The sequence below is a fragment of the Rhea pennata genome, chromosome 2 (genome assembly GCF_028389875.1).
Source record: "Rhea pennata isolate bPtePen1 chromosome 2, bPtePen1.pri, whole genome shotgun sequence".
NCBI classification, from domain to species: Eukaryota; Metazoa; Chordata; class Aves; order Rheiformes; family Rheidae; genus Rhea; species Rhea pennata.
The window spans coordinates 116,283,158-116,427,336 of record NC_084664.1 but is presented as its reverse complement, the minus strand read 5'-3'; the positions used below and the strand labels follow the sequence as shown (position 1 = coordinate 116,427,336).

Sequence of the window (144,179 nt, the reverse complement as noted above, 5' to 3'; positions counted from 1 at the left end):
TGTAATGTGTTTGAAATAAACTCATTTTACTTAGTTGATTTCTGTGTAAATCAACTCCATTCTGTATATGGAATCTTTATTCACAATGAAAGCATAAAGGAAGAATGAACAATTCGGAAATAAAAGATTTATTACAGATTTCATCCTTGGATGGCTTTATCTCAAATGGCATCATTTGTTTTCTACTCATTTTCATTTCACGCCTAGGCAGAATAAGACAGCTTGGGCTCTGCCTTTACACTTCTGTTGACAGCCCCAAGCCTCCAACATAGATAGACTGCTGGTCCCAGGATAACAAGTTTTTAGATTGGGGCCAGAGGTGGTGGATCTTTAGAACACAGTATAAAACCCAGTTCCTTACTCAGCATTTTGAAATGTGAGGAGGGAGGTGGAGATGTAGGGACTTGGATGTATCTTTACTTTGGGAAGGAATATTTGAGTTCTTAATCATTGCCATTCAGTTCAATGTAGTTGACTCTTAATGAGATTCTGTGTATGCTCATTAAGATGAAGTGATAATTCTTTCTTTCCTGTCCATAATCAGATGACAAAAATTGTCCTGAGTCACCAGGAACCCCCTTACCTGATGATTTGTGTGAGAATGGCAAGAAGCTTTCACAATTCCTATCCGAGTAGATGAAGTTTGTGAGAAGGATACCAGGTATGTCTTGAATTGAAGCTGGGTATGATTAGCTCTGTATAAGTATATAGCTATGTATAGTCATCGATAGCAACTTTCTCAGTTCTGATGCAACTGTTTTCCTGATGGGTTAGCACTAGCCTTACCAGTTGTAATTGTTCCTCAGACTTCCATAAGCCATTAAATGAAACCATCCTTAGCACAGTGTACGGTATCCAGTTCACGTGTAGTTGTCAGGCTGCCGATCTCAACCATTTATCTATTCTTTTGTATACCTTGAAGAACTGGGGGAAATCTCCAGCTGCCTACTCACAAAGGATAGAAAGGCAGGGGGGAAACTTTTGCTAGTTTTTAGGTAGAATCTCATTTGCCAGTGGCCAGGCCACTTTCAGCTCGCCTTGACTCTTGGGCTGAGGAACAGCTGCTGTGCTGCCTGTTGCCAGTCTGCATTTCACCCTGCACATTTTCCAGCGTCTGGCAGTAGGCCCTGAGAAGAGAGAGGACCTTTCCAAAGACTAGCATAAAAGCTGAGAGCTGAGTAGCCCTTCTCCTTCAGAGAAGGGTCAGCACTGTATGTACTAGTCTTTTGCCTAATGTTATGATAGCAGAAGTAATTACTTCTTTTTCCCTGGTCGTATGGTTGTCTCAAAGCATTCAGAATACACAAAAGCACAGAAAACTCTGTTTGTGGAAGTAACTTGTTCTCCCTGTTTTTCAGCCACCCAGCACTGTGAGTGCTTTGTGAACACCTTCACAGCTGAAGTGAACAGGATTTGTTAGGTCTCTGACAGGAAGGTGGAAGCACTGAAGGAAATCTTCTGTATTTGTATACTGCGTTGAACGAGCACAGTGGAGCCGATTTAGGTAGATTGAGTTAAGAGAATGCTAGTGACACCTAGTGTTAAAAATAAGGTGTACAAAAATACCATAAAAGCCGGTGGATGTGTCTTTTAAAGCTGTTTTGAGAAGCTAGGGAGGATGGTGCTGCTGAAATCCTCCCTGCAGATGGGCACTGCAAGTGCCACTGCAGCCCAGGCCCTGAGAAACACTAATGGACCTTAACTCTGGAGAAAGAGCCAGCTTCGGGTGTTAGCAGGGCAGAGCACCAAGGCCAGCAGTGTCTCCAGCAACCCTGCAGCCACCTGGGGAAGGCCCAGGCATTCGTATCTCTGCTCCGGAGGTCTGTCCCCACCCCAGCACGCAGAAGCAGGACAGAAGGGAGGCTCTCCCAACACCCAGTGCCTCCCCCATTCAGAGACCCTGGACACGATGAAAGTTTCTTACCACATTTGCCCACTGTTGTACGCTGCTCTTCTCATGTCAGTCAGCATATAACGGAGATGGGGTCCAGGTCGGTTGTACTGCAGCAAAATAGTGTCCCAGCAGTGTAAGTGTTTGAGAATCGATCGCAGCTTAAAGCAAACAAGCAATATTGCAGGGATGCTTGCAAGGTGATAACAACAGTGCAGTCTACCATGTTCTACTCTGCTCACTTATCCCTTATTTTCTATGATGTAACATACTCTATGCTGCCTAATAAGATGGGAGGATATTTTAACTTTGTACTATTTTGTATAGCCTGAGATGTAGTTTGATCACTGATACACTTTCAGTGTACATTTATGTTTAATCAACTATTTGCAGTGGAAGCAGTATAGGAGAGATAATGAACTATATCCTTATTTTAACAAGGAAGAAGCAGCATTGCAGTAAACTCTGAAATAAAATTCTAGCATGTTAAGGAGCTCAAAGGTGGTGACACACTGCCCAGATTTAAAGGAAAGGGGAAGAATATTCCAAGGACATTTGATTTCACATAGCAAAAACAGTTACAAGTTGTTGAATTCAGTGTTCTTACAAGTGACGCTGACAATCAAATACCTCTTGCAGCTTTTTAAATGTTTGGTTTGTTAAATTCCTTTCTAAAATAAAGATAAACTTGGCTGTGAAAGCATATATAGTATAAAAAGAATGTATGCTTAATGTTGTAGTACAGAATTAAAGGAGTTACCATATGAATAACTAATCATCTTTGCAAGTACCTCAAGAACATGATTAATATAAAAATATTGTGATGTTGCTAGTAGAATCAGAATATCAGCCTAAACACTTATACAGATGTGTGATAATTTTATCCTTTTTGAGATTTACCATATCCAAGAGAAAGAGTAGTAATAAAATTTGATCAAATGAAAAAGCTGTTATAAAAGTATCAAAATGGACAAACTCATAGGCTTATTCATTATGAAGAATCCAGGCAAAAGTTTAAGATTTTTGCTATTCCTGCAGACTTGAACACATCCATACATGATTAGATTACTTCAAGGCTTCAAAGATGCAAAACATTTTTGAATCAGAGGAAAGCTGTAGATCTGGTGTCATACATTAGATGAGCCTAACATGTTTAGTGCTTTGAAAGTCATATAAAGTCACCAGAGACTTCTTGAATTACCTTTGGAAATAAATTCAGCATCTGTGTTGTTTGATAAAAGTGTGACACAGATGTCTGATGCTTCTGAAAACTGGGAGCACTCAGTAGAGGTCATTCGGAAAAGATCGTGGGACGTAACAGGAAACAACCGAGGTGATTCTGACAGGTTCTGCTGGAAACTGAGGAAAACTTTTTTGCAGAGACATAACTTGCACTATCCTATCCCTGAAATAAAATGCTGCTGCTGTATCAGTATAATATTTTAGTTTAGAGACCTACTGGAAAACTGTTCTTCATCAGGTAAGGCAAGTTTAATTCAAGAGTATACTTGAAACTGAAAGAGGGCCTAAGTAAATCATGTATTCCAGGAATACTATACCGGAGTACTTGTTCATTCAGATGGCGATGAGAGCAACTCACTGCAGGAATTCACATATGGTATATAGTCATAATTAAGCCAGTGTTGACTGTCCTGAACAGGTGAGGGCACTTGCTGTGGCTGAGCATCATGGATGTTTAACTTGGGCAATAGCATAAGCAAAAACAAAACTTGTCTATAAATCCAGGTCATAAAACCTAGTCACGCTTTTTTTAATCTTTTTTTTTTAATACCTTTGTATTCCCAGATATAACATACGGATAAGATTAGGTACTCTTGGGAGAGTAAAAGAATTAGAATAGATAGAAGTTTTCACATGGACTGTATCATGCTTAATAATTGTACTGGATTCTTACTCAGTACTCTCTTTTTAGGAACCACATATGCAGGAGGAAAATAAAGATCTCAAGAGACCTGCAATCATTATATTTCTGTGAGGTTTGTTCATTCTGATTACTACTTATACTCTGATAATTTTCGTGCTATCTGTAACAAAACTGTAGTTCTCTACAATTCAAACCTCTTTAAGACATCATCAAACTGGTATAACTCTCACAAGCTTTTATTTAAGTGATGGTGACACCTATTGAGTTCTAGGTGACAATGTTTTTATGCTTGCTATAAATAATTACTTTCATCAGCAGTTTTTTTGACCATATATCACTGTAGAGAGATGCAGCACATTCCAGGTCTCCACACATATTAGCACTGATTTATTGTTTCACCTTTTTCATCTGATATACGAATAGTACAGGAAGAGTTATTCTTCCAGGCTTTATTTTCTTCTTATTTTCTGTATAATCTTAGAGTTTGACTCTGCTGACTTTGGAGATGGCTTCTGTGTTGTTTTCATGTGAGTAACATTTCAGTGAGGGTTGATCGGATAGGTTCCCTGGTGCAGCTTAGCTTTTTGCACTGCTAAAGCAGTAAGAGGACACTTTAATAGGAGCACACTGAAAGAGAGGGCACACTGGAGAAATGGCAGAGACACTACTTCTCTCAAGGAGCTCTACTGAGGATTGTGGAACAGAACAATTTCTGGGACAGGAAATAGCACATATTTTAGTTGAGAAAGCTTAAATTGTATCAAAACTGACCTTGGAGGCCTTGCTTTGCATTTATGTTGTGGAGCCACATCCTAAAGAGGATACTATTCCTACTAACATACTCTTCCCATTTGCTGGTATTTTTCTGACCTCAGGGTGAGCAGGCTGAGGAGTAAAATCAGCCTCACTGGGGTTGCTCCTTCATGTCACTGACAGATCAGATGATAAGCCTCTATACCAGTGCAAGAGAGAGAGCAGGGATGCAGCTGGAAGCAGGGCCATAGCATCTCCAGTGCAGCTATGAAACTACACCCTTGGCTAGTCTACTGACCAATCTCTTGACTATTTGGCAGAGTGTATGGCTTAATGTAGACTCATTTTTGACTCATTTTTGTATTTAAGGAAGTTGGCATCCCACCATAGGTGGAGTCTACTGATCAAATGTGAGGGCTAGAAAACAATCAAAATAAAATAATTGTATTAAATGTGTATGTTAAATCACTCATGGTCCAATGAATTCAGATTATAGGAAGGCACAGATTCCACATAGCTTTTTCTTGGTTTGTATGTTTATGGAATAACTTCTGTCATTACTTTTTATACAAGAGGAAAATATATAGTATTCTTAAGAATTAAAAAGTATTTTAGGCATTTTTTTATGAAAGAGGTAAGAAATTCATCTCTAACATGTGCTTATCTTGACAGCACCACTTTAATTTTCACTTAATTGGCTGGATGAATGGCTGTTTCCATGACAGCACAGCAAACATACAGTATGGGCACTTACAAAAAGTAGTAAATAACAGATCATTAGACTTCAGAGAGAATTATTCACAAGACTGTTGCTGCCTTTTATATTTGCCAGGTGGAGACCACACATGCAGAGACCATGAGATGGTGGAGTTTGGCATCCTGTACGGAGGAAGCAGGAGAAAGCAGGACTTTAGGAGAGCAAACTTTGGCCTCCTCAGAGAACTACTTGGAGGAATCCCATGGGTTAGAGCCCTAGAAGGAGGGGGGAGCGGGAGGTCCAAGAAAGCTGGTTAATATTCAAGATCTCTTCCTCCAAGCTCAAGATCAGTGCATCCCTGTGAGTAAGAAGTCAAGCAAAGGGGGCAGGCCGCTTGGGAGAAATATAGAAACATTGTCAAAGTGTGCAGGGATGCGCTGAGGAAGGCTAAGGCCCATTTGGAATTAAATACGGTAAGGGATGTGAAGGACAGCAAGAAGGGCTTCTTCAAATACATCAGCAGCAAGAGGGAGACTAGGGAGAATGTGGGCCCACTGCTGAATGAGGTGAGTGCCCTGATGACAAAGGCTACAGAGAAGGCAGAGTTACCGAACGCCACCTTTGCTCCAGTCTTCACTGCTAAGGGCAGCCCTCAAGAATCCCAGAGCCTAGAGACAAGAGAAAAAGTCTGGAGAAAGGAAGACTTTCCCTTGGTTGAGGACGATGATTTAGGCAAACCTGACACCCACAGATCCATGGGCCCTGATGGGATGCACCCGCGAATGCTGAGGGAGCTGGCGGATGTTGTTGCTAGGCCATTCTACATCACCTTTGATAGGTCCTGGAGAACAGGAGAGGTGCCCGAGGATCGGAAAAAAGCCACTGTCACACCAGTCTTCAAAAAGAGCAAGAAGGAAGATCCAGGTAACCACAGGCCAGTCAGCCTCACCTCCTGTGATGCAACAGCTCTTCCTGGATGTCATCTCTAAGCAAGTGGAAGTGAAGAAGGTGATCAGGAGTAGTCAGCATGGATTCACCACAGGGAAATCCTGCTTAACCAACCTAATAGCCTTCTCTGATGGACTGACTGGCTGCGTAGATGAGAGGGGAGCAGTGCATATTGTCTCCCTTGACTTCAGCAAGGCTTTTGACACTGTGTCCCATAATATCCTCCTAGGCAAGCTCAGGAAGTGTGGGTTAGACAAGTGGAGGATGAGGTGGATTGAGACCTGGCTGAATGGCAGAGCTCAGAGGGTTGTGATCATCAGCACAGACTCTAGCTGGAGGCCTGTAGCTAGCGGTGTCCCCCAGCGGTCAGTCCTGGGTGCAGTCTTCTTCAGCTTCTTCATCAACGAACTGGGTGAAGGGACAGACCTGGGTGAAGGGACAGAGTGCCTCCTCAGCAACTTTGAGGATGATACCAAACTGGGAGCAGTGGCTGATACACCACTGGGAGCAGTGGCTGCGCTGCCATTCAGAGAGACCTGGACAGGCTGGAGAGTTGGGCGAAAAGGAAGATCATGAAGTTCAACAAAGGCAAGTGGAGGGTCCTGCACCTACGGAGGAATAACCCCGTGCACCAGCGCAGGCTGGGGGCTGACCTGCTGGAAATCAGCTCTGCAGAGAGGGACCTGGGAGTGCTGGTGGACAATAAGTTAACTCTGAGCCAGCAATGTGCCCTTGTGGCCAAGAAGGCCAGTGGTATCTTGGGATGCGTTAGGAAGAGTGTTGCCAGAAGGTTGAGGGAGGCGATCCTGTCGCTCTACTCAGCCCTGGTGAGTCCACATCTGGAGTACTGCATCCAGTTCTGGGCTCCCCAGTACAAGAGGGATGTGGAGCTCCTGGAGAGAGTCCAATGTGGGGCTACGAAGATGATCAGAGGACTGGAGCATCTCTGTTACGAGGAAAGGCTGCAAGAGCTGGGTCTGTTTAGCCTGGAGAAGAGAAGACTGAGGGGGGACCTTGTCAGTGTATACAAATACCTTAAGGCAGGGTGTCAAGAGGATGAGGCCAGACTCTTTTCAGTAGTGCCTGCTGATGACAGGAGAAGAGGTGATGCCCACAAACTGAAACACAGGAAGTTCCACCTGAATATGAGGAAAAACTTCTTTCCTGTGAGAATGACGGAGCACTGGCACAGGTTGTGCAGAGAGGTTGTGGATTCTCCTTGTCTGGAGATATTGAAAACCTGCCTGGACGCGATCCTGTGTGATGTGCTCTAGGCGAGCCTGCTTGAGCAGGAGAGTTGGACTAAATGATCTCCAGAGGTCCCTTCCAGCCTCAGCCATTCTGTGATTCCATGTTGTCCGTAATACCAAGATAAATGTTGTCCGAATTCCAAATGCCTGATGTGCTATAAGATAACACTTACTGCCTTGAAGATATATATTGAATAAAGGTTTTAAACTATGTGAAAGTACCTCTTCTAACAATTAGCTTGCTAACTACAATGTACAATACTGAATGTCCTACTTGTCCTTGTCAAACTAGTCACAAGCTTCTACTAAGCAACAGCACTTTCAAGATGGAAGTGGCTTCTGATGTAGTAAGATTTTTTTTTGACCACGCTGCAACAGAGACAAATTCCTGCAGGAAGCAAATTTACCAAAGCTAGTTTCACTGCTTTGGGGTTCACTGTACAACCTGTGTGGAAAGACGTTGAGGTAACTCATTTTGCTGAAAGCCATCAAGGAAGACATTCTCAGGGGGATGAGCAGAGGTCAAAGTGGAGGCAGTAACTGTAGTATGCAAGTTAACACTGTTGCCATGAATAGTGTTTAACCAAGACCCACTTTAATTCAGCCCTAAAACATATATAAATGTCAGAAGCACACCCCAAAACCTTTGCTCAGGGTAATAGTGGCTGAAATACTGCTATTTCAAAGGACTCTTGATGGTACTAGATGTGTCCTAGCACAAAATTTAAAAACCTCTGTTTGGCAACGATTTAGATTAGCAGTACAGAAAAAGATTAAATCTCTTTCCTCTTAAAACAATGACAGTTTTGACAAGAATGTAAGGGGAATCAGAGTTTGTTTCTTGTTGTATTGCTTTTTATGATAAATCATTTTAATGAAACCAGATGAGGTAGTACTAAATAAAATATTAATGTAAGGGTAATTATGTGCTTGTTTGGACTATATAGAATGCAAGCTGAAATAGAAAGATTATCTACATACTCCCAAGTCTTACAGAAAGATTTTCTGAACTCCTGCCGTATTCCAACCATGAATGATATGTTTCAATTTACTAAAACATTACCGCTTTCTGCTGAGACAAATTAGTATCCAATCTTGGGCAGCCAAATTTGTTTCCACTCTTCTTGTAACACAGTGACTATTTTTAAACTAGTCCTTTGGTTTACCTCCATTGTTACTCACCAGATTTTAAGGCATAGTTTAATGTTTGCTTTGGTGATAGTCCTGACTCAAGCAGCCTCCATATCTTTGTGCCTGTGATTGATCCCCATTCCTCTCTCTCCTACTTATTCTGCAAAGCAGAAATTGCACTGGTTTGTAACACTACTTGGTTGACCAAATCAGGGATTTAAATGTAGCATTTGGGGCTTTTTTAATATACATAAATTCTCATCAATTACTAACAATAGCAAATTTCAGAAACTTCAAAAAATATCCAGTCATCATCTGAAAAACTTACTTCTCTCAGAGGTACCTGAAGACAGGCTGAAGCACCCAAGCATTACTGACTCTAGGGACGTTAGGCTACATTGTAATTTAGTAGCTTCAGGTGATTTGTTGATTACATTTCCCCCTTTTCAGAAAAAAAAGTTGCTTTGGCAATAACGTTCAGCAGGAACCCCTGCTTTATTTCACTTTATAGAATATAAGACTCCTGGACAAGATCAAAGAGCTTGTTCCTGTACTGTTCTGAACAACTCAGTGGTTGTTATAAATCAACAAGGTTCTTCCTCTGCAGTTTTAATGTAAGTGATAACTTTCATGTTCTGGCACTGGAAGCTCTTCAGTGGTACACTGTGCTGGCTTCCCAGATAATGCTGTGTAATAGAGATGTGTGGCATTTCTCAACTGTTTCCATTATACAAGCCAGAGTGAAGCACCAACGTGGTGTGCCATCTGTGCTAATGACAATGATGTTATTAAATCATTCATTACATTTCACAATTTTATACTAGATCATTTAAATTCTTATTTTGGCATAGTGTATGGATTTCCTCCTCTAGAAATATGAACTGCATATGCAGATATGTTTGCCCTGTTTTCTAATAAATTCATGATGGGATTGAGCATACTTACAAGTGCTGTGGCTCATGTAATTATGTTCTCAGATCTTGATAGTAAAAATAGAGACTCCTAGTTCATGCCAGATTAATTGATCAGTATTTTGCACAAAGTAGATTTGATGCATTCATTTCTGCTAATTGTTCTGTGTCTACAAAATACAGTGCTACCCAGAGATTCTACCCCTTTCTCCCTTTGCTGCCTTTCTTTCCCAATGAAGAAAAAGTATTTTTCACTCACATTTTATGTCATTTAATAGTAGGAATATTGCACTAAAATCATATTATGGCAGTAAATGAACACCGTGATTTTACTGGTCACTCTCTTGATATGCACATAGCATACTAAGCAACCTATATATGCTAAGAGCTAAGAATCCTGGTGCACATCGCACAAGGCAGTGTACAAAAACACAGTCTGCCCTTGCGATCTCATAGAGTTCAGGGAGAATGTAGCCCAACAGAGTAGGTTGAACAAATGAATGAGTAAAGAGGAAAAGAAAATTTATAAACTTAGAGCAAAATTATTTCACCAAAATTTTCATTGACTACCTGCTTACATATCTGAGAATTGCCATGGAGACACTGGTAGCCTCTATATAACTAAGATTCTGTTATGATTTTCATTTAAAGCAGAACAAAAAATTCTTTTTGATGTAGTTTAGTGATTATGTCCCAACTCAGTGCAGTAAACCACCATAGGATAATCAAATTTTTCTTGTTTGTTTTTAAAGATTGAGTAACCTTGTAGATGAGGAAGCATATATCTGTCTGTAACTGCCTTACAGAAGTATAAAATATTCAACATCAATGCATGATGTTTGGCTAGCTAATGAAAAAGATATCTCACTTCACTGTCACAGACATTTTACTAGAAGAAATATGAACTGTAGGCACTCTGTATGATTGCACTTTTCATGAAAGAACTGTATACGACCTGCAAGTGCATAATCTTTGTTCTGTTTTGCCTTAGTGCAGCATCTTTCAATCTTTTGAAGTGTCTGTAAATAAAAATAACAAACGTAACTGTGAAGTGGGAGTGAATGGAGAATGCTTAGTGTAGATTTTACACCTGCTTTCCAAAGTCTCCATATGATAAAATATGAGAGGCTGAAAGATGCCCTGAGTTCATGGCATGTTTGACAAATGGTTGACCACATTCTGGGCCTATGGAATAATCACTTACCCTAGCAGAGTAGCTTTAAGTCACTTTTTGTGTCTTCGTAGCATTATGCCTCTGCAAGGACTAAAATCTGTTCGTAGTTCCAGCCTGTGTTTGTAAAGTATACTACTACAATTATTGTTAGAAACACTAGATGTTTGTACTTAAAAGTGCTGCAGCATTCAATTATGTTTGAAGAAAATAATGTCTTCTTAGTGGAGTGGGTTACACTTCAGGGGTGCAATGTCCTATCCTTCTGCACAGACTCCCTGGCATCATGGGGACTATTTGTGTGAATAAAGCATTTCAGAAGTAGTGCAACAGCAAAGACATGATTGGTCTGAAGTTAAGATTTTCTGCAGTTACTCCAGAAATTGAAAATAACCACCAGAATCAGAGGAGAAACCTCTTCCCCTTAAAAGAGTAGGTAGCTCCTCGATAGACAGGAGGCTTCAGACCCCGGAGATATTATTATTATTCAGATATTATGATCTCCAGCCAGTGGAGATTTTTCTGACTAGTCCATCTCTGCACTTTTTACTCTTATTTTTGAGATCGTCTTGCCACCTGTCAAAACTGTAGCCATCTCACAGTGAGTCTGGTTTCAGGCTGAGCCTGTTCTGTTTTCCAGAAAAGGGAGGGAAAAGACAGAAGGGAGGTCAGAAATGTAGAAAGACAGTGAGAACCTTTTGTGAGATCTGACACAGTTAATTTGTGTGTGACCGTTCGTCAGGCCATGAGCTGAACAATGCGACTTGTAGAGTTTGCCCTGACACCACCTACTCGGTGAGATGAGCAGTGTAGCTCTAGATGTCTCTGTTTGCCAAGATGAATTCAGCTCTGAGATGGAAGCACTTTCTTACCTTCCAGCTATGAAATCTTAATGAAGCTTCTGAGGTCTGGGAGAAGTCCTTTTTGCTTTTAAAAACACCTCTGTCCCCCACTGTGCATGACTGGAGATATAGAAAATCTAGAGAGCTTTTTCACCTTGCTTAAACTGAAACATTTGAGAGAATACAATACAGGTGAAAAAACAATCCTATTTAAAACACATTGTTCTTTTGACACGTTTTCATCCCCGTTTTATCAAGCACAAAACATTCTTCATTTTAGCTTTGTCCACTATCATTAGCAATGCCTCATGATATTAATTAGTACTGCAAGAGGCTAAACCTCAGGCTGACTGTCTCACATGTGGGAATTAGTTGTGTGGATTTGCAGAGCAACATCTGCCTGTGAATAGACTTTAAAAAATAATAATTAAATTAAACAAAAGGGAAGCTCTAAGCTGAATCTGTGGCTAAATGATTAATATCACTTCATGTTTAAGATTTTTTTTCCAGCCTATTTTGTTTAATGATTTTCAGCTATGAATATTACATGTCCTTCTGCAGTTAATTATTTATGCTGATGAAACATGGCACCCTCTATACCCTTTTAGGATTCTAAATGGAAAGGAACACATTTTCTAGACAGCTCCTTCTGAATAGTGATGGCTTATAGAGGCTTCTTGCATTCAGAGGCAGGATCATCCTCAAACTGGTTCATGGAAGTTTGGAGTTCACTAGCCAAAATTGTTAAAGTCTTCACTGCTGGCCACCAGCTGCTTGTACCACGCTGCCAGCTCTGTGCTTCAAAGAGCCTTGCTTCACAAATCCTTTTCTTCCTGGTAAAAAAAAACCTTTTGTATGAATGATTAATTAATCAGCAGGAAGAATAGAATTTCAGAATTTTTGGTGCTTTAGGAACAGTTTGCATCTGCCTAGGATTTTGAACTGAGTTTGTAGTGTGGCTAAGTAGAACTTCGACATTTTGAGCTTTCATTCTAAATCAGAGTAAAAGCAGTTATCAGATACTGAAATCTCCCCAAACTGGAATTATCTTTTTCCACCCTGCTCTGACAGTCACTGTTTATGGATCTCTGTGCAGCCATATATCCCTCATTCAGTGAGCTGATCTAGGCAAAAGCTTTGGCTGAAAGCAATCTGCAGATATCTCTTTGTTATTGTGTTAGATTATACATAAAAATGTATGGCTATCCTGCACTGTAAGTCCCTGTGAATTACAGAATCCCTAGCACCACTCTTGGATGTGTCAGACCTTCAGAATCTGACCTTTATAATAAATTGATTGCACTAAAATAGCCTGAATGGCAGGGAGTCCAATGAAATATTAGCTCCAGAGAAATTAAATTTGCTTTAACCAGTCTGAGTACAAGGTAATGTGGTAAACTGGTCCCACTTAGAAACTCAATGTACCTTGGCTTTTGGGGAAACACAGCAAGGTGTTACAAGCTTTAAAAACACTAGCCATTAACTACACACGTACTGCTATTAAGTAAAGGAAGATTTTTCTCAAGGGACAAAAAAACACTATTACAGGGAATAAGAGAGAAACATAGTTGTTCCTGAACTTTGCCATAAGGGAAAATTCAGCAGTGGATCTAAAAATAACATTTGGGTGAGACTTCTCTGATTTAATATGGCTGGTGCATCTAGCATGATTTATACCTCTTTAATTCATTCTTTTTTATGATGAGTTTGGAGATTTTCTTTGACAGCAGATTAATCCAGGTGCTACAAAACTCTTGTTGCTGTTATACATAGTCAGCTGGAAGCAGACCCAGAATAAAACCAAGTTCAGACTTGTGTCTTAAGCATCCATTGTCTTCTGGACACAAACCCACTGGAACAATTTCAGCCATGTTGGAGGACCATCTGGGCCATCATGGAGGACCATGTTAACCCCGGCCCTACTGTGCCCCCAAGACTCTTCTGCTCCTGACTGCTGCCTTGTCTGGCTTTCTGTGTCTTCACTCTTCTTCTCCCAAATATGTGCTGCCAATCATTTCTCAAGAGAAAAATGAGAATCATCTACCATTGCTTTCTGAAAAATACTTGATCTCAGTGCTATGCCCATCGGAAGTATCTTCCATTCTGCTATATGGAAGTGTCTCAGCTGTATGTGGAGGATGAAGGTGTTTGCAGCTGTATCGCACATGCGTGCAGCAACAGGCCTTTCAGGTGCTTGTTCTGTAAGTGACTCACTCAGTGCTATCTTATGTAAGTATATCCTGTCAGCAAGAGCCTCTTGGACATCCATTTATGATATGGTATGGGCAGAGAGAGGCAAGAAAGAGAGAGAAAAAGATTTCTTAACCTGAGGGTCTTGCACTCTAGCTGAGGTTGTAGACACTTGCAGGAATTTAGCCTTGGGGTTCTTTAGAGTCAGCCAAAGTTGTGCCTATGAGATAAAATCCTAAACCTCTGCTATTCTCTATACATCAGCTGTTCATAATGAAGGTTGATGATGTTATTGCGATTGTTATTCTGATTTTTTTCCATGCAGGAATTACCATAAATAATTAACAATGAAGCAATAACAACCACTCACGATAGTGGATCCTCCTCAGATGAAATTTTCAAAGTACCAAAGACTATTTCCAAGCAGCACTTCAAAATCCCCTATGTCTTAACAGGACTGTTTAGTCTGTGTGAAAGTTTATGCTAACAAGCAGCACTATTTCCAGTATAACAAGCTAGTCCATTCTGAGATACCTCTGGAAGTGAGCTAGTGCCACATATACATATTCCTAGCTGCTTTTGTACATTTTCTCAAAGTCCCTTTTGCCTTGAAATCTTCCTGTTCTTAGGATTGTCTATGTTTTTTAAAAAATATATTATCCGACTCCTAACAATGACATCTTAAATAAAATAACTTCCTGTAATTCTGATAGCAGCTACTATCCTCATTTCCATAGCTTTCATCATTCACCTCTGATCCTCTTTCTTTTTGCTTGTCATTATTTGTCTTTGCTTTTATTCTTTCTGATCACTATTGTTATCCAATTTCCTTCCTTCTTTCATCTTTCCCTTACTTTCACTGCATTTGTGTCCTGTCATTTTATAATTTTGTTTTTACTCTCCATGTAGCTTTCTATCAAATGCACAGCTTTGTAACTGACTTTACCTTCATCTTCCTATATTTTTTTTTCTTTTCTTAGTCATGCTCTGGGGATCAGACAAAGGCTGGTGATACAGACAGCTGAAGACTCTCCTTGCACAAAATACACAGAGCACAAATGCTCAGTCTGTTTCCCTGATGAATGGCAGAACAGCCTTTGGCTGCGTTTGTTATTCATATTAGGTTGAAGGCTCTGAGGGATAGAGAATATCTCTTACTGTGTGTTGTGTAGTGCCTGAAACACCGGGGCTCTGATCCTAATTGGGGTAGATGCTGTTCCAGTAATAATAATAATCTCAGGGAGTGGGTTTTGGCCTACCAACAGGTTTTGGCTCAGTCAAGTGATGCAGGAAGAGCTCAGAGGAGGACCTCTGCTACACTGGTTTATCAAGCATTTATTTATTCATTTGATTGGATTGCTATATATAAAAAAAAAAAAAAAAAAAAAAAAGAAAGAAATGAAAGACAATGAGAAAAACTGTCCATGACTCTAGGCAACTTTACCATATATTAAATTAGTAGCAAATTAATGATCAGGAATCAGTGTTTCCACCAACATCTCAGTAAGAACAGAATCAGGGAAAAGCAAAATCACTTCACAGAGGTTATTTCATCTCAGAGACTGCAGTAAGTCTAACGTGTTGTCTGTTACACAGTTTCATACTACATAATAAGGAAAGGGACAGGGGTGACCAAGTAGATGTTTCATCAGCTTCTCCCACATAATTCCCAGCTCAGGTTGCATCTGTCTTGCTCAATTATATTTAGCATAGTAGACCACTTGGCTATATATGACATACAGCCATTTCTGAGGAGAAATACTGTTCCTGTGCCAACAATTCTACAAAACAGAGAAAAAATCTTCTGAACAAGAACAGGAATTCCCTTTTCTCCTTCTCCCTTCCTGCCTGCCCCCCTCCCCAAAAGAGTGGTCTTCAAAGTTCAGAGATGTACTCTCAAGCAGATAGATAGAAAATGAATATTTAATATAACTTATTTGGGATTTAAGAAAATGGAAAATGAGTCATCACCTCCAACTGTATGCTTGAAAATTTCCTGGATACTGACTTACTTAACTGACGTTTTGAATACAATTATATTTGTTTTATTTGTCAAATATGGCCATATTGAATGATTTCTTATGCAGTTTCAAGAGAAAGGGATAATGTCCTTCTCTTGAGATAAACTAATCTTGACAGAGGTGTCAGGGACAATATACTTCACTCAATTCAGAATTCAGCACTCTGACCCTGAAGCCATTTGCTCGGCAGAGACAGACAACTCCAAGATGTTTCTTGAGAAAATTGAACTCGCAGACTCTAAGACTGGCAACAGACCCTTTCCTAGAATACGCACATTCAGGATGAAATCCTGTTTACCTTTACAGGAATCCCGTTTTTGACTTAAATAGGTAATGTGTGCAAGCCCTAGAAGGTACAGGCCAAACGAAGGGCCCGTGCTGAATTCCTCAAGCAGACAGTGTGCTATCTAAGCACATCAGAACAGATGCTCTCTCACATCTATGATCATCAGTCCAACTTCTCTGTCATTTTCCTTCTCTCTCTTTTTGCAACTGTCTTTCCTCTGAGATGTTGTCTCAAAGGAAAAGAGGACTGCTTGCTTTCAGACAGGTCAGATTTGGAGAAGTTCACTCTCATGTTTCTACAGCCTGTAGAAACTCTCTCTCCATTCAAGCAAATACTCTACTATGTAGATCCTGATACATTACCATGAATTATACAAGAACAGAGTATATAAATAATTCCAGATAACTGTATGGGCATCTGGTTGTAGAGGTGCATACATACATCACCCAAATCCAGGTGTTCATGTAGCACTAGAGCTGAGCAGGCAAGCCCTCAAAACTTACAATTTAATTCTAATCCAGCAGTAATATTGAAATATTTTAAAAGTTTAGGGGTGCCAACTTCAAGCACCTGAATAAGCTGGCTGAGTTATCTAGGCGGTCTCCTACTGTAGTCAGTGAAGATGGAAAGTCATCTCTAACACAGATGTTTGCAATAGCCCTGCAGAAGAGAACCATCTTCTTCTATTACCTTATCTCTACTAAAAGGGAAAAAAAAACATATATGAAGATTAGCAATATGATTCTGTGTTAGAAATACAGAATAATTACCCCCAATAGCAAGGAAGAACAAGCAAAGTAGCAAGACGGAGGCCAGCCAGAAGTCCTCCGTGTGGTCTTCCTCCAGTGGTCTGTGGGTTAGGGTTTATGAGCTCTTGCCTCCAAGGAGCGCAGGGTGCAGATGCGGCATGGACACGGAGGCTGGGAAGTGAAACAGATGCTTGCCTGTCATTTGACCCAGAGAATATGCTTCACTTTACAGTGCTCATTAGGGGAATTACAATTTCCTTTGCCAGCTTGGTAAATCTGCCTTCACTCAGAATGCACCTCAAAAAAACTATTTGTCCTACAATGAATACCAAATTAAACTTCTCATGCAAATTTTTGTATGGCAAACGTCCTACTGTATGGCTTTGTATTGTGTCTATGCTAAAAATCATCTCTTTGTGTCGTGTTTGTGCAGCATCAAGCACCAAAGAGTTCTCAGCCTCTAAGAAGGGTTCTTGGCCCTACAATAAGGAAACTAAAATTGACATTATTTGTTTTGTGGTAGTGCCTCTAGGCCTCAGTCAAAAATGACACAAGACAACAGATGGATGCAAGTACACGGGGGAAACACAAGACAAAACATTTATTCCTTTAGTAAGCATCTGACACAACACACCAGCTGCTTAGGTATTAAATATTTTGTAGGCTGCATTGTATATATATAAAAATTGTAATAATTGTTGTTATAATCTAGTATACATAAGAAGCAGAAAGATTTTGTTGTACAATGGAACTAGAAGATGTGGCCATTAAAAATAAACACCTCTGTAAGTATAAGCATTCAGTCATTCTTCAGCTGTAAACATTACATTATCCTAGATTGAATATAAGCTGATAGATGTGCTCTTGTTTAAAAGCTGATAAATACCATATCAGAATTTTCCAAAGAGTATGTCTGCAGTATACAGACGATACAACTGGTTGTAATTTGCAGTGTTGGCTAATTTTACATCTGTTCAGATATTTAAACCGCTTTGAAAAGAAAACTCACTCCCCATGCAAAAACACCCAGAAGCATATTAAAGTGGCACTGGTATATGAAGCATGTTAAAAGGGAAGGTAGTCGATGAGCTTTATTTTAGACATTAGAACAATATTTTAAAGATAAACTTATGAAAATGCATAGGTTAATATTGCATTTTTTATTATTTCAAAAATACATTTATTGACAGTTTTTGAAACCTGGCTTAAATGCAAAAGTAGTAGATCCCAAGCTTATAGTTCAACTACAGCTAAATAGCTTACTTTGTCTGTCAAATCCGTGGAACTATTGGGAATTTTCCAAATAAAGTGTTTTTTGGTTTTTTGGTTTTTTTTAGCAGAAAGGTTAAAACTGAAATTTTTCAGGACAATGTCCCAGGATCGATTAACTTGCTCAGGATGATTTTCTCAGTCTTGTAATCATATTTCTACTACAACTGAGGGGAAATAATCCCATAGCATGGCTAATTTCCCCATTTATTTTAGTGTCAAATAAGTTCTATGCTGAGTGCTGTGGCTACGTCAAGCATGATTATTGTGTATATTGTTCTCAGGTCCAACAGTTAAACTGAAGGAGGCTTCTCAAGAATACATTCCTTAATATGGTAAAACAGGGAGATTTGGCTTGGGCTAGATTCATTTGGATCTAAGGTAATATTTTTCTTAGGTGCTTTTTTCTAGTTTTCATCACAATTATATAGCTTAAAGTTTAAAAGCTCAATTTCCCTGCTCTCAAATAAGTTTTAAAACTAATGTTTTTGACCTATGATTGCTTTTATTGTCTTTTTTTCTCAGTTTTAAGACCCAAAATATTCACAGAAATTTCCCCCCTTTCCTTTTCAAGAATAATCTGAATTTTACAGAGAGAGATACAACAAGTAAAAACACATGTAGAAAGAATTTTGTGTATATAGCACACTGTTTGTCTAGCCAACATACATAAATTTTTTCCTAGATTCAACTTTTTCTTTATTTTTATTTTTTCCTTAAGAGGTGGAAGAATGACAGCAAAACCAACCAAGTCCATTGAATTGATTCCATGTGTGCTAAATAGTCTGGAACAGATTCCCAACTAATATAACTAACTACCAAATTTGGTAAAGGTATGTCAGATAATGAAGTGGCCTTCTAATCTTTGTAAACATTTCAGAAATATGATATGAGATTTGGAGTTGCATATAGGGTTTTTTGCTTAATCAATAGACAGTAACCACCTTTCAGATGTTCAATCTGTGGTTTGACATCTGACAAAACTTGTAAAATACAATCTTAGGCATATGAACTGTGTAAGATACAAATATACTTTATGTGAAAATCAACTCATACACTTTATAAATTGCTATATACACTTCAATATCCACATTACCTCTTATTTACTCTGTGAGTGACTCTGTTGCTAGTATAAATGGAAGTTGTGAGAACATTGTCTTGTTCCCAGTTGAAGGAGTGTTTGGTTAGTGAATATGCAATTTATAAAGTATTTGAGAGTAAGCATAAATTATAATAAAACCTCTCTCCAGTAGAACTTTTTTTAAAAACTTCTCATCTTATAGATGGATTTAATATATGTTTTAGAAAAGCTAAAAATTACAATAACTGAACCTATCTCTCATATAACTCGTCTTATTTCTCTTTTGGCCAAAACCTAAACTAAATCGCCCAGCACATTTATGATGACCTCGTTAGAATAATTGTCCACCTCAGCACTGCCCTTAGTTTGGAAAGACAGTTATATAGGGAATTATATTTCCTATTAATGCACGCTAAAAAGTACCTAAATTACCCTTTACTTTCATGCCATGTTTTTGGTGACCTGAGTAAATTACTTGAATTTCAGCCTTGTGGTTTAGGATGTCACTATAACATGCCTGCTAGAATTACAGCATTGTTGGGTACTGAGAAGGGCATACTGTTACTTATATTCTGGCAGGAACTTTATCTTCCCCTTACAGACTAAAAACAACTTTTGAATATTAACCATCTTCTGAACACCTTACAGCCTAAGATGTCATCCTCTTTGGAGAATAATCACTGAATTTTCCTGTCCATGGTGGACACAATCCCTTCTAAGGAGAAAGCTGAAGCCTTCTTCAGCAATGCTATTCACTTCAGCTTACCACAGGGGGTCAGTAGAAATCAGGGAGAAATATCCCCTTCTTATCCACCCCAGAAACTATGAAATACTCACAGCCAGTATGCCATTCCCTATTAATTTCAGGAATTCAGTGAGAGCAAAACAGATGTGATATTGTTTTTCTTTATAAACAGACAGCTTTTACCACTAACATACAGGAGCGGTTTCCTAAAATTACACAAAAGTTTGTTCTTGATCAAAGCTGGCTGAGGTTCAAAAGCAGCTTAAAGTTTTATTCTCTGTCACTTTCACAACAGAGTAGTTTGCCTAGGGAACCTTCCAGACACAGATTATAGCAAACTAAAGACTTGCATGCACCACAGTGTGAATTGTCATCTCCTAAAGTTTACCAAATTCTATCATCTGACCACTCTCTTTTAGGCAGGTAATGGGTCAAGCTGATGTCGGTTAACCTTAAACAGCAGCAGTTTATTAGCTAGTGTTCCCGGAGTTCTTGAAAATCCTCTTATTTTTTTGGAGCAGTAGCCATTCATCCTGAACAATTTCAGTCTAATACTAATAAAATAATGCTGGAAAATAGTTTGGGAAATATTCAGGTTTTAGTTTATTGAGACTCTTACAGGCAAAGTGTAGGAACAGTCAAAGAGGAAGTCTAGTTGTTGAAATTGTCAGGGAATTCTGGATTTGTAGATTGAGTCATCCACTAGAAGCGTTAATGCATTTTGCTTCCTTTTTGTAATGATGGGAACATAAAGGGTAGAAAACAAAATGGATGCTTTTTCACTTCCAGCAAATCAGAATTTGACCCATCATGCTGTTGCTTGAGAGAAGAGTTTCATTGGTATCATTGTACAGTGACTTTGCCATACTTTGTTGTAGAGCTGGGCTATAATGAATCTATGTTCAGCATGGTATGCAGGAATAGTATGCACAATAAAAAAAGAGTTGATTTTTCATGTATATTGCAAAAACCAAGGCAGTATTACTCTTTCAGTTCAGGCACTGACATTCACTAAGCCTCTCATAGCTAGTATATATAGCAACCGGAGTCTTTGAAACACTATTTTTCTTTTGCAACACTCACAATTCATTATGCGTATAAAATACATACTCTCCAAGCTTTCTTAGAAGAATCTAATTTCAGGTGCTGAGTTAAGAACTGGCAGATTTGCAGTTACCCAGACAACCTTAATTCTGCTTCCTTGAGAGTCTATTCTCTGAATTGAATATGGTGGGAGATTCTGTGGAAAAGGTAGCAGAAACCCATCACATTCTCTGTTGGAGACGGAGCCTAGGGCAGACAGTGCAAGTTCCAGCGACATGCAATGCAAAATTTCAACCAGCTGATGATAGAGAAAAGTCATTTTTGCAGTGAGATGTTGGTTACGCATGTTCTGATGAAACCTATAAGAAATCTCTTCCTTTAGTGTTCCCTCAGAAATCTAGGAAGCTGCTGTCATGGATGGTGTGGAAGGCAAAACATAAATGAAGCCAAGGGGACCAGGCTTACTTATGATGAAGGACACCAGTGCTGCTCCTCATCGCTCAGAGAGGAGTATGGACAACAGAAGCCAGGCCCTGGATTGAGGAGATGAGGAATTCAAGGTACAATTAATGTAACAGATTCCTGGCATTTATTGCATGGTGTCAACTGCTGCATCAGCAGTAGTGTAAACCTGGAATATTTATTGGTTCCATTATTATTTTGACATGCAGCCAAAAAATGAAGAATAAAAATAAAATGTGGAAAATCATAATTTCTTTTTTTCTAAGATTATATACCGCAAACTCATAACTAGGTATTTTCAGCTATCAGAGCTCTTTTCTTCGGCCATGCAGTGTATCGCTCTTATTCTGTCCTGAGAATCTGATTCAAGTAATAACGTTCAGAGAGCTTTTTGAACAGTTTTATGTGGAGGCCTCAAGTAGGACTGGCTTTTAGCTGTGTTACAAGCTGTAAATAAATTTTGCAAATGATAGTTCATCTACTATAGACTGAAAAAGCAAGGTGGAAAAAAATTATTATTATTATCCTTATGCAGACTTGCAAAAATGTATATAGGAGGAAAGGATGGAACATGGCCTTCTGGAGTGCTGCTCTGACACACTAGGTGCTTACAAAAGAGCTAAAGTTGAAAAATTCATAGGACCAATGAGGTGAGGAAAACAGGAAAGTTTATACGAAGCAGAGGGTAAAAGGAAACTTCATTAATAAATAGCAACTTAAGACATAGAAGTTGGGTATGCAAGCTGAACTTTCCCTGGGGCTAATTGCAGTAATGATATGTTAACTAATCTTTTTCTAAACTTGACTGTACTACAGGAACAGTCAGGAATGAAGTGCTTGTGGACAAATTCTCCAAAGTACTAGGTGGAAAGAAGCTTTTATTTAACATAAGTTGTAATATATGGGGTTTTTTTTCATACCTATTTGTTTGGACCATTACAAATTAGATAATTTTTTTCTGTTAGTCTTAAAGTTGCCTCTTCTTTATGCTGTCCTGGGTGACCATGAATAAAGCACTATTTCTTTGCTTTTTTGTACAATTCCCCAATAGATACATAAATGTTTTCTGACCTTTGTTGAGAAGTTGGTAACTTCCATGCCTTTTATTTCCCAATACATACATGCTTAAGACAAGACAAAGCTGCTGGGGGATGGAAAGATGTTTATGAAACAATAGACTCTGTTGCCAAGAGTCTTGAACAAGGGTATTTTAGCTGGGAAAGTGAGAACATTAGAAGAGTTTGTTCTTCACTAAATCTAAGTGATAGAAGTCCATACTGAGGAAAAGTTAGAAGGGAAAAAAATGAATGTAAAGGATATTTTTAAAATTTAAAACTTTTAAATGTGAGTAGTTTCTCTCAGTCTATATATATAGAAATAGCTAGACACAGCTATAGGCATCCTAGTACGTTTATCATACAGACAGATTACTGTTAGATGGAGTCCAAGGGTTCAAATGGTTGATTACACTTGGAAAAATATTTCAGAATGTTATCTAAAGTTTTTACTATTTCTCCACCCAAAGAAGCTGGAAATATTGCAGTATCCTACTTCTGTGGTATTTGGGGCATTTCTGCTTTGTGTCTAGTTAACAAATGACTTCAGAGACAAGTGAAAGACTGGAAATAAAATTCTGCAATCTGCATGAAGGTTTCTCTTTTCAAGGAAATGAAAGGAGTAATTAACATCAGCAGAAATCTGTAAGTCTTAATTACAAAAACATTTCAGTAAAAGTCAGTACTTTGTACCTGATTCATCCCTATTCCTCATCTCCTCTGTGGTCATTTGCGCTGGTATAAAAGCAAGTAAAGAGTCACTGTTTTGAATAGGTAGCACGTAAGTGGTCTTTGCAAGAGGTAAGAAGGAGATCCTCTTTTTTAACTTTGAAATCCAACCTCACGACCAGCCATGATATAATCACACTGAAGTAACCTTCCAGACCCATGTCTTTTAGTGTTCAAATGATATATTGCCTTTTCTTCGAGTAAATATAAGGTAAAAGTAGGAATGCTTAAATCTACTATGTGAGATGGTGCTTTATATCTTTGGTGGCTTTTTCTAGAAAAAACATACAACATTTTATCTTTTTTTCTTTTGATAAACATTTCCTTCCAGTGTTTTCAGAAGATAACAAAAATAAAAGTATATGATTCCTAGAGTCATATAACCTTAGAATAATGTGTTTACATATTAGAGAATCTATTTGCTAGAAATCAATACCTTTTCATTTCATCTAGGGAAGAATAATATTAGATACTTGCTGTTTCTTGGCTTTCTGAACACTCTGTTTGCAAAGGGAAACAAAGAATTTTACAGCTGCTTCCAAGAGAGTGTATTATTAGATCTTAATACTTAACTGCGTTTCCTCACAAACATTGATTTGCTGTTGTTATTATTATGACTGCATCCAGGTGGTCGTATAGTTTAAAAGAAATATGCAATTAAATTGGTATCACAAAATTATACTTGCTATATTTGTCTTTGCCTTGGTCCTGTACTCAAAAGCAAGTCATTTGATTTTTCTTCAGAAATGGAAAGCTCAGTTTCCTCCGAGGAACTTCTTAATTGCTAGCAACCACCAAGAGTGACAGAGAGAGGTCTCTCTTAACTAAGGGACCTCCCCAATGAGGGAGCTGGGGGCTCTTCTAGTTCTTGGGCAGTTGCAAACAGGGAGGGAAACAGCCTGTTTAGATTTTCATTCACATCTTCTCAGAAAAGTGCCATATCCCCAGGCTTTGTTTGAGGTGAACAAGGGAGCTGAAGGAAGGCAATGTCCCGCTCAAAATACCCACAGAGTGCTTTACACTCTCTATCTAGCACTGGAGTCTGGGTAGTGCCATCTGAGGCCGAGGCTGAGGTCTCTTGATGGAATAAGGTATAACTCAGCAAAGGTGTAAGACTTTCTATTCCATCTCCTCAGCAGGTGATACAGACAGTGAATAATTGGCTGTACATATACTTGGCCCAGAAATTCCTTCCATATTAAAACTATATACGTAGCACTGTTAAGAGCTTTCTTTGACAAACCGATTCTTCCATGTGAAAAATAGCTTCATCTAAAAATTCTCAGCTAGCTTCATTGTATATTTGCTAAAGACATGAATACATAGATATTTTTGCTTCAATGTTATTTTTTTTTCTGCTAACCTTTATCCTGTGTCTGTTCTAATATCAGAACTACAAAGGTGCACCCAGATTATACGGTCTGAGTACTAAAAAGTCTTCCACCTAGAACAGATTAGGAACCTGATTTTCAGAACTTCTGGTCCATGCTTTGCCAACATCAGGCATTTTTAGAATTTTTGCTATCCATCTGAGCTTTTGAGCAGTTAGTCACTCCATATATTTTTAAAACTGTTACAGCAAGGGCATGAATTTTAATTTTCTCTAAATATCCCTGTGGATTTTAACTCCATGGAAGCAGGAACATGATATACTTTCTCCTGAGAGATTTGTTCTTCCCTACACGTTAAAATTGATCACAGTCAGCAGAGGCTTTGTCCAAGAAATGGTCATTTAAACCTGGCTTTTGCTGTGCAGTCTTTGAACGATAGCAATCTACTCAAGTATATGATTATTGCATCTTGTCTTCTGCTAGTGTAGGGGTTCTTCGTTGACACTGAAGGGTAGTGCGAGCAGACTAGCTTTCACAGAATGGAAGTTGAGGTGAACTTATTTAATTTGTTCTTACTACGGATCTCAGCAATCTGCTGCTACATATACACTGCACTCTGTCCTGTTGCAGCAAGACATCTAATGGTCCATGAGTAGGTCCCATTACACTGGGACAGCTGTATTGACTACTAACCTCAACTGTCCATCCTGGCCATAGTGAAGAGATAGTTCAGTTGCTTAGGAAGCTGTGGAAACCACTGAACAGCTACAGTTTGCCACCTCACCTATTAACATAAAGAGGCTCCATCAACATGGACAGGTTGCATGAGCTGAGTTACTGATGGCCGGGCAGACAGATGGGCAGCGAGGTCAGTCATTCCTACGTAGCACAAGGCAACCAAGCTTACAACTATCTTAAGTATGTCACACTGCCTGGCAGGGCTTTAACTCGCAGAGAAAACTTTACTCAGGAAAAAGCTATGCCAGATTCTGGCATTTGAAGATTTCGGTGAACTTCTTTCTCAGGGAAAAGACTAATTGGGATTTTTTCATAATTTGTCTGCTTTTCAAAGATCTCTATGAAAGAGGCTTGGTTAAGGGCACTGCTAGGGGAAGCCAATTATAATTTTCAAATATGGTAGACTTAAATAAACCTTTAATTAAACTGAGACCAGCTTGTTTAGCCATGGCCTATCTTCACTTGTTTGTAAAGTTGGGGAGTTCTAAGGAATTCCTGATACTACACATTATTTGCCAGCATCAGCAAACTTTTCAGACTAACTTTCAGTATTTCCTTTCCTTTCTCCTACCTCCCTCCCAGCTCCTTTTCTCAGCCATTTTAGTCTACTTCTTAGTCTTTCCACTCTCTCTTTTGTCCCTATTTTTTTTTGCAAAATCCACTTTCCTTCTAACTTTTCTAACCTTTAACTCATTTCTGCTTGATCCTTTTTCTGTGTTTTTTGCTCTTCGCTCTCTCATTCTCCAGCTCAACTCGGCCTCACTCACAAACGTGCTTATGTCCCTCACTTCTCCCTAGCGATAGTGAGGAGTACCCCAAAATGTCAGCTTTGGGCAGGAGGGCATACATGAAGGAGACACAGCTCTTCACCTCCTCCCTGCTCCTCATCGTTCTCCTCCTGAAGAAGGGTTGGGTTTCGCCCAAAGGCCGGTCTACCTTTAGCAGAAATGAAAGATGTAGCTAGATTGGCAAGAGGCAGAACTAAAGAGAGGACAAATTTTGTTGCTTTTTCTGAAGGAGCTTTAACCCACCAGAGAGCACAGGGGAAGAGCTGCAAGGGAGGATAGTGTGTGATACAGGAACAGAGCAATGGCAATGGGAAGAGACAGCACAGGAGTGTCAGGCAGCATATAAAAAATCTCTTTCCACTGAGACATCGTAACACTTTGTTTATGGCATGATGAGCATTATATCTGCAGCAGAGCATGCATCATTAGATGCTGAGTGTGAGTCTCTGCAGTTATTAAAAACTATAAATATCTTCAATAAAAGCAAATGGAAAATATTGGTCACATAGTGTTTTTCTTGCAAAAGCATCCAATTGATTCTAGTTTGCTCAAGGTTTAAAGTGCCCCCATCCTCCTATATAAACTGATTTTTGCTTTTCCTTTCCTTTTTTTTTCCTCCCTCTACCTCAAGGACTTCCAATGCTTAAGTGTGCTTGTTTGGTACAACATGATTAAGGAGCACAATACTGCATTGAGATAAAGTAAATATAAACAGTATTATCATCTCTATATTGCAGAGGAACAAAGACAGTATTGTACAGTAACTGGTGACACTGGTTGATATCAGACATGCATTAACGTGTTAAAGTTTGACTATTTTTTACACATCTTCAAAGATAAAAAGAAGCACAGGTTAGCAAACATGGGCAGAAAATACACATGCTTATTAACTACAAACAAATAAATGAGGCATAGCTTTAGCTATTCCTTTAGCTTTGTTAGAGTTCTGACATAATTTGCAGAATAAAAAATAATAGTTAAAAAAATACCCCCTAAAAAGCTCCCATGTTATTTAAAAAAATTACGATCAAATTCTTTTATACAACTCCCATACAGGCTTCGGCTCAAAATTATCTTTCTCCCGCTCTATGCTAAATATACAACATGTTTTTTCCTTTGTTATTTTAAAATAAGCAAAATGTGCAGCAAAATCTTGTTAACTTTGCCTGCCAGCCTTAACTTCTAGGGTTTTTAAACTTTTAAATGTTTGATCTCATAGATCCAGTTTACCATTAATCTTAGGATTCTCTGTCCTTTTTCTGTAATTAAAGCTTTGGAGACATTTTGCTTTACATCTGCAGGTATTCTATGAAGACTTACTGCTTTTTCACCTGTCAATTAATTTTCAAAAGCAGCAGAGCTTTTTAAATTTTCATAATCTAGAAAAGATACTCCAGGAAGAATGAGCAGACTGAGGACTCAGTGACAGCCTAAATTAAACTGGAAGAGGTGAGGAGGTGTTTTCAGAATCACACCCTGATAGCCAGCCTGCTTATAAATTCTGTTTCAGCTCTTAGCAGGACTTTTCAGAGTGGAGGCATTTCAAAAGAGAAGAAAATATTTAGATCCTACTGAAGATAAGTCATTTCTAGACTTCAAGAAAATATGTAAAAACACATTCAAAGTAATAGACTTCTATACTGTTGTGAACAGAATTGGGAAGATAAACCATGGTGGAGATGTCATTCAATGTCTTTCAAGTAAAGTATTTGATAATGATGCTCTGAATTTTGGAAAACAGAAATAGTCTCTTGATTGGCAATTTGGGTGAAAGCAGATTTCTCTTCCTTTTCATACAGGCTAGAAGATTCTGTAAAAAGAATGATTTGATGATGATAAGAATAACAAAAATACAATGTTTTTCAGGAGCATTCCCCACACCACAAGGCAACTAGCAATGTCTATGTAACTCCTGTCCCATTGAACAGGACTGAACTCTTCCATCAGCTAAAATATAAAACGTAGTGTGCCTTAGAGTATCTTTAAGAACACTTGAGGGTTTTGGTTTCACAGGTAAGTTGGTCTATAATCAATATGGCACTTCAGTCATATTCATAACTAGTCAGTTGAATGAAAGCAACAATTTCAATGTTGTTTGTCTTAAAACACAGTTTTAGTGTTCTATAAATGAAATTAAAATATTTATTACACCTATTAATATACATGTGGATTATACGGACATGACTATTTATGAACCACAGAATACTACGGAACGCTTTCCGAGTTGATTTTAAAGGCAGCCTGTCCGCTGAGTCAAATCCAGTGACAGTCATTTGGGAACCAGATCTCCACGTCCCAGCCAAAGGCTCAACCACAAAGGAGCTGGGCAAGGGCAAAATTCAGCACATTGCCCAGCTCCCTTGTGACATGACTATAGAGCATCTTCTTGCACCACTCCTGCATCCTTGATTACCTCTCCGAAATGCCTGTCCAACAATGCATGCAGCATGGGGAAAAACAGGAAGCCTAAGAGAGCTGTGTGTGGTCGCAGGGCGATGATCTCATTGCAGTTACAGAGACATGGCGGGATAGCTCACACTACTGGAATGCCATCATGGATGACTTCATGCTTTTTAGGAATGCAGGCCAGGAAGGTGAGGTGGTGGAGCTGCTCTTTATGTGAGAGAGCAGCGGGAATGTATTGAGCTCAGCCTAGGGGTTGATGAATTGTGAGTCAAGAGCTTATGGGTGAGGATTAAAGGGCAGGCTAACACAGGTGACACTGTTGTGGATGTTTACTACAGGCCACCTGATCAGGAAGAGCAAGTTGATGAGGCCTTCTACAGACACCTGGAAGTAGCCTCACAATCACAAGCCCTGGTTCACATGGGGGACTTCAACCACTCTAAAATCTGCTGGAGGGACAACATAGCTAGGCATAAACAGCCCAGGAGGTTCCTGTAGAGCACTAATGATAACATTTTGACACAGGTGGTGGAGGAAACAGTGAGGAGAACTGTGTTGCTGGGCCTTGTGTTAACAAAAGAAAAAAAAAGAGGGGGGGGGTGAAGACAGGGGCCAGCCTTGGCTGCAGTAAGCATGAGATGGTGGAGTTTGGGATCCAGGGCTGGGCAATAAATAGGATTGCAATCCTGGACTTTAGGAGAGCAAACTTTTGCCTCCTCAGGAACCTACTTGGAGGAATCCCATGGGCTAGAGACCTAGAAGGAAGGAGGGTGGGGGGGTCCAAAAAAGCTGGTTAATATTCAAGCATCTCTTCCTCCAAGCTCAAGATCAGTGCATCCCTGTGAGTAAGAAGTCAAGCAAAGGGGGCAGGCCACTTGGGAGAAATATAGAAACATTGTCAAAGTGTGCAGGGATGCGCTGAGGAAGGCTAAGGCCCATTTGGAATTAAATACGGTAAGGGATGTGAAGGACAGCAAGAAGGGCTTCTTCAAATACATCAGCAGCAAGAGGGAGACTAGGGAGAATGTGGGCCCACTGCTGAATGAGGTGAGTGCCCTGATGACAAAGGCTACAGAGAAGGCAGAGTTACCGAACGCCACCTTTGCTCCAGTCTTCACTGCTAAGGGCAGCCCTCAAGAATCCCAGAGCCTAGAGACAAGAGAAAAAGTCTGGAGAAAGGAAGACTTTCCCTTGGTTGAGGATGATGATTTAGGCAAACCTGACACCCACAGATCCATGGGCCCTGATGGGATGCACCCGCGAATGCTGAGGGAGCTGGCGGATGTTGTTGCTAGGCCATTCTACATCACCTTTGAAAGGTCCTGGAGAACAGGAGAGGTGCCCGAGGATCGGAAAAAAGCCATTGTCACACCAGTCTTCAAAAAGAGCAAGAAGGAAGATCCAGGTAACCACAGGCCAGTCAGCCTCACCTCCTGTGATGCAACAGCTCTTCCTGGATGTCATCTCTAAGCAAGTGGAAGTGAAGAAGGTGATCAGGAGTAGTCAGCATGGATTCACCACAGGGAAATCCTGCTTAACCAACCTAATAGCCTTCTCTGATGGACTGACTGGCTGCGTAGATGAGAGGGGAGCAGTGCATATTGTCTCCCTTGACTTCAGCAAGGCTTTTGACACTGTGTCCCATAATATCCTCCTCGGCAAGCTCAGGAAGTGTGGGTTAGACAAGTGGAGGATGAGGTGGATTGAGACCTGGCTGAATGGCAGAGCTCAGAGGGTTGTGATCATCAGCACAGACTCTAGCTGGAGGCCTGTAGCTAGCGGTGTCCCCCAGCGGTCAGTCCTGGGTGCAGTCTTCTTCAGCTTCTTCATCAACGAACTGGGTGAAGGGACAGACCTGGGTGAAGGGACAGAGTGCCTCCTCAGCAACTTTGAGGATGATACCAAACTGGGAGCAGTGGCTGATACACCACTGGGAGCAGTGGCTGCGCTGCCATTCAGAGAGACCTGGACAGGCTGGAGAGTTGGGCGAAAAGGAAGATCATGAAGTTCAACAAAGGCAAGTGGAGGGTCCTGCACCTACGGAGGAATAACCCCGTGCACCAGCGCAGGCTGGGGGCTGACCTGCTGGAAATCAGCTCTGCAGAGAAGGACCTGGGAGTGCTGGTGGACAATAAGTTAACTCTGAGCCAGCAATGTGCCCTTGTGGCCAAGAAGGCCAGTGGTATCTTGGGATGCGTTAGGAAGAGTGTTGCCAGCAGGTTGAGGGAGGCGATCCTGTCGCTCTACTCAGCCCTGGTGAGTCCACATCTGGAGTACTGCATCCAGTTCTGGGCTCCCCAGTACAAGAGGGATGTGGAGCTCCTGGAGAGAGTCCAATGTGGGGCTACGAAGATGATCAGAGGACTGGAGCATCTCTGTTACGAGGAAAGGCTGCAAGAGCTGGGTCTGTTTAGCCTGGAGAAGAGAAGACTGAGGGGGGACCTTGTCAGTGTATACAAATACCTTAAGGCAGGGTGTCAAGAGGATGAGGCCAGACTCTTTTCAGTAGTGCCTGGTGATGACAGGAGAAGAGGTGATGCCCACAAACTGAAACACAGGAAGTTCCACCTGAATATGAGGAAAAACTTCTTTCCTGTGAGAATGACGGAGCACTGGCGCAGGTTGTGCAGAGAGGTTGTGGATTCTCCTTGTCTGGAGATATTGAAAACCTGCCTGGACACAATCCTGTGTGATGTGCTCTAGGCGAGCCTGCTTGAGCAGGGGCATTGGACTAAATGATCTCCAGAAGTCCCTTCCAATCTCAACCATTCTTTGATTTCAGATTTTGCAATTCTGTGATACTGAATTGCACATATTAGTTATTATGTAGTACTAATGAATCACTATACACTTAATATATTATATATATTATATTTTCATCTATGTAAAATAATCCAGTGCATGACATTTTAGTAGACTACAGGAAATTGACACACTAAGCAAGTCTGAAAGCATCTGCCCGATCTAGTCAAATTACTAAATTAATGATGCAACAATGTAGAATTTCTCCTTCCAGTTAAAATTTTCATCATATTTTAATAGATACTTTATAGCTCTGTCCATCATTTAGAGGGGTAGAATTTGCATACAGGCCATAAAAAAATAATTTCTTCTGTATTTAGTAACACAGGTCTTCATCAAACATAATCTACTTCTTCCTATTAGGAATTAATACTTTTGAGGAAAAAAAAAAGGATCTATATTGAATTTTTTTTAAGTCTAAATTTCTACCCCAATTCAAGGAATTAATATCCAACAGGACTAAAGCTTCTAAACATATGAACAACCCAGGCTTGGTTCCTCAGAAATTTACTTTTTTCAGTTTTGTCATAAAAGCTTGGAGAGTATTTTCCCCATCTTGGAGGATAGGGTTTGTTTAGCTCTTACGTGTCTACATTTCCATTTCATTTACAGTGCTTTTGAAAAATACTGCCTTCATCATTCTGAGTGCTGCAGTCAGTCTCTGGAGCCACAGCAGAGGTGCAGCTACAACAGCGACTATGGAAGTTTGACCACTTGGCAACTGCATTTCAGTCCTTAGCAATTAGGAAGTAGATACTCTCCTAAGAGTTTTGATCTGTCTTACAAGGCTGTTATTGTCATCTGCAATTGTGAGGCTAAAGTTTCAGACTGTGAGCATTACATGTGCTAAGAAATATCAAAGTTTTTTGTCTAATAATCGCTTTACCGATTGCCAAGCACTAGATTTGCACTTAATTCTGAAGGCTAGAAGCAAAGCTTCTCAAATGATGCTCATGTGACACTAAGATTTTGTCCTTAAAAGAAAAGGTGACGTTGGCTAAGTTTTGTCTTAAGCATGTGTGGTAGTGGCAGATGTTCTTGGCAATTGTTAAATGAGCTCCAGATGGTAGTTTCGAAGTTTGACCTTAAACATTTTCTAGCCTTCAGCTGTAATTTTTAAATGAAGAGATGTGTAGATGCATGGCTTGTTCAGTTTCTCTCCTAGATTTAGACTGAAGATGTGATAATGAGGTTCATCAAGAAGGTGGATGATGATACTGTCTTGAATTCATCGCAAATGAAGTTTGAAGGAATCATCTGTTCACTATTATGTAAAAAAAGATTTTAAGGGAAAAGAAATAGCCCACTATTTTTTTTCTTTTTTATTCCTCATAGAAACTAAAGCATACTTTCTGCTTGAATCTTTTTATTCATTCTCCAGTAAAATTTTACCTATTTATGCAGATTGTTTTCTTTTACATTGTGCAAAAGTAAGCCCAAGCTTGATGCATTTTTCCTGACAGAGAACAGACCATTCAACTTTCAAGTCTAAAGAACTCTTACTTTGTTTTCTCCTTCAAAAGATAAGGTACATATTTTTAGATCATCTACTTCTCTCACCAGAGTACTTACCAGATAGTTTGTCAGAAATTGTAAGAAAGCTCATTTCCATAGGAAGCTTTACAATTTAGAAAATAAGAACTAAAATCATCTAAATCTCCTGTCTCCTGGAATTGTTCTCTAAGTGGAATTGTTCTCTAAGTTAAGGGAGAATAAGTGATGAGTTATTGCCCATTTCTTCATTAGGAAAGAAAACAACCTGTTGTTGCACACATATAGCCACTATGGGTATGCATAATAAGTGGGCGATTTGAACACACAATAGGCATATGCTGTGAAATCATCATTCAATTTTAAACAGATTAGTTGCCTTCATTATTCTCTTTTTGTTCTAACACAAACCTACAATTCTAGCAACTACACTGAAAGCTGCACTGAGAGCTGCACTCTCTCCACTGAGTACAGATAAAGCTCTGCCTCGCCTGTGCAGCAGGTGCAAGGCAGGAGTCTGGTCCTTGACGGCACAGATTCAGGGCGGAGTGGTCAGAGCACACATCAACCCAGTTCCCTGTCATGGGTACGACGGTGATGGGAGAGGACTGGGCCATGCCCATGTTTCACCCCGACATGGGCTCAAAACACAGAGGAGATGCCTCCCAGAACAGGACTCCAGACCCCTACTGAGTCCAGTAATTTAGACATAGACATAATATTTAAAATGACAGAGATGATCTGAAGCTGTAGATACCCTACTGCTTCAACCATGTTTAGCACCAGTACTCCTGCACCAAAACTAATGAATTTTAGAAGGAGGCAAATGAAGCCTAAAGAAGGCCTGTAAATAGAATTTGGGCCTTCAGTTGTACAGCACTTCTAGGTTCTTTTGAATGAAAACATCTGTGAAAATATTGACTTGGAAATATTTAATGGCTGCCATTGATCATATCTTTGATCTATAGATAATTCAAGAAAATAAGATCTAAAAACATATCTTATTACAGTTGATGAATGTAATCAGCAGCTTTCAGCCTGAAGGAATATTGAATGTTCCTTTATATAGCAATAACTCAAAAGGGTAGGGAGTACTCAGCCAAGGTAAATGAAAGCAAAACCATGAGGCCAAAAAGGGTTCCTTAAAGCTAATTATAAAACAGTAGGGCTGTGATACTGATTTATGCAAACACCTTTGTCTGTATGTACATGAGGCAGAAAGGAAGACAAAACAATCCTGACTGTGACCCTAGGAATAAGCAGAGAAACTTATTTAGTGACAGATTTCTGAACCAGCCATCCTGCTGGCTGCTTGTTCCCCATGGCTTTGGGGAAAGCGAACTAAGTGCTTGCATCTGAGTGTGTGTGAAAACAGACCTGCACCCAGGCAGCACCTGAGCATATAATCTATTTTTCTCCCCGACATACGCGCACAGATGGGCCAAATACTCCTTTGATGCTCATATCGGAAAAGGGGCAAGCTATGCTTAAAATTTTTAGATGTTAGTCTTCATCACACTTCACACATGACTCCACACTGCTATGTGGAGTATCGCTGGAAATGAATTAGCTGCTTGTTGGTGGGGGGATTTTGCCCCTTACACAAAGTAAGGGGTCCCTTACATTAGTATATAGCCAGCACAAGTACGACTTACCTATCCTCAACATGTATTATTTGCGTTTTCGAAAGTGCAGATGGAAGATTTTCATTACTTCGGTATAATATACGGAAAGTGATCAAATGTTTGTTTGAAAATGCTAAATTGGATAATGCCTTTAATGTCTTTAACCACAGTTCACTATAGACACAAATATTCATCAATAGATTTAAGCAAATAAAACCAACTCCAATTTTCTGCCTTTTCTTCTCAGAGATATCATGAATTTGAATCTAAGGTCAGCTTACCAACCTGGGTGAACTCAATATGAGTAGGGTATAAGTTGAGGACAAGTCTGACCTGTGCAGTATGAAGGAAAAGCAGTTTCTTTCTATTTCTAGTTGCTGTGGAATGGAAGGTTTTATATCGATAGTCATGATGAATTCATTAAGTGTAATTTGAAACTAGCCTGGTACAAAATTGCCCAGAATTCTATTAAAATCAATATAACTATGGAGTGAGTAATTAGAATTCAATCAGCAAGGAAAGTTGCTGAGTCTTAAGACAGAGAAATCAATATATATTTTGGCAGAAATTATAAATTGTAATGACTATTTTCTGTAAAATTAGAAGGTAACCTATTTTATTGTCTTAAAATTACCAATTAATTACATCTTTCACTCACACTCCCTCTGTGGGTCTCTGCCCAGCACACAAAGAGCTCTCTGTGGCTGTACTTATGATTTTTTTCCTTAATCACTGAAATTTGGCACACAATGAGAAATTTTCATGTTCTAATGAACCTTGGGAAAGAATGTAAACTTAAAAAAAGAGGCAGACAGACAGATTTCTCTATGCAAACTAAAAATTCCCTCAGGCAGATTGCTTTAATACTTATGCTAATCATTAAGTTAAATAAACAGTTTTAGTCTGAAGATGTCATTTTACAACAGTTATTTTGTTGCTAGTTCAAGAACCTGGAGCCTGGATAAGGTTGTATAATGGGCTTAGAGATGTGGAGACAGTAGGTAGAATGGTTAACACCTCATGGTAGAAACTTTGGTGTTTAGGAAGAAAGATAGAATGTAAGTACAAATTATACAGTCTCCAAAGCTGTAAAAAAGGGCCTTCCAAGATTTCAGGGAGAACGTGTTGAGACCTAATGTCACAGTGAAGCTTTAAGAGAAACTACTACATCTTTTTCTGTTTGTTTGTTTGTCTCTTTGTTTTAATATAACCCATATTTATTAATAAAAACAGAAGAAAACTATGAAATTTTGTGCAAGTATATTGCACTACCTGTCTTAAGTCATCTCATCAAAAATGAGCATTAACAATTTTAAGAGGCTTTTCTAACAAGGCCCACCAATTTCTGTTCCTGAAGTTCACCTCTGGAGCATGAAAGAAAATGACAAACAAGCAAACAATTTCCTGGAATAAAATAGGCAGGAAAGAGATGAGAGAAGAGAGTATGCAGTATGTTGACCTAAAAATGGTAAATAATAGATTTCATTTCTGTGCTCTGTGTGCGATCCACAGTTCATCTGCACATGGTCTTGGTTATCAAGCAAAAAATCAATTCCTCAATCCTGCAAGCTAAGCTTAGCAGATGCTCCATCTGTTGATCTATGGTAGCAGACAGAGGCCGCACTCTATTGCTGGCTGTTATATGTATGCTGGGTATAGTGTAAGGTTATCATTGCAAGTGTTGACCTCCTTTTCAGGGATTTGTACCTGCACACTGAGACAATATTCTCTAGCTGAAAGCTGCAGTTGTTCATATTCTCCCTGGACAGGGGGGAAAGGATCAGTGGGTTACACGTGGGTCTGTGTTTCTTTCCTGGGCTGGTCCAAGTCTTGCTTTCATTTAGGTCAGTAAATAAACCTCACTTCTTTGCAAGTCATCAGTCTCCTATTCAGATCAATGGCATGGCAGCATGCTGGTCAGTGGAATCACATAAAGTTATTACTGATCCCAGGATGCCCTGATTTGCCATTAAGAGTAAACCATTTTAATAATCTAGTGCAAATCTCAGCTTTGTACCTCTCTTCAACTCCATCCTGCAGAGATGCTCTTAAACTGTTTACATTTACAAGTCTCTGCCATTTAATATTATGCTAGATAGGCTCAACTTGCAAAAAGGAAAGTACATTTGCACCAGACTGTTTTTTTTATCAGTGCTAAATATCAGGCTGACAAGACAGATAATCTTCACTGATTACTTACTTCCTTCATATTTTGTTAGAACATGTTCCTGCATTCATTCAGACATTTCATTTCACTGTTGATGGCTGCGTCCTGAAACATGAACAATTCTATCCTGGTTTGAAAAAAAGATTTATATGATATCCAATAATTGCCTTAAGTGACAGTAACCACCATTACAAGCTCAATGCATTCTCCAAGGTTACCAGACTCAAGAGCATTTTCAGCTGCTAATTGTTTTTCTACATGCTTCTTTGTTTTTCCTTTAGCCTGGCAATTAATTTCTTCATTCCTTCTTTAGGTTTTCATGTTCACACACTAATTTTCTTCCTCAAGCTGTTGAAATGTTTTTGTGTATCTTAACCTTCAGATAGAACTACTGTTCTCCTGAACATAAACCAGTTTCTTACTTGGGGCTGTGCTAAACCAGGTAACTCTAGAGTTGCCCCATCAACTTCAAAAGAGTCCCTAGAGTACTGTTATAAAAGAAGGACTGGCCACCTAGCTTTTTACAGATAAAGTACTTTATCACTACTTGATTGGGATCTACTAATGTAATACTGGGAAATTCTAGAAGTTTTGCTCCAAAAGTTGAGCTAAAAATGCAGAACATGGCTGGAACACAGAAAGCTGCATTTCTTCTTCTTTCCAAATAACTGCAGTGATTTCAATGATATTGAAGCAAAAGACAATGTGACTGAAAGCTCACACCAGTCCTTTTAGAGGAATGGGTAAATGCAAAATTATTACGTTATCTCCTCCTGGCCAGCTACTCTTTCTTCTGAGAGAGTCTGCAGAACTGCTCTTTTGCTGCTTGAGCTAGGGATCGAGAACAACTAAAGGAAATTTCTAAAGAATCATAGCATCATAGCATAAGAGAGTCTTACCCTCCCTCTGATGAACATTACTGGAAGAAAAAGAAAAAGATCTAGATGTGTTCAAAGAGGAAAGCAAGATACTGCAGTTGCTATCAAATTGTCTATGGAAAGAATGTGACCCAGCTTATGTGAAGATGGAGGAGGGTGCTGGCTTAGACGTGAGTGAGCCACAGCCACCGTTGCCTTCAGGACTCTCAATTCAAGGCTTTTGGCAGTATTAACATAAGGGTTACTCATGCTCGTGTCAGAGAGCTAGGGGCATGCCAGAACAAAATGTGTTACAGAACCTGTTAACAGCAAAATCTCACTCTCCCAGCACTGTAAACTGCAATTGTTACTGCAGTGACTTGCGCTCTGCGTACGTTTTGCAGTAGCTGGATGCATGTTATTGGCAGATCACTGCATACAGTGGAAATCACAAACGCGAGCTTTGCTGACCTGTTCTGATCAGTGATAAGTGACATTCCAAATGCAAAAGTGTGCATGCTGGTTTTCTTAGGATGCGGGATGTTTCATGTCCTCTTTAGAGGAAAAATCCATGTTTTGAAGCATTTTGTGGGCTTGTTGACCAGAAGAAAGGAATTCTGTCTGAATCTTCAACCTACCCCTACATCTAAAGCTACTGTATATGAAAATAAAGGAGAACTAATTTTGTCTGTACACTTGCACATATTAAATTGCATATAGCTGAAACTGCAGCTTTTCCGGCAAAAATTATCTCATCTTTTGGTAGTGGCTGCGGTGGCAGCAGAGGTAAAACTGGCAGTTTGGGCTTTTCAAGGCTAGGAGAAGGAAAAAAAAAAAGACCTTACTGAAGGAGAAAAAAAGATTATAACAATGCAGGAATGAGGAAGGATGCTCAGGGGCAAATGTAATACCTGCAAGGAGTTATAACTCATTTATTGAAAATGACCAGGTTTCATACTACCATCATCTTCTTAAAGGAATACATTCAGTCTGTTTTGACAGCTTAAAGGTCTCTTTTTCTATATAATGTAATCTTTACAGGCAGCTGCCAGAGAATGCAGTATAATGAATGCATGTGCTGAATACAAGATACAGTTATGTCATAAGGTGAATTTCATACATATTTTTTGAAGCTAATCCGTCAATTCAGAAACATGATCTGATGTAGCTAAATGAGACACCCTGTTTTGCTGTAGGGTGACAGAACTGAAATCACTTCTACAGCCTCCAGCACCAGAACAGCGTGATAGCACTGTATATATGCTTGTTGGAGACAGCAAGATCTGAGCAAACATTGCTAACTCTTTTGCCCCAGCCTCCTGTAGAGGATACCTTACCCTTACCCTGGTACTATAACCACACTCTAAAAGCATGTTCACAAGCACTAGGGGAAAAAAAAGGAAAGCTAATTTGAAGACAGACTATCCCATAACTCATTTGCTAAATACTGTGTAATTCTTTTACTAAAACACCCCTCTACCCTGTAAGCTAAATTGGCATTAATTGACTATAGGACTGTTCAGTGGCAGCCTGAAATGTCCCAGCTTGTTTGTAGCTGCTATTGGTAAAATCTGTTGTTTCACAGCAAAAGATTTTTTTACTCTACTTTGAAGAATGCCAAGATGCTGCTGGATGTGGTAACAATTTTCTGTAAGTCCTAGAATATGAGATAAGCAATTAGAGGTGAAACCCCTGGAATAACCAAAGCTGAAGGTGCAAGTGGAGCTGATTTTCATGGTATGGAGCTCTGGAGTTCTAAGTTAATAAAAGTGAATTGCAAAATGAGTATGAATTTGGTTTTGTGAAGTGTAGGGACTCTCTGACAACAGGTAGCTAGTGGGTTTTGCTAATAGTGATTTCCCTGTGAACTATCTAACATATTGGGTTTTTTTTTTTTTTTACTATAACCATTTGTTTGCTTTTGAATACATAATTTTGCCACCTTTCAACACTGAAAGCTAAAGGAGCTTGTTGCAAACAAAGCTTGGCAGTCAGTCTTATATTGACATAGGTAGCAACGACTAGAGACTGGTGCCAGGAATGTACCTACCACCAGTCTGATGTCAGTGAAAGACAGGAAGAAAAGTAAACAAAAATTGCAGCTACTTTAATTCACTGCTGGAAGTTTAAATTGCTTTCATATGCTCCGTTCTTTTTAACTAACTTGAAAATTTGAAACAAATGAACAAACATGTATATTAGTAAGATCAAAAGAATATCTGAAACCATATATGCATGCAGACTTAAACTTGTATTGATCTTAATGTATGTGATTAAAAAATAGGCTTAAGATAGCTGTAATTGGAAAATGTGGTCACTAATGATCTACTAATGTTTAGGTTAAGGTTGTTGAGTGTGTACAGGGTCCACATTTCTCGCCATTTCTTCTCTTATTTAATGTTCAGATCAAAAATCTTCAATCTCTGCTGACAAAGAACTTCACCGTTTATAAACACTACAATAAATAATTGTATGTGTTTTAGTTTACCAAATACTGAACGTCAAATATTTTCTATGACTGTAAAGATTTCCTAAATAATATATTTTGTGCCTAAGCATTTAGCTTTAGAGGGATAATTACAAAGTAGAACAATTATTTGTAAAATGAACAAAAGACTAACAGCCTGCTTTGTTTATTCTTTAGCTATTTTTCCATAGTAACTAACATAATCCTGAAAACTACACAGCAATGAAGATAGTTAAGCTTTTCCATTGCCCAAATTTGGTAAAATCCCCAAGCACATATGTTTTAATAATAACTAAAATAAACAAAAACAATAATTCCAGTGGTAAAGCCCAAACCAGATATGTAGCAGGAAAGTTGCTTTAAAATATGCTGCGGTTTCACTGGTTGTTACCAAGCATTTAATCAGGTGCATAGGTTTTTTCCCTATATAAAGGTGAGCCCTAAAATTATTTTAAATTCTCTCATGAATGGAATTATCACTCTTATTCTCCTCTCTAGATGTTCAGTAATAATCTATAGCAATTAAAACACTGGATGAGTGCAGTTGTGGAAGGTCACAATCTGTCACAAGTTAATTATTAAGTGTTCTTAAGATTCATTCCAGAGATGGAGAGATCAAAAATCATGATACTGTCCGGAAGAGGTGAAATTAATAATCACAAGTCTGAAGAAAATTCTGGCCAAGGAAGAGAGTCATTTCCAGCATCCTTGAGAAAGCCACCTTTGTTTGGTAGATTATGATGAGAAGGAAATAGAGAAAGTGGCTTACACTGAATTTATGAATGAAAGAAATTCACTGCAGAGTTCAAACAGGATAAAGGGTGATTGCTTTGTACTCAGGAAACAATCTGGTCTGGGTGATTGCTTCCTACTAAGGAAACAATCTGGTCCATGCTTCACCATGTGATAGGTTACCACAAAGGAGGTAGGGAGCTCTTTTGTATCCTTTGGGGATAGAACAGGAAGAAATGGGCATGAAATCGGTGAGGGAGAATTAGCTTAGTTATGAGGAAAAGTTTCCTAAAAACAAAGAAGAACCTTCCTGGGAAATCTAATTACTGGAAGGAAAGTAAGCCAAATTCTGGAGAGAATTATTTATGGATAGTTGAGCCTGAGTTGAGCCAAGATAATGAACCAGGCAACCTGTGAAATTTGTTAAGATTTTCTGATCCTGGAGCTTCAGCATGGTATTCACTTGCACTTCTTTCTGCAGCATTCTGCAGTGATGGAGCCTGAAGGCAGGAAATACACAATTACATGTACCTGACTGGAAGGAAACCCCCTAGGTTAGAGAACTTCCTGTCATCACTCATATTTCCGGAGAGCTTCGAGCCTAGTTCCCAGTCTGAGATGATACTATCTTCCAAATCTCCTCCTCTTTGAATAGTCCAAAGTTAGAAGCATACTGAGTTTCCCCAGACTACTCTTCTTTTTAGTGTGTAAGGCAATTCACTTTAGTGTTTAGGAAGTTTAGTTATAGTATCATGGAGATACAGAGTTTAATTTTTGATGCATGCTGCTGAGCCCCAAATCCATCTAGTCTCACAATATTAACTGAGAGTTTTTAATACATGGAGGTGATCACAGAACCAGGAGCACATGTAATTCCAATGATCCATCTAAGAGGAGGGATAAGAGAGAGAGATGCAGTTTTATCCACCCTGTCAGATTTCATGAAAAAGAACATCACATGACAGTCAACTCTATCAAATCCTGCCAACAGATCTAACTACATTAGCAGAGCAATTATTCTAAAGTTTATGGCTAAAAGAAGATGGCTCACAAGAGCAATCAACATTGTCTCAGTATAATATCTTCATCTAAAAACCCAGCTGCGAGAATATTTAGGAAACTGGCAGAGATCAGGCAATCATAGGCCCCGTTGGCTTTTGCCCCCTTAAAGGCAATTCTGTTTGTATATATCTCAATCAAATTCTAGCTAAAAGGGGAAGTTTGTATTTAGTAGTGAAACTGCTTCCAAAACTTAAGCCAGCCAACATGCACCCTACACCCACTGCAATCTATGTGCCCTAGTTTTCATTAGTTTGCCCCTGTGATAATACCTTGCCACGATTCAAAGGCACAGAACAATACTGACATTTGGCCACATGTGAATTGTTACACAATGACCAAGCATTTGAGAATTAGGCCAACAGATATTTTTTAAATCTGTAGTTCTTTTTCTGTGTTTCTTCTTCTTTACAGTATCTGGCTTGCATTCTGCCTTGTCTTTATTCTACTTTCCACCCTATTTTAGCCCTGGAATGTCTCAGCAACTTTTTTCTGGCACACAGGAATAGTGTAATGTTATGATTTGCTGGATGTTTGAATCCAAGCTGCCAGACTGAGTTCAAAATACGTCCATTGGTCCTAACAAAAAACGCAAAAACTGAACTTCTACTAATATGCTTGCATCTGCTAAGAGAACTATATATTGTCTTACTTCATTCAGTCTTCTCCTATCTGTGCTTCAGGGCAGCTGCTAGACTGTCATGTCACTATTTTATTCCAGGTATTTAGGCTGTTTAGGATGGAAGAGAAACTGTAACTCTGGAGTTACATATTTAATGGTATGGTGTCTTGCTTCAATAGATCATGAATCACTGTAGATGCACACTTGGCTTCATGTATCAGTTTGTTTCTCTGTCAATCTGTATAGACAGCTTGTCAACAGATGTGGAGTCAGTGTAGAACTTAATTTGGTAGTAAGTGCTGTTGGTAGTAAGAGAATGTTTTTTGTCTCACATTCAGGTTTGTGTAGTGATCAAAGCATATTAGTCAGATTTTACTTCTCTAACTTCTAGTAGTTATATAAAGGATAATAACATGAGTCTAAGAGTTTTTTTAAACAATCTGCACAATGCCTAAGAGCTGTCAGTTGTAGTTGAGGAATGCAGATTCCACAGTGAGGATGGAAGTGACATGTTAGTGTCCCCTCAATCAAAATGGAAAGACAAGAGTGAAGAACACACCCATTAAGATCTTTACAAATGCCTTTAAAGCATTTAAACTGAATGGTTTAGAAATTCACACTTAATTTTTTGGGAATACCACAATACAAACATCTGAAAAACCAAAGAAACTGTTTCTCAGCTAGGCATTTTAAAACAATAGGCTATTTTTGCAAAGCTGTGTCTAGGAGGTACCATAGTCAACCATTATTTTGGAGAACAAAGACAAATGTTCTCCTTTCTCTAGAGCTAGGCAGACTAGAAATTACAGTGTTGCACAGCTTTTACAGACACTGTTCAAAAGGCCTGGAAAAATACTTCTCATTTAGAATTTTCTCATGATAGTGATGAAGGCTTTCAGTGAAACCTCTTCATGTTTTACAAACCTCATATCAGCAGAAAACCTCCTAATCAGAGGTAAGGATCTCATTCATTCATTTGTGATTTGTGATCCTGCGGTCTTCTCATGGTAAGGCAGAAATCTTCAAATCTTGTTTTGGAAGTGACAGTAGCAACTTTTGGTGAAGCTGTGGCCTCCTGATTTTTAGATACACTATTTTTTAAGAGATCATAGGAACATAGGATAACTCAGGTAGGATGAGACCTCAGGAGGTCTGTTGTCCAACCTCAGTGCAAGGATGGGTCAGCTCATGGTCAGCCAGGTTGCTCAGTCTTGTCTTGAAAATCTCCAAGGATGGAGACTGCACAACCTGATATACTTTGATGTAAGGTGTAAAAGTATTATATAATAGCATGAGAACATCACCTTGCTCACCTGTGCTATGGTAGATGTAGAAGGAGAAGCAATCACCTTCCTGGATACCCCTGTACCTGGAAGTCCTCATCCACCTTCTCCATACAGAACATGTGTTCTTTTTTTCAGAAAATCAGTCTGAACCATTTTCCAGCCCTGCAACACCTGATGGGGCAGTAGCTGTCATTCAAAGAACCTACTAGAATTAGGATAAGATAATGCACCACCCCACAGGAAAAAAAAAGATTGCAACTGCCATCTTCTTTGGGGCTTCCTTCAAAACAGGAGTGCATTTGATTAGTTTTCCAGCTAAAGCATGGAAGTGTTTAAGTCAAGTTGGCTTTGTTTCTAGAGACTTCTCAAATACGGAACTTTATAGTAGCTGAAGAACAATAAACAATTTGAATTGCCTAGCATTTTTCAATGAGCACATGAACTTGCTTAGCAAGACTTTGATAATTATCTAAGCATGGGAGTTACTGAGCAAATGAATTTTATACCAAGCTACTAGCAAGCAGGGTTTTTTTAAAAAAAAAGAAATAAGCAAATGCCCCATAGCAATGTTGAGCTGAGGCAAGTTTTAGCCTCCTAACTGAAAAGTATATTGTAGGTCTGGTGTTTCTAGCTAATTAGCTGAAAATTAAAACAGCTCAAGGAATTAAAATAGAACCATTTGCTAGATGGTTTATGTCCCGGAGCAAAAGATACCATCATAATGATATCATGCTTTTAATCACCAAAGGTTTGTCTAGTCAGCTTTCTGTTGATAGACAACACACACCACTGAAATAGAGACTCTGCCAGTGTTGCCTGTCTTGAAATTCACTGCAGTAAATGATATTGGTATTTCGGCATGAGTTTTTCTAATCTAGAGAAAGTCTGAAGGTCTAACCCTCCTTCCTAAGAAAAGGATCAGGCCAAACAGGCAGTTTTGTCACAGCTGCTACCCAAGTCATGAATTTTAAAATAAGAATCCATGACTTATGACTTCTTGAAAGTTGTATATATATGTGTAAGTGGCTGAGCTAGCTTTGCTGAAAACTTTGTAAAATGTCAAATGGAAACTTGGCACGGAAAGTTCACTTAGAGGGGAACATTTCTTAACAAAGATCACAGCAATGGAGCACATGGTTTCTTTACGTCATTGTGGGGGCACAGTCCAAACATTCACATCTGATTTAAGGGGCTTTTGCAGTATGCACCTGCAGTCCATGGAGAAGCAGTGGTGAGTGAGGGCAATTGTGATCTTCTTCTATGCCAAACTTTCCTTCACAGCTGTTACTGCTCCATTGAGCTGATAAACTATACAGGGAGCATTCTTAAAAAAAACACAATTTGTCTTATTATGAAGTAAGGCTGTTTTCTTTTCTTTCAGTAATGTGACCTGTAATTTTTGGCAGGTTCTGGTTTCGGTTCATGACCTGTTACCTTTCTTTTGTAACTGTACCGTGACTACTCATATTACTACAAGTAGGCATCACCACCCAACTGCTGTCTCCACTGCTTTCAGAAGATGATGTTGCTATTTTAACCACTGAGCTACTCTCTACAAGAAGATACAGGAAAAGTGTAGAAACTTGACAAGAATAGGTTTTCTGATGCAGGAGCTGGCTCTATACCAATCAAGCTGACTCAGACAGACTGCCGCCACCCTTTCGTAATTTGTTTTGTTTTTTGCTTTCGTGTTAAGCTTCAAGAGATGTTGATTACCTTTATGTAGTTGATGAGCTTCCTAATCCAGTGTCCAATTTCACCTGCACGTTGAATTTTTAATCTTGTAAAGATCCTTAAATCCACAGTTGAAATATGCCCTCTGCACTGGAAGAACCTGTAGGGGTACAGGCATTATATAAGCTAAATACACCTTTCCCCCTCCCTTAAGTTATAAAATGAGAATTGGCTTTATTCCAAAGCAGTAAATTTATTCCTTTAACTGAAAAAAAAAAAAAAAAAAAAAACACTCACAAAGACATCTGATCTTTTCACTGTTATATATAACTTTAATCAGTTGATGGGTACAGCCTGTGAGTAGATCAGCCTGAAGAAATATGTTTGCAGCATGTACTTATTGAATGAAATTAAATCTACAACACTCAGAAGGTTATTCTGTGTATCTTTATTAAAAACTTCGGTGACCTTCATTACAATCTTTTCAGTGCATTACCTGAGGAAGCTAAAATTCAGTAAGCATGTTGTTTTTCTCAAAATTCTCCCTGGCCATCTGGGACTAATAGGTATACAATTTAAATCTGAGGTTGTATTTTTTTGTTAGGGCATATGGTTATCCTAGCATCACATGCCTGTCAGCTTGCCCAAGAGAGGAAATATGCTCAACTGTTGTAAAATAGCTAGGAAAGAACATATTCTGATGTTAAACCATTTCCCCCTCCCCCCCAATTTATTTGTGGTATTGAGCCAACAAAGCTGCAGGTGTGACAACATGAGGGCTTATCTTTCCCCATTAGAACTTTAAAAGTGGTTTCATGGTTGGCTTTAAGGGAAAACAGGGAAACTATTTTTCTCTGGGTTTACTGCGAGCTGCTAGCCTCCATTGTATCCATAATGAATTATGACTAGGACAATCCTTAAGTGAAGTAAAAGGGGGAGTGATCCTGGAAACTAAAAATTTATAGTACCATGGGTGAGGTCATACATGCTTACAAAACCCAAACTAAGCAGGAGTGGGATGGCTTAGTGTTTGAATAGGAAATCCACAGGGAACACCCCTGTGCACAGGTCCTGACTGCTTGTGGCTGCTCCAGAGCCTGAAGCATTTTGCTATGAACACGTGTTATCCCCAGGCTCTAGGTTCTGGTTGGGGTAGCTGCATTCTGCTTAGCTGAATCCCTCCAGAAATCAGATTAACGCACTGCTCTTTACTGTCTGCTGAGTTGTCTTGGGCTGGTTGGCAACGTTAAGCTTCACGGCAAAGGTGGTTGCGCTTTGCTGGTTGGAGAAGTGATCCCTGTGTGCTGCCTATAACAGTGTGTGCGATGATTTGAGATCTGTCAGGAGAAAAAATGCTGTAAAAATGTGAAGTGTTAGATTGCTTTTATTCTAAGAAAGGGCTTATGACACAGGTGAAGGATGGGACAATAAGTCAAGGAGTATTTCAGAACCAAATCCTGGGGTAATTCTAGAGACATAGCACTGCAGTAAAACCCCAGAGGGGAGAGAGGCGACTAAGGTGATCTGAGCACAGCTCCAGAAAGTCAGAACTCCTCTGTGCTTACCCAATCTCTAGCAGGAACCAGAGCAAGTCCTTGAAGAAATGTAAGCAAAGAAATACACCGATTAAATAGAGATAAGGTCATTTGCCTGTGTGGCTGGACTATTATCACAGTTAGCTGATAGTGCTTGCAAAACAAACTCGAAGTGCTAATAAGTGCTAAATAAATAGTTTCCTCCATCATCTACTCCTGTTTCCTGCAGATGACAATGAAGTTGTACGTGGGAATACTACTTGCTTTAATAGCTAATTCCAGTTATGACTTGCCATAGCCTTTACCTGGCAGCTCAGATGCACTCGGTTGACTGCGCAGGGAGAATCTACCTATGGATACGTAAAAGCAAACAAAACTCGTTAGCAAAACGCGTAATCTCAGAGGAGTTTTGAGGAGGGAATGGAAAGACTCTTCCTATAATTACACGGGCTTTGTAGACGGATGGGAAAAAGGGCCGACGGAGGAGGAGCTGCTTTATTTACCTGCCTCGGCCGAGAGTCGCTGCCGCGGGGTCCCGGCCGAAACTTTTGCGGCGAAAGTTTGCGTCGCCGCGCCGCTGAGCTCCCCCCCCGCGGGGACACGGCCGCGGCGCGCAGCTTCCGCGGGGGCCGCCCTTCGCTGACCTTTCCGCGGACGGCCGCGGGGAGGAGCGCTGCCGGCCGCCGCGGGAAGAGGGGGCGGCGCGGAGCGGCTCCGCGGGGGCGGCCCCTGCGCGGCGCGGCGGCGGGCAGGTAAGGGGGCAGCCTGCGCGCTGGAGGGCTGGGCGCGGGGTTTTCGGCGGCGCCCGCTGCGGGGGGCTCCGGCAGCTGCTGCTCGGGCACCTCCAGCACGAGCCGCGCAAGGTTTGCGCGGGTGCGGAGGGGTGAGCTCGGCGGGTGGTTGCGGGGTCGGGAACAAACCTGGAAAGTTTAAATGGATCCTTTCGCTCCCTTGCTGTGGCCCCGTGTGAGGCAGCGCTCCGCGGCTCTACCAACTTTTCTGCTGACCCCTCCCCAAAATCGTCGCACATCAGAAATCTGGAATTCAGGGCTTGTCGGGGGGGGAGAAAAAAAAAAGAAAAAAAAAGGGGGGTAGTATTACCTGTACATTTTAAAGCAGCAGAGTGAGTGATTGGGGCAGAGCACAGGTCTACTTGGCATACTAATAACGCATTGGTTTACTGCAGTCAATAAGCAGGTATTTGAATTAGCAATTCTTATTTGAATTCTGCAAAATTATAAGAAGATCCTGCTTTTGGCACCATCTGTTTTCTAATCTCTTCTATCCTAAAGGCGGGGGGGGGGGGGGGGGAGGGGGTCCACCTCCAACCCTACTGGAAGATTCAGAGCCATCCAAGTTGCTCTCCTGTGAGCCCTGCTTCTGTTTAACTTTCTGTAATCCAGGTGACTTTCCTGGGACTGCTCACTTACTGCATGCTGCGCTTGAGGCAGGTAAGAGCTAAGCCTGCCAGCCCTGTCTTTGTCTGCTCGGGTGCCTGCTGCCATCTGTCCCCCTCCCTCCTGACTTGGAATTGTTATGAAAAATAATGCTTTTTTATTTTTTTTATTTTTATTTTTTTATTTTTTTTAATCTTCCATGTAAGAAGGTGTCATGCAGCAGTAGAATGACACTCTTGATAATGAATTTTAGAGTAAACTGGCATATTCAGTACTGCTGGAATATCCTGTCTTTTCTCTTGAAGCATGCAAAACTTTTCAAGAAGTTGATATGCTACTACTTATGTGTATGACTACTCTGCGTGTGTTAATACAAGCACAGCTTTTGTTTGCTTTTGTAATGGAAAATGATTAGAACTGCAGCTTTAAGTTAACCTGCAAGTGGCTGACAGTTGCTCTACAGATTAAATTAGTATGATCTGCAGTTCAGTAGGATTTATGTTTGAAGAGGAGGACCAGGGAAGTTGTTGTGTTGCTGAATGTGCTCAGAAGCAGTGCAGGTGCTACGGGCTGATTTCAGTCACCTTGTGCAATTCCTGCAGAAAGATTTAATGGCATCAGAAACCAGTATGTGCTTCTTTACTACAATGAGTCATGTTTATGTCTATTGTTTCATTAAGGGGAGTTCTTTCTTTGGAAAAATATTAAAGGAGAAACTAGTGGCTTTAATATATAAAATAGTCAAATCAAATGCAAAACAAATTTACTTTGTCATATTATTTATTTTGTATAACATATACACTATAAAGTGGATTAATAACAAAATTTAATTGCTGTAACAACATTGAGGTCTGCCCTGTAATAAGGGAGAGTGAAATAGAAAAATGTTAAATATGCGTGACTTGGCTAAGTGGAAGTTGCTCTGGTGATGTTCATGTTTGGAATTTCCTGATTGTTCTTGAAACTTTAATTCTAATTTTATTTTTTGAAGGGGCTTCATTTTTTTTTTAGTTTTCTGTGGGTGAGGGAAGAATGTCCACCCTTTAAAGCAGATCTCTTCTTTGAAAGTAAGTCCCTACCTATTTCCCCAGAAGAGTTCATTGTTTTTGTCTTATGGAGTTTTGTAACAAATTTTTCTTAATGGATTTGCAAGGTCAGTGGGTAGTAACCTTATGTTATTGCCAGCGATAGAAGTTCTGCAGGCCGGATGGTGTCTTCAGTTACACTTGGACGCAACCTTCTTACAAGTGGTTCTTGAGGGTATGAAGTTGCTGAGGTGTTGGCAGTAGGCCGGGACAGGCTATTTTCCCTCCTCTTTGGCACCAGTTATTGAAGTCCTGTCTGTCAGGAGGTGGCAGAGAAATTCATCACTGCGCTGCCTTGTTTTCAAGCCACTGCAGTGAGGCTTGTCACATAGCTAGCTATACCCTCCTCTCTCCCCCTCCCCCAGGAGAGTCCTGTGGATGGAAAGGGCCACATTAGGATAATTTTTGTCATTATTATTATTCCTTTGTTGTCAGAGTTTATACTGGCTAGGTTCATTCCTGTAACTTGCCTTGCAGAACTGAGTTTGGTTATCTTGATCTAGTCAAGCACTTAATGCAAATTTCTGTAAGGACTTTGACTTCATCCGCCTATAATACTCCCCTTAACTTGCTGGAATGAGAAAATGGCCAATACTGTATGTTTATTCATAGCCACCAATGGAATAAGCCACTGCCTGATATGAGGCATTGTTGAAAGCTAGGGCTATGCCTTCACACTTTTATTGGGAAGCCAGAAAGTTGGTGTGTGAAAGGTGGAAAGATAATCCTGGAGGATACGTGTGAAGTAGGACATGTGCTAACAGATGAGAAGTAAAGGAGGAGAGGTGCCTTGCCCTAAGATGATATCCTTGTCTCCTTTTGCTGCCCAAGCTGAAAGTAGCCTGGGCCAGTGTCCAGGAGGACATTCCTCGGTGCAAAATTTCCCTGTCGTGATACTCCAGTGGTGGCATCAAAAGATGCTTCTTGGGGTAAAGAAGGAAGGAAGGGAAAATAGGTGTGGACTACAAAGGGTTGCAGTAACTTTATCCTTTTTCTGTTTTGTTTTTATTAATTCAGGTGTGTCTAAGGAGATGCTGAGCTAGTGAGCGAGTATTTGTAGTAACCTGAAGCAACATGAATACACTGACCATTATAAGGAGATCAGATTTTTTCATGAGTAGTCTGCTGACTAACCACTAATAATCATCATCTAGAAGGAATGGAAAAGAAGGGTTTCTGAATACTTCCTGAGACAAACTACTACTTTGCTTTTGTATCATTTTGACTTCTGAATTAGGTGATGGTGAGAAGGAAAGTGGCAAGGAAGTTTTAAGTTGACCAAGCATATTGCAACCAGATGCCATGAGTTTTGTGCATGGTGTGAAACCCCAAGAAGCCAGGAGCAGTATTTGAGTGCTGGATTTCACTGGCATAGCATGGCCCTAAGAGGTGCCTCTCCTCAGGTACAAGTGTATTTGCTTGTCAAGAAGAGAAAGGTGGATGACCTAGTGAAATGGGGAATCGTGCCAAAAGCAGGAGGTGCTCTCTTCCTCTTTTTGGGTGACCGTGCTGTTTCATTTGCTTGTGTTGGCCTTACACAAGAACATGCGCCTTTGAACTGGGCCCAAAACATGAAAGGGATTGTACATGCAACGTTTGTACGTTAGTGGAATGCAGATTCCTGAAACTGTGAAATTTGATAATGAAATTAAATAATTTGGCCTTGAAAGTGAATGATTATTAACTTGTTCCAGCTTTAAAATTCTTGCTGGATAAAGCTCTGTATTGAAAAGTAAAGCGTGTTATGTTGTGTCTGCAACTATAACTCTTCCTCCACGATAGATAAGAATGATACACGGTGATCTCTCTCAAAAGCACACAAAATTTTGGGGTACAGGGGTCATTGTGGCATTCTCTTTGCAAGCTCAAGTTGAAACAGATGGGACACTGGGTTCATGATTAAAAAAAAAAAAAAAAAAAAAAAAGTTGGGCTGAAGAAAGAATTGGGTTCAGTAGAGATAAGCAGGACACTTCAGTTTTTAGGCTGCTTTTAGTTTGTCTGTAGCAAAAACGCTGTCTAGGTATGGCCCAGCAGAGCTATGTTACCCAGGACTGGGTAGAAAGAAAGATTTACAGCTAGTTAGGACACTGAACCTCCATGTGGATTTCTCTTTTGGAAATAGGCAGGTTCAAAGTAATTGATTGTTTGCCCTTCTTTCATAGCTATAAGGGGGTATTCATCTTGATTAAAGCATCTTTGCGAGTATTTCCTCTCTCCCAGGATGCTGGGAAGTGTTATGCACAATCTTTGTTTTCAGCGCTAGAAAAGCCAATTTGTCAATGTTGTGTGGCCATTCTTAAATTTCTGGTAGAAGACTCAGAGACACAGACTTTTTTTTTAATACCTCTCTGATATTTTTTTCGTATGTAGGTGACAAATCACTGTATTAAGTAAGTTTAACTACTTATTCAGGCTGAAAAGCCATTAAAAATCTTATAAGCATAAGCATCTTCAAATTTCACGGTATTTTAAGGTATTTATTGTCTGACCTATGCTGAAATAGGTAGCCTTACTTAAAATTAATTTTAATTTAAACCTGGCCTGAACATAAACTTGGCCTGAACATAAAGAATATGATTTCACTTAAATTTAAAGAAGCTAAACTGATTTCAACTAGGTTGAAAACTCCTGGTGGCATTGTAATTTGGGGATATGACTACATGCTTGAGATAAATTGGCTATAGAGGATTCTTAGAGGATTCTTTTTTTTCCTTCTTAGCATTCTTCTATAATTAAAAAAGAATTGAGGAGGGGGGAATGCATCTTGAAGTGCCTTATTAATTTTTTTTTGAGGAACTCTTGTCCCTCAAAACTGAGATTGCACTAGTAGAAAAAAAAAAATTGTCCTACTAATGTATTAAATTGCTTGGTGCTGTTAATGTTTACCATCCGTCTGAAGAATGCTAATGCAAGGCTTGTAGCTGGTCCTGCATGCCACCCTGTGGGTGTTTGGGCTACCTCAGCCACACGTCGCGTGTGGGCCATCCTGTGCCATGAAGGCACGCGATAGCTGGGATTGCTGAAGGGAAAACGGCAGGCGCTTTCCTCGGGTGACTCCTTTGGAGGCTGTAGCTCGGTAAACCAGTGCTTGCCTGCTTCCTTTGGCAGAAGGGTCTCCGTTTCATCTTTCTGGAGCAGTTTTCAGCAGGATCAGTTTGCTGAGCCCTGTCGTGCTGGCAGGGCAGGCGGGGACGGTGAGAACGAGTGGCTGGAGCGAGCCGCGGTGCCAGCCTGCACGCGCTTGGCATGTTGGTGGAGCTGAAAGCAGTGTCACCTGTGTGGCTTGAGGGAGCGTTTCTTGGCCGCCCAAGGAAACTGTTTCGGAGAGAAGAGCAGAAAATGCAAGTGAGAGTCACAGAGAAGCAGAGATGGAAACAAGTGACAAAACTACAAGGGGGCTCGTTTGGAAGCCTGCCTGCGTTCACCATGAGTGTCTGGATCGCCTGCTTTTTATGGCGAGACAGTTATGAATCCCAAATAGCTTTTCCAAAAACTGTTTTGCACTTTCTGGTACCTGCAGTTTAATTTGTTTCTTTCCAAGATATTCATTCCCACCTGCAGAGTATTCAAATGTCTTATTCTTTGTTCTCTCTCTCTCTTTTATTTTTATTTCTTTATTTTTTTTTAAATCCAGATGCTGTCAGTGTCCTGTAATGTGAACAACATAGCTTTTGTTTGGGAGGAAAAAACAGAAGAGGTTTGTATTTGTTTGTCCTTTTTACTGTAAGAGTTCTTGAAGCGCTAATTGTGCTGGAAAGCTGCTGTGTGGTTAGCAGAGCGAGCTCTGTGGAGGCCCCCAAACCACGTGTTTGCTGCAGGACTGGTAGGTGCAGAGACCGCAGCACAGGCCCAAGTAAACCTTTTAGCATAGATAAGGAAGCCTGGAAATCTGAGAGTGCTGGAGGAAAAGGTGCAAGCGATAACAGCTAAGAGCTGGCGGGAAGGAGACACCACTACCCTCCACCCAGGCAAAAAGCATTTCACAAGGAACTCCTCGGGTGCTTGCCTTTCTTTCACCCAGTTTTCACCACTTCTTTCCATTGAAATGCATCAGAATAATAGCTGCAAACAGGTATGTAGGGAGCATAGGTACGTAGGAGACGTACATGCCTTCTGTAGGGAGTTCCATCTCTGCAGAATTTGGAGAGAAAGAACTGAAGGGAATAAAGCATCTACTTGCTTTCCTTTCGTGTTAGCTTTTGGGCTAGTTCCATTGTGACCTATATGGAAAACATGGGCTAGGTTTATGTTCTGTTAACATTTAGCTATCTATCCACCTACAGAGAAGTTTTATATAAAATGATAAATACTTAAAGTATGGCTTACATTTTCAATAACAGATTTACTGGCAAGTTTGTGCTTCATAAAAACTATATATATATATATATATATATATATATATATATATATATATATATATATATATATATATTTTAATGGCACATAACTGGAAAAAATCTGTAAAATTCTGAATACCATTTGGTTGTTCTTGGAATCTTTTGTCTTTTAGGAAATGTAGTTACTGTTTTATTCAGCAGCTATTTTTAATAGATGTTCCTATTAAACCATATGTGTATGTGTGTTTGTTAGAAGCTCAACAATCAGATATGTGACAGTGCTGAGTTATTTAAAATACAAATATTCTTGGGAACGCAAAGTACTCTTACATTTTGTGGTAACTGTTAAATGCCTTTATTTTACTTTGTGTTTATTTGAATGCACATGAAGTCTAGTTCTGTTCTTTCAATAGACTTCTTTAAAATATTTTTCAGTATACTGTTGTCTGTTAAAATCTTAAGTTTGCATTGCATTCTTTATTGTAGTTTACTAGAAGCTTCCATCAGATACTCGCAAGGGTGCACACTGTGTTGAATTTTTCTTCCCTCCCTCACCCCACCCGTACAGGCTAGTTTAACAGCTACTCTTCAGCTCCTGGTAACCTGCTTTCATGGTGAACACAATCTGATTTGGGTTAAGAAGTTTTATATATATATATATTCTACAGTGTCTTCTGTATTCTGTTGTTATAACTTGAATTTTATGACTCCTTAGTGGCAGGTGTGGTGCATTAGGTAAATAACTTCCTTTTTCTGGGGCCCTCTGATGTGCCATAAAACAATCTTTTTGATAAGGTTTTATGTTTGATCTCATTTCCACTGCTATTACTGGCAAGAAACAGGCTCTTGACAAGTCTTTCCCCTGTTGCAAACTGTCTGAGTATAAAAGATAATCCATTAATTCCGTTTCTGCAGGCAAAGTTACTGATACCACCTGAATCTGGGGTTTTTGAGGAAGGTATGGGGTTTTTTGTTTGTTTTGTTTTTTGTTTGTTTTTTTTTGGGGGGGGGGAGGGATTCATGTTTGTGGGTGAACATCAGTTATAACTGCCCAGAGCCAAGCCTGTGCAAGGCAGTTTGAGCGGAGCTGTTGGTCAAGGGTGACCGCACAGTTCTTGCTCCATGCACAAAGGGCCGTTTGCACCAGCTCCAGCAGCAGAAATGCTAGATCATTGCTGGCACAGGTTGGGTAGCACTGGCACGCAGCCAGGTCGCCCGCGGAGGGCTCTGGCTGTTGCTGTAGCTCCCAAGCCGCAGCAGTCTGTTGCAGTGGTGCGTTGGTGTAACACCTGGCGTGTCGGCGCTCTCTGTCATCCTAGAAGATCCCTCCATCTGTGTGGAGGTGAAATGGTATCTGCAGTAACTTCTGCTTCAAACTCATCAAGGCGTACAAAGATTGTTGAGATTCAAAATAGAAAACAACCCCTTAGAACTAATAGCTTATAAGAGCTGCACCTCATATATTGTACACTGTTTAAACTGCCTCTGAGGTGGCAAATAAAGTAGCGTAAGAACTAGCTGAATCTCTTATTATTCCAGGTCGATGTCTCAGGAAAAGGTACAGAAGAAGATGCAGGCACACTGAAAACTTGTGAACCATGCGTCCTTTTGAAAGCTGAAAAGCAGCCCCCTGGTAGGGTCATGAACCTAAGACAAGTGTTTGTGTCTGTACTGATGTTTGGGGTAGCTGGTCTACTCCTCTTCATGTATCTGCAAGCTTGGATTGAAGAGCAGCATACAGGTACAGTAGTTTTTATCAGCAATTACATCCATTACTTTAAAGGTGTGTTTAAAAAAAATGTTTTGTTGAATGTGTATGAATAGTTGGGAGAAGTCTGCCTTGTTTGGCAGTAGAATGGGATTAGCAACAGATTTGTTTCAATTTCTGTACTTCATATAACTACTAAGAAATTTTTTTGAGTCACATAGGATGCCTCTAGGTACCTAACCTTATGGTAGCAATATTATTTGTGCTGTAAAAATGTACTCTCTATGCATGAAACCAAGCAAGGGCAGTTTAGAAAAAATTTTGAGCTTTTTTGTGGGGTTTTTACATCCTGTGTTTTGGGGCAAAGAAATTTTGGTAAAATTCCTGCAATGTCTTGTAGGTGTAAGTGGACTTCTGGGCACCAACAGTCATGTGGAATCACCCTATACTGTTTTGTTTGTTTGTGTGTGTGTGTGTGTGTTAGGGGTTTTTTTTGTTTGTTTGTTTTTTGAGACCGTTAGATACTGGACTTGACAAGGCATTTCTGCATATAGTATCAAAAGCATGTGGAAAATTCAGGTACATTAGTACATGGCCCAGGATAATGCTTCTTAGTTGAATGTCTGTTGTCTGCATTTACTATACTTTGGTATGAACCATAGGGTTATCTGGATTCCTTTTTGGATGGAACTAAAACCGGAGATGCACTTCAGCCTCTAAAAGATGCTCACCTCACAGGACTGGTCTGGAGCTAGTTTGAAGTAACTCCCCTCTGAAATACAGGGTGGATTTCAGGACCTCAACACCAACTGTTTCACTATGCTGGTCCACTCCAGTTGTACCAAATTACTTGATGACATGTCCATAGTTTTAGCTGTATATGTTTTAGGGTTTTTTTTTCCCAGTTAAAAATACAGAATATTTCTAGCTTGTTAAGATCTACTGACTTTCTTGTCCTCATCTCAATTGCTTAGATTCTTTTGCCTCTGTAAAACTCTTACAGTATAATATGCTGAAAACATTGTGAAGAACTACATCTGTAAAACCACCTTAGTCTTTCAGTTTTATTAGTCTGTGCTTTTATTCTGCAAAATCTGTTACATTCCAGTAAGCTAGGTTTGGGAAGGCAGAGAAGGGGGTGGAAATGTAGTTTGTTATCCCTGACACTGATCTTGAGTTCTTTCAAGTAAGTGTAATGATCACTTCATTCATCTCAATCTATTAATATTTCTGGGTTGGTCCAAAATATTTGCAAGAAAAAAAAAACAGTTAAAAGAGGAGGTATTGTTTCTCTTTGGAAATGTTCCCTTTGATACCAGAGTGTTGACAGAAATATGTAGTACTGCAGATGGAGTCTTCCTTGAAAATCTCTACTGTTGCCAGGAATGTGAAGAGCAAATATCCTCATTTTCAAGTTAGTTCAGGAATGTAGATGATGCTTGTAGATTATTCATTTATTTACTTTATAACATTCTTCACATTCCTTGCATCTTTTCTTGTCCTGAAGTTAACCTTTTTTCCCTTGCAGTGTTTCTTGTTTCTCTTTCTCAGTGTAGTTTCCCCCCATTTTCCTTTTGTGTGTGTACATGTACCATTAAAAAGAAACAAGAAGTGTGTACCTTGGTCAACCAGAGGTTTTCTTGAAAGTTTTGTCTTTGATATATTGCCATGATGCTCTTCAGGAGTGAGGCTGTTCCTTGTATAAGTGCATCACCTGTGTATGAAAATGCTTCTGTAACAACAACATAGAAACAATCGGAGAATAGCAGAGTAATTAGCTTAAATGTAACTGCAGTTTTGAGTGGACCTTTGTCTCTTTGGACTGCTGTTGTGGCAGCACTTTAGCAAGAACCCATGTACAAAAAAAAAAAAAAAAAGGAGTTTGACTTTCTCTACTTTCTCACTACAGTGACTAGCTCTTGCCATCAAAAAGAGCATGGAGAAAAAAACTTCTTTGGTGTCTGCTCTTTCCTGTTTCTCTTCCAATTTAACATGTATAGAGCCTTTCATTTTATTTCAAACACCTGCATCTCCTCTAAACCTTCTGCAGCTCAATTATCCAGTAGTATTTCTCTCCCCCATCTTCTTCATGCTGCTGCTTACAAGTTGCTACAAAATAAAACATGTTTGTGTATTTAGAATATGCCTTAGTTTACCGATGGGCATTTTGCACTTTCTTTCCCTTTCTCTGCTGCTGTGTTCTTCATGCCATGTGTTCTGTGCTGTGGCTTTTTGTGGGGCTGAGGTCTGCTGCAGTTCTGGAGAGTCCCAAATGGACAAGTATCTTTAGGATGTAATGTGCTCCCTTAATTGGATCGGTAGTCACACAGCTGTAAGACAGCTAGAGTTGTAGTCTGCAAGTGGCAGGGCGTGTGATTTGATGTTATGAAGAAATGGAAAGCATGCCTCGTGCTTCTGAACCGCCACTCTGCGAGCCTGTAGGGACAAGTGCATTTGTAGGCAGAGCTATTTTTATCTTCCATGCTGCCCTACTCAAAACCTAAGCGAATCAGGACTGCGTTTGGCTGCTGAAAGATGGAAAGTTGGCTGCGTTTGAGTTTAGGAAAGTATCTGTTTTGCACCAGTGAGCTGCTGCTGCTTACCACCCCGCTCTTCTGAGTATGGAGCCTTTGTAAATCAAGATCCCTGGGACAGATGCTAAATTTTACTCGATTGTTGTTTACAATGCTCATGCTTATTTCCAAGGCTTTCCTGGCTGAGAGGGGAATGATTCCCAGTAAGATGTAGATTTTGTGTGAAATAAGAAACATCATATTACCGTACGATTTTCTTATTAGGGTTTATCCTGCTATTTTAAAGTCAGAATATTTGCTTACACACTTAACATTCTCATTGCCACTTCTTTCTAGCTGCTTGTGTGCGATTACAGTAGACCTAATGCTGCTTTTTTCGTAGTTTTCTTTCTCCCTTTCTTTTCTATTTTCCCTCTATTTACTCTTCACATCTTTGAGATATCAGCTCTGATTGGATTCTCCTCTTATGATTTTCCCCTTCACCCAGCCTTCTCCAACATGGCTTTTCTGATTAGTTTGGTAGACTTCCCTCATTGCTCACATTTATCCAGCCCAGGAACAACTTCCCTAATTTGCATCCTGTCCTACTTCTGTTGCACCCACAGACTCAGTGGCTGACGCAGCAGTCTTACGTTCTTTAGTGAAAGCATCCAGTACTGTGGCATGGATTAAAATGCAATGGCTGTTCACCTGCTTATTAATTTCCAGGATTATTGATCTTATACAAGGAAAGCAAACTAATGCCTCTCTTATAGAAGGCATCAACACAGCTGATGTCCTGTTGCATCGTGCATTTTATACCATGAATCAGGTGATTCATTTATGAATTCATGAATATGAATTATGAAAGGGACAGACATTTGTATGTTAACACTGGTAAGTTATAGACTTGAATCAGAGTTTTAAGTAAAGAATTCTGATTTTGTACTTAAAATTTTTTTTGGGGGGTAGATTACTACAAAATAATCTGAAAATATCGTGGTGAATAGATCCGTATGCTGGGCTTTTTTGCTTTATTTTATTTTTGTTTCTCAGTAAATTGTATGTAATTCTTTGTCAAGTACTCCTAGTTACTTTATGCCTGCAAAGGACTACTTTGGTGCTTCGTGGCCTGAAGTATGTATGAATAATGATTCATTTTACTATGGCTGCGCTGCCTCTGTCATCCTGTAGATTTCTGCTTCCTGAGCATGGGAAAATCTGTGTCTTCTCTTCCTCAGCAGCTCTGCAATTTACTGAAGGGATGCCAGGCTTTTTGTGCATGCTTTCCCCTTCCCTTGTGAGGCACCCGTGTGGCTGCTTTTCTTTTTTTGCCACGGACTGAAGTTCTTTGCAATCAGACTGTTCCCGCAGGTAGGCAAGATCCAAGCAAAGGACTGAAGAGCAAATTGTGTTGAAATGCTTCTTTTTTCTTTGGGACCTTACTGACTCTGATATGTGGAGATGGTGGGCTTTTTACAGTCAGCAGGTACCAGGCAAGTGTTGTGCAACACGCGTACTCTCCTGCCGTGTTGTCTACTGAGCTGCTGAGCTTCCTCATGCAGAGCCCTTCCCCTGTTCCTCAGGCCACAGCTCTTGCTTTTTTGAAGAATCTCCATCACAAATTGGAATAAAAATCACATTTTAAGAAATGTTTGAACTTCTATAAAATAGAAATGAGCTTTTTCGGTTCAGTCTGCCCTCACCAGCTATCCTCGCTAGCTGCACAGCGTGTCTGTACTATGCATACGAAGGTAGGCTCTTTCTCGCCCCCCCCCCCCCCCCCCCCCCCAGTCTGCTAGATTTAGTAAACTGGAGGCATATTTGGGATCTGTGGAACTTATTCCTTTTTTTTGAGTCTCTAAACAGCAAATGTTTGCATTTGTGTAACAATGTACACTTGTACAAGTATATACGTGCAGCAATATTTAGTCTTTGCGGTTTCTGTGGGTTGATTTAAAAAAAAAAAATCCTAAATGGCGGGCTCTCCAGAACTGAAGAGATACTATGAGCTGAAAGCTATTTAAAAACAACAACAATAAACTCTGGACAATGACAGAAAGCTGACCACTCCACTGAATGACAACGCATCTGTTAGAAAATTATGCAAAAGTTAAATAACTGATATGTTAAGCAACTACAATATTTATTTGTACAATAGAAAGAATGATTGCTAATGGCTCTGTATAAAGAAGCGTTTACAAATGTTGTCTAGCAGAATAACTGTTCTACTGATTATCTCGCAGCATCCTTGCAATAAACATTTAAAGATCAGGAGGCAGACAGGTTACTAGGTAGTGGGAGCCATTTCAATGTACAAGGGATTAATGTCCTTCAGATGGTGTGTATGATTTAGCTGAAAAAACCTGTGAGGTGGGTCTTGGAGCAAAGAGCTCAAGGAAGAAAAGCTTCCTTTAACAGTTCATGGGTTTTGGTTGTTTTGTGTGTTGCCTTTTTCTTTTCTTTTTTTTTTCTTTTTTACTTTTAAAGGCAGTCCTCAAGCAGCATGGCACCATGGTGATCCACTAGGCCATCAGGTCTGGGTCCCTGCTGCCTCAGACAACTGCCTTGTATACTTTCTATATTTTTACATTGTATTTATGTTAACCGTATATTCTAAGAAAATGTTTCCACATATTTAGAGTATTTCTGCAGAAGGCATTTCATAACTGTCAGTTTGAAACTTGTAAGATTCATGTCACATCAGTAAATAGCATTTTCCTTCTCAGCTCCTCCAACCTTGAGCCCTGTGGATATGTCTGTAGGAGTAAATGTTACTGTCTTTTGCCACAAATGAAGAGTGAGTTAGAGCAAATGATAGGCTAAAAAAACCCTCCAAACTGAGAGTCAGTGACCAAGTATGCTTTCGGATTTGTAAAACTGTGAATATTCATTACTTGGGGAAACTGCAAAATACGCTGCATTTCAAGTGTTTCACTGAATATGTATGAAACTGTTCTCAGACACGTATCAGCCTCACTTGATGTAAAGCAAAAGGAGTAAAAAAACAGGCAATTATGTTAGATTTTGACTATTTTGATTTGGTGAAGATGTGCAACAGAACCCTGCACTGCTTGGAAAGTCTTAGCTGGCCCTAACTGGCAACAATACTTTGCAACTTTATCTGTTAATTTATCTGTTACAGTAGTTCTTTAGAAAATCCACTCCTTCCAGCTCACCTCCACCAAGATACTTGTTTCTGTACCACATTGCAGCCTCCTCACAGTAACTAAATCCAAAAGTATCACTGCCCTCTAGGAAGCTTGTCTGAGACCTGCTACAACATAAATCTGCCACTTGCTGCCACATTGAGTCAAATTATTTTGTGTTTATACTGACCATGTTGCTTTCTATTGTGTGATCCAGACTGAAATTCACAGTCCATCGCTCTAGCAACAACTGTACTGACTCAGTCTGATCTGGTCTCTTAATCCCCCGTCTTCCTATGAGCCCACTTAGCACCATCCGTAAGGGGCAATTATATGACAGTTCTCAAAGCCTCTGAGGGATGGTAGAGATCTTGTGGTTTATGGGAGCAAAATAAGAATGCTAAGCAAAGAGGATTCAAAACCTCACATCATCTTTTTAATAATTATTTCCCTGTTTAAACTTCTATAATAATCTTAAACAAATAAACCCCTGCTACCCGCCCCCTACACACACACACACACACACACACACACACACACTCAAAAGAACCGCAAGTGCGTGTGGTCAAATGCCACCCTTTCTCAGCTAATAATAGAGGAAAAGGATGTGGAGGTGGTTGACTGCCAGGCAGTTGACAAGTACTTTGTCACTCTCTGCATGCTTAGATGCTGCAGCTTAGAATTGCCCCCTGGAATGGCAATGTGAGATACACGTTAATCAGTGTTGGGATACAGGTTGAAAAAAAAAATGGGTAGAGATGCATGAAATTTACTGTGGGCTGAGTAAATAATCCCACCAAAGTTGGGGCACTGGGGGGATTTGCTTCAAGGCTAGGCCACGCTAACAGCGATGGAGGTGCAACCTTCGCCACTCAGACTGCTTTTCTGTTTCTGCGTGCTGGAAGCATTCCTGGCTTGGAAAGCAAACCCATGATTTTCGCTGCTTCTTAGGTGCATTTTTCTCTTCCGCTTGCCTCCACCACACCTCCTTGTTTTGCCAGCCATGCCATGTTGCACTGTTAGCTCTGCAGTGGGGTAGGAGGCAGAGAAGTGGCTGCCTGCATTGCCACCTCCAGCGTGCTGGGCAGGCTACAGGACTTGTGTCCCCATCTGGTGCATGCAGAGGTGGGCAGGCTGCTGACAGTGAGGAGCATTTTGTATGTCTCATGTTCCTCAGGAAGGCGGCATTGGAGCACAGTCCTGTGCACTTAGTGCAGGTGATTGGTGGTGCTGAGCTGGGGCTGCTGCTTGGCACCCAAAGGATCTGTCTTGGTTAAGCATGTGTGTTACTGCCTCCATCCGGCAGCTACCCTCATGCTTTGGTGGAGACTGTCCCTGCACTCAACTAAAGCAACTTCTGGCCTGCCTGAAGTAATGCCACCATGTTCCCTGAAATCCTTAGTTTTCTCTGTCATGACTTTTTCCAGTTAATTCCTGTAGCTAGATCACCTTTGTCAATTAAACTATCAAAGTGACTTGGGTTTTGTCAATGAAGCTATTGGATGAAATATAGGTCTCACTAAAGTCTGTGATTTATGGATCGGTTTTGTTCCTGTCTATACTATGGCTGTCCAAAGAAAACACTGTCTTCCATTCCTTGTTTTAAAAGTGCATGTATTTTTGCTATGGAAAGGCATAACTTGGTGTCTTATCTGTGGCTGATATTCCATCTAATCACACGAGCTGAAATTTGTCCCTGCAGCCAAGATCTCATCACTGACCTATCTTGATCCCGACCAATACGCTGTGCCCAGGTATCACTCACAAAAGCTGTAGGTGAACCAGCATGGTCTGTGGTTCTGACTTCCCTTGGATCAGTCCAATCTGAGAAGCAGCAGGTATAGGTTCATCAGCTGGCTTAAAAACAACAACAAAACCCAAAATAAACTCCCCTCAAAAAACCAAAAGGCTCTCTGGACTTCTCTTAACTGCTAAACATGTCAGCAGTATACTTTTTACTACCAAAACTTGCTATAGCAGAACAAAAACAACTTTGTCTTTTGTTTGTTTTCTTCTTTTCCCTGATGTAAGCAGCAGTCAAGCATCAGATCTAGCATTTTAACTCCATCAGACTGTGGGGATTGTGATTTGTTTACTTCTGTCTTAATCCAGTCCTCATTTGGTGCAGCTGAACCAGGCCCTTACAGGTGATTCTGCAGTTTTCCCAGCAGTTTTGATCTTCTTTTGAGTGTTAGATAACGTAACTAGAATATTATGGCTTTTTGGATGTGGCTCCTTGGGTGTCCTTAAAAAAAAAAAAAAAAAAAAAAAAAAAAGAAGTCTGCTTTAATTTTCATATATAGACGCCTCAGAAAGTTGTGGGCTTTGGAAAATTGGGTTCCATCCTGAGAAACAGAGATAACAAGGAAATACATGTCTCCTAGCAAAGAATTTCACTAGCCTAGTACATAATGGGTGATGGCCTAATAGCCGCAAAATTTGACATGCACCTCGAGGGGCCATTTGTGGATGTCATGAACACTGGGCAACATTCAGAAAACTATTTGAAGGACAGCCTAAGGTTAAGAGTAATCAGAATCAATATTAAATTTCACTGTGAGCAAATGCCAGGTGAAAGAAGAGGAGGTGTTAATTGATTTTATGTAATGTGATTGGAATGGAGCAGGTCATTTCAGTGCCAATTATAATCTAGCAGTAGAAGAACTTACCCAACTGTATATGTGTAATGGCACAAATGGAGGAAGAAAACTTGTTCCAGTTAAAAGTGTGTAGTACTTTCTACCACAGAGATATTATAATACAAACTTTAATACAAGCATCCGCTTAGAAATTGCTCAGTTGAATGGGGATTATTTAGAGTCATGCAGTTGTGCCCCATGTATGTGCATATCCCCTCTTGGTAAGTTATCTGCAAGAGGAAAGAGGGATTGGGATTTTTGTTTTTGATTATGATCATCTAGGGAGATGTGGTGCCTGAGCTCTGTTAGCTGCAGCTGGAAACACTCATTTGTGTTAAATAGAGGAAAATACCAGTGCCTGATGTGTCACCATTCATCCACAAAATATTTTAAAGTGAAGAAAATATGTTTAATGGGAGATAATGAATATAATAAACATTCTTCTCAAAGGCAGTTTTCTCTCTCACTTTTGGTCATATTTAGCATCCTTGCTTACACTTTCAGATAGATCCTAGAAAGGGTAAGAAATATAGTTGTTCCTGAATACTTCTTTTAGTTGCCAGAAATTCATGAATTTTCTATTACGTTGGCCTAAGAGGTCACTTTGACTTTGCATACCCCATATTGTATTTTCAGAACCTATAGCTTGGACGTAATATTACGTTTAAAAAATGAAGGTAATGTTCCTGCTGTCATATGGCAATTGATCATTTCCGAACACACTGCTGTGTGCTTTAATTCAATAAGGGTCTCATTTTCTTGGGTTAGGGTGGGGGTTCAGGATCTCCTTCTAAGAGATCTGCTCTCTGATGTGCTAGCGGTGTTTTCTCTGAGTTGCTCCAAGATTTCCATGGTTCTCGTTCAGGTAGGAAGCCAGCCACAGTGACTGCTGCTGGCAGCATTTCAGCAGGAATGAAAATATACTGGTGTGCACTCTATGCAAGCCCAGTGACTTCACTGGAGGTGGCGCAATGTCAGGTCAGTGCTCTTAAAGGACAGCAGTACTTAGTGGCGAGCAAAGTAACGGTTACTGGTGGGCATTGGAAGGGGAAACAACATGAGCTTTGTCCATTTGTCCATTACTCCACTGGCTTTGGAGAGCACAGTGGAGTAAGAAAAGCTGTTATTCTTTTGTTAAAGGATGGCTGCTTGGGAGAAATCAGAAGTTTTCAGGGCTTTCACTTTTCAGATTTACTCCTTCTAACTTAGGCCTCACAGCAATGGTAGCCGAAGGAGAGGCTTTAATGATGAAAGGCTTGTCAAAGCTGGGACGATAAGATTTTCCTCCTTTTGCTCCGCTATCTACACAAATAAATAAATAAAATTCATTTATTTGAAATAATTTTTAACTGAAGTAATTAATGTGTTAGTGTTCTCTGAAAAAAGATATTAAGTGACCAAGAAGTTCAGTGAAATCTGTGTTATGATAATATTATATCCACAAGATATACTACATTATATTAAAGCATTACTATACATTTTCCAAATAAAGCACAACAAGTTGAATGAAGAAAATGCACATTGATGTATTAGCTTTGTTTATGTTTCTCTTTGTTTCTAGCTCTTTTTTGCTAGCCTGAAAGATTCATTACTTGCCCCTCCTGAGAACTCACGGGCTACAACTGTTGATGTAGGACGTGACAGTTGTATTTTATGTAAAACGCAGCCTGTTAGTTTAAACATGCTAGTTATATAGTTGAGTATATTTCATTGCTTTCTGATGTTTCTCTAATTGCAGACAAGAATCATGACTGCTTTTCCAGAAAGCTCTATTGCTGTATTCTTGATGTAGGAGCAGAGAATCTGAGTTTGCTTGAACATCTACTTCTTTTATGAGCCATTTAGGAATGTTCAAACTAAGCTCCAGAGAACAGTTACTGATTAAGGCAACACGAACTCATTTTCCTTAGGAACTGAAGTTTCCCTAGGAACACAAGAAAACACCTGTGTTACTGTCAAGACATCTTACCTTTTCTACCTACTAGCAGTGCTCTAAGAGATCATCAAGTATGTAAAATACTGACATTAGGAAGAAACAAATCTGTGCCATATTCTGTGATAGAAGGAAAAAAAAAAGGCAGGAAGATTGGTAGAGGGGCTGCAACTTCCTTGAATTTTTGTTTTCTTTTTTACTCTTTGACTGTGGGAGGTGCTGAATTATTAATGTCCATTTGATTTGAATAGTCCCTAATCACTAAAGAAATTACTTGTAGGAGTGAAATCGTTAGAGTGAGAGCTGGATGAATAGGCCCTGACTAACTGATATCCAGTGAAGCAGCAGAATGCAAAACAAATATGTTTGTAGAAGAATTATCTAATGATTTTTCTTCTTTCATCTTGAGAGTGGTAGCAGAGGGAAGGAAATGATAAGTGTCTCTCAATAAACTGTCTTTGCCCCTCACTTCTGAGTTTGATCCTGGGAGGGGGAGGAAAGGCAAAGTATGTGTGAAGCATGAGGAACAATACAGAGCTGATCATTGTTTTTCATTATTATTACTTGCTTTGGCCTGTTACTGGTGGCAAAAATAATTTCACCCTGCTTCTCTTTTTGTTACAATTTTGCACTTCAGTGCATATATTTTGAAGAGGAACAGACTGGCCTTATGTAGGCTGAGGTAGTTACTGACAGTGAAGTATAAATATTTCATGATTTATTTAACCTGTGAGCAGAAATTCCTTTCTAGTAAAATTAATCTGCAAATAGCTGAGGTATGCTGCCTCTTAAGTTATGATTGATCATGCAGTATAATGAAACTCTATTGGTATCAGGTTTAAGACTGACGTACTTATAAATATAACCTGGGTGAATCTGCCAGATGTTATGACTGACCGATGGGTTCAAGGTATTCTAGGCAAGTAGAGCCAGTCTTGCCTCTTCAGCCACCCAAAATATACCTACTGTGCAGCTGGGATTAATATGCTGTAAATACAGCATAGTTTAGATTGCAGTTGGAAGTCAATTTAAACAAAGCCTCTTCTATAATGGTAGATGCCAGACTACAAATAAATAATCAATCCTCTTAAAAGTTAGAGGTTGATCTTGATGTTTTAAATGGGCTAATCCGTGAAGACTAGTATGCACTTAAATTATTTACATAAATTGCTTGAGAGGTCATCTGTTTACCTCTAATGCGCAAGACAAACTTCCTCCATGTTCTTTTTCTCTCTCAGCAAAAATCTTTTTGGTCAAATTGTAGAACTAAATTTTTGTCACAGTCTGTTCTGCATGCTTGAATGAGCAAAAGGTTGTTTTGTTTTTTGATTGAGTTAAGGTTAAAAACTGAGGAAACCAGAAATTAGCAATGAAGCCTTTGCTATCATTCTAGCATTTTTGTGTGCATGAAGACTATATATTTCCTCTGGATTAGAGGACTGTCTGAAAATAACTAGAACTGGTAGCACGGAGCTTTTTTCAAGGACATTCATCAACTTGCAGTCCCTTGCTGTCATTGAGCACCACAGGTAAGAAAGAGTAAAAACCTCCAAGAAAGGATCAAAAAACCTCTAAGAAAGGATTAAAAAGGCTTGGTTAGCCTGTTCCGTAATGAGCTGCTTAAAGTTGACATGTTGGCTAAGAAATTTGTTTTATTACTGTTTACTTTCTGTGGTAAACCATGGAAAAATGGGAAAATTTCCAAAAGTGGTGGAGAAAAGTGAATGTTTTCTTACTCTTCAATGACAGGAAAAGCAAGGAAGCCAGGTAATTACAGTCACTTAATTCTAACTTCTATTATGAGAAGAGAAATTGCTAAACTTATTTTATACTATCACATATCTTATTTATTGTGCTCATGAGTATTCTTCATGATTACATACTGCTTAGTTACAACTCTATTTCTCGACAGCTGCTGTTACTGAATATTTTTGGCATTTACTGTGTCATTTCTCAGACATGAATCATTAGATAAATTCTCTATCATTGAACCACATTTCAGTAACTCTGGTAGAGGAAGACTATCATTGTACTCTTAGCCATTATGAGGGGTGGGAAATACAGTCTGTATTGCAGGTCCATTATGACTAACTTGGCCAAAATGCAGGTTTTGCCTTTTGAAACCCTCTGATATTTCATATTTTTCCAGAACTCAAATTCCTGCCATTATTTCTTCTCCTCCCTTCCAAATATTTGGAAGAAACTAATGCTGCTACAGTTTGTAGAAGCTTACTGCAGTGGATGTGTAAAAGTGTAATCTCTTCTTTTTATTGGTAAGAACTAAAAATACATTCCTCATGATTGTTCTGTGCCAAAAAAAAGGTCTGTGCTCCAGAGCATGATGATATTACAAGTAATCAATAAAACTATTGAAAGTTTTTTTTTTTTAATGGAAGGAACACTGAAGTTTGACCAATTATAAGTAATTCTGTGTACATTTCTACAATATCACTCCCTAAATATTTTTTCCTCAACATTTGTTGTTTTTCTCTGGTCTGATAGTACACTTGGGCATCAAGTGTTCCTGGCATAAAGGTGATGTTCAGGTACTTAGATTGCTCTAGACAGTCACATTTTGTTCTTAAATAACTAACAATAAAACAGAGCAGATAAGTATGTAGTATGTTTGTGTTTCGTATAATACCAAATACTCGGTCATCAGAAGCATTCATTTGAAACTATACTATCTAGGAATGTTTTCCAACTGCTAATGAAACCTTTGATGTGAGGAAATGAGGCCTAATCTGAAATCTAAACATCCAGTTAGAATAACAGGAAGCATTTGTACTTGAAGGCATTGCCTTTTAGTGATGCTGTGAGCTGGGGCAGGAGGGGAGTACTGGAAGGCAGTGCCTGGAAGACAGTAAAATAGGTATATGGGTGCTGTGACATTCAGTCCTTGAGAACATGCCTGTCTGAGAGTGACAAACTCAGCAGCTCAGAGAAAAGCAAAAAGCCCAAATCAGATCCCTAGGATTTTTTTAATTATTATTTTCTGATGAGGAGAATTTAATCAGAAATAATCCCTTTAGTGAGGGATGTTTATGGGACATCGTAATGTAGTTTTAAAATACTAGATGGCCTGAATACCAGTGGTGCTGAGGGGAGGGAGGCATTCAAGCAGCTACAACCCGGAAAGCAGTGGCTTTGAGGAGAAACACTACTTGCGCTGAGCAGAGGGTAGTGTGGCAGCAAGAAGATCGCTCTCTGCGGTGGGAGATGTATGGTGGCACCGCTTGCTTCAGATATCTCAGAGACTTGTTAAAGCAGACTACAGATAAGAAATAAAACTAAAGCAGGTCGAGTCCAAAGGTTTAGCTAACTTAGCATGCTGCTTCTGACTGTAGCCAGCAACAGTGCCTAAAAGGGGCTATATAAATAAGGCAAATATATACTAATAATTCAGGGAATTTTCTTTGCACTTTGTGTTTTATAAGTCAGGGCCATGCATTTGTTAAGTGGCCCTGGATTATTTATTCTTTCATTAATTTGTCCAGTGTCTCCCGGACTGATATCTTTACCCTGTGATACCTTGTGTTGAGAAGTGGCCAGCTGAAGTGTATTGGAGATGTTTAATAGTGATCTTTTTATATCATGTTTTTTAAATCTATAGAAGTATTATTCCCTAGAGGGCATGGTATCACTGGTTCGCTGAAATGCCTTTTGTCCCTCTAAGAACATCATTTATCTTAAAACAGTAAAGTGACTAATGTGTGATGGGCTCAGCAGAGCATCCTGGCTACTTTGGTCTTTACTTCCTTGTTACCTTTTTGTGCTTTTCTCTGGCAAAGATCGTAGCAAAGGAATGCCTCATTGCATCATGCCTCATTGCATCACCTTTGTTTTGTACGTGTCAAAGAATTAGCAGTCATTTGGATAATTTTTTCTTTCTAATTATTTAAAAAAGGAGTAGAATCTGTTTAACTCATGGCTGTTTGGAGATTATGTTCTGATGTGTAAATAGTCTTTCAAAAAGAGGAGTTTCAATACAGATCTGTTAGACATTTGGAGGGATTTGGGTGTAAAGCACTTTTTTCCATACATGGAAGATTATCATTTTTTAAAAATGAATCACAGAGAACTGCACTTCTCTGCCAATGAGGTCAGTAACGACTGGAGTAACGATTGGTTGGGTGTCCTTTTCGTGCCTTTGATAAAACGTGTGTCTTCTAATGTCTAATATTGAGCGAGGCAGAAGTATTTGAGGAATTCAGTGTTTCTCTATAAAACCTGTAGCGTTGTGAATGCCATGTTTGTTCAGTGTTGCTTGTACAGCGATTAGAAGTGCAGCTGACAGTCCGAGTTGGGCAAAACGTTTGCTAGGTGGGGATAACGTAGGATAGCCTTTTTTTTTCAATCACCATCTAGAGTGAAGTTTTAGTGTATCAATCAGTTGTGTAACACATTTCAGAACATAATAATGATTTAAAAGTATCTGAGAAAATTATTGCTATCATTCTTCCTGCTGCTTAAATAACATGGCAGCCGGTCAGATCCTGTAAGATGAGCTGCCGGTCATTAGTGCATAGAGATGTGCAAGTTCGCTGCTTCTGCTCAGAAAAAACGAACCTCCAAGAGATATCAGAGGCATTTTAGCTATGAAACTGCTAGGTTAAACATTCCCAGACAGAAAGTAAAATTTCCTCTCTTATCTGACAATTAGTGAGGAAGATGACGCTGCTGAACAGTAAGAGCAGCACTCTGGTCACTGCTGAATAAAGGTTTGAAATGTAAGAGATGAGTGAATGGAAAAAAGTAAAGTTACTAATTTGAAGCAATTTAGCTAACCACATACGTTTTGGAAAAACAGACAAAAAAAAAACCAAAAAAATCGGACCTTGGTAGGGGAAAGAAAAGTTATAGGAGGTTGTGTTTAAACTAAATAGATGCAAGGAACTATATTAACTTTCGTAACATTTTTTCTTGATAAAGAAAAAAATTTTATTTTCCTGATAAGGGTTTATATTTTGAGGAAAATTGGAAAATGAAATTGGAGATTTTTTTTTATAGGTTTGAAAGGGTACATTTTGTTTGCCTCTGATACCTGAAAATCTTTCAGAATAATTTTTGCTGGAAAAGACTGTTCAGAATAGATACAAAATAGAAATTAAAAATAGGTAGGCTCTTGTCTATTTCAGGGAAAAATGTGATAAAAAATCAAATATTTAATTTCTGGTTTTGCTTTTTAACGGAACCTTTTGATTCAAAGCAAGATATGAGCCGTAGCTTACACATCCATATCCTGTTAAAGATGGAGAAATGAGAATGTCGAAGTTTCCTTCAAAAGAATAATTGAGATTTCTACCAGCCAGAAAAAGACTCTTTAAATTCACAAGAATATGTTGGAGATGCATTACAGATTATTTTATTATGTGAATTTAAAAGTCAAAGGCAGATGATAATGTATTACTTAATTTATTTGACGAATGTATTTTGTTTAATTAGTTGTTATAGTACTTTGTAAACTATTAGAAAATGTTTTGTGGTCTGTCCTCTAAAAATGATTTCTTGTAAGAAGATCTTGCAACAACAATCTATTACATTTTGATTTGCGATGAAGAGAGCTCAGATTTTTTTGAGTAAAATCTGACTGTATAGTTTATTGGAGCCTTAGTTAGAGAATCTGATACAGATGTTTTGTCTATCCTTCATTAAACTTGTGGATTTGTATTTTTTTTTTTACTTATTTAGTTTAGTAAGTTACACTTTCTGGTAGAAACTGGTAGAACTGTGTCTTGTTGAAACAATTAGTTAAGAGTCACATTCCTTTTTAATTCAGTTCTTGAAAAAGGCAACTTTCTGTCACAGATGAAATAATCTCTGAAGTAGAGTTGATCAAACATTTTTAAAGCTTTCAGAAAGTAATTTCAGCCATATCATTAATTGTTTTAATTCTTCTTCTAAGCACTTTTAGTTTGGAGAAAACTTGTAAGAAAATATATTCTTCTTCAAGAGTAAATTTTTCTTGGGGAAAAAATGTCCAAAAAGGCTATTTTTAGCAACTGTCCAGTTAACATACATGGAGAATGTGTGTTTTCAGATTGCTGAATCTCTGCTGAGGAAGGTAATAAGAAGTCTGGCCTTCTTTGTATCACATGGCAGCTCTGTTGAGGATTACTTCTAAACTGATAGTACCCACTAGATAGGCTGTTTAGTAGAAACTATCCCTAAACAATAATGGTTCACCGTTGAATATGAAACGGCATTTTAGAAGATGCAGAGAATCGTGCCTTCTCTCATGTATAATGCAAAATAGGTTAGGAGGAAGTGACATATGCACTTGCCTTTCATAGCTATAGTGACAAGCGGTAGATGAGACTTTGCAGGTTTATGTGTGCTTCATACATTTTTGCCTGACAGAAGAAATGCCAGTATAAATTTGACTCCTCTCTTGCCTAAATTGCAAAATGTCAGTCAGTAGTTGCAGTGGTTTGTGGAAAAGAGGGTAATGTCAGCTTACTTCAGTGTTATGCTCTTCATGCTTTAAGCAAGTAAGACTGCTTGTGGTCTGAAAAGTTTGAGGTATTTGAACCATAAAATATTGTAACACTTCTCCGGCATTGTAGTGAACAAGGCATGGCTGTTGCCACTAAGACACTTGAATGCTCCCAGCCGTTGACTGTGGAGTCTCAGAGAGAGTGTGGTTGAGTGCCTTTGGGCATAAACAGCTGTAAGGGACCATGCTGCTCTCCTATACCTTCTCAGGTACATACTGTTCGTCTTACCATTTTTAAGTTAAAAAACAAACAAACAAACAAAAAAAACAAAAAACAAAAAAACAACAAAAAAAACAGGTTTTATGTAGCCTTTTTGGCCTGGGCATCAGTAGATCACGTCTGTGGAGTCAGTGACTCTCTAGTTATTCCCAGAAGTTGAAAAAATGATTTGCAGTACTCTATTAAGCAAACCATGGTGGTGACACATAAGTATCAGAGAAGTTTCTTATTGGGCTAAGGAGACTTAGTGGAAGGCTTTGTTGCTTGTGTATGGAGACTTGTCAAGAAAGGTGTAAAGAGATTTGAAATCACAGCCTACATCTTAAACCTGGGCAAATCAGTCAAGACAAGTAGGAGAAAGCTGGAGACAAGACACATGGGAGAGCATTTTTTAAATGCTAGGCTCAGTAACCTAGTCCTCCTGAGCATTGTAGTCAGTGAAGAGACACCTCCTTTGCCCCCCTACAGTGCTCTGGGGTCCCAAGCTCTGCTGTGCTGCAGTGCCAGTGAGGTCGACACCACACACAGGTTTGGACTGAAGCTGGGCCAGACGGTGGTATTTGTAGTGTGGCATGTGGGCAGACTGGGAGAAAGAGGAATGTATTTGTGCAGGTGAGGCTGAAAATGAATTGGGAGCAGGCAAAGATGTAGATGCAGGCCAGCTACTGGTTTAAAGTTTCAAAATAATAATAATATTTTTTTCCCCTGTTGGATTGCTGGTTGTAATTACAAATCCAATTTAATTATCCTTTTCTGAATTTCTCGTATGGAGCCATCGTCTTTCCAATGGCTGTAGAGAGAGTCTAGAAGGAGACTGATTTCCTCTGCCTAAAATTAGCCTTGTGAATACCCCCTGGAGGTACTACAGTTTGTGTATGCTCTACATAAACATTTTGAAGAGGGTGCGCAAAGGAAATTTAGCCAAGAATAGAAAAGAGGTTTCATGTTGCTAGGTTATATAAAACTGCAAAAGTTTGCCAGGTTCTTCTGTGGTTATTCAGCTTAGTTAACCCTTTGTATGTTATATTGTTAAAGTTAATATTTTAAGATAGTTTTGAATACTGTATCAAATACTAATCACCAAGATAAAAAAAATGTAAAATACTTTCTGCAACATGAAATACTGTGAGGAGGACTATATAGCGTGTTGCATCCTCTTTCAGCTGTTATATATTCAAGAGGTTTCTTTCCATTTTGTGAAGGTACGTGGCTCCTCCTTGATGTGAAGTGTACTTACATGGCAAGCAGTAAATTAACAGATTTGTGGCATCAAATCCTTTTATCTTCCCTTTTTGTGGGGAGTAAGGGTGACCTCCTAAATGAGGTCATAAATAAGATGTAAAATTTGCCTTCAGTCTGAACTTGCCATAGATTTCCTATGAAAGCTTCAACAATGAAGATAACTCTTCTGCCCCAGTTCTTTGTCTGCAAAGCGAGGGGATGCCAGTCTGGCTTCCTAGGTTTCCTTTGGTATTCAGATCTCATGGTAATAGGGACATATCAACTTATGTTAAAGTAAGGCTGTTAATATTCAGCATGCTTTGTTGACCTTTGCTTACAAAGGCAAAAGACCTTTCTTCCCAGAAAGGTGAAATTCTGTTTTTTCCATTTATTCTTAGTATCTGTGAAAAAACAAAGTGATTATGAATGAAATTCTGAGGTTCAATTTTGCTGTTCCTTAAGATTCATACTCTGCTTTCTTTGCTTATGAATTTCTTGCAACCGATTTATCTTATCAAAATATATTATCTACTCAGATAAATTATTTTAGTAGATGATTTAGCAGATTTTTGTAGATGATAATGTCCATTGTACACAGGCTCAGTAGCAGGAGTTGCAAAGTAGAAAAGTGATGCAAATACTTCATTATTTGTCTTAGTTAAAGAGCTACCAATCATTCATATGTCAGTATGAATATTTAATTTACTGCATTTGGAAGCCAGTTCAGTTCACCATCTCAAATTCCAGATTTTCTATGTCCTTGTATATTTGGCCCAATAAGGCCAAAAAACCAAACCAAACCAAACCAAACCACATTGCTTAATTAAAATATTAAACATAAAAACACTTAATCTAAAATTAATGAATTCACAGGTAGATTTTCAAGAAATTACGTCAGTATCTGCAAGACAATTATCTATAACTTGAGTATTCACACATTTAAGAACCAAAAGAAGAGGGAAAATGAAATTTATAGTTCACTGACAGTTTAAATGAGAAGGACATATTCAGAGCCTACAGTCACGTATTGTAACACCCTCCAAAGGTGTGATGGTGAGAGATATTTCAGTGCTGTTTATATTAAATGTACTGAAGATATATTGATCACATTGGTCTAAACAGAGTTTTTTCATAAGCTCGATATATTCTTCTTTATATAGTTATAGATCGGTACTGTATGTTTACTGCTTTTCTGGTAATGTGAGTATTACACACTTTCTATCAGGTAGATTGTGTCTTAATAGTGTCTGAAGAAACATTTCTGCATGTAATAAGTTTTTCCCCTGTTCCTCTCCTCTTTTTATTGCTTCTAATTATCAAAAGCAAAGTACATGCAGTTTTGATTTTTTGGAGGAGCTTAATACAGAAAAAATTACACACACTTGAGCAGTAAGCTGGTAATGTGAAAGCAGAAGTGTTCTAAAGGGGCAGAGAGGGTGCAATATATAACCTGTGGTGGTAGAGATGCTGCTCCACATTGCTTAACACCTTGACTGGACATCACTACAGATACTTCTTTTAACAGCAAATTAAGGCTATACATTCTCAGAGTAGTGGATTTTTTTTTTTTTTTTTTTTTTTTTTTGCAATATCCAAACTGTCACCCATAATTCTTTGAGTATTCTTTTTATCTGAGCTTTGACAGACTCACTGTTTTTCTTATTCTCTATTTCTCTTTCACTCCCTCGGCATAATGTTCTCTTTTTTTTTTCCTCCCTTTTTTTTTTAATTTTCATTCAGACAGCTGTATATCTTAAGGTATATTAAAGTAGTAGAAGAAAAATATTCAGAACCAACAGGCACTGATAAATAAAGAAGAGCTAGTTAGCATTAACTTCCTTTGCTTTTCTCATCTGCAGCCAGGAGCCTCAAACTACCTCCTCCTCTTCCACAAATATTGCAATATTTTATTACTAGCATGTCCTTCTGTACCACAAAATACTTGAAAATAAAAATGTTTCTAATACAAGCTGAAGTGAAAAAGAAGTCTGATTGCAGCAATAATTAGAGCGGGGGGGAAAGCTATGTCCCTATTACTGATCAAAAATACGAAGCACTGCTATTACGTATGTATTCTCTTGTGCTGCCATTTCAAAGTACTTTAGTTATAAAGGCTTTCTATATTGCAGCAGGAAACTTATTTGAACAGGGCAAATAATTCTGACCATTTCTTAAAAAGTTGGAATTTGGCCTTTCATATTTATCGTTGCTTTGGAGGCTACTTCCAGTGTCTGGTTAGCTCGGTAATGTAAGGTAGAAGGTCTTCAAGACTTTTGGTTTCTTGCTGACTGGAACCTACTATCCATCTATCTGAAACCCACTATATAAGTGATATCTCAATAACTAGCTACTGAAGTTCTCAAGAAATCTGCACCTGGAAACCATCACTAGGATAAATTTACTTGTCAAGTTACAGAGCATGAAATCTGAAGTGACACTCAGGATTTACATAGACAGATCTTAATTAGGCAAGGGGTTCTTCTTGGAGTGTTACACTACCTTTTTTCTAATACCAGGCATTTAATGTCTGACTTGAAATATCTGAGAGAGATGTACAGCTATTCTTTTATCATTTTGAAGGTCTTTATTACCCCCACAAAATGGGCAGCAGTACGGAAAGCTAGCAAATGGCTCCATCTGATGAGGATACAGTGAAGGTGTTCCTACAAACCCAATTACTTGGCTTATTCAGGCTGGGAAGAGCCCAGCAGCACAAAACTCTTGTGGTTTATTTTCTCTGCTCTGGTGCATTCATAACTTCAAGCTGTTTGAAGATTTTTTTGCACTTTTTTATGTACAGGTGGATATAGTTCATTATATTAACAGGCTTATTGAAATAAAATGTTTGTTCCTTACCAAGAACTAGATCGTTTCAGTCTTGCTTTTAACTTTTTAATAAAAACTATAACTTATGAAGCATTGCAAACGAAGTAGGAGCTATAGGTTGGCAGAAAGAAGTGTGCTTTGTTCCTTCTGACTAGTAATTGCGGGGTCTGTTCCCTCACACTCTCATTTTGTAGGTGGAGCTATCTGGAGTGAGGGAGAAATGAATGCAAGAGGGCAAGATTAAAAAGCTGACAGTTTTGTGGTTGGTTGACTAAAGAAAAAAGAAAAAAAAAAGAGTATACTTTTTCATAGGTGCCATGAGAATAGTAAAAAAAAAAGTTTTTAGTTTTTAAAGTATTTTGGTGACTCCTTATGAAACCAAACAGCAAAAAACAGGGAGGGAAGTACCTATAGATGTTTTGTTATATTACACTGCATTCTTCACGGGGTACTGAACTTCTGTCTTAATAAGAACATGAGTGTGATGGTATAAAAAAACAGAGCAATTAAAGTGTTGTTCTTGCTCTTTTTGAGGCTCCAAACATAAATAGTTCACGCATTCAATATTTTGGGATCTTAAAACTATATAATTTGGGTAAAACTTTTTAGTAGTGATTCAAGCTTTCCATAACATATGAGATCTATCTAAAGCATCTAAAAACATTCACCGAGTTTAAAAGAAAATTGAGAAGCAAAATCCAACCAAGTTTGTTTTCATATACATGGAATATAAAGTTGTTAGATAACTAAAGTCCTCACTGGATGTTGGAGCTGCCGTGTTCATTAAGCTTAAATCATTTTAGCAATTGAACAGATTACAGATGGGGTTTTAAGCCTCTCTCTGCCCTGTCCTTTCCTTAGAGATAAAATTGTGGCACAACCCTTTCCCTTTGTAGGGCTCATCTAAACCATAGCATAAAACCAAAGCATGGTTTTCTTGATACTCAGCTTGTTTTTTTATCTCACTCAGTGGCATGGCTTTGACTCAACAGGATACTATCCATACTGGAGGTTTTTCTTCTAATTTATATATACCATTTTTATAGTTGTCTTTTTGCAGTGCTTTATTTGTTGGAGTTGTTTGTTCTTCTAGATCTTTGTTTTTCTTTTATGGCAACCATAAAAACTGTTGGCTTGGACAAAACTGCAAGCTGTTATAGGAGTTTGATGCTAACATCTGCCTATGCCTGGCATCTCTCATTTCAGTAGACTTTCAGGCATTACCTTAAAGCAAATATAGCAACATGGACACTGATTATTCGAATTTGCTTGTAATAGCACTTTCTTTAAAGCCAATGAGTCTTATTTTGATGAGTTTTTTCACTTAATAGCTGCAGTGATGATTGGACGTTATTACAGTATGGTACTACCAAGAAAGTTGAAGCCCTTTGCTCTTTCTTCCTTGTCATTTCTCTTAATGAATTATACTATTGCTACAGAAGAATTCTGAAAAAAAAAATCTACTGTGAATCTGAAAAGCTATAGGGAAAGTAACAGGAGAGAAATAGCACTGCAGACATGACTAAGTTAATGATCTGTGCTATTTGAATAAAGATTTTGAAGATATATAGTCCATGCCATGACCTTCCTGTTTTGCAATCAACAGTAATTGGAATCTAAAGCAGGATTCAAAGTGTGCCCTAGGATTTGTATGTTTGAACTGTACCATAGAGATAAAGATTTGTTGTATTTATTACCACATGTAGAAGGGATCTGTTAAAATCCTCTGCCTCATAATGACAAATATATTTGCAGCTTCTTGAATTTTAATTGTCAGTTCAGATTGCTGTTATTCTGGTATGACTAGTCCATGGCCATTAGAGCCCAAATAGACTATCTCATGGCCACATCTCTGGAGCTGGTGCAAGAGAGGTTGTTCAATTGTTTGAAAGTACTTTTTACATTATTTCACAGAGGGATGTTGTCAGGGGAACCAGAGAGGCGTTCAAGTAGAAAAAGTTTTCCAGATGAGAGATACTTCATGAAGAATGAAGATAACAAAGACTGAGAAGGACAAACTGTATTTGAGAGAAGTCATTTTCAATTAAGGGATAAGAAAAGAATCACGTCTCGAACTTCTCTTGAGAATCATTTCTCAAACTCAAAGACATCTATTGGTGATGCCTGTGAAACAAAAGCTGTTCTCTTGCCCTTAGAAAATGCTAAGTCTCTGTTTTCAGCTGAATGGCAGAAAAATGAATATAAATTGTAAGATGAGAAGTGTGTGTCATAAAAATAAGACATTGTTGCGTATGTGGAGGACCTCAGTGCAGTAGGTATTGCTACAAAATTGAGTCCTTGCAGGTAGACATTAAATTGTGGCGGTGAGGACTAAACCTGCTTACTCAGCATAATAGTATAAGGAGTCTTAACTGAGTCTGTAGAAATTCAAGTACGGGTCATTTAAAATACCGGCAATATTAGGATTACTCACTAATTACATTAATGAATCATCTCATTAGGTGAAATAGTGGGTGAGATGTGTTTAGATTCTTGAAGAATTAGCTGCTAGTGAGGAGAGAAAGTAATTTCAGTTAGTTCTGAATCACTTTCACAGCCCTCCCAGTGTGGGATACTTTTCTGAGGAGCTCCTAGCCATGGGTTGAACAGTTTGGGGGTTGTACAAGTCACTGTAACATTCATGGGCTGTAGAAGAATCACTTGACAGCAGCTCTTTGCTGCTGTGGTCCCAGCCTCAGGGACTGCAGGATGGGAAGTTTTTTTCAGCTGGATGTGAAGCTACCATTGTGTTGTCTCTCCATCACAGTTGGGATGCCAAGGCTGGAGCAATTGTGAGTCTTTTACCAAATTTGCCCTGCTTGTTTTAGTTTTGGCTCTTTGTAAGGGGATGCTGTCTATATAAAATACTACCATTGTTCCATATGCTGTCATACGAGTAACAAAAAAAAAAAAAAAAAAAACAAGTGATTTTTTTTTTATTCCATGGTAAGCCAGCAAAGAATCTACAACTGTCAGATAAAGTAAGGTAGACTTCTTCAGAACTGGCCAAAAGTATTAGAACACCTAGAACAAATTAGCTGAGAGTTTTGGAATGAGAAAGCCTGAGAATCTGTGGGGTTGCTGACTGACAAGGAAAAAAAGGGAACAATTATAGAAGAATATGATACTATCAGGAAGGTTCAGTAATTTGAGAGCTGGTCTGAATTTTAAAATACCTCTATGGCAGAGTTAAGTACAGTATTTGTTTCTGGTACTAAAGACAAATGCATTTAGAACAGGAAATACAAGAACAAGCTGATGTATAAAGTAACATTAAGTCTCTGAATAAAAATTACTGAATATGAAAGCAATTTAGTCTCATTAAAATTTCTGGTTTATTGGGTCTTAGCAAAATGTGCATCAGTGTGTGTGTGTGTTGTGCTTTTTCTCTGAATTAATATGAAGGGTATGTGAATGCAAGTGGTGAGCCTGAGAGTTGCAGAGCACCTTCTCCAAGACTCTGAAACCAGCCTGGAGTAGGATGAAGTAATTCTTCCAAAGTGAATTGTATTACTATTCTTTCTTCCAGGAATATGTTTTCTTCACAAAGTAGTGAGGAAAATGTTTTCCCACAAAATTCAGTAGGACAGAATCTGTCTCTTCTCTACACCAATGTCTTGCCCATTTGACAGTGCTACCTCTTGACAAACTGGTGCTTCTTGAGAAAACAGTTTGGATATTATTGCATCTGCTTTTTCAAGTGCTTATGTTATCTCTGTCTCTACTACTTCAGTGTCTCATTGCTGAGGTAGTTACCAATATATGTTGGAGAATGTGGTATGGCAACAGGAAGCATACATTTTAATGAATGAATTAAAAATCTGTATGCAAAATATTAAGATGCCTTTCTACAAACTATTAAATCCTTCACAAGTAAAGTCATGCTTAGCTCTTGCCACTCATTAAGCACATTCTACCACAGTGAGACAGTAGGCACTAACTTAGAATTATAAAACTCTACAACGTTTTAGCCCATATCCTGGCTAATTGTGTGCTGTACTGGCAAGCAGACTAAATTATTATCAGCCTCGGCTGATGTGTCCATGGCAATTCAGTGGGATCGATAGCAGTAATAATGCAGGAAAGGAAGGAGAAGGCAATAGAGAGAGAGGAAGTTGTCTTCTATAAGGATGAGATGGAAACCTGGGAAGAGGGTATGAAATGAAGCAGATTATTCCTTACCTATACTTAAGGGTTTTCCTGAGTTCTGCAGAAACATGCCATACTTCTGCTAAATGCTACTAGGCTGGATGATTTACCAGATATGGGGTGGTATCTTAGTTCTCATACTCCTTGATTGTATTCTCATGAAAATGTTTATTCCTTCTTTTTCCTGAGCAATAGTAGTGTCAGACAGTGTTAGATACCCTATTCTGTGATTACATGCCTTTCTTGCTATAGAAACTTAATGCCGCTTTTGCCATTCTTTCCTGTAATATTTGTTCATACTTTTGATTGAGGCTTCAGGACACCAGAAAAGAATCATAGAATCACAGAATCAGTGAGGTTGGAGGGGACCTCTGGAGATCATCTAGTCCAACCTCCCTGCTCAGCAGGGTCACCTAGAGCATGTTAGACAGGGTTGCATCCAGGCAGGCCTTGAAGATCTCCAGAGAAGGAGATTCCACAACCTCTCTGGGCAACCTGGTCCAGGGCTCCATCACTCTCATAGGGAAGAAATTCCCCCTCATGTTCAGGCGGAACTTCCTGTGCTTCAATTTCTGCCCGTTGCCTCTTGTCCTGTCACACGGGGCAACTGAAAAGAGTTTGTCCCCGTCCCCTTGACACCCTCCCTTCAGGTACTTGTGCACGTTGATAAGATCCCCCCTCAGGCTTCTCTTCCCCAGGCTGAAGAGGCTCAGCTCTCGCAGCCGTTCCTCATAGGGCAGGTGCTCCAGACCTCTGATCATCTTTGTAGCCCTATGCTGGACTCTCTCCAGTAGCTCCATGTCTCTCTTGGACTGGGGAGCCCAGAGATGGACACAGTCCTCAAGATGTGGCCTCCCCAGGGCTGAGGAGAGGGGCAGGATCACCTCCCTCGACCTGCTGGCAACACTCTTCCCAATGCACCCCAGGATACCATTGGAAAAGCTACGTTTCCTGTGAGGAGGGTGGCAGCCACGGCTACCAGACCACCAGGCAAGGCAAAATTTATTACTAGGATGTGTTTGTCACCAGCTTTAGAACTAAAACTAAATTTTAAATATACACTTATCATTTTTAGCTCTTTAGAGTGGAGTGTTTTGTTGTGCTTTTCTTCTGTTAAAACTGACTGTCATGAATCAAAGCTGAAAGCATTTACCTTGATATATCTCATCTGAAGAAAGTTTCCTCCTCTTTCACCCATCCTAAATCTAAGGTACAAGGGAAAAGTAACTGAGCAACAATGTGGAATTACTGCTACTACAAAGCATTATTAAAGTAGAACTGCCAAACCAGAAAGCATCGTCCTGTAAGTTTAAAGCACCTGGATCAGTTTTGATCTAGTTGTTTTTCTCTCTAAAGAAATGCTTAATCTTCTAAACGAAACTGAATCTCTTCTGCAAATGAATTTCAAAAATAAACGTTGTTATGTCAGGGCAATTTACTTGCATAATTTTGAACTGAGTAGGTCTTTGCTGATGTAATAGCTATCTAGTACACGTAAGTAACCATAAAAAACAGTGCCAGCAATTCACATGACTTTCAGCACTGTGTCAGTGATGATGGTGTATATATAAATGCCTGATTAATAAAACTTTTTGAGTTTGTCAAGTTCTAGTTTTAAAACTAGATCTGACATATATATATATATATATATATATATATAAAAATTGTGTTACTTTTAAATAATTGCATGTAAAATAGTTTTATTTGTATAACTTTCACATTTATCTGTCTTCCACCTGCAAAAGTTATTTAAATAAATAGGAAGGGTGTGAGGCAAAACCAAGGATATTTAACATAGGTACTTGGCTACTTCATTCTGCTCTTAATTGCATCCACAATAGTGACTTCACTGTGTTGAGACGCTGTGGCTTGAGAGAGTTCAGGGCGCTCAGTTATTCCTACTTCCCTGACCAAGTTGTAGACGTATTTCAACTCTCCGTAATCTTTCAGTCCTTTGAAATTGCTTGTGCATCATTCTCTTGGCCAAGCACAAGGATTTTTGAACAGTTGGAATGTTATTTCTTGTTAAAGGTAACTGATGTGTCATAGACTAGAGATACTATATTGCACCCTCTTCATCTTTTCCTGAAAATTTTGCAGGAAATTATTTGGTTTGCTCCTCTACCCTGATAAGGCTTCTTTCAACCACTTCTGCAGTGTGGAAGGGAAGCAGTTTCTCATGGTTTGTGCAAACCTTACATGCAGAGTACTGAATATGAGGGAAATACTGAATATTGAGGGAAACAAACTCTCCTTACCTTTCAGACTAATGAGTGGACTTTTCAAAACTTCTAACACAGGACCCACATTTTAGAAATTGCTTCTTAAATATTCAGTATTTCTGAAAATGTCAAATGCAGTCTTCTCTAACCCTATAAAGATAGAGAAGAAATGAAAGTTTGTTGGAGAGGGATTTCTTAAAAAACAAACAAACAAACAAACAAAAAAAAAACACTCTGAAGTATTCACTTGCACTTCTGTATTAGAGAGTGGGTTTTTTTGTGTGTGTCTCTTGAAAAGTAATATGAGTGCATCACAGTAACCTCTTCTAGAAATGTTCAACATCCATGTTGAAACATGGTGAAACATCTATGGAACATAAAGAATTGAGAAGTTTGCAGCTGTTATTTGGAAAGCACCAGAATATTATGTAGCAGGAAGAAAAAATCTGTCTGGTGTCACTGCTAGTCTCTGAAGGGCATTTTTGGTTTCTGTGTTCTGTAAAAGGCGAAGACTGTTTTCATTATCCCATTGATGGCAGTGTTTGCACCCAGGTATGCTCTCTATAATAATAATCATACTAATAGCATCCAAGTCAGAAATCTGTACTGAAAACTCTGTAACTTTGGTTACCATCTCTTTTTCAAAGTGCCTTGTTCACTTTCAGGGAAAAACTTCACAAAGGTTCGCTTTCCTCAGAAACCGAAAAGATTTGCAGGCTTGTGCTGATACTCTCAATTCTCTCATTTTAACCACAAATTAATTTTAATCACTGAGTTCTTGCAGCATTCAGTGCATACGCTTTTTATTGATTCTCTGCATGTTTTTAGGAACTACAAGTTAAATTTCCTAACTAAGGAAATATTTCCCTTCACTAAAGATGGAAAGCGTTGGCTTTGGTTTATATGTATCAGTATTTGGTATGAATGGCTATGCTTAATGATACCAGTCAGTGGATGAATGTGAAGTAGACAGGCAGGTACGAGTGAGTTGTTTTACTTGATGAAATGAGCTTGTGAAAGGACTGTTTTGTGTTATGATGGAGTAAAGGCATAGAATGAGTATGAATTCAGATGCAGAGGCATAAGTGGTTGCATATGCTTTATAACAATAAACTTATAAATGATATGCTCATTTACTTAGGCATATATAGTAAAATTTTATTTTCAAAGATTTTATGGTAAATATGTTTCTGTTCATTTCACTGGATATTAGATAATGTTCTCATTACTGAACTATTTCTAATAAAGACATTGTGGCAAATTTAAAACTTTGCCAGTAACTATGAAGCTGAACATTTAGGCTTGTTTTTAATTCTAGTAGCACGTCTCTCCATTACCCAGAAGCATCCCAAATGAAGCTCTGCTATGCAAACTGGAGACTATGATTTTTTTTTCCTTATTATTTTTTTCTTGTTAATGCATACTCTTTCATCTCAGGGTCTTTATTTTTAAAATGCAGTTTCTGCAAGGTAGTTTTCTTGTCTCAAATCTGTGCGTTCCTTGTGGCACTTTTTAACAAAGAGAAACATTAAGCTTAAATGAACATCTCCAGGTAGCCTAGCAACAGGATATGATTAATAATACCTTTCACCTAACTGTATGCAGATAAATGTCTGAAAGTGAAAGCAAATTCAGAGTTGGTTGGCCAGAGACTGACAGTGCAATGAGAGAGAAAAGGTAATGTGATAATAACTTGTGATCTTTGTTATAAAAAGGAAGAGAAAATTAAAGATGTATTTAATGGGTTGGATCTGCCTAAAGGAGCAAAATGCAGAGTATAATGGCTTTCTCTCTCCCTCTCTCTCTTTTTTTCTTTTTTTTTTTTTTTTTTTTTTTTTTACTAACAATTAAATGGTATACTAATAGAGAGCAAAAATGCCCTTGCTTCTCATTATTGGTTATCATCACTAATTTACAAGCCATGCTTTTTCGTTTGTGAGAAATCAGAAGCAATTGGTAGTAATTACTGGGCCATCATCACTAAAATGAAACGTAGTATAATTTAATATACAGTTAATGGCTTTGTAGGACCATACCAGTGTTTTTAGGCCTAAAATGGCCCTTTGTATTCTGTGTTATACTTAATACCATATTTGATGTATTTTTTTATAATTAAACAGTTTTCTAGCAAAGAAGAGGGAGTTATTGTTGTTCTATGTTAAATGACAGTGTATTATTTAGCTTTTTGTTAAAACTTTGTAAAAGTTCAAATTCAAATTTATATATACATATATATATATATACACACATGTATACATATATACATATAGGAGATACCTACTCTTCAAGTACTTTAAAGGTGTTAGAATATGAATTGGCCACACAAGCTCCATTCTTTCCTATTATATGTTTATTCTGTATAACGAAAGGGGCAATGCAATGAGAGCAGGGTTAATATGGTATTCATTGTAAGCTCATCTCATAATAGTGGGAAAATTGCTATTTGTAGAGGAGTAAACTGGAACAATATATTTATATTCTGATTGTAAATCTAGTTGTCCTGAGACAATCCTTTGGATTGGCATAAAATCATAAACTTTTGCCTTTAGAGGAAAAATAAACTATTACAATGCAGAAGCACAATTTTTTGTCCTTAAGACTGCACTTCAAAACCCGCAGAAGCCTGTTTTTCTGAATTCCTTAATTATACTGATTGTGCACCATCTCCTCCGTGAAATCAGTAGTGATGTTTTTTCTAGTTTTTACTGGATGTTATATATTTGTGTTTGCTGTTCAAAAAAAGCGTGCCTTTCAGTGTACTGTAGAAGTTGAAGGAGAAATATTGTGAAAGATTAACTGTTCATAGTACTCCTTGTAACTACCTGGTTGTGTTTTCATGTGCTCCCATCCACCAGCAATCATTTCAGTCTTCACTCATTTTACCTTTACATAGATTAATCCTTTAGTGCCCAATAAGATTCCATGCTTTGTTACAGAAATAGAAAGGGAAGGTTTCCTGCATTTAATAGGAAATTTACTTCACTTCATTCCTGGTTGGTACCCTACGTTCAAAGCATAATTATTCTTCTGAATTAGGAATTGGTCTGTTTACGTTCTGACTCTTTTCAAAGGGAAGTTGCTGCTTATTTCTGTAATAGTTGCTGTCAACAATTATGGTGCAAGATGTTGGCGTAGGTGTTTTGCGGTGTTTGGGAGGTGTAGCAGGGCGCCTTAACCTTCGTTAGCCAAAATGCCCCCTGGCGATGTGTTGGGATCCAGTATTTGGCTGCTACGAGACCTAACGGTGTTCTCTGCCCAAAGACTTTCTGTCCATGAGGTTTCCCCTCAGACTGAGCGTGGCATTACCTGATGCTCCTTCCTAAGTAACTGGTGTTTCCTCTTTCACCTTTTGGTCTCTACCCGAGTCCATTTCGATCCCAGCTGAGCAGGCACGTGCTGCCCAACAGCAGCACCCGACCCTGACCGCTTGCTGCCTCTGCTTTTACCTGCTTGGGGATGTGCCACTCGGTGGCTGTGCAGCTCCTCAGCCGTCATGGCCTGGGCATGCAGCAGGATGCACGAGGGGACCTGAGGGCAAGAGGAGGTCTGTTCGCCTTTGCTTTGTCTTCATCAGGTTTGCAGCTGGTAACTGCCAGTTTACACCAAATGATTAAATTATGGGGCAAAAAGTTATTTTGCTCAATGAAAGCTATTCATGCACTTGTTTTCCAGCTTTACTGACCATCTAGTTTGAGTCAGCTCTCTTTGGGGCTTCTGCTCTTAAATACATTTACCAGTTTTGATTAGAAACAATCAAACCAAAACAGCACAAAACTACAACCTGCCCTCTCTTTCTGGACTGCAGTTTCAGGGCAGCATTTATTTTGCTGGTGAATCACATTTTCAGGTTGTGGAAGAGAGACTTTCATAGAGGGTCTGTAAACTTAAATGAGATCAGAAGTGCTTGCTTTCAAAAAAAAAACTTCATTTTCCAACCAGTCAATTTTAAGATGGAGTATAAGTAACAAAACAGCTGTGCACTACTATTTTGCAAATGGGTACGATTTTGTTGTTTAGCACAGCTCTGGAATATAGTACATTTATGCAAGCATAACAAATCTGAAATGATAAATGGCTAGTGGGGGAAAAAAAAAAGCTGTATCTTCACGCTGACAATAGCAAGATAAAAAAATGCAAAAATATTTCTTCTCCACAGCTCGTTGTGGTTTAGTAGATGGATGCAACAATCCTCAGTGAAATAGAATGTAATTAAATACTATGTCCCCTGAGTAATTGCTAATAAAAGAGTATTATATGCTTATTACACATTACCTGGTCTGAATTTTCAGAAATCATTTGTGATTTGGAATTCATCTGTCTATCTTTTGTAACTGAACTGAGACACCTTGTAAGAACATCTTTTACAAAGTGCCGTAAATCTGCCCTGAGTTTAAGGCAGAAAGATAAACAGAATCCTTGTTGCTTTTTTATATAATTCACTGTTGTGGTCTGTCTTTCTTTACAGAATTGAAAGAGGTGAGGATATTCGCTTGGCTGAGAAATGTGGAGAGAGGGAAAGGGTTTTACCCCTCTCTGCCCTGTACCTCAGCTGCCAAAACACTTCTGCTTGTATCTCTGACTTGCTCTAAATTCCTCTATATTTCCTTAAGTGAAGTGAAATAGGGGTCTGGGTATTTCCATCATAAATTTGACCACTGAGTTGCAAATGCTCTTGGGATCCCCACACTGGTGAGGAACTGGCATCAGCCAGGAACTGTATTTTCTAAATTGCTTGTTACTGTGCTGCTTATGTCTTTAATATCTGTTCAAGGCCCCCCGGATCAATCCAATCATGTAACACTGTTATGATGCAATCATTAATCTTAATATTTTCATTCTTGTGGAGATCAGTAACACGCACAGATGTCTGAGCAAATCCATTTAGTTCATTGAATCTTGTTCAGCATATCCAGAGAGCTGTTGTATGGCCTTGCAGTTTTCGGTTTCACAGATGTCTGAAATGTTACAGATTTGTTCTGTTCCCTTGGAGTTAGCAGAGATGGCTTTTTAAAAAAATGGAGAGGGTAAATGCAGTAGTACAAATTGCTTCAGTATCCAGGTTCAGGTCGAACATTGCTATTTCTCTTTTGTGACTGCTTGTTCATCATATACCCTTTTATTTGGGTTTATTTTCCTCTAGATTGATCTTTCTTTAGCATGATAATTTTAATGTCTGTTTAACACAGTCAGATCTGAACAATCTGACCCTCACTCTTCTTTCTCCCTTTCCCTCTCAGCTGTGTTCACTCCCCCCTCCCCTTTTTCTGAACACTTCCAATGATTTGCTCTTGGTCAGGGAGTATAACTGGCATATTCCAGCATCTTCCTGTCAGTGCCACTCTTAGCAGACAAGCTGTTTAGATACTATTTTGTGTGAAAATCATTTGCTAGGTGGTGTTAGCCTTTCAAGTTATAAAAATTTATTCATTAAGTTTCGTGTTCTTTTGCCATTTGAGAAGCAACATCCTGTTACCATAGTATCATAGTGGTGGGTTTGTGTTGTTGGTGGTTGGGTGTATTTACTGGGTTGTGACTATTAGGGTGCTTTTTTATTTTACTTTTTAGTCTTTTTTAGGCGAGTTTTGTTTTAGTTTCTGGTTTTTTGGGGGGGGTAGTTGGTTTGTTTTTTGTCTAGGAGAATTACTTTGACTTAAACATACTGAGTACAGCTAGAGCTTTTTTTCCTTAAGTAAGTTTCAAAGTTTAGTGGGACTTGCAAAATACCATACAAACACATAGCCTCATCTGATCAAGGAAATAATTTGTTGGCAAGGTTGACAAGGCTATTTAGAAGAGGCCCCAATTCCTTTGCTTTTGATCTTTTTTGGCTACTGAAGAACCTGTCTTTGATCTGCAGCGAAGTGGATAACTTCTCAGATCATCTCCGCCATTTGCAGGTGCAAAAGGCATGTGTGTGTACAAGCAAAATTAGTAGAAAAGAGGGAGCATAAAGGGATAAAACACAACATCCTCCTAGGGAATGGCAAAAACAAAATTCAAGAACCCAACAATATGTAATAAAGAAAATGAAGAATATGAATGAATGCTAGTCAAGAGGTGTAACAGGAAAAGGCATGAAAAGAAACTTGTGTGGAGCTGCTGTGGACCTTAGAGCTCCTCACAGGCAAGTACCTTTGTACTTTTTATTCTCACTTCCTCCATCTGTAAGAGGTAGGCTCTCAGAGCTGATACATAAGGTTTGTGAATCACCGTGGTTGATTTCTCCTTCTATGAAGCTTGTGTTTAGCTTGTGACACTCGAGGAGGCCCAGAAGTCAAGGGGCAGTTTCCATATCCTTAGAGTTAAGAGACTGCTGAAGTGCCACATGCCCAGCTCCTTGCTGCAGAATTGAGGTTTAGTACATGCAATATATTAAGGTCAGAAGAGAAAAGTTTACGAACCTAAAACTTGCTAGACCTTGGCTTCCATTTCTGGTCTTCCATGAGCCATATCATCATGTTGCATCTCTTTTCCTGTAGGGGTCCATTTTTGAGAGTGTGTTGTGACAGACTGGAATACTCAGTGCAATTGGAACCATAAAAAAGGCAAATAATAAATGCATTGAGAGGTGGAGTAAAGGAGATTATTTTCCTTGGCTTTAATAATGGAACCATAAGCAATAAGACAAATAAATAGGCTTAGGAAGGATAAATCTAGCCAGACTGCTTTTTTGCTTTTCTGATAAGATTACAAAATAAGCAGATGAAAGGCAAGTGATATAATATGTGCATTTTAGTAAACCTTTTGATACCATCTCACAAAAGCTCACATGAAAAACTAATGCAACTCAGCTTGGATAGAAACATGGGCATATGGACTGTAGACAAGTTGAAGGACTGTAAATAATGAGAAGCAGTGAATGGTGATGCATTGAGACAGGGTGAACTGTAGTAATGAGCTATGGAGGAGTCAGGAATTAAGTTTAAGTTTTTATTCTTTAACATCTTCATTACAGCATTTTCAACATTTTCACATACCGTTGATTTCACCTCTTATCTAAAATGCCTGTGAGGCAAATAAGTAAAAAAATTGGCACCAACTGGGATTAGTCCTGAGCGGAAGACAAGATCAAGTACATATTAGGAATGTCCACATTTATTTTTTTTAACACAAGAAGAGAGAATGAACTTGCTAGTAATACTGATAGATGTAGGTGTTTACATAGCAAGTAGTGGATTAAACCACTGGGTGAGTGAGGAGTAGTGACAGTATTCAGTTGGATTCCATGAGTACTTAAATTAAAGGGAGTTTAGTTTTCTGTCTGGGATGCATAGTAAGTTACTGAACAGCTCCCAACATAAAGTTACTTAAAACCTTGCTACCTGAGACATCCTGTGCTTCATTGGACAAAAAGCCATAAAATGTGCTGAGCGGAGGTAGATAGTCAGAATAACTTCTCTTTATATTCTTTGACTGTAAGTCTAATCCCCAGGCAGCTGTCAGACACAGTCATAAATAGCAAGTGTTACCCCCTCTGCTCCCATCCCCAGTCCTCTCCTCCGCAGATCTGCTCCGATGCCTTTGGCAAGACGCCCTGTTGCACAGGCTGAAATTCGATGGTCTTCCCCTGGCATCTATGTCTACTTCTCTGGAAGATAAGGAAGGTAAGGAAAAATGTCAAAGTATGGTTAATACTTTACACATGATTTCTGTAATATAGCAAAAGTGTTCAGCTGTGCTATGAAGAATGACCAGGAAATGGCTTAGGTCGAATAACCGGTGCTGGAGAGCTGTTGCTCAAAGATTTTAACAGTCATAGAATAGAATGTCTACAAAACAATCTCATACTAAATACCATCAAAGCAAGCAGGAAAGGATTAAACCTGCTCAAAAGTTCTTTTTTCAAAATATTTTTAAGGAAGAGTGCTTTTCTTGTTAAAATCAGCACTGCTTGAAAAATGCTTCTTTTGATAGATTGCCACCAAGCGTTGAAATAATGATTTCATTTTTTTCTGAACTTGTTTATATCTTCAAAATATTAATAGGCAATATCTAATAATTCCCCTATAAATCAGAAAATACATAACATATGATGAAATAAATAATAGCTTTGTTGCAAGTGCTCTAAAAAAAATGCCTGCGTGACTCTATCAATGATATAATAATCAACAGAATACTGTTTTTTTCACCTAAATCAGTGCCTCCTGTGTTGTAATGAAAGGTTGTCGCTTGAATGTGAATATGTACTACTGCAATTGATGTATGATGAAATAATGGAAAATTAATGTTACAAAGGAATTTTTTCTTAAAGTTGTTCTACAGGGTACTGTGAAAATATTGCTGATTTCTCCTCAATTTCAGTGCATAGAAATCAGGTTAAGTGAAGTTTCTTCTGCTGGTGAAATTCTGTATTTCAACCAGCTCTAAAATGATTGTTCTTATTAAAGTGGGCTTATAGAATCTATGCAATGGAAATTAAACCAAGGACATCAAAGAAATAATAATAGCAATATTTTATCCTGAAATTAAGTGAAATTAATTGGTGAACCAGTTGCCTCAGAAATTGGAATTGTGTGAATGTAGGCTTTCAATTCCCTAACCATTTTGTGGAAATTCTACCAAACTGATCAAACTAATTTTGCTGTACATTTCTTGTGGCAGTTGTGATGCATCTTCCTAAATAGCAAATATGCATCCTTCATGCAAGTGTAAGCAATTAATGGCAGTGCTATACTAAAAGTATGGGAAACGTGGTAAACAGTTTTTCTTTAGTGAGGAAATGGTTCAGGTTCTTCCTGCCACTTCTTGTAATTAAGCCTGTATGATATGTAATTAAGTCCTATTATACATGTCTCGCAGTGCTGCTGTTGCTCCTTGTCTTTTTAAATCTAAATCTAAGCTAAAAGAAAAACAAGACTGTTTTTTTCCACATCTTTTAGGTTGAACTGAAGCTGACTTAACACAAATGATACTGAAATTAATCAGATGCGAAAATGTAGCTCGTTTCTGTATAGCTTAGATTTGGAAAAAAAAGGAAGAAAATACAATTGGAATAGTAAGAGATGTGCATTGCATCTAGATTGTGCATCACTGTAATGCTACAAGGAGACTAAACTAATTAGTTTGAAAAACTGGCAGACAGTAAGAACTATTTCCTATTCTGAGTATATCTTGGTAGTACCACAAACTTCTACAATCTCAGTTTTGAAACAAATGATTTGTTTAGTGATAATTTACATTGGCACCATTACAAGCAGTTGTTCAATGACTTTGTAATGCAAACAACTTGGTGTCTGATCCAATAAATTACCATGAACATTTTGCTTTATTTTTCACAGATATTAACCCAACTATCCTCCACTGGTATACCAACAGTGGGGTATAACTCATGATCTACAACATCTAACTCTTGCATCCGCCTACCTCTGGGAGGGACTGACTGCTGTATCTTATAAATTTGGCACTGCACTATGTTGTCTGTGATACTGTTTAGCAGATGAAGCACTGTCTTTCTAATTTCCTGAAGAAACTGAAGCATGCATTAATGCATAGGCTTGTTCCTTGCCTCTCTAAGGTTAGAAATGGCTTTTGAATGAGAGATTATTTCAGATCAGCTGCAGCTCTGTCATACGACAGCAACCGGTAGTGGTCAGTGTCAACTGCCTGTTTTCTTGAAAGACTTTTAGAAAAAATCCTCCTAGTTCAGTGGTAAGAAAAAGAAAATGGGTTGTGTTTATTTTGGGTTTGACTGAAGGAGATTCAATAGAGCAATAATCCTACTTCTTACGCTAACGCCACGTGGGCAAATGGAATAATCTTATAAATTAGCACAGAGCCTAGCCAAGCTTGGCGCTCCAGCCCCAATACTCTAGAGTGTCGTGGCTCCCATGTTTACCAGCCACAAGCTCGTCACCTGTTTCCTGCAGCAGGAAAATTAAATAAATTACATCCTTGTTCCAGATGATGGTTAGGAGTGTTGTAGTACTAGCATTGTCCTGGCGTTGGTAATCCCAGCCCCACAGTGACTTCTTGCTTCTGCAGAAATTCATATCTCCTAACCATTTAGGCAGTAATACAATCACTAACAAGCCCATGTGGATACATATAACACTTATAAAATTAATGCAGTAATCTTCAAATGTTTAGTGATTCCATAGCATCTGTCACATAGTGCCTCCAGCCATGCTCTATTATTAATGCTTAAAAATAATATTGAAAATTTGTTTATCAGGAAACCATGAGATGTGCAGACTTATAAGTCATTCCAAGCTGTGAAATGAGGATGTAGTATAAATTGTGTAGTAAAATGAGAATAATCAGATAAGATTAGACTCTTGATACATACAAACTTGAAACTAAAAAATTGAGTATGATACTGAAAAATTATTTGAGGGTAATACTAAATACTGTTTTATACATTCATATATATGGTAAAATCTGCTTCAGCAATGGGAAATGAGTTAGAACTGTACAGAAGTACAGCCTGGTGAGGCCTCCTCTGGAGTACTGCATCCAGTTCTGCACTCCCCAGTACAAGAGAGACCTGGAGCTGCTGGAGAGAGTCCAGTGTAGGGCTACGAGGATGATCAGAGGGCTGGAGCACCTGCCCTATGAGGAACGGCTGCGAGAGCTGGGCCTCTTCAGCCTGGGGAAGAGAAGACTGAGGGGGGATCTGATCAATGTGTACAAGTAACTGAAGGGAGGGTGTCAAGGGCAATGGGCAGGAATTGAAGCACAGGAAGTTCCACCTGACCGTGAGGGAGAATTTCTTCCCTGTGAGAGTGACGGAGCACTGGACCAGGTTGCCCAGAGAGGTTGTGGAATCTCCTTCTCTGGAGATGTTCAAGGCCCGCCTGGATGCAACCCTGTGTAACATGCTGTAGGTGACCCTGCTGAGCAGGGAGGTTGGACTAGATGATCTCCAGAGGTCCCTTCCAACCTCAACTATTCTATGAGATGAACTAATACTTTAGATTGTAATTAAGCTTCCATTGCAGTCATTTTAGTTTTTTAATTTGTGTTTCCTTTTGAAATACTCATTGGTTTAGGAGATTAGAGAACAAAAAGAAGTAGACAAGATGCTGATCAGTGGGTTTTTTTTTTTTTTTTTTTTTTTTTTTAATCCTAAGTACTTTATACCTTCTCATGTGAGCATTTTTCCTCATGAATCATGTAGCAACTAACTGTCCCCAGCTCAACAGCCTTATCTCTGCAATTTTGCCATTCTTACCTTGTGTGGTTCTAGCCCACAAACTTTCTCGCAGCTTTCTCTCACAACGTAGCAGCTTTCTTGGAAATCTGAGCCAAAGTGCAGCAGTGCTCTATCAGAACTGCGCTCGAGATCACAGGCAGCTGAACCCCAAGGAGCAGGCATACCATACTTCTGGTAGAAAAACATATTTTCAGGCCTCAGTTCTCCCGTTGCTAGAATATAAGTAAAGAGACAGCCCTAGAGCGAGTCAGAATATTCTTCTTTAGAAATAAATGCTTATTCAATGCAAATGAAACAGTGTGTGGGAAAGAATGTTTCAAGTGAATTTTCTCAGTTCATTTCTTTGGAGAAATATGTTGGCATTATTGTTTTGACTTCTTCTGAATCAAAGGATCCTTTCTTCATTATTCTCAATTTATGATAGAGTCCACAGCCCAAGAAAAAGGACAGGATGTTTTGAAATCATTTGACAGTTTTAACTAATTCAAAGTGAGTTTTTATTATAAAATTACTGTAATCTTAGACTCCTCTTCCTGAGTTTGGAGCAGAAAAGTTTGCAAAACCCCAAATGTTTTCCAAGAATAGGAAAAGGGCTTCCTACTTCGTTCTCAAGGCAACTCATAAATAGGAAGACTACTGAGAGTAAAACATTTTAAAAATAGACTAAGACATGAAAGCTGGACTTTGACGGATCAGAAGAGACAAAAATTTCTGCTATCTTAAAGCAGAAGAACAAAGGTAAGACACAAATTGCACATTCCAGAGTTAGGAGCTTCAGAAAGAGATGGGTATTTCTACTTGCTTGATGCAGAAGAGGAAAAGCCAGCCATAGCCATGCTCATTTATATATTATATCTTCATCCCAGAGCATTTCTGTCCAGAGTCTTCTCTTTTTTTATGGTTTTGTGTTTGTGTTCTCTTTTTGGAATTTATCATAAGTTACACTTTTAGGCTTAGTTAGGTAAGGAGAAAGAAGTATGTGCAGGGAGAATTGGGTCTCTATGAGCTTACTCTTGTTACAGAGACTAAAAATTTGAAAGATAGAAGTAGGCAAAAGGAAGACTTAGGATTCAAGTCATGCTCTGCATTTCCCATCCGGATCTTAAAAGTGCCTGAATGAAGTCTATGTTGACTTGAGTTGAGATCTTAAACTAGGCTGTGGTAAAGATAATACCCGCATAGAGAACTTAGGAATTTAACATACTTGTTTCTTGGAAAGGTATCCAATATTACTTTTCCCAAATAAAACATGATGGATGATTTTTCTAGAGGACTTCCAAAATCAGTTAATTATGTTTTTAGTCTCCTAAAGTTGAAAAAGTACACAGCTTCAGTGGAATACATACTCATTTGATTTCTTTCAGAAATGTTATGAACCCAGTTGCAAGCCAGGCAAGTTTGGAAACTGATCTTTAAAACCATTCTCACATTTTGCAAACCATATGCAATGAAAGCTACCTATCATGCAATCTGCCTCTTGAGAAAGAGTTGCTTTTATGCTAATACATTTTATGTATCTTGTCTTATTTAAAATAAAGCTAATGGAATTTTGATTGTAGTTTAATGAGAATATTTCCTTGGAAAGGTGTGCAGTACAGGTCAAATATTAGAGTCGATCTGGAAGAATCCAGGAGCATTTGCATAAGCATCAAGATAGTTCGTTTACAGGTGCATTCTGCACCCCCCTTTTCTAGCTCTGTCACTTGGAAAAAGCATCTGATTCCTGATGTTATGAAATCAAATTTCTGATATTCTTCTATTCTTAGCCCAAGAATTATGTTCCAAGGAATTGTATCCTCAGTATAGTGTCCAAGAACATCGGTTAGTCTTTATGGAGCAAAATTTCCAGTATCAAAACTCGTGCAGTGTGGGCAAGTTCTCCTCAGGAGAAGAGGCTCTTGATACTGATATTTTTCTTCTGCTATGCAAGTTCTCCAACACTGAAAGCCAGTTCATTGTTTCATTTCTGGATTTCAACCAGGTAAGGGGTTAGGTATATTTGTATGTTTTGGACTGGCACTCATGAAAGGAAGGGTATGCAGTGAAGTCTGCATTTGGATGTTGATGGAGGAAGTCCTAGATGTATTCTATGAGTCCTCCCATGGACCCTACCACTAGCGTCCAGGGGTGCAGGCCAGCTGAGGGGCATGCAGCCCTTCAATATGCTCTGTCCACAAATCCCTTCCTCTGGTCTGGGAAATACATGCACAAGCTCACTTTGGGTCTGGGTAGCTCAAAACCTGGGGCAGGAGGTTCTGGCTAGGTTATGTGGCCGCTCCAGTCTCGGTTGTAGTGTCAAGGACAGATGCCATTCTGTATCCCACATATCTTTGCTCGGCCAAAACTAAGAAACTGTCCAAGCTAGGCCTGGAGCTCCCTCAAGGATCCACTTAAAAACTTTATTAGGAAACTACTGAGACCGCCTGGTTTTTAGACTTAACATTTCCATTCCTTCTTGTCAGAAAGAAAGAAAACGATACTACGTTATGACAAAGCAACAGCTATACTCTGGGTTATAGCTCTCTGTCTGCCCCTGATGGCTGGAATATAGAATAGTTTATAAATGTGCTTTAAGGTAACAGAGTTGGATTTCTTTAATTTTAAAAATGTGATTCTGAAATATCAGATGTTATATTGGATCTCCCTTGCTCGTGGCTTACCACCAGCATCACACTGAAGGAATGACATTCTAAAATTCTTACAAAATCTTTCAAGCAATGTAGCCTTTAAATGGAGGAAAAAAAGCAGAATTTCTATTTTTTTTCTCATCAAATTGACCCCTTTTCTCTGTATCCAAATATAACTCTCTTTTTTTTTGAGTTAAATTATGCAGTTCCAGCAAAACATTATTCTGAGTTTTGTCATGCATAGTAATTTCATGATTACTAGCTAGGATGTCTTCACATTTGTGTATTTACAAGGTGATTAAATAGCTGGTTACTTACTTGGGTAGCAAAATTTATATAAAATTACATCACTCTGGGGGGTGGGAGGAGGAAGGGTTTCTTCTTCTTTCTAAAGAATGATCATTGCTGTATGAAATATATGAATCCGGTAGTTGCCGTGTTGAACCAGTGCTGCCAACAGCTTTTCTTCTCTAGTGCATTCCTCCCTAGAAACTGAGGTCCTCCTGGCCTCGATGGCTGGATTGTAAATGAGTTGGTCAATGCCACTGCTCAGAGGTGTCTGTACATTACAGCAGGTATAGGTCAGAAGAGGTGAAGCAGGCATAATACAGACAAGAGACAGCCCTCTCCTCCTTCCACTGCGATGGGAGCTGAGGCATGAGATGGCTCTTCCTTCCACACCTTTACATGGGAAGGTCTGTGCTGGTGCTGCCTGTGGGAGTGTTCAAAAAATAGACCAGTCTGCTGGCAGTTACTGTTATGTGCCCTTCGATGAAAGTGCCGGCTCAGTTATCTACCCTTAACTGGGAGATCGGGAAATGAAAGCCCGGTTCCCTGTTTTTGGAAATTTCACCTTCTGCTGGCCTTCGTAACAATCGCGATTCAGACTTGAGAATTTTCCGACTCTCCTACCTACCAGCCACAGCTGGTCCATGCATTCCTTTACTTGGAAAACTACAAAATGTCCCTCCTTTCTTTGGACGTATGTAGTCACTTCCATTTAAATGGAGAAATTATATTGGGAACAATAGTCTAAAATTTGAGAGGCTTTTACTTTCCTCTTCTGTTGTGTGGCATGTTGGGCTTGTCTAAAGACTGTATATGGGTACTTCCACCTTGTCTTCCAAAACAAATAGTTTTTAAAGATTCAGAATTTATAATTTCTCTGTCTTTAAGTAAACTGACTGTCTTTACACTCTCCACACAGCTCAGCAGCAATATTCTATGTGTTTTCATGTTTGTGTGTAGTTTACTATTGCTGAAGAGAGTTCTTGAAGTGTTACTACTCCCCTTGCTGGTCTGTTGCAGCAATGGCACTTACATGTCTATCCTGCTTACATCTTGCTATTTGAATTCAGAAAAATGATTTTTATGAAGACATAGAGCATAATTTAAGAGGACAGGTTTTTGCCTTATTTCTTGTACCACGTGGCCATTTATTAAATGACTAGTTTGGTTTTCAAACTTGTCAGCATAGTTTTATCATAATTAGAGCTATTTAAACAATGGTATGGAAGCTGTTTTAGCAGTCTTGTTTTATAGAATATTTTGTTCTCCTATATATAAAATTAAAATACCTTTTGTATACTTTGGCAAATATTTTCTGATACTGCTATGTTAGGGCTTAATAATAATTAGTTTCCTAGGACTTACAAACTAGAACTTTTTTAACATGATAACTGTTCTTTCCTGTCTCTGTTTAGCTGATGAAGTTCAAGTATTTCTGACCTCACTTCTAGGTAAAATCAATTCTTTATGATGCAAATAGAAAAATCTGTGTAGCTCTTTTGCCTCACTGTAAAACCCTCTGAAATATTAACTTATACAGAAGGGATGATGTAGACGCTAGACCAGATATTTAGAGAAATTTGGATTTTCACATGGAACTTGCATTTTTGATTTGGGCTTTTTGTTTTGTTTTACCTTGAAAAAGGTAGTAGAAACAATACAGAACTATGTTTTAGGACTTCATGAGCTGCAGAACAAATTAATGGGCTGCCCCTTCATCTGGTGTTATTTTGGACTAGTTTTCACATGATTTTATGTAAGCAGGACATAATTTGCTTGCTTGTTTGCCCTGCAATAATAGGCTGTAAGGGGTCAGACAGAAAATCTGCTGAACATAGTTATCTGGTCTCCAGCAAATATCCCGAAGCAGCTTGCAGGGGAAGAATGCAAGAATAAAGCAAGCATTGGTGGTCCCTTCCCCCAGTTCTCTCTGTTTCACTTAAGTAATGCTCGAAGGAGGCGAGGTTTCAAAAGTCCTTCCTAAAAGAAGAATTGTATTTTTTGTTTTTTGGAGACTGAAATGCGGAGTAGAGTTGGTGTCGTTTCCTCAAATGACACTAGAATATAGCTGGGTATTAAGAAAGGTGCGAGATGCTCCAAGTACAAAGTGCACATGTCCTAAAAACCAGCAGAATGTATATAATGGGATGAGACTTACAGGCCTTATAACACAGAGACTAATCTCACATGTTGTGCACTGTATTTCACGTGAGGTTTCCTATATATTAGTGTGATTTAAAGTGGTGAATCTGTGCCTTATGGCAGTAGTATAGAGCCCTAGTGAGTCTTTAAAACAGGTCAAGAATAAGGAAATTAATTTTGCCTGTGCTCATTTCTGTGAACAAAACCAATCAAATGAAATGTGGCCTAACTAGGGACCCAGGTCGGAATTTGTGGCACTTACACTTCTGACTTGTGAATATTGACCCTGCTGTCTGAAATGTAGGTCTCTGCAGGGTGGTTTGGTCTCCTTTCATCTAGACTGTCCAGATAAGGTGCCCTAACTGTGTCATGGCCATGGAGGTGCTCGGCAGGGAGCTCTTGTGGGGCACAGCAGGTGAACAAGAGCTTGGAGGTAAGTGCTGAGATTTCTCTCGCCCAGGGGTTCAGCAGGAGCTACCCAGGAGGGCTCATGTCCCCCCGTCCTGCTACCCTTCTCCCTGGGAGTGCATCCTTGGGGGACACTGCTCCTCTTCTGGTTTTGGCTCACAGCAGTGGATTTTCCTCTGCAAGGACCTCATCTGCAGCCCATCGAGGGAGGAGGGGGAGACTGTTCTGATACGCAAGAGCAAGAAGTAGGATTTTCAAGGTTTATTTTTAAAGTACAAGTTAAAATTTTTTAATTCTTTTCTGCCTTGCTTTGTGTGGCATACTGGAAAACTTACTAAAGAGAGCTGTGTCTTTAAATCTTCTGTTCAAGTGGACTACATTGCCTCTTTTCTCCTTTTTTTCTTTTTTTACTTAATTAAACCCCCTGAGGCTAAATATGGCTAGTTGAAGGCTCTATGGGATTGTAATCCAGAAACACAGAACTAATTTTCTTGTTTTACTTTTAAATTAGTTTTTTCTGTTAACTAAAATTGAAATGTTTCAATTATGAATAATGCCAGGAAGAACTAGTACACTTCAGTGGGTTTAATGAATTGCGTGTGTTCTTGCTGCTCTGTGAGCATGTGCACGGTACTGGAGTTTCTGAAACCTGTCACTTAATATATACTGAAATACATGTTTTATTTATGATGTATTAATTTTAAGTATCCTAGCTTTTTTGTTTTATGAGCAGGGTTTCTGTAGAGCCTTAAGATCATTTTAATATGTTCAGAAGAAATTTCTACAGACACTGAATTCCATGAAAGTGGAAAAAATGGCATGTTTCTTGTCTACATTCATTAGCCTTAAGAAGGCACTGGATTTTTCTGTAATGATGGAAAAATACTAAATGTTTACCCTGGGTAACTAGTCAGTTGGCATTTACAATCCTTGAAATTAAATGTCAAGTCTAAATATATTAGCCATACATTGACTATGAACAAAGAGATGGCCACATAAGTGCAATGCTAAAACTTGAGAATAGGTACCAACAGTAAAGCTCTACCTTTTGTGAAAGTAATTTAAAAAGTGGGCTTGTAATTTGGAACATTTTGGTAGTGATGTATTGATTTTAAGGCAAATTTCCTTAAGAGAATTGAACTTACTTCAGTACCTTTTTAGGTCATCTTCAGTGGAACAATTTGAGTTTTTTTATAATGTCCTCTTTGTTTTATGAACTGTTCTTTTTTTATGTAAGAAGTTGATTACTGAAAAGTTGTATTTTAAGAATTCATTTTAATGTTCCAAAAGAATATAGGAGCATATTTGACTCAAACCCCAGTCTTAGGATAACTTGTGAGCACTCAGAAGAAGTGCTTTTCTAGCTACCATCATTGATTATAATAGTGCAAAGACAATGAGGCAAACAGAATTAATGAAGTGTGGTTATTGCTTCATTAGAAAAACAAGAAAATATAATTCATGCTTATTAAGTGTGGAGAGGAGCTCTCCCTGTTTTCTCAGAAGTGATATCTTCAAGTTTCTTAAGAAAATAAAAAGTAGAAAATGCTATTTAAAATAGTTGATAATGGTCCTTTCAAATTTGACCCGGAACTATTGTAAAAACTAAGGCAAAGCAGACATTGTAGGATTCTCCAAATTTAAAAACAAGGACACGACTTGAGAAAATGTTATAACTCTTATTTATAGAAGAGCAATGAATAGTTTTGAAGTAGATCTGATAGCCTGTTTGTTGAAGAGGAGAGAGAGGGGGAGCGAGAGAAATTAATATACAGAGTTTTTGTTTGTATTTAAGATTAATTAGTAAATCTTCAGCTCTCACTTTATTGAGAAGCAGCATCAAATAGAGGTGCTGTCTTTTCTGGGATTCCTCTCATTTCACAATTTAAAAATGTTTGAGGGCAAAGGAAAAGATTAGGATTTGGGGGTTTGGAGAGTTTTTGTTTTCTAAGAGCTCGTTTGTAAGGCAGGCCTCCCAGAGGATGTGTTCTACATTTATATCTTCAGAGAGAACAACCAAACAGAGGAAGCTCCGTACGTGCCTTTTAGACATGGTTGCTCCAGCACATGGGTGGGATTTTTGGGGAGGGGAGGGATGATTGATTTGAGGTGAGCTTGGGTGTGAGGTGAGGGAAGATTTATAATGAGCAGCAGGGCTGGTGCAGAACTGATTTGCTTTTCTATTTTTTCAGCATCACAACTGGGTGGCAGCTCTTAGAAGCAACAGAAATGCATCAGTTAATTGGATACTGTGTAATTTTAACAGCTCACTGAAGAGCTGACTCTGCATCTCTCCTGAGTTATATTTACATTGACTTTGATGCTGCCTGCGCAGGAAAAGACTGATGGAAGCATTTAGAGTCATGTTTCAAATAAATAATGCTGCCCTTAGACTAACACTTTGATTTTTATGGAGATAGAGGTTGGTTGGCTGTGTTGCTTTGCTTAAAAAAAAATGGTTGAGATACTGATAACCAAAGTAAATGACATAACTGAAATCGTGACATTTTTTCTGGAAAACGCAACAAACTGTATGGAATGAAAGTTGTTTGGAGTTGGACTGTGTCACTAGGGGGCACTTAGTCACACAAGATTAGCTGTGCTTTCGGTTTGGGTTTTGAGCGAATACGTGAAAGCTTTCTTCAAAATATCTTTGAAAAATATCTGTTTTTTTTTTTTGTTTTTTTTTTTTTTGTATTGATTCAAAGGTATGCACACATAGACAGGAGGATGTGCAAACACGGAAGAGTTTCAGGGCAGTGATCTGCAGTGCAACGTTTCCTCTGGGAGAAGGCAGGGTGGTAAGGCTAAGAGGCAGCTCCAGCATGCAGATCACACAACGTACAGTCAGGCTAAAAATGTACCGGAAGGCTTCTCAATTAGTGCTAATTTAATTAATAAAATCTGAAGCGGCACAAATGATGATATTTAGCAGTGGGGAAGAATAATCACAAACACATTTGCATTTCTTATGAATACCAAAATACCGCCACTATAATTTCGTACCTCCAAAAACTCCTGTTATTAGAAGCAAATGAAAACACAGCCCACGTTTGCACAAACCAGTCGTGAAGCAGCTGAGATGCCAACTGGAGTGCTCTTCTAGAAAATGGTATAAAATGTTTGGCACTTTATATTATCTAGATTCACTCAGCTTCAACTATTTGTTTTGCTGATCCTCACTATAGCACAGAGTGCTTCTATGGGGGGCTTAAGATATGCTGGCAAACTGGCCACAAACAGTCATGTTGGCAACTCCAGTTTGGTAGTAAAGCTGTCTTTGTGTCTAGGAAGAATACTTTTTACCTACCAGCAGCAGGGCTGTGAGAATTTGCCACGGGACTCCTTTTCTCCATCTCCCTCTGACGGATAAACTGTCCCCAGGGCGGGGGAGTTGGGATGCGAGCCAAGGGCTGACCCAAGTGGGTGGGTTTTGCTGTAATTTTGTGGCTGTCACTGCCAGTCACAGAGTGTGAAGAAGGCACTTGGGGACTGTGTCCGCCAGGGCAGCTTAATGGTGAGGCATGCAGATTGCAAGGATTGGTTTACAAATACCGTATGTGTTGCAGCCCTGCTGTTTGGCAGCGTTGTCCTGAGCTTCGGACTAAAGCTTGCCATAGAAGGTCTTGGCCCAGGGTTGTTTCTTTTCATTTTAGCTTCAATAGACAGTCTGACAAGTTAGTTATTAAATTAATCGGCCATTTTCCAGGTGCGAACGTGTGGTGAGAGGGTGGAGCTGGGGTGAATATTCCAGACGTGAACCAGAATGAGCCTGGGAGGAGGAAGGGAAGGGAATTGCCAGATTGCTGGTGTCCAAGCCTTGGAGAGAAGAGGAAGCAAGGACAGGGACTCTACCATGCTGGAAGCATGATTTTTTAAGCGTTATCCTTGTTGGAAATATGTAAAAGCTTAGAAATTTAGGTGGTTGCAAAAAAGAAAACAAAACAAAACAAAACAAAAAAAAACAACAGGTTCAGGTAGCTGAATATCTATGTGGGTATTTGTGTTTCCGTGTATTCCCTGCCTCGTGCAGAGTGCAGTGCTACGGTGGAACATGCCTGTGGATGGAATAATAAAATTCTAGCACATAGGTTGCCATGATTGCCTGCACCTTTCCTATTTTAGAACCACTGGTCGCGATTAATGTCGTGCACACTCGCAGCCGCTGCATTGCCTTTGCGTGCGTGGTCCGCGAGGTCAGGTGTAGCTTTCTACGTGCCTTTCTGCTGCATGATTCTTGTTCCTTCTCAAATGGACATACTAATACTTACTGTCCAGCAGCACAGAGGGACAGCACTGAAATCTAAAGCTTAATGCAAAATGCAAGTCAGAGATGGTAATTATGGGCCATAGTAGCTTAGGCTGCCTGACAGATCAAAACTATTACGCCAAAATTTGTCTTTATTTATGGTACTGGCTCTCTGCTCTGGTTCACAGCAGTATGTTTGTATATTTTTCCATGATAGAAACTTTGACCTCTATGGTAGAGTCTGATCTCTGCAGGCATCAGTGCCTAGCCCACCTGTAGTATGTGCTGAGTGCTCGGATGGCCCATATAAGTGTTTCAGTGTATGGATCATATTGCAGGACTGGGATTTATGAGCTGGAATTCTTTTTTTGTGGGGTGCCTCCCACCACATTTCCTGGAAAGATAAGGTGGACATCTGAATTTACATTCCTGATGACTGTATGTTATTAAGGGAATTTTAAAATTAGATTTTATAAAAGCAAGATGAAATTATGCAGGAAATAAAGAATCTGCACATTTCACCATTTCAGAATGGCATTCCCTTGTGTAGCTTGGAATCTAGAAGAGAAAAACCCTGCCAACTCTCCTAATTGACAAAATAGATTAGAAATCAGTGATAAACACAATGCTTTTGGCCTGGTAGAATTGCAAAAATTAGAAAATGAAGTTTTCCGTTTTTGCTTCTTAGGCATTTTAAGCAAAGCAGGTAGAGGGCACTAGGTGCTAACATTCAGGATATCTGCTCTATTGTACTGATGCTGGACAAATCACTTTTGCTGGTCTTCAGCAGTGATTCTAGATAACTGATTTAAAATGGAAATAGACTGGGAGCACTCACCGACCATTAACACAACTGAGCAGTAGGAGCTATAGTATCTTAAACTGCTTACAAGTGTCCCTCCCTTTAGGACATAAGAATCAGCATGAAAACACTACAGACATAGGTTTAGGGGTTTTCCATGCATGAGAAGTTTAAAGCTGACAGCTAATTTTTCCCCAAGATAACTAAATATTTAGTGTTTTGTGTGGATTTTATTTTTACTTTTTAAAAATAAATGTAGTGATAGGCATTTTTTTGCCAAGAAAATGAATCTCAAAAAGGGAGAAATCTATAGGAGTACTCTATGAACAAAGCTTAATTAAAATATAATTATGTTTAGTCAATGCAGTGTAATTAAAAACAGTGTTTAAGAGTTTATTATAATGACCATTCAGTTATTTGTTTTCTTTAAATGAATGGCCATTTTATGAACAAAAACCCAACACAGTGCATTTCTCAACAAGGCTCATTTGTTTTTTCCTAGAGACTTTGTCCAGTTCCAGGGGAGCCAAAACAGAAACCCAGCATATTGGCAGGTGGTACAGAATTCCTGAAATAGAGCCTGAACACTTACCATTCCTAGTCTGTAGCCTGGAACTGATCCTCTGATGGTCTGGCTTTTGCACGTGGTTTAGGATACTGCAATTCAATCCCCTCTTCTCAGTGTGCTCCCCAGTAACTCTGAGAAGTCACTCAAGTCCTTGTGTTCACTATCCTAAACATTGCACACACTACCTAGTATTTTTAAAATTCAGAAAGGCTTTTTTTTTTTCTCTCTCTCCCTTTCCTTGGAAACTGGTCTAGACACAACTCAGACTCTTGTGGTCCAAATCATACGTATCAGCTTGACTGGAGAAGTCGACAGAGTCCTGTCTGAGTTTACATGGGGAGCTAGGGCATCTCCTTACAGATCAGGCAAATATCATTTTATGTCCCTTCAGCAAAGGAGAGGTTTAAGCCCAGGTCTTCCACACATGCTCTAACCCTAAACTGCAGGATTGAAAAAAGAGCATTGCTCAGAGACCACCCCCCAGCTTGGTCCACGAGAGCACAACAAGCCAAGGATGAACGTTTAGTTTGTGACATCTGGAAGTGCTCAGGTATAAACAGGTGGTTTCACTGCTCAGCACTGTCTGAGTTTAGGGGGTTCTTGGCATGACTGGAAGGAAACTTCTATATCTGCAGCGAGTCTTATTGGTAGAAGCACTACCAATAAGTGAGCACTTCGCCTGTCCAGCCGTCCAAAGCTGAGAATAGTCGTTACCTGACTTACGGCCGCTGTTCAGAGCGATGTGAGATAAGGAGCACAACTTCACTTTTCTCTTGCCTATCTGTCACAGGTTCGCATGTCATTAAGCTGTGACGGACATAACCTACTGAGGATGTTCAGACTCTGAAGAATTTTACACTGGGGCCTCTTTTTAGTGTCTCGTGTGAGTACACATACAAGCAGCGGTACTGAATCAGACCAAAGCTCCGCCTTGCTCACTATCCTAGCAGCGAAGCGAAACATCTTCCTGTTGCTTTCCCAAACTCCAACAGTTTGTGATTCAGGGACTTCCTGCTCCAGAGGTAGTTTCTATTTGCTTATTAATCCCCAAAGGATTTCCCTTCTCTCAGCTTCTTCAGTTGTCCCCCGAATCCATTTAAAGTTTTCATAGCCGTAACGTGCCCCGCCAGCGTTTCCTTTCCCAGACGCATGGAGAGCGACTTCCTCGTGTCTGTTTTGAACCTGCCATCTGCCTCCTTCATTTGATGCCCCCTGGCCTTGCATTAGAAGAGGCAGTGAACAGTCAATGCTGATTCACCCTTTCCATGTCACTTATGATTTTACAGATCTCTATCATATCTCCTCTGGATTGTTGCTTTTCCAGGTTTCTTTGCTGATGCTCATGTGCAAGTTATCCTATGCTAAATCCACCCATCTTACCTTCTTCTGTCCTTTTCCAGTTCCCTCACATCCTGCTTCATGTGCATGGAAGGATCAGAGTTGCATATAGCAGGAGTTGTTCATGTCATATTCAAGATGCATATGGGCATATATACAGTAATATAATTATGTCTTCTTTTTTTTTTTTTTTTTTTTTTTTTTGTAGTATTCAATTTTCTCTCTCCAACTGTTGTGGGCATCGAACTGATACTTACATAGCACTATTACCTCCCCAAGATCTCATTCCTGAATTGTAATGGTACGTTCAAAATCCACCATTTTTGAGTTCAAATTAAAATTTCTTTTGCCTATTTTGCATCAGTTTGTATAAATTGAATTTAAGGTGTCATTTTATTACCTACCAAGCCTTGTAAAGCTTTGTAGCCTCTCTCATTCCTACTCTGAGTAACTTAATATCATTTGCAAATGTTGTCATCTCCCTGTTCAATCCCTTTCTCAGTGATCTTAAAAATGTGTTGAACAGCATGGGTTCTTTCTCACTGCCTGCAGGACTCCACTGGTAACTTTCCTGCACTGTGAAAAGAGACTATTAGTTCCTGTGTTCCATTTCCTATCTCTTAACCATTTTCTTTTTTTAAATCCAGGCAAAAATGTTCCTTCTAATTCTGTGCCTGCTAAGTTTCCTTAAGAAATCTTTGGTGAGAGAGCTTATCAAATACCTTTTAGAAATCCAAGTAGACTGGGTATCTGAATTTTTTGGTTTGCTTGTTAGTTTGTTTTTTAGAAGGAGCCCAGTGTAATGCATGCCCCAAAGGAAAACAGCAAGCAGGCTGAGAGCTTGCTTTGCTATCAGTGCTCACCTGAACCATTCAGTCATTCGTGACAAGGGTCCGTGTTCTGGTACCGGCGGTTTGGTAGCAGCTGAACACATTGTAGGCTCTCAGGATGTGGATATACAAGGAGTCTTTGCTGGTCCCCTTGGGAGCTTCCCCAGACGGGGGCTTCTCCTAGCCTCTGTGGTCTGCCCCACCACGTAGGCTGGCAGGGCGTCGCACGGCTGGTCAGAGCTGGTATGGGTGCAACTCAGCCTATCGAGCAAGACGAGAATTTTGGGCTGAATCGGGTTTGTGATAGTGGCTTGTCCCCATGGTGCAGATGCGCCTGTGCTGGCACAAGGAAGGAGTAAGAGCACATCACTATGGCTGGGGCAAGGGCAGCACCGTCCCTTTCTGCCGGGCACTGAGTAGCTTAAGCCAATGTGAAACCAAGCCCTAATGTGATCAATGTGGCTACTTCCTATTTTTCCTGTGATCACGTTACTTACTTTGGTGCTGTGTGGCAGCAATCAGAGGGGCTTACATTTTTGTTTGTGTCCCCACCACCCGCCCCCCCTGGGAGCTAGTTATCTGTAATTAAGAGTGAGAAAAAGTATTGTTGTAAGTAAATACGTTACTGAGACATTTGTATGAATAGAAGAAATCTGAAACTCTGAGTTGTTTGCAGCTTTATTATTTCAGAGTATCTTGCTGTGCATCTAACTATCCATTAAAAAAAAAATACTGTCCACTGTTTTACTCTCCACCACCAACATTGAGATGCAAAATTATTTTTTCTGAAGATTTACTTCTCATTTATTTGTAATACTTGGACCTAGCTGTTATATTCTAAACAATCCAAAGCTGACAAATCACTTTATAGCAAGAAGTCAATATGTTCTTGGTGCTCAAAATTTCTGGGGGGTGAGGGAAGAAGGAAGGCAGGAAGAATGCTCAATTATCACATTTTCTTTTTTAGATTTCTGAAAAGGTAGGGAATTCAGTCCCATCAAATCATTTTTTCTTTCCTCATTTATTATTTAAGTAATAGTAATAAGTGTGGCTTTGATCCAAAATACTTTTTGATTTGAAGAGAATGTTCTCCCCATTTCTTTTGTGTTTCTGTTTATGTTCTTTAATTAGGTTTTTAGTTACAGAATTATACCTAGTTATAAATAAATATTAACAATGAATTAAATGGGAATATGCCTTTTTCCCTTTAACTGTAGGAATATGTAAAGACCGTGCCCCTGCAATTAGCAGTACGCCAATAACATGTTAAGTTCTGTTGATAATCACATGCAATATTGACTATGTTTCCCTGTCAGAAGAAAAGAGAAATGTCTTCTCCCAAGTGCTCAATTCAATAGAAATTAGTAACTTACACATGAATAATGGCATCAAATTATGAATATGTCACTTAGTACTTGCTGAAGCTAACTTGGTCAGTAATTCACATACTGATTCATGTCAGGCACGCTTGATTGTTTTTTAATGGCAAGAAGAACACAGCTCACTGGGGAAGAAGCAGCAAGGCGTGATTTTGCAGTCGAAAAGAAAATATTTTAATTTAGTCACTTCGTGCTAAGGACTCTTTTAGAATCCTTTTTCACCCTTGTAGAAGATGCATTGATTTTGTCCTCTATTTAGGATATCATCTTCGCTGCAAGTATTAATGTACACCCAGGATGCAAACCAGGACTGGGTGAACATGTGTTTTAAATAAAGCTGTCCATCATGAACGCAGGTGTGATTTCAGTTGTAATATTCTCTCTCTCCATCTCAGATCTGGTGTGTTTACATCCTGTGGTGGCAAATGGGAAGATTACTAAGGTTGTTTTCTGAAGGCAGAGATGTAAATGGTAGTTGTGTGCTGTGCAGCCTCATTCTTCTCATAGGTCTCCATAAATCTGCACCTGCACATTTTATGGATGCAAATTGTACCTAAGCACCAGCTTTTGGGTATGTACCTATGGTCCTTTGAAAACAGCAGTATTGCATTTTGTGGGCAGAAAGGGCTTGTGTGTGAAAAACCTGCAGGTGTGGTTTTAAAGCCCATTTGACAGTTTACCCTCTATGCGTGGAAAAAAGTGTGCAGAAGCTAGGAACATCTATTTACACTCTTCCCGCATGATCGAATTGATACAGTGCATCATTTATGGTTTTGCCATTGGGGCACTTTGTAGTTTCTGGGTACATGATACTGCCTTACCGCTGTTACTTTCAGTCTCTGTTTAATTAAAAGGAGACATTTAACCATGTTTGCAGTGACATGTGTGAGTTGAGTTCTCATAATGTTTTCTCCAGCTGAACTTGCGGTGTCACCCCTGCTGCTTTCCACGTCTGAGCGCTGCCAAAGCAGCAATGATGGTGCTCGGAGGGAGGCACAACTGGGATTTCTAAAGTAAGCAAAAGACTGCTGCCAAAGCAGAGTATGGCGCTGTTTTACGGCATGGAGCATCAGGGTGTTTCACCTGCAGGAGAGAAGGTGGTAACGATCAGCTGCAGCATGTGCAATGAGCATTTAGCTGTTGCTTTGCCAGCAAAATTTTGTGGTAGTGGTTAGTGCGCAGACCAAAAGCTCAGGCTGCAGGTTTTATCTTTAAGGATGTTCCACCTTAACAAGAATTTTTTTTGCAGAAAAGCTTAAATGTGCTTTCTTGTAGCTGTGGCAGACTGGCTTTCAGAGTGATTTTGAGATTTTTGGGGAGGTGGTCTCATAAGTTTCTGATGAAATAACTACTGTCAATTCTTTTTTATATAAATTTACTTTTAATTCTAGATATAAACTTCATATCCTTTTCTTCCCCCCTAGTGAGTTACCTTTTCAATATGGAGAATACAGTCTAAATTTTCTCATGTTCTTCGGTGTTCCAAAAATGTTATTATATATACATCTATATTATATATGCATCTATTGAATTTTCTTCTTGTTGAGAATAGATTCTATATTCTTACAGGTTCTTCTTTAAGGGCTCCCTAAAACATGACTCATCCACTATCTTTTGAAAAATCCAATAATAAAGAAAGGTTAATATGCAGAAATACAGGCACAGATGTTTAATATGTGTATAAACCTCCATCTTAGCTGGAGAGTCAGATTTCTTTAACTATAGGAACTGAGCTTCCATAATCTTTTCATAGGATGGAGGATAGTGGGAGGAAGAGGTTTAACAGTGCTGTAGTGATCAAAATTTAACTCCTATTGCAAAAGGCAAATAGGTAGACTTATTTGGTAAAATTTCTCTCAGTAATGTAGTCACCAATGACAAATATTAAAATTGTGTATACTCTAGTAATTTGTATTCGGGTGTTGGAAATTGTCTAGTTATTAAATTAAACAATGTTTTCAAACTATTCAGATCTATTTGAGAACCAAATCTGTAGCAGTGATTGGGCTTCCCACCCTTCTCCTTCTTCCTCACTTTATTTTGGCTGGTGCAAGGCAAAATAGCACAAACTTGAACCTTTGTGCATCTTGGATTCATATTATGTTCTTATCCATGGATGACCTTTTACAAATGACTTTGAATAACTGCAGCTGAATTCAAGCACAAGAGTTGGTAGCAAAAGGTCATACTCTAGTTATACAAAACGTAGATAAATTTGTACTCCCTGCAGCAACTGATTGCTGTAGGTTTTTGTTTTGTATCTGACCAATCTTAATTCAAAACCATGCATTAGGAAAGGTTATGTTCTGCTTTAAGTCTCGCTGCCTTTTTGCATTTCTCCTAGTTATCTTTCACTATAAAATCACCCTGGTTTTTTTTGTTGGGTTTTTTTTTTTTAGTTTTACAGTTGTTAATTTTCAATTTCAAAGGACTGCTTGCTGCCACCTTTCCTTTTCCCCTTATTCTTTACCTACAGGATTGTCTTGCATATAATCTTCCTCCTAAGTGTGAGCAACATTTTTCAGTGTGCAAGAGTCAGATTCTTATTGGAGAATATTTTACTTCCAAATGGAACACTTTCAGTGTGTTATTTGAGTCAGTGTTCTAGGAGCAAGCTTTAAAGTAGCACATTTAGACCTTAAACAAAAAAAGTGGCAGATTCAGACAAGTACTGTTTGTTAATATAGCCATAACTCAGAGAGAGCAGTAAATTGAGAGAGTGTTTGCTTTCATCACCACTGGTTACTTCCTGGCCTTATGTTGTATAGAAAATTCATCTCTCTCATTTCTGAAATACAGAAACTATAGACTAAGGCTTCCCATGGAGACTCTGCTGTGGTAGTCTATTTTGTAATTAATGCCAAGAAGCTGCATTTTCCATCTATGTGTGGACTTGCTGCATGCACATCTTGCATCTCTCTGCGTCTGATTCAGACCAGAGGAGCTTTGCTGCTGTTTATGGTGCAGCTGTCCTTGCAGATGAGTCAAAGGAAAGGCTCTGTAGGCATAACCCCATAGAAGCTTGTGTGGTGCTTGCCTGTGGCTCTGATGTCTTTGTCTTCATCAACCATTTCCAGGCTGTTCAAATTAAGTTTATGTGGAGATGGTGTGTTTCAGAGCCAGATTTCAGACTATCCTTACAAAAAGTGACAGACTGACAGCTGACCCTCTCTAGGGTACACCAGAATGAAGATCATGGCTCTGTGTGGCTTTGCCTCAACAGAGTTAATGCGACTGCAAATTTCAACTGCAGTCACGTTCCTCCTCTGGGTGGGGGCAGCCATATGTTCTTAATGCGGACAGAAACCAAGCAGGAACCAAAACCAAAGCCAAACTGCTGCAAAGTTTTAGCCCTAATGTCAGTGCAGTGCAGAGTCTGAGCTGCCTTAAAGCAGTAGCAGTGTATATGTCCTTGGCTTTATTTCTGTGTGGGATCTGTGAGTATGTAAGTGCACGTGCCCTAGTTAATCTCCATAGTCTTTTCCTGTAGAGGAGCTCTTACCTTACTCTTTTTGTACTAAAAGCCAGATAGTTTTCCTTCAATGGAAGAAATCTGGGTTAATCATCCTTCATTTAACACGAAGAGAAAGCCTTGATATAGGAAGCTACCATGGACGTGTTGGACAGGTGGAAGTAACTTCTTTTGAGTCAAAGCCCAGAAATCTATTTTGTGGAAGATAGCCACAAAAGCAGTTGAGCTTAACATGGGAGTGTAGTCAGGAAAGCATTTTAACAGATTATTTGACCTTTCCTCTAAACAATCATAGTATAAAGCAGCATTGATGTAGCTGGCAACATGAAAATGGAGACTGCTGGTCCATGGGTTTTCAAATGGAAAAGCAGTGGCCCTTGCAGTTAGCAGCATGAGAGCTGAGGCAGTGCTTACCATAGGATTGGGAATGTATTGTGGTGAAGTTTGAAGAAATGTAGTCATATACTGAGCCAAAATTAACTAATCTTTGCCTGCCTAATTGCAGATGACTAGGAATCTATGATTTGTTGCTTAAGAGAGCAGGGATCCAAAAAAGGCATGAAGTAGTTAGATTCAACAGAAAACATTTGCAAGCAGTTGAATACTAAGTTCTAAACCAAAATTGAAACAAACTGTTTTTGTTGCTAGATACAGGATGAATGCCAATAGGCATTGAAAATACACATGATGTTCAGCTGGAAACCATCCAAAGCACCATATCAATATTGTACTAATGTTAAAATGAAATATGCTGCCTGGCATGCTTCCATTATCTCAAATCTTCCATCCTTAAAGGAACACAGTGACAAACCTTTGCCTTCCCTTTCAAAAGATAATAAAATGCAACTTTCTAGAAGTTCTAGAAACTAGTTCTAGTTTCTAGAACTTCCTGCTAATTCAGGTAGCGGGCATACTGGCAGTGCTGGTCGAAAGAAAATGCTGAATCATTTGGAAATACTTGTCAATGTTGATGAGGGAGAGGGCAGGTAAAACTCCAAATTATAAACTAATTTATATTCTAACATTTCCTTGTCTTAAGTGTGATTATATACACAATGTTAGTCAATGGAGAATTTGGCTGAGGCATAGCTTTTTAAAACAGAATTGCACCCTCTTGACCTTTTTATGCCCAAAAGAATTGATGAATGAGGGCCTTCAATCCTATTAAAACTAATGTTTTTTTGTTAGACCAAGAGCATTCCCCTCGCCCCCCCCCTTTTTATTTTTTTATTACTGCTTTAGATGGAAGCTGAATGGTGTATGTTAATCAGCACAAGATGTTTGGCTACTAGAGCTTTCCTAAGTGTTTGGTTTCCCAGGGTCCTTTGAACCACCCAGGGAACAGTTCTGCATCCTTATTAGAGATTGACAATTAAAGGTCTGTTTTCATATCAAAAGTAATCATGAAAAATTAGCTGAGGAGACCTTGGAATGCTGTGAGAATTTCAGTGTTTTGAGATGGCCAACTTTCCTTCATTTGGTTCAATCAGTATCAACTTGGGTTTCTTTTTATGTTTCCTACTGTCAGGGCAACTTACGAGTTGGCGTTGTGACAACTGAGGAGGATTATGCAATACCATGAAGATGTGATTAATGCATTGTGGGCCACTGTAATCGTATTCAGTCGCATAATTAGTGCAAAGGTGCAAAGTTAGTTAAAGTAGGTTTTGAAGGTAGTACTATAAATAAGCAGTTTCAGTTTTCTGGATTCCGTGTTAGAAAAAGGACGTAAATGCTGCGCATATCTGAAGGAGTTGTGTTGCATCGTGTTCGTGGAGATTCTGTGATTAATTTACAGGAAATATTTGGTTCTGTCTTTAAATATTTTAGAGTCTTTACGTTCCAAATTACAGGCTACTTAACTAGGAAGGGGTGACACAAATTTTTTATGAGTCTGAAAAATAAACCTTACTGCTTTGTCCTCTGGCCCTGCGGCCACTGGGAAGAGCTGCAGAAGTTGGTCATGAATGGATGCTTTGGTTTCTTTCCACTCTTGAGAAACTACTCTGATAGATTAGGAAATCAGTAATGAAAATAGGATGGATCACAACCACATAGGTCTCTTGTGTTTAGATTAATAAAAATAAAGTCAAAAGCTCTTAGTGTGTCTGTCCACAAACTGGAAACACAAAATTGAACTGATATTAGAATATCAGATTTCTTCCCCAAAGCTGATTTCCTTGTATTGCCATTCCCACTTGTAGGAAAGTGATCATGGCTGTTGCAGAGGAAAACTGAGCTTTTTCATGTGCTGAGGGTCTCCCTTGCCTTCTGGGATTTTCCCCATTTTTCTCTTTCTGGTTGGAAATCCTCAGACACTGGGAACAGGGACACAAACACGGAATTCCTGTTCTTCCCCTGCCTTCTCTTCATGCTAAAAATATTGGTAGGATTATTTGAAGACTTAAAGAACCAAACCTTTTATTCCACCTCATTCTCTTTATTGATGTTGATGATAATGTTTTAAGGTATAAATTGAGACTTGATTTTTGGACAAAAAGAAACCCCTTGTTCCTAGGACTTGCAGCAGTCACGTCACATAAATTGGCAGACCAGTACGTTTAAAAGGATTTTACACCCTAATTAAATGCAGTAGTACTTTTTCACCTTTTGAAATGAAACTTTTTTTTTTTCTTTCTTTTGCTATATACTGAAGGATTTTGACAGCATGTTTGTTCCCTAATGTATCCAACTACTTGGACATAAGAAACAGCATCAAGTTGTTATTTGTTCTGTTTGTACTTGTATTTCCAATCTGAATCTTTTGTACCTGGTGATCTGAATTATATTTGAGCTGGAAGTAGTTTAACATTCAAAAGAATTACAGCAGATTAATCTGTAAACCTGCACAAATATCACATTCCTTTGTATGGAGGTAAGCAGGACATAGTGTGCTTAATTATGTGGTGTTCTCTGTGTAGGTTGTACTTGTAAGGCTGAGGAGTCCACGTTGCAGTTCCTCGTGACAGCATCAGTTGTGACATGCTCTTGTGTCTTGCATTGGTCAGGTACATTATAAAGCATGCATTATTCTCTCACTAAGGTAATTTTCTGTATTATAAGAAGTAAGCAAAGAATTGAAAACCCTGGAAACAGGATGTTGATGCCCTGGAAACAGGAATTAGTGTACTAATTAGTGAATGAAAATACAGAGAAATCCTTAAAAGAATGTTTGTTGTAAATGTTTTTTTTCTTAAGTGATATAGCTTGAGGTCAACCCGATGAGGCCATTTATTTCAACTATCCAAAACCAAACCAAGGTATTACTTTACATTTTTTGTGGATGGAGAGACATTACTTTAGAGTTACTTAACATGCAAATCACTAGAGATAAATTTGGGGTTACAAACAATGGGCTTGTTTCTCCAGCTCAGGATTCCAAAGTTGCATCAGTTTAGCCTCAGTTAGAGTGTCAGGAGAGTAGAGTCTCAACCAACAAGAATCTTTGTGCTGGTAAATACATGGATTTTGACTAAATGTATCATTGGTACATGGTTGTCTATGATTAAGGCCTTCTGATTTGATTTTATTCTCAAGTCTTGTCAGATGGCACTATTGAGCTGACTTTGCCGTATGACAGGTAGAAAAAACAATTTTTAATATAGTAATTAAAATATAGGAGGAGAACAATCCGTTCACATGCAAACTGATTTGTGAAAGATGTGCTTTTGGACTACATGGGCTACCTGCTGTGCAACTTCCATATGAATTTCCAGATGGCAGTAAATCTCCCAATTAGTTTGATGTTCATGCATTCATTCATCTTGCATGAGCTGCCACCACAGTGGCTCTGGAGAAACTGGTATAAAAGTTGAACTTAGTGTGTGTAGGTCTACAAGTAATGAAACTTCTGGTACGTTTCAAGAATGATGTGAATATCTTGAGACTAATCCAGGTGTTGCTTGTGGGACTGTCTAGCATATTGTGAATATTTTGGTCAAATTGCCTCATATTCTTTGAGTCTGGAGCTGTCTCTCTAGTGGAACTCCTCCAGTGCTTCTACTGAATGCTAGCAGGCTGGCTTAGAAATGACAAGGCACATAAACAGAAACATTCTTCTCAAAAATGAGTGTGTCATATATAAATTACAGATTAGTGACTATTTGCTGTATGAGTAAACAGGGGATTAAAAAAAGGAGGGGGGCAGGAGAAGAAGTTGCAGTTAGTGTCAGTAGCAAAGCCGCCTTCATCCATGGTTGTTGTCAGCCAAAAGTTGAAACTCCTCTCAGTTCTGTGTGTTTGCTGTGGAGTGCCAAATCCTTTAAGGATCCATGTTAAGATACAGCATTCTTAGTCCTTTTAAAATCCGCCTCCCCCTTTTTTTTTCTTTTTTGCTTAAGGTGAGTTCTGAAGGGACATTTTTATTTCGTAGTTGCTAGTTTCAAAGGATTATCTCTTTCAAACTTGATAATGATCTATTGTCAATGAGGAAGAGAGAAATAAGAGACTTTTATTGATGCTAAGGAAGAAGAAAGTATTGTTTTGTGTGTTCATGGGGGTTTTGCACTTTTTTGTAGTTTTTCTCCTTAAAACAAAAGTACGGTACACACCAGTATTTTGCAGGCTTCATGATAAAAGGTGCCAATGTATATCCACCTTAATTCACTGTATCTCTTATTACGGACCTCAGCCTCTTCTGAGTGAACTGCTGACTTTACCAGATTCATTGAGTTGTTCTGATGAGGACAAGGGTCATGCAGTGAATAGATGGAGAATAAGTAGTCAGTTTGCTGGTGCCCTTGAATTTGATCTCCTTTCTATCTTTAACTGGCTGGTCAATCTCTGTCCTGTTTAACCCATGTCATCATTACTAGTTTATCCTACACTTAGGCAACTGCTTTTTCATTGGTACTGTTGTACTTAAATCAACAAAAAAAAAGAACTAAGAATGATGCCGTAAATTCTTCACATTTTCCTTAACAGTGTCAGCAATGGTCAGAAAGGTCTTTCCCAGTCTTTTTGTTCATTTTTATATTTGTCTGAGGTAGAAACCACAGGTTTGATTGATATTGCAGTTTGCATCTTGAGGCATGACTGTAAATACAATGGCATGTAAGGCTACTCTTGCAGAGCTCGCTTCTCCCTCTGGGCTGACTTTAGAAACTCATTGATGTCACTTCCTTCCTCAGTCAACAAGTGAATTTTCACTAATTCTCAAGACCAGCTGTCCATGCTGTCAACAGAAAGTTATTAAAATTCCTTTAAAGTGAATCAAAATAGCCTAAAAACAAATGTACTAGGAAACAGGAAAGCATCAGTATTCAAAGTCCACAAACCTTTGAGCAAAATAGTGTTGATCTAACCAGAGATTTCAAACACTCTGCTTTCCTAGCAACTTGTATATCATTAGAGAATGCTAAAAACACATATTCCTTTAATCTTCTATTACCAACAATCTATTTGGTTAAAAAATTAGTTATAAGAATAAATTCCATTACTCCCAAATATGATCTTAGTGAACAAGGGAATACTTTCAGGGAAATCTCCCCTCAATGATATTTCTTTATTTTTTTCTTGGAGACAGAAAAGCATTATTTTTATATTTAGCAAACAAAAACACAACACAAGCATGGAGGAAATAATTATCATAAGAGACCATCTTATAAGATAGCCTGCAGTGATTACCTTTATCTAAATCATCTATAATGCTTTCCTTAAGAAGCGTATTCTTGGGAACCAGTAGAGAAGATGATTTTTAAAAACTGTATCTTATGCCATACACAGCAGTACAATGAAATTCTGTTGAAATGGAGCAACATTTTCAGTCCTGAAAGAGGCGGCCACCAGTGCTATGCAGAAATAGGCTCCTCTGCCAGTTAATAGTGACATTGACAGGTTGTAAACAGCATCCTATCGTTATTACCCCAAAACACTCTGATGGATACATGTAGACCTATCTGGATAGGTAAGTGTGAAATTCCTGACTTTCCCCAATATGTGCTGATGGTCTCCGATAGCAAAGGGAGAGTAATTGAAACCAGCTGCTCTTCCGCCAGCTACCGCATGGTAGCAGTTAATGAGGCCAGAGCGCTGTCCTTTTGGATCGGAAAGGAAAGAATAGGTTTGAGACGTCATTGCTCATAGGGTCGCGGGTGGTTGTAGGAAAAGCAGTGTTCTGCCGAGGCTTTGGTCGTGTCTTCAACAGTGCTGAGCACCGCTGCAGAAGGCAGCCAGGATGAGTGAGCAAGGCCATAATTCAACTCGCCACTTCGTGCGGGATTGTCAGGGGAGGATTTCTTCTTTTAGCCAGCTGGTGGCTGACTTCAGTCGTCACGCACACACAAACTTGTATCGCCAGTTAACTGCAGAGGCCACTCTTCTCCTCAGATGGTCAGATCAGGAGCTGGATGCTGCCAACGTCTCAGTCACATATTCCTTGCAAAGTTACTTGAGGGGCTTCATTGTGCATGTTTGAAATTTGTTTTCTTAACTTTGAATGTTGTAATGCCTTGTGGGGTACCAGGCTAGTAAGCCTGGCTTCCTAGCTCAGCCGTCTTTTTATGACATCTTGAAGAAGACGAGTTGCTTTCACTTTCACCGCTTTAAGTGGATTTCCATTTTGAAGGTTTTTCCAAGTCATTTACACTTGGTAAACTCTACTGTTTAACTAGAACCTGTTTGATTTCTTTTTTTTGACTTCACCATTTTTGTAGCATGTGTGTATGTTTGTATTCATTAAAATATGTACAAACTAATTATTTTCATTCTCTTTCAGTGTCTGGAGAAAAATTGCAACAACAGATAATTAATCAGGTATTTTGACATTTTCATACTTTTTGTTACTTAATTTTTCTAATAGAAGAATTGTAACAAGTACAAAGAAGAGAACTTCATAGGACTAACTAAAATTAACTGTATGGATATGTAAAATATGATGTATCAGACCATGGTCTGGCTCTGCAGATGTGTTGAATTCACAAGAGTAACCATCTTTTTGATTTAAATATGAGATTTGCCACTTAGGCAGTTTAGTACATCTCCTTATTGATGTGTTGAAGGTGAGGATACAGATAATCAACAATTTGTCCACTGTCTCAAATTTTGTAACACAGACCTGTGAGGATTTTTTTGTTTTGTTTTGTTTTAATTAATGGTTTAGTTTTTTTGTTTGCTAGCGTTGCTCTAAAAAGCCAGGAAGCTATTGGTATGAAATATGTGCACACCACAGGTAGATTATGCCTTTCAATGTTGTTCAGGTTTCATTTCTACCATGAATTTTCATTGAGGCTTCACTAAACTGTGGCATTGCTTGTGGAGGTATTTTCTATTCTGTCTTTATTACTGTATCAATTAGAGGAAATTATTTGAAAAACAACTCTTTAATATTCTTATTTAGCATTTCTATGTCAGGAAAATAATACAAGGAACTATGTTGAAATAAAGCTTCCTTTAACCAGAAAGAGAGGAGGAAAGCCATAGTGTGCTTTTTTGAAATGTATGCTAGTCCTGAATGAAAAAACCTAACTTGTACAGAAGGCACATTCACATTTCTCATTCACAGCTTGTTGTCCTCTTACTGAAGTTGTTATCCAAATGGCATGAAAACAGATATTTTTAGCATTTGTGAGATTTATTTTGAAAAGACATTTACAAACATTTTAAGGACTGCTTTTTATACCAGCAGCAGTCTTCAGAGTAGCTATTGATGCGCACAAAACGTTGGGTTTTTTTCAGCTTTTGTGTTCATTCACATCCCTGAACCATTAGAAGGGGTGGTGCTAACGGGCTACAGAAGGGCTTTGTTGTCTCATGCTCTTCACTGCCTTCTGAAGAAGGAAGGAGGTGACTAGAAACTGTAATGGCCATTTTCAATATAGGTGTGACTAAGAAAGGAAGCAACTTGAAAGATGCGGCTAGTAGGAGCAGACGAATTTATAGCAGCCCACTGGTGTGAATACCTGGTAGTTTTACATGTCACCACCAGTATAACAGCCCTTATCCTACCTTTGGTGGGCTTTCTTCCAAGTCCTAAATTTAGGTATTGAGCATCATAATGTCCATTTACCTAACTTTTATCAGTGATCTGATTATCTAAACAAGGGCTAACTATCCCAATGATTACCCACCTAAGAGGTTTGTACACAGCCTCATTTGGGTCGAAAAACATTTCGCCTGCTGTGGCAGAGCACTGTGCTGATGTTGCTATATCATTTATGTGCTCTGAGCTGGCACCACTCCTGACCAAATAAACCCTTTGGGTCTGGAGGCTTACAGGAAGCCTGGTCCTGAGATAACTAGTAATAGCCATAGCTTTCTTTTGTCAGAATTGTTATAATCTTCCCATTATCCTGAATAATGGATGACTGAACATATTTAGCCCATAATACGTCATTACATCAGGCAAAGAAAAATCTTCATTTTTTTCATAAGCAAATGTAGAACTGTTCAGAAACTTCATGGAAATTGCATGCTTTTGCTGAGAATTTGTATCCTAAAACAAGAGTAATTAACTTGTATAAATTGTATTTGAAAATTAACTTGAAATGTTTTATGAAAACACTTTTGGGAGTGCTTATTGGCCAGAAGGGGGGGCAGTTGTATTTAAAACACAACTTGAGGCTACTTTGGCAGAGCTGGGGATGTCTAATTGGAGACCTAACTCCGCACGTTTTCTGTGTCAAAATCAGTTCAGTGGACGATACTGACTTTCTCTGGGGAAGAGCATGTTGTGATAAATAGTACATTTGTCACAATTGCAAAGGATGGATTAGATGCCATACTTTGTGCGTCTGGCCTTGGTCCTTCCCTGCATGCTACTGCCTTGCCTTCCTGGAATTGTTCATGAGCTCTGTCTGTAGTTAGCTAAGAAACATCTAATTTTACAGTAGAATTGAGATGCCTTACTGTGGTGGTGGGTGTACCCAGACAAAACTGTAAAAAGTTGGTTTGGGGGCAAATGGTAAGACAGTAATTTTAAATGGATGCTAATTAAGCTGTTGATACTCTACTCCACAGCTAACCTTCTTTGAACTTCCAAGAAATAGAAGAATATTTTAAATTAGAACACAATCTTATTTTCAAGCCTGTAATCTAGGGCATCATTGCACAGGTACTATGTGTTTGATCTGAAATAATACTACTTCAAACAAATGTAAATGGCGTGGATTCTTCCATGGAAGGACTCTGTTTATTTTCAATACTGAAGTAGAAATTTTTATATTCAGTATCAAAATCCTTACTTGGCTTAAACTTCTGTAGTTCCACTTAAATCAGTGCATCACCACTGAGTTAAACTGTCTGCCAGATAGTTTAGTGGGAGGGAAGTTGTTCTTCAGAAGATAAATGGTATTACAATTTGACAGGAGTCAAGCAGGAGTGTAAAGGGGCATATATCAAGGAATGTCTTATTGAGAGGTGACTGAAAAAAAGGGGAAGGGACTAGGAAGCAATAAAGCTGCTGTCTTAGTGGTCTCCTGCTAGGTTAAACCCTCACCAACTGTGGGGATTTGTGACACCTTACATCCTGAAGACCCCTGTTGTTTTCTGTTTGCTTCTTAGTTCTTTCTAAAATTTTAGCAAAGTTTGGTGAAATATGGCATCGATATATCGCCAAGGTAATCTGCTTCCAAAAAATGCCTTGAGTGTGGTTATCACCTTCACTGGTTCTTGTTCCATTGAACTCAAAGCATTTGCTGGTTTTTCTTGGGCACCTTTTTGTCATTTAGATATGTAAGAATGTATGTATGTTTAACTGCAGCCTCTTCCACAGCTTGAGTAGAGTCATCCAATCTGTCCTCTTCGCAGTGAAATTGCAGGCCAGGTTAGCAGGCTGGCTGTTGGGAGTCCTCCACAATATCTTTATTGTTGTTTTGTCCCTGAGGAGCTCTTTCCTCAAGGCAAAGCTCTCTTGCAGTGGCATAGCCATTTCTAAGAGTCTTTGAACATCTCTGTCAGGGAGCATTTCCATTTCTGTGCGTGGGGATGAGCAATGATCATGGATGATTTGTTCATCCTTCAGTATCCACATGGTATAACAAACCTACCTCAGTATGAGTAAAAACTTTGCAGTTCGGTCCAGACACCTTGCCTTCTCTTGCACTCTGCTGTGCTCTACTTCAGTACTCTGTCCCTTCCATCTTTTCATGTGGCCTAGCTAGCAGAAGCTCCATATGTGCTCGTTTCCAAGTGCTGCTTCGTTGTGCTTTCGTAGTGAGGTGGGCGTGTTCCTTGCTTCCATTATCCCAGTCGTGTGTTCACTTTCCTCAGTGTTACTTTATTCCTCAAAGTAGGAGTTTGGTAATTCCCTAAAGAGTGAGTGCATTTAGTCCACTAAACAGACTAAACTGTTATTTCATTTTCCTGTGTTTCATATAATCATAGAATAGTTAAGTTTGGGAGAGACCTCTGGAGATTGTCTGGCCCAACCCACCTGCTCAAAGCAAGATCAGCTAGAGCAGATTGCTCAGGACAGTGTCCAGCCAGGTTGTGAATATTTCCACGAACTGAGATTCCACAGCCTCTCTGGGCAATCTATTCCAGTGCTCAATCACCTTCATGGTAAAAAAGTTTTCTGTTATGTTCAGCTAGAATTTCATGTGTTTCAGTTTGTGCCCATTGTCTCTCATCTTGTTACTGGGCACCACTGACCATGTCTATTTTAGCCCATTCCATTAGATATGTATAAACAGTGCCAAACATGTTCCAAAATCTGCTCTCCTGATGTCCAAGGTTGTAATCCTTTTTCTCTTGGTCCCTTCTTGTAGGATCCTGAACTCCATCTCATGGTCACTGCAGTCAAGGCTACCTACAGCCTTCACATCCCTGCCCAATTCTTCCTTGTTTGCGAGTATGAGGTCCAGCAGAACATGTACCCTTGTCGGCTCCTTGATCACCTGTGCCACAAAGTTGTCATCAGTGGAGTTCAGAAACCTCCCTGCTGTGCTGCCCTTCCAGCAGATACCAGGGTAGTTCAAATCCCCCGTGAGGACTGAGGCCTGCAAGTTTGAGGCTCCTTTTGATTGTATGAAGGTGACCTCATCTATTTCCTGACCAGGTCTGTGGCAGATACCCATCACAATGTTGCCCAGGTTTGTCTGCCCACTAATCCTGACCCATGAGCTCTCAGCTGGCTCACTGTGCATCCCTAGGCAGAGCTCCAGGCATCCCTGCTGCTCTTTTGCCTAAGAAAGCTTCGCTTTCTTGCTATCCCAGCCTGTCTTCATAAAGAGTCTGTATCCATCCATGGCAGTACTCCAGCCAGATGAGCTGTCCCACTGTGTTTCTGGGATCCTAATGAGATCGTAGCACTGCAACTGCACAGAGATCTCTGTTTCCTCCTGTTTGTTTCCCATGCTGCATGAATTAGTGGATGGGCACTTTAGGGAGGCCCCCAGTCATGCTGATTTCCCAGAAAAAGTGCAAGAGCTTTCCACATCATGCTGTCGCATAGGCACTTCCTTATTTGTGTATGTATGCTTGAGGTGGGCTGCCTTCAGCCATATTTTCTTGATTATGAGGTCCCTCTGCACACTCTACTTGCCAACAAGCAGCAGAAGTTGCATTTTTTTTCAGATCATTACATGAGATCTGATCAGGACAGGACAGGATGGGATCTGGACAGGAAAATGGTTCACATCTGCAGACAGAAATCTAGTGCCCTGCACATAACATTTTCTTTCTTCTAAGCTGATAAAGGCTGCTGCTAATACCTTCCTCTGTCCTTTAAAGTTTAGATGATGCAGTAATCCTTCACTGCTGAAATAATATATAGTACAGAGATAGTGAAACTCTGAAAAATACAGAAGGAAGTATTATTCAAATAACAGCAAACACTTGTATTTGAAAACCTTCTCAGTATCCCTCTGAAGGAAACCATTTCTGAGGCTCAATAAATAGGAATATATATGCAGTACGTACCAGGATGTTAAAATAAATATATCTTTGTTTTTTTGAGGAACAATTCTTCTTCTGGAAAAACAAGGACTAGCATGTGCAACAGGCTAAGTCCGGATGTTGAGCACAAGTATTAGAATTAATAATATGAGGTATGAGGAATAAAAGGCAAGATGGGCCAGTTAAGTTGAGTTGCGATGCTGACTCTCAGTTTGCCAGCTGTCAGTTCTCACTCTGTAAAATGGTGAGGGCTGTTCACTAGTATTGTACAGAAATTAGCAATATTTACATGAGGTAGGCAGTTATCATCTGTCCTTATTTTGCAGACATGGAAAAATGAAGTGTGAAGGTCAAGTGGCTTGCTCAGAGTTTTGAAACCAAAATCTGTGGCTCTGGCCTATGTGTCTACTTGTAATCACAAGGCAGTTCTCCAATTAGTCTTCCACTTCAAAGAGGGATTGGGATTGAACAAGTTAGTGTTTGTGTGGCAAACTGAAGCTCTGTAGTGCTACTTATATATTAATGCATGCTAAGAAGATAGCCATGCAAAACCTGCCACAGAATAAGCTGGGATGTTTCTTCTTATCTGTGATAAATGCGAGGTGAAAATAGTGTACGTCACTTTACACTTAACATGAAGGGAGAGTGTGTGCAATGGATAGTTCCTGTTGCAAATTCACAGTCTGTCTTGTCTCGCAGTAATTTTTGAGTATGATCAATGCTTAAGTATTACTGGTCTTGTAAACTCAAAGCACATGAAATTGTCTAAAAGTGTATGTAGGCAGCCGAATTCAGGTGTCTGTCTCATACTGGAAAATAAGTGTGTTTACCTGCAGACAAGATGGAAATGGATTCTGTTTACCAGCAAAATATCCCTGTGGATCTTACTGCAGCCACTAATGTGAGAAATATTGCCATATGTGCAAAAGTACAGTGTTATATTACGAGCCTGTCTTCTCAAAAGGGATGGTGGTTTTTGTGGGGAAGGAGTACAGTTGTTTATTTGTCTTCATTTTTACATCTTTCTGGTTGTAAATGCCGTTGGTTCCCTAGGGAAACTTTTCAGGCACATTGCCCAGCCATCTCCCTGTCAATGCCTTCCCGTTAACATTTGAACCCAGGACCAATTTTAGCCTACTTTAATGAGGAGCTAAGAGGAGAGCTCAAAGATGTTCAGAGTGGTGGCTGGTTGGAGGAGAAAATATTGTCCTCATCGAGGAACAGACAGTCAGTCATATTGCAGCTCCGTATCAATTTCAGGAGGGGGCCGAGGGCTGACCAGGGAGCTGAATATGGCTGTACGGCCTCTGTGTTGCCTGCTGCTGGGAGATGGGGAAGGACAGGAGCCAGGAGCACTGGCCAGGGAGACACAGGATAGGGGAAATATGATATAAGCCCCTGCAAAACCAGGCCCTCACTTGTTTCGCTGCTTGTAAGAACAGCTTGTTGAACAGCTTGTTTGTACCTTAATATTTGCAGCTGAAATAATTCTTTTAAAGTAATTGTTGGAAAGGATTTGGTGTGTGGTTCAAAGCCCTTTGTGCCTAGAATTGCATTGTGTTCCACTTATAACACATGCTCGTTGCCCTGGTTGTGCATGCAGATGTCTTAACAGGCATCCAAGATCCACATTTGACTAATTAGAAGAACACCTAAGCGCTAAGTCTTCATTGTAGTTCAGGAGGGCAAATTAGGAATGAAACTGAAAAATTCAGTTTCAGTTGAATTCTGAAATTCAACCCAGGTCCAGAGCTCTGAAAACCTCTACTCATTTGTGACCTACCAGGATGGGCAGCTGAGCATGGCAGGCTTGTTCCTCTGCATGTGTGGATAAGCCGCAGTGTTGGCAGCACTGATCCAACCCAGGCCCCTCCTAGGAATCCACAAATGCACGTACCAGCAGAAAAGCGTACACCTGAAAGGTTATATGAAGAGCAGGCATGCCATACTATCTTCTTAAAACAGCTTTGCCATGACTACTGTAGTCACTGACTTATTTTTCAAAGACGTCTCTGACGTAGAGAGATGTAGGTTCATTTGCTCCCTCTGCCTAAGGTGATTCAAGCCTACAGCCTCCAGAGTTAAATGTCCTGGAGTCTGATAATCCTCTCTAGAGATACATATGGAACCTGGTCAGGCAGACAGTGTCTCCCACAGTGGGGTGGATACCCCCAACCACCACATGCCAGGACTCTGTCCCTGCTACCTCTGGATAGCGAGATGTTAATGTCTAGCCTCAGGTGTCAGCCCTTGTCCTCGGGCAGGAAAACAGATGTTGTTTAAAGACGTGTGCTCAGAAATGCCTGCCTGGCTTGAGTTGTGAACATACAGGAAGCATTACTTATTTTCCATCTTCATAATATGACCGTGTATATGAAATACTATGTACTTGGAAGTGATGATTTTGAGAATTGCATTTGTCAACAGAGGGAGATGTTTAGATTATTTTACTTGCTTCTGTGCTTTAAGTTATGATAAAATAGGCACATGGACATTGTTTAATGAGCTCAAATATGAGACCAATATGTAATATATTGAGATTACCTGAAAATGTGTCATCTTCAGATTTAAACTCCCTATATAAATAAAAAATCTGCAAGTCAGCAGAACTGGAGAATCTTTTTTTCTAATGGTCTTCTTCATAAAATGAGTATCTTGTGCTTAGTTTGAGTCCATTTTGAATTTCATGTTGTTTAAGCTGCTTTATTATGAGTTCCTATAGAACTCATGAGTTTCCATATAGAAATCAGAGTGAGTATTGAGTGAAAATTTCAGGCCACTGACTGCAGTGGCTGACTTTGTATATTGTATTAATAAAACCTAAGGAGGAAGACAGAACTCAGAATTTGAAAACTATCAAAACATGGTAGATTATTGGTACCCAAAATGAGCAAGGCTGCATAGGAAGGAGACAAGGCTGAACTTGGCCAGCTGTAAGTGTTCCACGATCTAAAAGTTGCTTTTTTCTAACAAAACATTTTGGCAACATATCTCAAGACAAGCACTCTATGTAATCTGAATGCACTTTCTGCCTAAACACAAGTTTACTGGGTCATAGCAGCTCTATGCTTATTTAAAAATCTGTGGGTTGTGCAGTGAAAAAACCCAGGTCCATTAAATTGTTGTTGGAAAGCTAGAGAGATACCTTCAGTGTTGTGCTATCCAGAAGGCAAATAATCATTACTGTTGACCTTGAGACTTCTTCAGTAGGCTGGAGATAGTAAGGGGGTGGGACAATTATATTTAGTTTCAATACTTTTTGCAGTTGCCTTGGTGAATCTTTAATCTGTTGTACAAACTTACATGACCTTGCGAGTTTCTGATAACCATGGCATCTTATTTGGGACTTTTTCTATTGGACTGTGCCTTGATCTTCTTATCCTTACCTTTTTTGAGCATGTTTTGGAGAAATCAAAGGTTTTGCCTGTGAGGGCAGATACAGGAGGAGATTAGTTCCAGATTTGAACAAGAATTGGCAAGTAAATTAGAGATTTATTTCCTTCATTCAGATTGCTGGCCATACAGATCAGCTTGTTGAGGTGGCTTATGCAGACTGTCTTGCTTCATTAGCCTGGGTGACTACTTCCTGCCTATAAAGGCAGGACAGCAAAGAGAGGAGGGGAGCCCAAAGCAGCCCCTGTGCTGTATCTGGGAGGGCCTTGGGCAAAGACTAGAAATGGGTTGCCCCAGTTGCCTTGTTAAATGACATACATTGCTTTTTGTCCTGTCCTGTTGGGTCTCTCCACTTTCCCCAGGGCCTGTGGACCCACAGCTCTGGACTGGTGCTGCTCCTTCAGATTTTTCTATGTCAGCTCATTTCCTGATGCACTGCCACACCACATGAATAAAAAGAACTCCTTCCTTCTGCCCTCTTCTTCTTCGTCACTCCCGTTGTCGCCAAGTCACCCTGTTAAGTGAGACTGCAAAGCCTTCTGATTCAAGAGGAAGTAGCCACTAACTCACCAGCTGTGTTTCAGAAAGCAATATTTAGAATTATCTGTATCCGTTAATTAAAACTTAGCTGCTACTTTTTTATTATTCTTATTACCACCATCATTAGTTATTCTCTTTTGTGTCTGACTTGGTATTCATAATTACTTCTTTTTAACCAAACTGTTTTTCAACTGCAAAATAAAAAAAAAATTGCCTCTTTCTGTACAGGAAGCTCTGATTATCTCATGTGTGCATTTCTTTTTGTTGTTGTTTTTTATTTTTTCCACTTGTTTGTTAATCGTAGAAATGCTTAATACAAGCGCATACATTCTAGGGATACATACATTAAAGGAAAATATTGTATCTGTCATATGAATGGTGGTGCCATGTAAGAAATATTCCTAGATCTTGATTTGGAGGAAAGATAAGCTTGCTGCTATTTTGTGATCTTTTGAGAACTTTAGAGACAGAAAAAGCTGTGAAAGTTCAAAGCAGAAATATTCTGTTCTTCCTCTTCCATATGGAATTCAGTATAAACCACAAGGCAATATTAAATACCTCTGAAAGAAGCACTTCTACTGAATTTGCACTGTTCACAAGCAATATGTGTGTGAACTCTGGCTTGTGAGGAGTGTGGCAGTGACGATTTTTCGTCAGATTGGATAAGCTGAAAATTCATTACTCCACTGAGGAGAGTAGTGGTGCTTATCTCCAGAGTAGCTGTTTTAAGCACGAGTGATAAATCAAGAGGTTTATCTCCACTGCACGGAAGGTGAAGCACCTCCTTAGCACTTATTTCCTGTCACTTGCTGCCATCCTTCATTGGGTGACCACCTGAGTTGTCTCCCCGCTGAAAGCTCCATTAGGAACTTGTTTAGCTCACCAGCTTCACATCACACAGTTTCTCTGATGTGGGAAAAGTGATCAGCATATGTCCTTGTTGCTTTGGATGGCATTGCATCTGAGGAGTCTGGCCATTCCAAATTATGCTTTTGTTCTAGCACAAAAAGGTTAAGAATGGTCCCTACTTTCAGCAAGGTCAAAAAAACTTGCACATACCTGGTGTTACATATTTTTATGCTCAAGAAAGTGAGGTAGCAGGTAACAGTAGTTGCAGGCTTCACTGGTGCTTGCTGGAGGTAGGAGTCATGAAAGCTTTTCCTCATATTTTAACTACATATTAATTCTAACCCCTAACTGCAACAGTTTTGGACCTCTCCTGATGAAGTCCTTCTAGTTATGCCCAATTAAGTGTTTAGGTTGAAATTATATATTTTATTTTCAAAGACTCACACCTACCTACAACCCTAGTAAGAAGATACTTTGTTTACAGCTCTTCATATTGCCTGTATTTAGAGACCTGAATTTGGAGATATATCTCCCTGTGCTCCCTAATCAATGAGGAGTGAGAGAGTGAATCAGATAATGAATCTTGTCTCAGAAGAGCCCTTTTCTCTATTCGTTTCTACAGAGAGATCCTAGGGAAACAAGTAGGGTACTGAAATTAAGTGGTCATTGTGACATAATTCTTACGTTAGAAGCGATGTTGAAGAAATATGTTTATACACTGAAATAACATATCTAATGATCTCAGTCCATGCTGAACTTTGGTACTACCCAAGTATATCTAGTACCAAAAGACTGGAATATAAGATTAGATAGAGGGTGCTCCAAGTATATACTGTATTTCTAACTCCTGTCACTTCCTCGGTAAGGGGACTGTGTCCCCCATCGTATGTAGATTTCTGCAAATGTGTACTGTAGAGTCCCTGCCTAGGGTTGATCTTTGTCCAGAAAGCACAAATGTTCCTTCCGTAAGAATATTTGTCTTCCACAAGTTTCACTTCGGAAAAAAAAAATCAACATTCTCTTTTCTTAAGAAATGAAGTGAAGTTTTTATCACCTTTCAACACCCATGTTTGCAGAGCACCTACATTAGTTATTTAATATAATAGTGCTGAGAGAGTCCTTGGGGCACTCAAACCTGCCACAGTCACTTGACTAGTGAAAGTGACAGTGAAAGTGTAACCCCAGTGAAAAGGAGAGTACAGTATACTCCCAGGTGATTCATGCAGTTGCTCCTGAGAAGCATCATCAAGACTATCTGAGGCAGCCTGTGTTACAGGACAGAAGAATATATTAGCTAGATGTTGAGAAACAAATCAGACATTACTAATACCTGAAATGTAGTTATTTAGCAGCACAAAAGAGCATGATATAACAGATTCTTTCTTTTCCTCTACCCCATATTTTTTATTGGGCTCACTTAATTTTATTATTCTGGTTAGTAAAAATGAAGATCCCACACTAAAACATTTAGAAAATACAGCACTATCTGCACTGCAAACCATTAAATTTTTGTAAAACAGCCCTGGAATATCATTCTTCCTAGTACATCATTATCTTTTTGCATGGCAGGATGCTGTAATTGCAAACTGTCTAGATGAGATCCCACCAGTGCATTGTAAAACTACCACAAAGTGTAATTGGATGAGGCTTAACCTTTCTTGGCAGTAGTCAATCTCTTCCACCTCAGTGGCTTGTGAAGGTACTGAGGGAAAGGACAGCTTCAATGTGCATAAATGAAGGTAATAGTGACTTATTTCTACAGTGAGGAAAAATCCTTTTGTGAATGGAGGAGGAGCAGGGAATCTCCAGCAATAAAAATGTAGAAAAAATCTGTGAACCCATTATTGACCTCAGAAAGGCCCTTTATTTCAGCAGCTTCACTGAGCTGCCTACCAGTAGCCCAACACTACACTGAGACTCTGTTAAATTCATTTTTCTTTGTATTAAATTAACTTTTAAATCTTTCTTCAGTTCCTGTTTAGCCAAAAGGAGACAGAGGATATGTGCATACTCTTCTAAATTAGATTCTTGGCCATTTCATAACTTCCTTTCATATGTGTAAGTGCAAACAGAGAACATGGCACTCTGCATAATAACTGGCAAGGGTGCAACACTTCATTGAATTTTAATTCTCGGACGAAAGGTATGTGACCAGCTGCGTAGGTCATCAGCATGTCTCAAGGAGAGCTTTGCTTCTGTCCAAGGTGACCCCAGAGTTCATTTCCCATACCAGAGTAAATTAGTTCCCAAACATACTTGCTCTTTAGGAACCTTTAATGGCCATCTCTGTATTTGAACACTTGTCTCAAAGAGTACAGTAGAAGCCTTTGCACAAGATGAACTGGATCCAGAATTAGTTACTGATACAGGTTTATCTATTCGGTGCCTGTTGTTGGTACATGTTCAAGCATTTTCAAAAATAATGGTGCTCAGCAGCTTGTGGAGTGGACTGTTAGGAACATAGGTATAATGACCATGTTTTTTTAAAAAAAAAAAGATCAGTGATTTTGGAATATTTCTTGTTTTCTCATTTCCACTTTGAAAAGAAGTCGGTGTAACATGGAGATGTTCAGCTCTTTAAGGCATCATAACATGAATACTGAAAAATCTCTAGCACTAAGAGGAAGCCAAAGAAAACACTTCACTTTGTGTAAGCCTAATATTTAAAAATGCTAAAATCCTTTCAAAGCATGTGGCATTCAGCTGACGGTACTCGATTTTTAGATAATTTTGTTTAAGAAATATGGCACTACCTATTCAACAGTTCCTGTTAATTTTCTAAGAAACCATTTCAGGTAAATCTCTCATCAAACCCAAGCTTAATTCTTCCTTGATTCATCTCAGTGTTACTAGTTACGAATCCAGTTAACTAAGGCTGGTATATAGGTAGATTTAATCTCCTTTTTGAGATGGAAAAGTTCCATAGCAACTGGCAATATGCCTTTAAAAGTTATTATCATCATCCTTTTCTGTTCTTAGATATAGCATGTTACAGTCAGCATTTACTGCAAGCACACAATTCCTTGTGGAGCTTATAATAACATTTATAAGCCATTATTGTTGTATTCACTATGGGATATGTATGTCAAGGAGAAGGGGAAGCAGAGACGGGAAGCAACTAATACTATTTTACATATGTATATATATATATATATATATATATATATATATATATTTTGTCCTCAGAACTTCCTGTGTCATTGTTTTTCCCCTAGGTCTTTTTTCCCTTCTGTTTGGGGCTTTTTCTTCCTGAGAGATTCTTTCTTCTTTTGCCTCATCTTGCTTAGAGGAAACCCCTTTCAAGTGACTCCCTCTGTGCATATGTCGTTCCTTAAGGGTGTTACCTGAGATTTCTCTGAATGGTTTTGCCTATCCTTTTCTGAAGTTTTTAATCCCATGAAAAATCCCTCTGTAGTGGTTCCTATAGCTGTCTGTATTCACAGTTGCTAAAACTGAAATACCATCCTCCTTGGGTGTCTCCTCAGGTCACCTTCTGAGGTTGGCCTGGATCCAAGGCAGACTATTTGAAATGGAACAAAATATAGACCATAAATGTTTCAATCTTCCTTTTTTTCACCAGACCTGGTGGAGTCAAGGCAGCTCTCCACTAGTCCAAATGGTAGACTGAATCAGAAGCCTGAACTTTCCTCTGAAGTGTATGCCTAATTGTAGTGGATTTACTTTGATAATCAGTTGGTTTATGTGTTTTTGTGTTATCTCCTGAAATAGACTCCTAAATTCAGATTACATACCATAAAAAAATATGAGGTTCCCTCTGTTGAATTTTCCCTATTTTGGGGAACCAAAATCCAATCAGATATATTTGCAGACTGTCTACTGAATTATAATTTTTTTCCCTAGAGCTGAGCTGATAAATCTGTGATCTTCACTAACTATGATAAATCTATGATCTTCAGTAACTATTATCATCATCAAATTTATTCCTACCTTTGTTGAGTCTTGTATTGTGTAGTTAGTTTTTGGGTATACCATACACATTTTCATCTTTTTAAATTCCAGATTTTCCTTTTAAGGTCAAAACATTTATTTAATTTCTCTTTATTTGCAAGCCTGTGGTTCCGTGGTAACATTTATAAGGTGTCATTCACTGTGATGCTGAAATTCCCATTAGGCTCATGGACTTCCTCTGTTTTATTGCTAGTACTACCTCCTGTTATTATATACTAACCATGCTCCTAAATTTTTTCCATCCTAGTACAGGAGCTAAATCTTTAGGCACATGCATTTTAGCTTTCTAAAGAATGAAATATCAAAAACCAAGATTAAAAATTAGGTAATATCAGATAAGCAGACCAGGCCAAACTGAAACAATTTGAGTAGCCTTTTGCAACCCTGTAAACACCAGCATGCCCTTGCTCTCAGATGTGCAAGTTCTAAATGTCTCTGTTCTTAAATTTGCTTTCATCAATATAAAAATCATTTTACTGAAATGAGGTTCAGTGAAAACAGAGCTGGTACTTAGAGGTTTGTGGCAGTTCAGAATAGCTCGATTCCCCAGTGTTATTTTTGTCACTGGAAATTATTATACTGCAAGATAGGCTAAATTTCTTGGAACTGCTTGTTTTTCTGCGGGCCTTATTTCAAACTGGCGTTCAGATCTGTGTTCCATGTGCTCACTTTTCTTAGATTATTCGTCTGAATTTTAACAGCTTTTTTTGAATCGGCTATGAATTTCCTGTCCCTCAAATTCACACTTGCAGTCTGCCAGTCCACAAATCAGCTTGCCAGATAAATTCTTGATCAATTTAACACTCATTTTAAAAAATTAGACTTATGAAATCAGGCAATCTATGTATGACTGTCCATCAAATTATGGCTTTTAGCTATCTTTTCTTTGCCATGCAAAGTTTAAAAACCTGTTGACCAGAGTCTCCCTTCTCAGGAAGCATAATGAAAATAGGCAGCTGGGTAGACCTCCTAATGCTACAGACTTGCCTACTGAAAGGAGAAATACTATACAAGCCTTAACAGACACAAGAACACTCACTTTGGGATGAGAGAACAGCAATACCCAAACTGCAAGAAAATCTTTGGTCAATTTGCATGTTACTAGACCCTGGAGACCACAAAATGCAGATACAAGCTTTGCCATTTCTGTTGCACAAAAGCTGGTAATGTTAGAAGAGATGTTTGGGAGGAAAGTCCCATCTTTTCACACTCTTGGCAAGGTCACTGGCTGACACTTAGGCAGGTGATGTCATTAATGTTGATGTTTAAATAGATCAGATGACATAAGCTCTAAAAGCTACTCTTTTACCCTATCAACTGTGAAAGCAGCAGGATCAGATGCAGGGATGGATATTGCCGGTACCTGCATGTAGGCAGATGCATCCCACTTCCATGATATATCTGTAGTGGGGCAGGAAGTGACCCTTTATGGAGAAGGTTTTCCACTGTCACTATATCCAGCTCAAACCCCCTGATGTTAGTTAGTTAGGAACTGTAGTGTGGTTCTGCTACCACAAGCACTGGCCCTGCAACCACGGAGTAACAAGGCCTGCTCCAAATCACACTGGTAAAAGTAGATGCAGAAGCTGCCAGCTTGATTGTGTCAGTGCACTGTGGAAAGCTGTTAACACCAGTGCGAGTGAGCCAGCCTATCATGGAGGAAAAATGTATTAGGTACAGAAAAGCACCTGGTCACCCCTACCAGAGCTATCAGCCTCCCCGCATGAACCTCTTCTGGTTTCTTAAAAGGTTTGGTTTAAGCTATTTATTTTTGTGTGAAGACCTACTGTTCGCTAACAGGTAAGCTTCAGAAGCATGTATTTCAATAATTAGCCCAGCTTGCTGCTAAATTAGGTGTGTCGATCAAGTGATTCAAACAGATTTTGTAGTACTGAATGTGCCTTGCCAACGTGCACACATGCCTGTGAACGAGCACCACCGTTCTGATCAGTGATACAATGTGGATGAGCTCAGTTGTGCTGTCACTGCTTTTTAAGCTCTCATTCTCTCAATGTTTGCAGGATTTCAAGCTCCCACCTCCTGGGGAGCTAAGGAGAGCAGCCAAGAACAGGAGCACTCCTGCTGGCCTCAGCAAGCAAGAGATGGTGGCCTTGGAGCACAGGCATTCACAGAAGAAGGCTGACCCTTTTGGCGTGGTAGCTCTCTCCTTGGCAAGCCAATTGTCTGACCAGCAGAAGAGGACCGAGTTGTTTCTCAGCCAGTTCAGAGAGGTGTATTTGCCCCCTGCAATGCACCCTTTAAACAAGAGTTTACTCAAGGGAGACAAGTGGAAGGATGTTGATGGTGCCCAGGAAAAACGCAGATCCTTCCTTTATGGCTTCTGTAAAAAATACAACAGCAGAAAGAAGCTGCGAACCCACCTTGTGCATGTGGTGTCAAGGATTTATGTGGAGGATAGACACAAGATCCTGTACTGCGAAGTGCCTAAAGCAGGCTGCTCCAACTGGAAAAGGGTTCTCATGGTGCTCAATGGACTTGCCGCCTCAGCACACAACATATCCCATGATGATGTTCACTATGGTAAGCATCTAAAGAAACTAGACAGTTATGACCTAAAAGGGATATACACACGTTTGAACACTTACACTAAGACTATATTTGTACGTGATCCAATGGAAAGACTGGTATCTGCATTCAGGGATAAGTTTGAACATCCAAACAGCTATTACCATCCAGTATTTGGGAAGGCAATAATTAAGAAATACAGGCAAAATGCAAATGAAGAGGCATTGAAAACAGGATCAGGAGTTAAGTTTAAAGAGTTTATCCAGTATTTGTTAGATTCCCATCGACCAGTAGGAATGGACATACACTGGGAGCAAGTCAGTAAGCTCTGCTATCCCTGCCTCATCAACTATGATTTTATAGGAAAGTTTGAAACCCTGGAAGAAGATGCCAATTACTTTTTGCAGTTGGTAGGTGCTCCAGCTGAGCTGAAGTTTCCTAATTTCAAAGACCGACATTCCTCTGATGAAAGAACAAATGCAGAAGTAGTGAGGCAATACTTAAAGGAATTGTCTAAGCAGGAGAGACAGCTGACCTATGACTTCTACTATTTGGATTACTTAATGTTCAATTATACATCACCAGTTGTATAGCACCAGAATAGCTTCAGGCTTCTATTAGATATTTATCATTTCAGAATTCAAAACAACTGCTTTGATGTTAGCCCTGAAAGGAAACAAAGTGACTGCTAAGTGGAGTTGTCTTGACGTAGTAGAGATTTCATAAACTAGAGTGACACCAATTGACATAAAAGTATAGGAAAATGAACAAAAAAAAAAGACCTGTAAACAGCATAAATTGCACTAAAATGCTGAAAAAGCTGCTTTTACCATTGTAGATTATGTTTTGGAAGCAGTAGCACAGCCAGCTGTTGCATTAGCTTACCTAATGTGCTTTTAATGGTTTAAGAAAAAAAGCATTTAGAATAGCATGATTCTTTCTGTTTTAGAAATTGTTTTTGAAACTATTTTTGTATGTATTTTTTTATTTTCTGTAGCTTATTAATAAAAAATGGCTAATTTTCTAAAATGTTTGCAGTGTACTCAGTTAAAAGGCATGGTTGTATGATTACGTTAGACTGTAGCTATTTTCAGAGCTGACTGTATTTTATTGAAGGATGCTTTCAAATACAAATGCATAAAAACTACAAATAATGCAGTCGCCAACTGCTGTGCAGAAGAGGTTTTGGTAAGCTTCAAGGAGTCTCCTGCATTTTGCTGACCTTTCTGCCTTGTCAACATCCTGCAAAGCCAAGGGGTGGAGGTGGATGCCCCAGTGTTAAATGGCAGGATAGGTGTTGGTGATGAGTACTAGAGGCAGTTTGTGTCCAAAGTCCCACAGTCTTGATTGTGAAAGGAAAAAGTGTCTTCCCCCCTGCTCTTCCCTCTCCTCCCTCAAGTGCTGTCTAGCTGATGTGTGCACTTGTTCCTGTGATATGTGGTGGCACACAATGTTGTAGGATGGGCGACCACAGTGGCATGTTCTAGGAGAAAGGAAAGTCTCTGCAAAATGGATGGGGAGAAATCTCTGTGCCTGCCCTTCCAAAACAGAAGTGAAAGCTGTTGTTTGGATACCATATGATTTGGGGCATTTGGCTCCAGCATCTTGATATAACAATATATAGAGTAAGGAAACAGTCCTTAGACAGGAAACTGATGCAAGTAAAATATTATTTGTGCTCTGTTTTTAACAAGTGTTAAAACCATTAAAAACTGTTGCTGTCCTTTCCCCTCATTTTGTGCAGCTGCATGGCATTGGTAAGGAGTGATTGTAAGCCTTTGCTGAACGGAGAGGCCATTTCCTACTTTACCCTCGCTGCTTCTCACTTATTTTTCTCCTTAGAAGAGGAAAAAAGCCCCTTCCAGCCTCCAGAGTAGCACTGTGTAGCAGAGCAGGCTCCACACCTCTCTCCAAGGGGGAAAGACAAGAGCACACTGGGCAGTGAGAGGCAGAGGCAGTGCTGCGTTTGGCTGCTAGCTGGCCACCCCCATAGCAGAAGCCAGCCCCTTCCCTGGGGCATTGGAGCAGAAAGAGGGAAAAAGAAAAATCCCACAAACCGTCCTCACCAGGTGGCAAGGACAGGAGCCAGCACTCAACACTGAAGAGGGTGTAGCAGAGTGTCCTAGACATGTGGACATGTGAGACAGTGCTGTGTCTAGATGGACCCATAGGTTGTCCAGAAGCATTTGGGGGAAGGAGTGAGATAATTAAACATTAATTCAGGTTAATAGTGTGCCCCTAAATCTTCCCCTGTATCCTCAAGATTGTGACTGACTTCCACCCTCTTCCCCAATACGAATCCTTCCTGGTTTATCTACAGTGCCATTCCCAGAGCTGGGAACACAATTTCTGTGGGGAGAAGTCACCTGTCCTACAGCTGATGATGGTCATTTGTGAAAGATGCTGGAGAGAGATTTCTTTGTAGTTGCTCTCAGGCATTTTTGTGGCACCTACCACATGTGCATTATGTTTTTTTGTCGCTATTACTGGATCAAATGAAGTTCCCTGTGTCTTTACTGAGCACAGTTTTCTGAATCTGGCCTTGCAGTTTGACTGTTGCTGTTGAGTAGAAATATGCATTAGGACGTTAAAGAGCACATCCTGCCAGAGTTTCAATTTTGTGCGGTCCAACCTCCTAAGTTACGTGAAAATAAAGAAAGTCCTCAGTTTTCACTCAAGGTTTTGCCTTGCTGCAGAGGCATCTTTCAACTGATGCAGCAGAGATCTCTAGATCCTCTGGTCTTGTAAGTATTGATCCTCACCTCAAATTCTAAATGAATTTTTCTTGCTTTGTAGGGAGTTCTTCCAGGTCATTAGAGATGTCACATAAAAAGTGAATGTACACTGACATTTTGATGTCTGTATATTTCTTTTGTCTTGTCTGTTGTGAATGTGTGTTAGTTGATTGTTAATTTACAGACAAGAAGCTGGCTTATGTACTGATATATCCCAAAATTTATTTGAGAAAAAAGAAATTTGACATGCTAATAAAGAATGAAGATCAATTTATACATGAGTTTTGTATGAATTATTTATTTGAGAGAAATAAGTAGTAGTAAATTACAAAGTCTCTGAAGAACATGAGTTTAATGTTAAGCTTGGGCAAGTGGCAAACTTTCGGCTTATCTGATCAGGGAATGAAAGTAGTAGTATATTTGTGTTGAAAAGAATACACAAGCTCATAAGAATTCATCTACTAACTGGTCTTAGTTTGCCTTTGTTTGAGACAAGGGGATGGTAAGAGAAATTATTAGCAAATGTTTGGCTTCTGCAAATGAGAAGGAAAATGACACTGATTTGCATGCATCTGTGGAAGTAGGCATCAGGTCCCTGGACTGTCATCTTGAAAATCTGGTGCAGTTTGCATTTGTGATTTAAAAGGGGAGGACACTACTTAAGGTCTTTAAAGTGTGTATGTGCACAGAAGCGTAATTGTTTTAGCTGCGCTGTTGTTCAATGGCTCTGGTGAAAGTAATTTAACTTCTTTGTATGCTCAACTTCAAGTTTCATAGCCCCTAACTGCACTTAAAAATTCATTTTTTGAAAATCTAACCCAGACTTTTGTAAAGAAGAGCCTCTCCATAGTCATCTTCATTGGCCTAAGGGATTCGGATGATCTCAGTAGCAGAATCTAGATTGTACTTTGCCTCATTAACCACATTTTGAAAATCACCAGCCTGCTTTGCCAGGAATTAAGTTACATGATTTAAAATTAACATAAGAGTTTAGCATAATTGAAGTGGGACTATGATATCTGACTTGTGGGATTATAAGAGATAGAGGCATAATTTGGAGCATAAAAGATAACCTCTGTTTTAAAAGTAAATTTTAAAAGGTTACAGCATGAGGTCAGGTAGTAGCTTACCTTATGTTTTGTAAGGTTGTTAGGCAAAACCAAAAATTGAAGGTCATCCACTATAACTTACACAAAGCCCCAGCTCCACAGCTACACACGGATGTTTGTTTTATTCAGAAAATCATACTGAACATATACAGAAGAGGAGTGAAAACACACTTTACAACATTCAATAATGCAATTACGCTTATACTAAAGATAAGCTGCAGCATGCAGAGCCCCTTTTAAGGGGCTTCATTAAGGTAGCTGCTTTTTAGTTATGAACACTTCTTCATTTCAAGATCTCAAAGCACTTTGATGCAGGTCAGTTGCCAGGAGAAGTCAAATGGCCTGTGAAGGCACTCTTGCCAGTCTGTGAAAGGGCTGGAGCAGGAGGAGAGCACTTCCTTTGCCAATTCTTCTCTTGGAAACAACCAGACAGTTGTGCTTCCCTCCTGAAGCAAACCCTTGTTTTTTTTGGAAATCAACAGTGTTCCGTATTTGCTTTTCCTCTTAAAAGTGAATCAGCATGAATTAAACTGCATAGATTTGTGTTCTCAAATTCTGGTATTTTTGCCCACTTACTGGTAGCTTCCTTCTCCATGCTGGATTTGGCTTGCAGACTTAAGGCACAGCCATTAACACCACTTCCTCTAAAACTGGGGGTAAGCTGTTGCTGGCTAGAAGTCAGAGGTGTGCAGCCACAATGCAATCAAATCTGGTACACCCTCTTGCAATGTCCTCTGGTGTAACTCCCCCAAAAGGCTAAATTTATTGGAGCTATTCCTGCCCCAGGCTCTTCTATCTTGGTGATGGGTCATTGGAGATCACCACTTTAATTTTAAATGTAGTTTAAATTTAAATGAAAATTATAGTATGACACTATTTAAAGGTCTAAGAGGAAAATGTTTCAGCTGAGCTCTACATTGTATATATAGGTTATATGTAAAAGTCTTTGTTGTATGTGCCCTCAGGCTAACTATATATCAGATAAGTATTTTTAACTGCAGTATTAATACCAGTTTATCAGCTGGGTAACCTGCAGTGGTGCTTTCATCTAAATGAAACTAAACTAAATGAACTAAATGAATCTGGTCTCAGAATCTATTCTCCAAAATCATACTATAAATTGTACTTTTTTAAAAGACATAGATGTGCTTGTCTTGTCTCAAGTAGTTCTTTTACACTTCAGAGGGCATAGCAAGAACATGGAGGACTAGGGACTATAGCTAACTCAGCCAAGAAAATGTCTTCTTAACCTCAGATATTTGGGATTGCATTGTGTTCTCAGGTGTGTGTATTTTGGGGGGGCATTGTCATATTATTTAGTTGAATGAGATATTGTCTTTACTTAAATTAGGTATTCATAATAGTATCTATTTAGTTTGGTCAAAATTGCCATGAGTCCAATAGATTCACCATATGTTAGCTGAAACTCTGCTTGTGGCTGGAGTGGCAGACGTTGACTTCAGAGACCTGGATTCTCCTCCAGGTTCTGTAACTTGGATTTCTTCGGTGAACTTCAGCAGCTCTATGCCTTAGTTTCTCCATTAGTGGAGTGCTCCTGTAAAATGAAGATAATTAAACCAAATTCCATTGAAAAAGAATATTGAACTGTGTGGATAAATAGTCCTGTTCAGAAATTAAGTAGTAGTATGGAATTTAAATCATAGGGCTTCAATGCCCTAACTTTGTGTTTTCTTTCCAAAGGCTTGGAGGAAGCTGGGGATTTCCCAGTTTTGTTCCAGACGTGAAGTGCATCATTCAGCTCTGGATCATGCAGTTGGCAATCTCAAGAAAGCAAGCTCTAGTTCCAAATGCTGTGCATCTGTCAAGCCTGCCCCAACACAAAGCCTGGCACGGGGGAAGTGCCCCTCTGATTCCTTTTTATACAAAGTAGAAAAGAGACAGGGTGGGAATCTCACTTACTTGTTTTATTATGACAAGATTATGACAGATTAAGAGAAGCAACTGTATTTTGGCGCATTAGGCCTAGATACAAAGACGCTCAACTGGAAGGTCCCGCAGCAGCAGCAAAGAGCTTTGAGTGCAGTGAGCGACTCAGCCATTTTAGCAGACTTACAGAAGGAAAGAGCAAATCTTGAGTCCATCGTCATAATTCCTTTTCTCTGTCTTCTCACATATAATTTCCCACCTTTCTTAAGCATGTCAGCACAAATGGGTGCAACCAATTGCCAGTTTGTGCTCAGCTGTTGAGCCTAAGCCAGCTCCAGTCCAGCACAGCTATGTTATCGTGGCACCGAGGCTGCATTAATAAGCCAGCCTGGGAGTACGGTATTGTCAGTCACCATCTGTCCTGTCCTTTTCATTTAGGAATTCCTCCCATGTCAGATTTTTCTCAAATTCTTCACGAAAATGCAGTTTCCACCATATCTCCCAATAATGCTCGTTTCCCAAGGTTTGCAAATATACTTTGCATGCAAGAAACAGCATTCTGAGCCATAGTGGGTGGGGGGCAGAGCAGGTTTTTCTGGGTTTTTAAGCACATAGAGGTGTACATCAGCACTTAGTAGATTGTAAATATAAGTCAGTAGGATATTCAATGCTTTAGGTTTAATTTTCTCAAGCTAGTTACTTGGATGCAAAACCTGGATGTACACAGACTAGCAGCTGCTTATTAAACAATCTTTTTCTTAATAAAAGCAGATACCTTGAAAGATTTTAAGTGTTAAGAACGATTATGAACTATAATTCATTGGGGACTAATCTATTCAGAGAGCTGAGTGATCGACTATACAGAAGTTCCTTCCCCACAAACTTGCATACATGCATGTATAAATGCATGCATGTGTTTTGTAAATGCATATGTGCACGCACACATAGTCACTCACTTCAGATGTCTGAAAGTCATTTGGACCAATGTTTCTCTTCACTGGTAGTGGGGAGCTACATAGCTAAGTCCTGCACTTGACTCTAAAGATCTGAAATCTGAATTAAGATACACTCCTTCTGTTGGCTTTAGATGGTACTTACAGAATTTAGGTTAACTCTGTTTTCATCTCTGACTATAGCAGAGAATGGCTATGGTGGCACCATATGTGCAAAGGCGTCATACGTGGCATAGTAATGTAAATGTTTTATTAGGATGTTGCAGAGCCACCACGCTGCTCCAAAGGAAGCCAAACTCTTCACAAGGATTGCAAGGTTCCCTCTTGCCTGGGTTTTCTTTTTGCTCCTCGAGCTGGCCCAGCCTATGGTGCTGTTGGTCCTAGGGGCTGGTGGTTTGTGCAGCTACAACTGGTTGTGGTCAGGAATAATGCTACTGCTGTTGATGGGAGCACGAGTTTGCATCTCTCTGCTTTCAGGGAAGTTATGGTGTTACCACCTATAATGCATTCCCAGCAACAGAAAGCAGCTGTCACCTTTTCTGTGACTTCTGATATTTTCTGGAAAAAAAGGAGTAAGAGACAGAGGGAAAAACCTCTAATGAGAAAGGGAAATGTTAACTGTGGCTAGAGGTGAGAGTGCACAATAAGAAATTGCGGCCTTGCTTTTGTATCTTTGATGAAAGTGTCCTAAAGACAGCAGCACAGCAAAACCTGAGCTCTGAGGGAGGGTGACATTTCTAGAAATCATACCGGTCTCTGCAGGTCCTCTTCAATAGCAGAAAAAACACAAAGAGAGAACCAAAGTTAGATAAAATTAATTTTTTGGCACCCAGGCTGACAAAAAAATCCTCTTCTCCCATTTTTCCGTGGATCTTTTCAGCTGCCTTCAGTGGCTCTAGTAGGGTCAAGGCTGACGGTGTCATCTTTTCACATGTAGAAACTCTTTTAACAGAGGTGTTGTTATCAGGCAGCATCTGACTCACAGTTTGTTTTCTGTCCTGTCTTACTTAAAATTGCCACTAAGATTGAAATTTCCAGCTTAAACCGATATACTTTAAACTTCTCGAGCCACAGATCTGCAGTTCAAGGGATCTTTGCAGGTGGTCTGAGTGACCGCTGCTGCCAGAGAGATCAATAGGAGCAGCAAGGGCCACCTGTAAAAAGCAGGCAGCCTTGGTGGAAACTCCTAGTTGAGGACAAAGAGCCCAATTCTTAGGTAAATGTGTCTGACAGCTGGGGTAGGGCAGTAATGCTTGGTACCTTAGGTAGAAACGGCAGAGGCTTCTTTGAAAAAGCCATACCTTTCTCTGTGGGCCTTGGAAGAGGAGAGAGAATCCTTTGAATTTTGAGAGAATCTGTTAAGCATTTTTAGTTGGAGTTTTTTTTGTTGTTGTTGTTTTTGTCTTCTGTGAGCACTGAGGCATTCCTTCAATTTATTACAATTTACCAAAGGAAAACAAGGTCTCTCACTGACATCGTTAGAGCTGAAATCTGCTCTCTGTGCTGCCTTGGTTGCAGGACTGGGCACATGCTGAATGAGAGAAGCTGGGAACTCGTTATGTAAAATGCACAGTAACCAAGCTTTTCTAGTGCTATTATGCCCTGACCCCTTATTTTGGCGCAGTAACAAAAACACTGAGACTGGACAATTATAGGGTTTCCCAGGCTCATTTCTTTTATTTTTTTGGCCTCATCACAAAACCCAGTCAAATCAGTGGTGTTCCCAAACCTCTGAAATAGTCCAGGACTTTCAGCATGCCCAACACACAAAGAAACAGTGGGGAAATAACTGTATTTTACTTATTTATTATTCAACCAGGAGCCTCTCCTGCCTCCGAGACACTGTGCTTTGGATCACTTATAAAGTCTCTGACACGTTTTCTAGTCGCTTGATATTTGGGAAATACTGTGATCCCTATGACTTTACATTTACTTGATTTCTGTATGATGTGGCTTAAGTTCTTTATTTTTCCAATAAAATATGCTTGTAAGTGCCTGTAAGTCAAAAGATTATTCCCTACCTACCACCAAGACGCTATCTTTGTTCCATTCAAACATCTTTACTTGAGTAATAAATAAGAGATTTTTTTTGGCTACAGGCTGCTAAGACTTCATATGTACTTTTGCCTGTTTGTGGTCTTGCAAGCTGAGAGTGTCATCCACAATTTCTCAGGTATATCATCAGCTTTTTGAGACAATATAGTTGGGATCATTATCAGCATAACTTTTAAAGAAAGAATTATAAAATAGGACAGCAAAATTGCATTGCGAGGCTGCTATGACATGCCTATCTGTGCCCATCACATCAGACGTGCTTAGTTTGCATGTTAAAAATCATTTTCTAAGAGCCTGTTCTACAAACATCACCCTGCAAATTTTAAAAACAAACTGCATGATTTTGTGACCCTTCTTGCAACACCAGGCATAAATGGGCCATAGCTGGGTCCACACTGCTAACAGTGCCGATGAGGCGTGTAGCTGAAAAGAATCTCTATCACCACTGTGTTGGTACTGCAGGGCTGGTGGAAGAAAAATGAGTTTCTGC

At 39.3% G+C, this 144,179-nt stretch overlaps 1 protein-coding gene across 1 annotated transcript; it reads left to right on the top strand.

Moving 5' to 3' along the window:
• The first annotated feature begins 55,151 nt into the window (after window positions 1-55,151).
• CHST9 (carbohydrate sulfotransferase 9) lies at window positions 55,152-135,543 on the top strand. The gene is made up of 3 exons (XM_062568150.1): window positions 55,152-55,251; window positions 118,557-118,594; window positions 134,446-135,543. The coding sequence occupies exons 1-3, from the start codon at window positions 55,152-55,154 to the stop codon at window positions 135,541-135,543; spliced, it is 1,236 nt and encodes a 411-aa protein (XP_062424134.1).
• Window positions 135,544-144,179: the final 8,636 nt, after the last annotated feature.

Bases quoted from the DNA above. Each gene is read 5' to 3' on its own strand.
- CHST9 (XM_062568150.1), top strand. From the start codon at position 55,152: ATGAACCTAAGACAAGTGTTTGTGTCTGTACTGATGTTTGGGGTAGCT. The intron at 55,252-118,556 runs GTACAGTAGTTT...ATTCTCTTTCAG, and splicing joins GATTGAAGAGCAGCATACAG to TGTCTGGAGAAAAATTGCAA. The intron at 118,595-134,445 runs GTATTTTGACAT...CAATGTTTGCAG, and splicing joins AACAACAGATAATTAATCAG to GATTTCAAGCTCCCACCTCC.